Source organism: Phyllobates terribilis, unplaced genomic scaffold, assembly GCF_046119375.1.
Source record: "Phyllobates terribilis strain yellow unplaced genomic scaffold, ASM4611937v1 Scaffold_6__1_contigs__length_29720123, whole genome shotgun sequence".
Taxonomy (NCBI): domain Eukaryota; kingdom Metazoa; phylum Chordata; class Amphibia; order Anura; family Dendrobatidae; genus Phyllobates; species Phyllobates terribilis.
In genome coordinates, this window is record NW_027362766.1 from 921450 (window position 1) to 1065628 (window position 144179).

The following is a 144179-nucleotide window of genomic DNA, read 5'->3' on the forward strand; positions in this document are numbered from 1 at the left end:
GTGCAACCAGAGGAGGAAGGACCGTGCCAGCCAGAAGACTCCCCTGCAGTCCATCGTCACCCGGCAGCCGTTGGAACTGGTAGCCTTGGATCATGTAAAACTGACCCCAAGCAGAAGTGGCTACGTCTACGCGTTAACCGTCGTGGATCATTACTCCCGGTTCTTGGTTGTCGTCCCCGTCAAGGACTTAACGGCTCAAACAGCAGCTAGAGCCTTCCAGCAGCACTTCTGCCGTCCACACGGGTACCCGGACCAAGTGCTGACGGACCAGGGACCTGCCTTTGAAGCGGAGGTCTTCCAGAAATTCTGCAATCTGTATGGCTGCCGGAAGATAAGGACGACACCCTATCATCCGCAAACTAATGGACTTTGTGAGAAAATGAACCAGGTGGTAATGGATCTTCTGAAAACGTTGCCCCTGGAAGAACGCAGTCTGTGGCCTGAGAAGCTGCCCGATCTGGTGGACCTATACAACCACATCCCGGTAGGTTCCACCAACTGTACCCCGGCTTACCTAATGAGGGCGAGACCTGGTAAGTTACCTGTTGACCTGGAAATGGGAGTCCTGACTAGTGTTGAGCCACCCCCGTAGTGTTCGGGTTCGGTTCGGTTCGTCGAACACCGGGATGTTCGAGGAACTGTTCGTCGAACTGTTCGTCGAACACCTTAGAACACCGTCGAACACCGTTAAAACCAATGGCAGGCAAACAAAAACACATAGAAACACATAGAAAACACCTGCAAAGGTGTCCAAAAGCTGACAAACTGCTCAGAAGACACTCTCTTTAAAAAAGCCGGCCGGCAAATTCAGCAGCGGCATACACCGGTACCCGACAATTTAGACAAGAAGGAATAGAGCATCACACATAGATTAGATAGATAGAAACATGTCAGTCACACATATAAGAAGCACAGTGACAGTGTTGGTTACTGCACTTGTCATTTAGTGTAAAGGATTTATTAAAAAAAATATTAGTGTTTTCATGCACCGTCTCTTTAAAAAAGCCGGCCGGCAATTCAGCATCTGTACCCGACAATTTAGAACAGAAAGAATAGAGCTTCACACATAGATTAGATAGATATAAACATGTCAGTCACATATATAATAAGTACAGTGATAGTGTTGCTTACTGTACTTGTCATTTAGTGTAAAGGATTTATTTAAAAAAATAATAGTGTTTTCATGCACTGTCTCTTTAAAAAAGCCGGCCGGCAATTCAGCAGCGGTACCCGACAATTTATAACAGACAGAATAGAGCTTCACACATAGATTAGATAGATAGAAACATGTCAGTCACATATATATGAAGTACAGTGATAGTGTTGGTTACTGTACTTGTCATTTAGTATTAAAATAAAGGATTTATTATTAAAAAAATTGGCGTGGGGTTCCCCTTAATTTTAGGCTCTAGCGGAGGTTAAGCAGACGGCTGGGGCAGATGTTTGAAGCCTGGGAAGGGGGTAATACCCACGGAGCTTCCCAGGCTACTAATATCAGCCCCCAGCTGAATACATAGCCTTTACTAGCTATTAAAATGGGGGACCCCCCAAAAAAAATGACGTGGGGTCCCCCCTAATTTAATAGCTAGCAAAGGCTAGGCAGACAGCTGGGGGCTGATATTAATAGCCCAGGAAGGGAGCCATGAATATTGGCCCCCTCCCAGGCTAGAAACACCAGCCGTCAGCCGCCCCAGAAATGGCGCATTCATAGGATGCGCCAATTCTGGCACTTAGCCTCGCTCTTCCACGCTCTTCCTCGCTCTTCCACGCTGCCCTGGTGCGGTGGCAGGGGGTAATAGGGTTGGGGTTGATGTCAGCTTATAATGCCAGCTGACATCAAGCCCAGGTTAGTAATGGAGAGGCGTCTATAAGACACCCCCATTACTAACCCCATAGTCAAAGTTAAAAAAAACACAAACACCCAGAATAAAGTCCTTTAATTGAAATAAAGACACAATCCTTTATTGTTCTAAATTAAACCATACTTACCGTCACGCCCATTCCAGCTGAAGCCAACGATCTCCTGCAATAAAAGAAAAATAATAAAGCAACCTCATCCTTACCTTTCCATGGTTCCCACGACAGCTTCAGCTCTGCTACATCGAGATGACAGGCTGGACCGCAGCAGAACGCTGCCATCCAGCCTGTCATCCCGCAGACACTGAGAAGCGCAGGCATGCTTGCGCTCCTCACTGTCTCGCTGTGACGGCATCCAGATGAGCCGAGGTCATGTCCAATGAACTCGGCTCACCTCATGCACGTCACTGACAGCGTGGGAAAATTCTCACGCTGAAGCGCTGATTGCAGGAGAATCACTGTAATGCCACAACCACCATGGCTGTGGCATTACAGTGAGTGGCAGACAATCCCTGCATGATTGGTGCTCTAAATAGCGCCAGACATGCAGGACACGCTTTTGGTGCACGAACAGTTATCGAACATAACCTCGAACAGCCGAATTTTTTGCAAATCGTTCGGGTTCGTCGAACAACTCGAACACCGCCCAAAACAGCTCGAATTTGAGATTGGCGAACAGTTCTAGTCGAACACCGCTCATCTCTAGTCCTGACACCCGAGGACACTTCACCAGAAGCAGACTGGGACACAGAGAGGCAGCAGCAGTACCGGAAAGTACAGGAGAGCGTGGAGCGAAGTCTCTGTCAGGCTAGGGAGAGACAAGAGAAAACTTACAACCAGTATGCTCCCGCTGTTCCCCTGGTGCCCGGAGAGCAGGTCTTGAAGAGGAAAAGACGGCTCCACAAGTTAGACGACCAGTGGGAGAAGGACCCGTACACCGTACTGCCCTCAAGCCACGAGAACCCGAAGGTCTGTACCATCAGTAAAGACGGAGGGGAGACCACAGCCATTGTATCCCGGGATCACCTGAAGAAGTGTCCTGAACAGCTACGGGACCCTGAAGAGGAACAAGAAGACCATCGACCCGTAGAGGAAAGGGAAGATATGGTTAGTACTGTGCTCGGAGACTTCCCTCGGTCTTGGACTCAAGTCAATGGTGCAGTTGTGGTACCCGTACTCACCTTCCTCCAACCAGCATCCCAAGCACCTACGGAGCAACAGGTAGAGCTGGAAGAACAGCCGGTCCAGGAGGCAGAAGACCCCACACCAGCAGATCAGGAGGATCAACCCTCTGCTTGCAGTGAGCCTGCCATATCCCTAGTGAGCCAAAGGGCCCGTAGACAGCTGCCCAATTTACCCTTGACAGCTCCTACACCCTGTAGTTCAGGGCCAGACAGTCAGCTCCGTAGGTCCACTAGGTCCACTAGAGGCCAGTTACCCGCACGTTGGAGGATTTGAAGTGTATAAATTGTTTTATTTGTGGTTACCTGTTTTTCTTGTTGCTTGTGTATAATTATGTGTTTCTAGTTGTTTATAGGAGTCTTTGGTGGATTTACCGGGAATCCTGTGTACATAGTTGGAGCGTAACCCAGGACGGACTAAAGACTGTTAAGGACTCGGGGAAGGACAGACCCCTACCTGGTTACGTCTCCCTGTTTTGGTGAAATGGACACCTTGCTTTCTTCAAAGACTGCACCCGGTTACGGACATGCCGTGACCACCTTTATGTTTTTCTTATTGTATTATTATTGTTTATACCTTGTTATGTTTTTTCTAAAAATATGTTTAGTCCCGGAGTACTAAAGTTCACTAGGGGGGAATGTGACACCCCAGGGGTCTGGTTGCCACAGTGATAGAGATATTACGTCTGAGAGCAGGTGGGAGGTCTCTTGGTCAGGGATCCTATGCATGCCACACCTCCTGCCCAGTCCTGGGAGGGGAAGAACTTCCCCTATATAAACCTAGGGCTGAGGCAGGGTTAGAGAGTAGAGAAGAAGTAGAGACAGAGAAAAGAAGCAAATATAGGAACAGAACATCAGGAGCTCTGTGGGAGCAGTGTTACAAGGAGTCAGGGGCTGGCAGCTGCAGAGCTCGCCCTGACTGAGAAGATTTCTTACCGGACCCGGAGTCCGAGGCTGTGGGGACTAACTCCTACCCAGCAGCTGAATCCGTCAGGCAGGGGATTCCAGGTCCTCTGGCCAAGAAACCCGAAGGCCCCGAGTCACCGGCCATACGGGTGAGCACCACACGGTACACTGAGGGACGTGGGCTACTTATACCCGCCTCTAGCAAGGTAGCCAGAAGAGTACAGTTAGTTTGGGAGGCCTACAACTCCGCCTGGCCAGGGGAGATCCCATCTGCTCAAGGACTGACCAGGCCCCAATCGCTAGCCAGTACTCCGGGAGGGTCTATCTTTGTCACCAGTAAAGACCCTGAACTACACCGTACCGTCTCCGAGTGGTTCCTGCTACCCCCATCATCCACGTCGGCTGCCCTGAGGCCATACCCCTCCCGTTGGGGGTTATACTATCACGCTGCACAATCCTACCACCGGCCTCAGCGGTCTGCCCTGCAGCAGCAGCTCCTTAGCTGTACTCAACGGGTGGCGTAGTCGTCCAACATCTACCGCTGATACATCGCCGCTCAGTTTGACTCCCTGGGCACGGACCGGGTCACCGCCACGAGACTACAACCCTCAACAGATCCGGCTCCGGGTAAGCTCCCGCGTGCGCAACGCAGCGCGACACAGGCCCAGGGGCGCGTCACATGGACTGGGGGGAGCATATATACATGGACTGGGGGGGAGCATATATACATGGACTGGGGGAGAGGGAGCATATATACAAGGATGGGGGGAGGCCAGCAGATATACAAGGATGGGGGCATATACCAAGATGGGGGTGAGCATTGTATGTACCGTGAGTATGACCATGTGATATTTCAGTTTTTCCTTTTTAATAAATTTGCAAACGTTTCTACATTTCTGTTTTTTCCAGTCATGATGGGGTGCAGAGTGGACTTTAATGAGAAAAAATGAACTTTTTAGAATTTATCAAATGGCTGCAATGAAACAGAGTGAAAAATGTAAAGGGGTCTGAATACTTTCCGTACCCCCTGTATTCTTTATTTCTGCAGTCTCATACCCCTGCTCCTTTTTGTGGCTGCTCTATACTGCGCTCGCCTGCTAATTGTATCAGTTGTTTTTTCTAAACTAAAATCTCAATATTTAGGTTAATAAGCCATGTTGGCTGTTACGGATCCGGGTGGTGGAACCTCTGCGCCGCAATGCAAGGAGGGACCCAGAGGGGCTTGACTATGTATCAACTCAGACCGACCCTGGTCGTACAGCGGCTAACGACTACGTGACCAGGGAGGGACTGAGCAGAGGGACCAGGTGCTACTCTGGGGACGACCTTGTAAGAGAGCAGGTGGCTCCCACAGGTCAGCAGACTGGGACTGACCGGTATAGCGGATGGACACAACAGGCAGGCAGAAGTATCTGGATTTGACAGGTGGTCACGGCACGTGACAGCAGGGCAGGTAGAAGTCTCTAGGTAACAGACAGGTGGTCACGGCAAGTGACAGCAGGAACCTCCAGGTAGGCTACGGTAAGTGACGGCCAAGTAGGCTGAAGTCTCTAGGTTAGCAGGCGGGTGGTCACGGCAAGTGACAGCAGGAGCCTTCAGGTAGGCTATCAGGTAACAGGCAGATAACAGGCGAGTGCTCCCAGGTGAGCGGGCTAGCAGGCATGGCAGGTAGCAGGCAGGTAACTGGCAGGTGCTTCCTGGTAAGCAGGCGGACTTGCCCATAGACAGACTGGCGGGTAGAACGGAAGGCAGACTGTTGGGCTGGAGAGTAGTCAGACTGGCGGACTGGAACAGTAGTCAGGCTGGCAACTGAACCTGAGGGCTGAAGCAGAGGTAAGTATGCTGTGCAACAACTTTTGCTCTGGCACCTCCATTTTGGAGGGGGTGCCTTATATATGGGAGGACCCTTGGCTATTGCCCGGGGACTCCTTAGGACGGCGCGCGCAGCCCCTTTAATAGAGAGGGAGCGCGCGCGCGCCCTAAGCACCATGCCCAGGAAGCTGCGCGCGCTGGCAGCAGCAGGAAGAGGAGAGCAGGAGGATGCCGCGCGGGGAGCGGGGAGGTGAGAGGGACGGCGTCTCTGCCTGGCAGGGGGCAGAGACGCCGATGCTACATTGGCACTTGGCGATAAATAAGTGGGTTTTGGATTGCTGTTTGGGCACTTGGTCTCTAAAAGATTCGCCATCACTGCACTATGGCAACTAGATGGGGTCTATCTCCTGACACAGCGAAGAGAATCGGGCGATGGGAGTCAGAGCGATTCTGTTTGTATGTACGTCCTAATATGTTAAAAAAAAAAGCGGGTGGGATGTGGTGTTTATTTTAGGATAGTACTATGGGCAGCATTTTGTATGCATCTGTAACGGGGGGCAGGGTGGCAGTCGGTAGCGAGTGGCATGTCAGTTTCAGTGATTGAATCTTCACCCTGGCCTGCTACAGACAATGGGGACTCGGAGAATCCCTGGGTGTGTGTGTGCTGTGGTGAATCTGTGGAGGGGGCCTCCATACTCACTTCTGACCCGCCGTCCCTGGGTGTGTGTGTGCTGTGGTGCCTCTGTGGAGGGAGCCTCCATACTCACTTCTGACCCGCCGTCCCTGGGTGTGTGTGTGCTGTGGTGCCTCTGTGGAGGGAGCCTCCATACTCACTTCTGACCCGCCATCCCAGGTGTCGACTCTTTCAGCCTTCAGAAGGAGGAGACCGGACAGTTTGATAAAAACCAAGTCCATTTTATTTGTCAAGCAATCAGCATACAAAGGATAGCAGGAATTACACTTGTTCACTTCTGCACCAAGCAGAGGCACATTCTTGGCGGTTACTGGCGACGGCACAATATTTGTGGCAAACGTTACAATTCACAGTTCAAGCAGAGGACCTCCATCTTACTAATGCAGCGCCACCCGGGTCGATGTGTTTCACCGTGGAACTGCACTCAGACCAATCTTTCCTCGGGAGCAGAAGTAAGGGAGCTTCTCCCACTATCTTCTTCCTATTCGTGCCCAGACCTCGCTGTCTCCATCCATCTGACTGCAGCTCTCAGCCTCTCCAGCACTAGGACCTTTCTCACCACCTCTCTTAGAAAGGTTCCTCAAACGTCTCTTCCTCGCTGTAGGTCCCCCAGCTTCCCTGTGTCCAGAGAACACTGTCGCACTGTAGTTTTGCTGAGAATACTTGCTTCCTTTTACACCGGCTTTCATACACACCCTCCTCCTGACACGTCCTTACTAATCACTGTCCCTCAGGCTGTGTGCCCACTATTCGACTGTGTTCCCACTATGCATTTTTTAAGCGTTTCCGCAGCGGCAATTCCACTGCAGAAACGCTTAAAAAACACTTGGTAGAAGGTCTGCCATGTTCCCCAATGATAATCCGCATGGGAGGGAGATGCAGAAACGCTCAGGAAAAATCCAGAGCATTTCTGCATGGTGGGCACATAGCCTTACACAACTGAACTAAAATGGCCGAAACTAAACTCCCAGTGCCCCCTCACTCACTAAGGGTGGGCCCCAAACCAGTTAACCCTCTATGTGCCCCCGACTACCATAAGGGTAATGTAATCTTAAACAGTATCTCTGCTGCCATCTAATGGCCGTACCTGAAAACAACAGTTTTTCAGATGACTCAAACATACACAAGATTATTAAAACAGTACAGGTCCATAGGGGAGTGGAGCAGACCTTCTCCACACACCCCTCACATCCGTCCCCGGCAATACGGACTTATAAAAAGAATGGAGGGTTACAACAGTTTTAAAACATTTTAAAACTACAGGTGACTATTTTGACCACGATGTCTTCTCCTCTCCGTCGCTGGCCCTGGAACTGGAAACAAGAAACAGTCCATTTGTCTTCCAGTAGGTCACACACAGTCCCTTTCAAGACAAAGCTGGAACCAATTCTCCTTGGTGAGGACCCGGGAAACAAGTATGCAGTCCATATTTGGCTGATGAGACTTGTAGCACCGGTCCTTCTCAGTAAGGACCCCAGAAGTAGACAGTGTCCAAACAGTCCTCAGTTTGGGCATATGCGACTTTGGATTCCAGCAGAAAAAGGCGCAACAGGCACAACAAAAAATAAGAAAAATAAAAAGGTAAGCCTATCTGGCTCAACTGGGCTTCTCCTCAGCCCCGAGAGTACATCCTCCTCTCAGGTACACACCAGCCAGCCTTGGGGGTCTTGCGTAACTAACCCCCCTTCCCTTTCTCCAGGGCAAACTTCAGGCCACTCAGCCACTTAAGGAACAGTCCTTAAAACTCAGACCCTGTGAGGTTTTTCCTCTTTTTACTCAACCTCCAACAGGGAGGACACAAGGAGCGGAGAGGAAAAAAACAGAGACAGCAGCTCTTTATCCATCCTTCTTGGATTCTCGACGCTCCTTCATTAAAGCACTCCATGCTGCAGATGATGGTGGGTTTCTCCATTTCCAGGGCTGGTCTGGATATCTCATTCTACCCCGGTCTTCTACTGCTGATCCCTCAGCCACATTCGATCAGCGCTCCGGTCATTACATCTTGGCGTAGTCGGCAGGATACGGTGCTCGCTATGGATGGTGCCAGTAGCGCAGAAGGTGCTGCCGCGTCTGCTGTAATAATCCACCCCCTTCTCCCATTGTGACTGGTAGAGACCAGTTAGTTGGTTGCTCCGCAACGGGAGCACTGCTTAACCACCTAGCCAAGTTTGATGGGTATAACTTGCTGTTCAGTGATTGGGTAGGCAGGTTGAAGAATGCCATTGCCTTGCACGGCGTCAGTCCCCAGCTACAACCGGAAGTCGCACTGAATGCTCTGGAGCGCGATGCCCACAAAGTTGTCTGGTTAAAACCCGAAGACAAACGAAAGACAGTCGACGATATCATCCGGATACTAGAGAAAGCCTTTGATCATGTGGCTGTCGCGCCCCCGGGGCCGTGGGGTACTCGGCAGCCGGGCCCTCAGATGCTTGGGGGATATCACGGTGGCTGGCCCGGTCCGTGGCCCAGGGCGGACAACTGAAAAAAGGGGAATGTATATTGAGATAATAGGTTTGTAAATGTTCGTGACGCCACCTGCGGTTTCTGGTGAGGACCACCAGCGCTGCAGCAGTCCTCTGAGGCTGGTGTTCCGGCAGCTAAGATGGTGTAGCTCCCCACAGGTGGAGCAGGGCCTCAGGGCAGCGTAGGTATAGGGAATGCAGGGACGGATGGGACCCAGCCGGGTCAGAGCAAGAACAGGGACAGGCACGATAGTCACTTCATTACCTTTTACTGGTGGTAGTTCAGGCACGTCCCGGAGCACTGTAGGGTGAAGGGTGCATATCAGGATGCTCCCCAGTGAGCGGGTGTAGGGCCTCCTGTCTTTGCCTTTGTGTAGTAAGTTTCTGACCTGCCTGGAGCTAGGCCTAACTTGGTTTCTGTTCTGCACCTGCTGACTTGGTGATAGGGCCTTCTGTTGGAGATAACTCTCCCCATTCTTTGGGGTCTCCGTGATTCCTGACCCTGGTACATATCAGCTTTTGGTGATCCTGGGACATGTAGTTTGCCAGGGGTTCCGGTTGTTTTCTACTGGTCATGAAGATCCACGTAGACTCGGACCCGGTGTCCGGTATATGATGCTGGGGTGGGCTTGTAAAGCTCCTCTGCCCCCTATGTTACTCACTTTCCACTTGCCTTCGGCCCCGCTCTGGCCCTCACTAGGCTACACACACTGCAGCCGGGATGCTGCTCTTCTTCGCCGCTCTCAGAGTGTCGGCACACTCCTAGCTCTCTATCCTGAGCTCTGTGAGTTCTAGTCTGGACTCACTCTACAGACTATACTGAACTCTTTCTGCAGGAACTGCTAGGCTCTGGCTCGACTGCACTGACTCCTTCTGTGTCTGAGCAGGAACTGCTGAATCACTCAGCTGCCTAGCTCCACCTTCCCTAATTATATCCCTAACGGGCTCCCTCTAGTGGTCAGAGGTGGAAGGTGGAGATGTGTGAATATTTATGGGGGCCTCTTGTGGAGGATTCCATTAATGCACCCTTCTAGGATCTGTGGTACCAAGCGCAGCTGGGCGCCACATGGCAGCGGCAGGGCAACTACGAGTACAGTTTTTCGCCCGGACCCAGAGATATGGAGAAAGCCTGATCCAGTATGCTATAGCGCTGGAGGAACAGCATCAAGAGGTCAAAAAGAAATCACCTGTAACCGTGGGTACTGAGGCTGATGTCGACAGCATTCTTTGGGATCAGTTCATCAAGGGGGATACGGAGTGAAGCACTAAGGAGCAAATTGTTGCTGAAGGCGCGGAATACTCCTGGTGTCACCTATGCCAAAATACAGGAAGAGACAGTAGCACGGACTTTGGTAGTGAAGCCTGCTCTGCAGTGGAGTAACCTGCAAGTGGCTAACACAAGAGAGCCGAGACCAGACCCTGTTCAGGCACAGCTGGCAGCTTTACAGAAAACCGTGGAAAGCCTGACGGAACAGGTACAACGGATGCAAGTTCAGGAGACGCCTCCGATATGCTCGGCCCTGACTAACCCCCCTATACCTCTATATGGCAACCAGCCTATAACTCAAGGAGGACGCCGACTGCTCCTAGACCTGAGGCAGCCAAAGGTAGGGCAAGAAGACCGGTTCAATGTTGGCAATGCCGAGAACTCAGGCATATGTAGCGGTACTGCCAGAAAAACCTGCCGGCTGAAGTCCTGGCATCGGTAAAAGAGAGGCCCTCGCTGTAGTTGGGTGTACAGCGAGGCAGGAACGAAAATCAACGCCTGTTCCGAAGATCTGATTGCAGAGAGTCCCATGTTGGAGGTGCAGTTTGCAGGAAAGAAGGTGGCGTGCTTAGTGGATACCGAATCGGAGGTGACTACCATGCCAATAGAATTTTTCAAGACGCACTTTGAAGAGACTGTCAAAACGGAGTCGGGATATCTGCTAAGGCTGAAGGCCACTAATAATGAAAAAATTCCAGTGGCAGGCATTGCATATTCATGCAGTGAGAGTACAGCTGTGCGATCAGGAATTGGGAACCAAAGGAGTAGTGCTCGTGAAGACACGGGCGAGGCCGAATCTTCCGATGGTTCTGGGAATGAACATCCTGAGGGAGCTAGACTCCCTTTTGTTTGAGCACAATGGCCCAAGATATTGGAAACGAGCGACACCCCACAAAGCCACTCAGAGGGCCCTGCAACAGGTGGTCCGTCCGTGCAGCATTCGGAAGAGTTCGGCTGAAGGAAGAATGGTGGGAGCAGTGTATGTCCCACGTGGGTCTGCTGTTGTGATCGCCCCAGGTCAAGAGAAGTTTGTGTTGATGCCGGTAGGGATGCACAGGAAGCTGAATGGTGTGGAGGTGGTTCTGGAACTGGTTGGATGGTCAGAAGATACAGATAGTCCGATGATAGCTCGAACGTTGGCCATTGTGCAAAATGTAAGTGTACCAGTGAGGTGTCTGAATCTGCAGAATCATGAGGTGACTCTGCACTAAGCAACCTGAGGTATACGTGTGTGGTGAAGGAGTCATCCCCAAAAGCCAGTTCACACTGAGGGCAGACCGCTGGACCGTCTGGACCCTGTCGATGCAGACGGCAGCTATAGAATCCCCCACAACCGCTAGGACTGGCAGAAAGATTATGGAGATCATGGGAGTGGATGAGTCCCAGTTGGCTCCCGAGCAGGATCTCAGACTGGAGGCTGCGCTGTGGGTATATCAGGCTGTTTTCTCCAGGGGAGATGAAGACTTTGGTTGCACAAAGGCTGCGGAGCACGAGATACCCACGGGAAACACCCCCCCAATTCGGGAGAGATATCGCCAGATCTCACCGAGTCTTTATCAGGAGGTCAAAGGAATGCTGGCGCAGATGCTGGATAATGGGGTGGTCCGACCGAGTCAAAGTCCTTGGGCCGCACCGGTCGTTTTGGTCTGGAAAAAGGATGGATCCATACGGTTTTGTGTTGATTACCATAAGCTGAATGCGAACACAGTACGTGACTCCTACCTGTTGCCCCGCATAAAGGAATCCCTGTCTGCCCTGGGAAAGGCGAAGTACTTCTCCACTCTTGACCTGGCCAGCGGCTACTGACAGGTGCCCTTGGCAGCTCAAGATCGGCAGAAGACAGCATTCATCTTGCCGATGGGACTGTACGAATTTAATTGAATGCCCTTCGGACTGACTAATGCTCCAGGAACGTTTCAGCGGTTAATAAAATACTGCTTGGGCGATTACAATTTTGAGTCTGTGTTGATCTATCTGGACGATGTGATTATATTTGGAGTTCGTTCGACGACCACCTGAAGAAGCTCCAGCAAGTGTTGCACCGACTGAGGGACAATTGACTTAAGATCAAGCCAAAGAAATGTCACTTGTTCCAGACACAGATCGAGTATCTGGGGCATGTAGTGTCAGCTGAGGATGTGCGTCCAGCACCGAGTAAAATTGAGGCCATTCACGAGTGGCCCCGTCCCAAGACCGTGAGAGAAGTACGGGCGTTTCTTGGTTTAGCCGGATACTACCATTGGTTTGTGAAAGACTTTGCTAAAGTGGCTGAACCACTGAATAAGTTTTGAGAAGGACGGCGCAGGGGCCCAAGAATCAGCCAATTCGGTGGACGGACCTAAAACAGCAGTCATTCGTTCTGATCCAGTCCGCCCTTGTGCAGTCACCTTTATTGGCGTATGCTCGCTTTGTTCAACCGTTCACCCTGTACACTGATGGAAGTCTCTATGGTCTAGGAGCAGTGTTAGCTCAAGAACAAGATGGGCGTGAGAGAGTCATTGCGTATGCTAGCCAGTCTCTACGGACACTGAGCGAAATCCGGACAATTACAGCTCATTTAAGCTGGAGATGTTGGCCCTGGTGTGGGCCATGACCGAGAAGTTTGCAGAGTACCTGGCTGGTTCGGAGATTCTCGTGATGATGGACAATAATCCGCTTGCACACTTGGAAAACGCTAAGCTGGGAGACCTGGAGCAGAGATGGGTGGCGCGGATGTCCAAGTTTAATTACCGGATCCGGTTCCATTCGGGTAAAGAAAACTCCAATGCCGATGCATTATCACGAGTGACCCAAGGCACACCCGAGCAGGTGGTGGATGAAGACCTCGAGGATACTGAGATCCCTGATTTGAGCCGATTGCCTTGTTCATGGACGTGGCACCTTCAAGTCGGGTGGTGACACGGGTCGCCACGTTGCTGGGCAAGACTTGTCAAGAGTGGGCCGAGTTACAGGATGCAGACTCCAAACTGTCACGAGTAAACAAATGGCAAAAGTAAAAAGTCCTGGCCCGACGGGATAGCAAGAGCCCGGCTGGGTGCAGAAGGACAAAAGCTGCTAAGGCAGTGGGATCGTTTGGCCATAGCTGAGGGGATACTGTATCGCTGGATCTACATAGCGGCAGAGCTGGGGTACCATTGGCAGGTAGTAATCCCAGCTTCAGTGGCTCCGGACATTCCCCGGGAAGCTCATATGTGGGGTTCACACTTTAGGCCTCAGAAGACTTATCGTTGGCTGCACTGGTACGTGTACACACCTGGCTTGGAAGAAGTTATGGAAGAGGTGTGTGGTAGGTGCCGTGCATGTGAGCTGAATAAGTCCCCGGAACAGAGGGCTCCTGTTCAGACAATTGTGATGTCTGCCCCGTTAGCCTGTTAGAAGTGCTAATGGTGGATTATTTGTCAATCGGGTACGCCAGAAGTAGTCATCATTCATGTCTGGTCATGACTGATCACTTTTCTAAGCTTGCCATCGCTGTCCCCACCAAGGATCAGACTGCTAAGTCCGCAGCTGAGGCAATTTGTAAGCATTTCATCCAGGTTTATGGGTGTCCTCAAAGGATACATTCAGATCAAGGTGCTTGCTTTCAAGGTCAGCTCATGACGGAGTTGCTGCAAGTCTATGGGATTCAGCAATCACGAACAATTTGCTCATTTGCCTTCAAACTTTTTGAGCAACACGTTCACGCTGAACTTTCCTCCCATCTCTCATCTAACTCTCTCTTCGACAACCGACAATCCGGCTTCCATCCCCACCATTCCACCAAAACTGCCCTTACCAAAATCACCAATGACTTACAGCCAAAGCTAACAGACAATTCTCTGTGCTCCTTCTTCTTGACCTGTCCTCTGCTTTCGACACAGTTGACCACTGCCTCCTACTACAGATCCTCTCTTCCTTTGGCGTCAAAGACCTTGTCCTCTCCTGGATCTCCTCATACCTTTCTAACCGCACATTTAGCGTCTCCCACTCCCACACTACCTCCTCAACCCGCCCCCTCTCTGTTGGAGTCCCTCAAGGCTCTGTCCTAGGACCCCTACTCTTCTCAGTCTATACCCTTGGCCTGGGACAGCTCATAAAATCCCATGGCTTCCAGTACCATCTGTACGCTGATGACACCCAGATCTACCTCTCTGGCCCAGATGTCACCTCTCTGCTGTCCAGAATCCCAGCATGTCTAGCAGCCATATCCTCCTTCTCCTCCCGCTACCTCAAGCTCAATGTGGACAAACCTGAACTCATTATCTTTCCTCCATCTCGCATATCTTTCCAACCTGATCTTTCTATCACAATAAATGACATCACACTTTCCCCTGTACCGGCAATCTGCTGCCTCGTAGTAACCCTTGACTCTGCCCTGTCCTTCAAACCTCACATCCAAGCCCTCGCCACCTCCTGTCGTGTCCAGCTCAAAAATATTTCCAGAATCCGTCCTTGTCTCAACCCTCAATCTACTAAACTGCTTGTGCATGCCCTCATCATCTCCCGCCTCGACTACTGCAACATCCTCCTCTGTGGCCTACCTGCTAACACTCTCGCACCCCTCCAGTCCATCCTTAACTCTGCTGCACGACTTGTTCATCTCTCGCCTCGCTACTCCTCTGCTATCCCCCTTTGCAAATCCCTTCACTGGCTCCCATTTCCCCAGTGTATCCAGTTCAAACTACTAACACTGACCTACAAAGCCATCCATAACCTCTCTCCTCCGTACATCTCTGAACTAATCTCCCAATATATTCCCTCACGTAACCTCCAGTCCTTCCAAGACCTCCTTCTCTCCTCCACACTTATCCGTTCCTCACGCAATTGCCTCCAAGATTTCTCCCGAATATCCCCCGTCCTATGGAATTCTGTGCCTCAACACGTCCGATTATCCACCACATCCGGATCCTTCAGACGGAACCTGAAAACCCATCTCTTCAAGAAAGCTTACAGCCTGCAATGACCCCACTGCCTCCTCAACACCGGAGCTACTGCAGCCCCCCAAACCTACTGTCTCCTCTCCCATTCCTGTAGAATGTAAGCCGCAGGGTCCTCCTCCCTCTGTACCCGTCTATCATTGTTAGTTCTTTACTGTAAGTGATATCTGTATTTGGTATGTAACCCCTTCTCATGTACAGCACCATGGAATCAATGGCGCTATAGAAATTAATAATAATAATTAGTGTTGGTATAGTGGATTGTGTTGTGTATGGTGGTCATTTGTTCTTGCTGATAGTTCCAGGTACGGAACAATCAGAGAAAAGGTAGAATAGAAACAAGTCACCAATTCTGCATTTATCACCCACTCCTGAGAAAAAATACTGACCGAATACTGATAGTGGGTCCAAATACCGATAGTGGGGCCCAATACCAATAGTGGGGCCCAATACCAATAGTGGGGCCCAATACCGATAGTGGGGCCGAATACTGATAGTGGGGCCTAATACTGATAGTGAGGCCGAATACCGATAGTGGGGCCGAATACCGATAATGGGGCCGAATACCGATAGTGGGACCGAATACCGATAGTGGGACCGAATACCGATAATGGGGCCGAATACCGATAGTGGGGCCGAATACCGATAATGGGGCCGAATACCGATAGTGGGACCGAATACCGATAGTGGGACCGAATACCGATAGTGGGACCGAATACCGATAATGGGGTCGAATACCGATAGTGGGGCCGAATACCGATAATGGGGCCGAATACCGATAGTGGGACCGAATACTGATAGTGGGGCTGAATACTGATAGTGGGGCCGAATACCGATAGTGGGGCCGAATACTGACCAAATACTGATAGTGGAACCGAATACTGATAGTGGTGCAGAATACCAATAATGAGGCCGAATACTGATAGTGGGGCTGAATACTGATAGTGGGGCCGAATACCGACAGTGGGGCCGAATACTGATAGTGAGACCGAATACTGATAGTGGTGCAAAATACCAATAGTGAGGCCGAATACTGATAGTGGGGCCGAATACCGATAGTGGGGCCGAATACCGACAGTGGGGCCGAATACTGATAGTGAGGCCGAATACTGATAGTGGGGCCGAATACCGATAGTGGGGCCGAATACCGATAGTGGGGCCGTGGCCTTAGAGATTAAATACTTGGAACACAGCGGCAGAGAAGCACTTACAAGGGTCTCTGGTAAAAACAAGTAATCACCTCTCCACAGGATAAGTGATAGGTTATTGATTAGTGGGGGTCTGACTGCTGGGACCCAGTCGGCAGAATGTGGAGCTTTTCTTCCCATTAGACTGGAGCTCATGTGCGACTCGACCACTGATCCAGTCATTCCCTCAGTGGCTGTGAGCGCTGCTCTTTTCTGGAAGCCCCCAAGAGAATGAATGGAGCAGCGCTCTGACATCCCACCTGTTGCTGCATTTTAAAATGGGGATAAGTGTCCTGACAGGGATAAAACTTCCCAATTCTTCCAATAGGTTTCCAAAGATTGCACCTAAACGATCAATAAGTGATCACCGATCCTGTGGATCCCATGGATCGCTGATAACTTGTTTTAACCTAAGAACCCTTTAATGCCAACTACCGTAATTGTACATCCCAGATATGGTGGCGCACAGTAGATGTGCCGGAGCCGCCTGTGATTTACAGCCGACGCTCCACTATAACGGGGATATCGGCTATCGGGTATTTACATATAGATGTAAGGTGGGCCCAAGGATCAATCCCCCCTGTGGACCCCAAACACCCCAGTCTGACCCTGATTATACAGAAGTTACTGAGACTCTCAGAACATAAATAAAGCTGTTTACAGTCAGCAGCACATTGTTATGTTCACATTCAGCAGAGAGCAAAAGATGTCAGATCTGACCGGTGTGCACCACCACTGCCTCCACCCTTCACATAAAAGGGCAAGGCGAAGCCGAACCTGCACAGAGACCACCGAGGAACACAGAGTAAGTCCTCGCAGTACCACTCCTCTATATACTCTGCACAGTACCACTGCCTCCACCCGTCACATAAAAGGGCAAGGCGAAGCCGAACCTGCACAGAGACCACCGAGGAACACAGGGTAAGTCCTCGCAGTACCACTCCTCTATATACTCTGCACAGTACCACTGCCTCCACCCGTCACATAAAAGGGCAAGGCGAAGCCGAACCTGCACAGAGACCACCGAGGAACACAGGGTAAGTCCTCGCAGTACCACTCCTCTATATATACTCTGCACAGTACCACTCCTCTATATACTCTGCACAGTACCACTCCTCTATATACTCTGCACAGTACCACTCCTGTATATACACTACACAGTACCACTCCTGTATATATACACTGCACAGTACCACTGCCTCCACCCGTCACATAAAAGGGCAAGGCGAAGCCGAACCTGCACAGAGACCACCGAGGAACACAGGGTAAGTCCTCGCAGTACCACTCCTCTATATATACTCTGCACAGTACCACTCCTCTATATACTCTGCACAGTACCACTCCTCTATATACTCTGCACAGTACCACTCCTGTATATACTCTGCACAGTACCACTCCTGTATATACACTACACAGTACCACTCCTGTATATATACACTGCACAGTACCACTGCCTCCACCCGTCACATAAAAGGGCAAGGCGAAGCCGAACCTGCACAGAGACCACCGAGGAACACAGGGTAAGTCCTTGCAGTACCACTCCTCTATATATACTCTGCATAGTACCACTGCCTCCACCCGTCACATAAAAGGGCAAGGCGAAGCCGAACCTGCACAGAGACCACCGAGGAACACAGGGTAAGTCCTCGCAGTACCACTCCTCTATATATACTCTGCACAGTACCACTCCTCTATATACTCTGCACAGTACCACTCCTGTATATATACACTGCACAGTACTCCTGTATATATACTGTGCACAGTACCACTCCTGTATATATAGACTGCACACTACCACTCCTGTATATATACACTGCACACTACCACTCCTGTATATACTCTGCACAGTACCATTCCTGTATATATACACTGCACAGTACCTCTCCTCCTGTCCTGTATATATACACTGCACAGTACCACTCCTCCTGTCCTGTATATATACACTGCACAGTACCACCTCTCCTGTATATACACTGCACAGTACCCCTCCTCCGGTCCTGTATATATACACTGCACAGTACCACTCCTCCTGTCCTGTATATATACACTGCACAGTACCACTCCTCCTGTCCTGTATATATACACTGCACAGTACCACCTCTCCTGTCCTGTATATATACACTGCACAGTACCACCTCTCCTGTATATACACTGCACAGTACCCCTCCTCCTGTCATGTATATATACACTGCACAGTACCACTCCTCCTGTCCTGTATATATACACTGCACAGTACCACCTCTCCTGTATATACACTGCACAGTACAGCTCCTCCTGTATATATACACTGCACAGTACCACCTCTCCTGTCCTGTATATATACACTGCACAGTACCACCTTTCCTGTATATACACTGCACAGTACCCCTCCTCCTGTCCTGTATATATACACTGCACAGTACCACTCCTCCTGTCCTGTATATATACACTGCACAGTACCACCTCTCCTGTATATACACTGCACAGTACCCCTCCTCCGGTCCTGTATACTGTGCTGGAGTTGTTGATATCTGCTCTGCATGAGTTGGTCGCAGGCAGCTGGAACAAGTTCTTGCCCCCAGAATACACACCACCCTGAACGGCTCCATGTTTACAGTCAGCTGCGCTGTCCTTCCTGCTCGCTGTCACCCTGAGGTTGTGACCTACAGATGTATATTGCACACAGTATTTATACCGTGCACAGACACCCACACAATGGATCCAGCCAAGATGAATTATTGCAGAACTTTTCCTACTTTTAATGTCACCTAATCTGGATAAATATATTGAAAAAAAAGGTTTGTTTTTCCACCAGAAAAGATTTCAAAGTACTAACATAATTTGTTTGCATAAATCTGCACACCCGTACACTAACACTTTGATGCAGTCCTGTGAATTTCTGGCAGTGTTCAGTCTTTTTTTGGGTCGGGGTCTATCACCTCGGCACATCTAGAATTGATGATCTTTGCCAGCTACTCTCAGCAGCTCCTCATCTGTTAGATTGGGGGGTCATCTCCTGTGTACAGCGCCCTCTTCAGGTCACCACAGATTGTTCCTTGCGTTCAGGTCAGGGCTCAGCCGATCCACAACTTCCATCTTCTTCTGGTGAAGCCATTCTTTTGGTGATTTGGAAGTCGCTTAGGGACGTTGTCTGCTGAAAGGTGAAATTCCTCTTCATCTTCAGTGTTTTAGCAGAGGCCAAAAGGGTTTGTTGCAAGATTACTTGAAATTAGGAATGATTCATAATTCCCTCCCCCCCTTGACTAAAGCCTGAGTCCTAGCTGCTGAATAAAAGCCCAAAAGCGCAATGCTACCACCACTATGTTACACTGTGGGTATGGTGTTATTTTGGCACTGCACAGTGTTGGATTTGCACAAAACATACCTGTGACGATACAGCTTAAAATCTTAATAAATCAGTTGATTAGATTTGTTAATCCAAGAGAAATACCTTATTGTGTTGTATTAGAGATTGCCAGCTGTGTTTTATTAATGTTATGCTTTCTCGTCAGTTTATGTACTCTAATTTAACTTGTAAAGTGTTCAGCATTCCACTAATCTCATTAGTATCTCAGGAGCCTCTAACCATTGTTCAAAAATCATCTAGGCCCATTGTGTAAGTGTTGAAAGAAGATCCGGCTGAGCCTTCACCACAGGAAGTCTCACATGTAGACCCAGGTGATGGGTTCAACCTGAGAAAGATACCTCCACTAATGTACACTGAGCTTTGGAGGGGGAGGGTGAGAACAGTTCCACTATTCAGGGGACTTGAGCCGAGAGAAGTAGAAGGGACATGTGTTTCTGTAGCTGTCAGACTTGAAACAGAGATTGGAGAAAGACTTTACAAGGAGAATGAGAGACATCTTTAAGGAAAGTAGACAGATAGCATGGCGGCTCCATCTAAAGAGACACAGATTTGTGTTCTACATGATTCTATCCTAAGGGTACCGGCCCTGACTGGAAAGATTTGTATCTGCTCCATTGACCATCAGAGAGACCATGGATACATTTTGGGGAGACCAGGGTTGGGACAAAGAAGTCACCTGGCCCCATGGATATGTTGTTTGGGATTGTCAGGAGGGACCCACCAGTCACCTGGAACCCACGGAGACATTTGGAGAAGCCAGATTGGGACGCACCGGTCATCTGGCCCCATGGAAACTCTCGGAGAGGCCAGGTTGGGACTCTCGGGCCTCCTGGTCTTGTACCTCGATGGACTGCTAGCTTCCTAAGCTTGCCGCTACCTCCTCTCTGTGGGGGCCCACCTGAAGCGGGGGGCCACTGGTTGAGGTAGTCGGCTCTTGAAGTCTCCAAAGTCGCAGCTGTTGTATCCCACGCGGGCGGAGCGGAAGGGTGAGACTGTGTAATGTTGTATCATGTTGAGTATTTGCTGGGACTGTTCTGTGTGTTTATTGTCTGTTTGATGGTTCAGTAAAGTCTCACCACGCTGTTTTACCATCACCCTGTGTTGTCTGAGTAGCGTTACGCCCATGGAAGACCCCAGGTGTTCACTGTACCTTTTGGCATTATGGCCAAAGAGTTCTACCATAACACATTTTACCGCATGCTTTTGGCAAAACATATCCAGGCTTAGATGTTTTTCTTTGTAAAAAAAAATGTTTACGTCTTGTCAACCTACCCTATTGGCTGAATATATGAAGAATATGGGAGATTGTTGTCACATGAGGTATGCAACCAGTACTTGCTAGAAATTTCTGCAGCTCCTTTAATGTTGCTGTCAGCCTCCTGGCAGCCTCAAGCACCAATTTTCTTCTTGTCACCAATTTTTGAAGGTCTTCACAGTGCTCCATTGTGTATGTAATGCCTTGAAAATGTTTATGTACTTTCTCCTAACTGATAACTTGCAATGATGTGATCCCTTTGCTGTGTTGTCAGCTGTTTACAGGCCATCCTGCTAGAAAAGTGAAATTTTCTTTGGGGTTAATGAGAATCGCTGTAATGACAGCGGCTGTGCACTGACTACTATGTAACAGGAGGAGAAACGTGATTGGCTGATTCTGAGCACAACCACAGCCCCAATCATAAGAGGGTGCTCACATTTATGCAACAACATTATTTTTTGTTTTCTTACTTTTATTCTCTTCTCAAAAAAGATATCAGTTTGTTTCTCAGTGGATTTGTTACAGATTATGGGTAACATTAAAGGGGTTGTCCACTACTAGGACGACCGCTTCTCATCCCTGATGCCTGGCCCCTATAAAATAAAAAACCTTACACTTACCTCCTGTGCCGGCGCCATTCCAGCGTTGTCGGCACTCATGGTCTCGGGGGTCTCGTGCAGTGATATGACACATGAGCCCAATCAGCGCCGCCGTCACTGTCTCCACCTTCTGTCGAATTGAACATGAAGAGGACGTCAGGGCTGCAGCTGATCTCTGACTTCCTCTTCATCATCTATTTGTCCGGAGGCGGAGCCAGTGACGCTGGTGCTGATTGGGCGCCTGGTTCACGTGTCACAACAACCGCAAGGTGGCCCCAGGACCACGAGTGCCAACACCACTAGAACGGCGCGGGCACAGGGGCTGAGTATGGGCTTTTTAATTTGAACAGGGTCAAGCGACGGATATAAACAGGAGTTGTCCAAGTAGCAGACATCTTCTTTAAAGGTGTAAACAGTTCTGAAGTTATTCTTAGGCCACGGCCCCCCTATCAGTATTCAGCCCCACTATCGGTATTCGGCCCCACTATCAGTATTCAGCCCCAATATCAGTATTCGGCCCCACTATCAGTATTCAGCCCCACTATCAGTATTCTGCCCCACTATCAGTATTCGGTCAGTATTTTTTCTCTGGAGTGGGAGCCAAAACCAGGTGAGGGACAGTGAGAGAAAAGGTATAATAGAAACAAGTCACCAATTCTGCATTTATCACCCACTCCTGAGAAAAAATACTGACCGAATACTGACCAAATACTGATAGTGGGACCGAATACTGATAGTGGGGCCGAATACTGATAGTGGGCCCGAATACCGATAGTGGGACCGAATACCGATAGTGGGACCGAATACCGATAGTGGGCCCGAATACCGATAGTGGGGCCGAATACCGATAGTGGGGCCGAATACCGATAGTGGGGCCGAATACCAATAGTGGGCCCGAATACTGATAGTGGGCCCGAATACCGATAGTGGGACCGAATACCGATAGTGGGACCGAATACCGATAGTGGGCCCGAATACCGATAGTGGGGCCGAATACCGATAGTGGGGCCGAATACCGATAGTGGGGCCGAATACCAATAGTGGGACCGAATACCGATAGTGGGACCGAATACCGATAGTGGGACCGAATACCGATAGTGGGCCCGAATACCGATAGTGGGGCCGAATACCGATAGTGGGGCCGAATACCAATAGTGGGACCGAATACCGATATTGGGACCGAATACAGACAGTGGGGCCGAATACCGATAGTGGGGCCGAATACCAATAGTGGGACCGAATACCGATAGTGGGCCCGAATACCGATAGTGGGGCCGAATACCGATAGTGGGCCCGAATACCGATAGTGGGGCCGAATACCGATAGTGGAGCCGTGGCCTTATACTGATAGTGGGCCCGAACACCGATAGTGGGGCCGAATACCGATAGTGGGGCCGAATACCGATAGTGGGGCCGAATACCGATAGTGGGACCGAATACTGATAGTGGACCCGAATACTGATAGTGGGACCGAATACCGATAGTGGAGCCGTGGCCTTATGCTGATAGTGGGCCCGAATACCGATAGTGGGACCGAATACCGATAGTGGGGCCGAATACCGATAGTGGGACCGAATACCGATATTGGGGCCGAATACCGATAGTGGGGCCGAATACCGATAGTGGGGCTGAATACCGATAGTGGGACCGAATACCGATAGTGAAGCCGTGGCCTTATACTGATAGTGGGCCCGAATACTGATTGTGGGGCCGAATACTGATAGTGGGACCGAATACCGATAGTGGGACCGAATACCGATAGTGGGCCCGAATACCAATAGTGGGGCCGAATACCAATAGTGGGACCGAATACCGATAGTGGGGCCGAATACCGATAGTGGGCCCGAATACCGATAGTGGGGCCGAATACCGATAGTGGGGCCGAATACCGATAGTGGGACCGAATACCGATATTGGGGCCGAATACTGATAGTGGGGCCGAATACCGATAGTGGGGCCGAATACCGATAGTGGGGCCGAATACCGATAGTGGAGCCATGGCCTTCTACTGATAGTGGGCCCGAATACCGATAGTGGGGCCGAATACCGATAGTGGGGCCGAATACCGATAGTGGGACCAAATACTGATAGTGGGGCCGAATACTGATAGTGGACCCGAATACTGATAGTGGGACCGAATACCGATAGTGGAGCCGTGGCCTTATGCTGATAGTGGGCCCGAATACCGATAGTGGGACCGAATACCGATAGTGGGGCCAAATACCGATAGTGGGGCCGAATACCGATAGTGGGGCCAAATACCGATAGTGGGGCCGAATACCGATAGTGGAGCCGTGGCCTTATACTGATAGTGGGCCCGAATACTGATAGTGGGCCCGAATACTGATAGTGGGCTCGAATACTGATAGTGCGGCTGAATACCGATAGTGGGGCCAAATACCGATAGTGGGGCCAAATACCGATAGTGGGGCCGAATACCGATAGTGGGGCCAAATACCGATAGTGGGGCCGAATACCGATAGTGGGGCCGAATACCGATAGTGGAGCCGTGGCCTTATACTGATAGTGGGCCCGAATACTGATAGTGGGCCCGAATACTGATAGTGGGCTCGAATACTGATAGTGCGGCTGAATACCGATAGTGGGGCCGAATACCGATAGTGGGGCCGAATACCGATAGTGGGGCCGAATGCCGATAGTGGGGCCGAATACCGATATTGGGGCCGAATACCGATAGTGGGACCGAATACCGATAGTGGGGCCGTGGCCTTATACTGATAGAGGGCCCGAATACTGATAGTGGGCCCGAATACTGATAGTGGGCCCGAATACTGATAGTGGCCCCAAATACTGATAGTGCGGCTGAATACCCATAGTGGGGCCGAATACCGATAGTGGGACCGAATACCGATAGTGGGGCCGAATACCGATAGTGGGGCCGAATACCGATAGTGGGGCCGAATACCGATAGTGGGGTCGAATACCGATAGTGGGGTCGAATACCGATAGTGGGACCGAATACCGATAGTGGGGCCGAATACCGATAGTGGGGCCGAATACCGATAGTGGGGCCGAATGCCAATAGTGGGCCCGAATACTGATAGTGGGCCCGAATACCGATAGTGGGACCGAATACCGATAGTGGGCCCGAATACCGATAGTGGGGCCGAATACCGATAGTGGGGCCGAATACCAATAGTGGGACCGAATACCGATAGTGGGACCGAATACCGATAGTGGGCCCGAATACCGATAGTGGGGCCGAATACCGATAGTGGGGCCGAATACCAATAGTGGGACCGAATACCGATAGTGGGACCGAATACAGACAGTGGGGCCGAATACCGATAGTGGGGCCGAATACCAATAGTGGGACCGAATACCGATAGTGGGCCCGAATACCGATAGTGGGGCCGAATACCGATAGTGGGCCCGAATACCGATAGTGGGGCCGAATACCGATAGTGGAGCCGTGGCCTTATACTGATAGTGGGCCCGAACACCGATAGTGGGGCCGAATACCGATAGTGGGGCCGAATACCGATAGTGGGGCCGAATACCGATAGTGGGACCGAATACTGATAGTGGACCCGAATACTGATAGTGGGAACGAATACCGATAGTGGAGCCGTGGCCTTATGCTGATAGTGGGCCCGAATACCAATAGTGGGACCGAATACCGATAGTGGGGCCGAATACCGATAGTGGGACCGAATACCGATATTGGGGCCGAATACCGATAGTGGGGCCGAATACCGATAGTGGGGCTGAATACCGATAGTGGGACCGAATACCGATAGTGGAGCCGTGGCCTTATACTGATAGTGGGCCCGAATACTGATAGTGGGGCCGAATACTGATAGTGGGACCGAATACCGATAGTGGGACCGAATACCGATAGTGGGCCCGAATACCAATAGTGGGGCCGAATACCAATAGTGGGACCGAATACCGATAGTGGGGCCGAATACCGATAGTGGGCCCGAATACCGATAGTGGGGCCGAATACCGATAGTGGGGCCGAATACCGATAGTGGGACCGAATAACGATATTGGGGCCGAATACTGATAGTGGGGCCGAATACCGATAGTGGGGCCGAATACCGATAGTGGGGCCGAATACCGATAGTGGAGCCATGGCCTTCTACTGATAGTGGGCCCGAATACCGATAGTGGGGCCGAATACCGATAGTGGGGCCGAATACCGATAGTGGGACCAAATACTGATAGTGGGGCCGAATACTGATAGTGGACCCGAATACTGATAGTGGGACCGAATACCGATAGTGGAGCCGTGGCCTTATGCTGATAGTGGGCCCGAATACCGATAGTGGGACCAAATACCGATAGTGGGGCCGAATACCGATAGTGGAGCCGTGGCCTTATACTGATAGTGGGCCCGAATACTGATAGTGGGCCCGAATACTGATAGTGGGCTCGAATACTGATAGTGCGGCTGAATACCGATAGTGGGGCCGAATACTGATAGTGGGGCCGAATACCGATAGTGGGGCCGAATGCCGATAGTGGGGCCGAATACCGATATTGGGGCCGAATACCGATAGTGGGACCGAATACCGATAGTGGGGCCGTGGCCTTATACGGATAGAGGGCCCGAATACTGATAGTGGGCCCGAATACTGATAGTGGGCCCGAATACTGATAGTGGCCCCAAATACTGATAGTGCGGCTGAATACCCATAGTGGGGCCGAATACCGATAGTGGAACCGAATACCGATAGTGGGGCCGAATACCGATAGTGGGGCCGAATACCGATAGTGGGGCCGAATACCGATAGTGGGGTCGAATACCGATAGTGGGGTCGAATACCGATAGTGGGACCGAATACCGATAGTGGGGCCGAATACCGACAGTGGGGCCGATTACCGACAGTGGGGCCGAATACCGACAGTGGGGCCGAATACCGACAGTGGGGTCGAATACCGATAGTGGGCCCGAATACCGATAGTGGGGCCGAATAACGATAGTGGGGCCGTTGCCTTATTGGAAGGATTTTTACATGAAAAAAAAAGTCATTTTACTAGGGGTGTATAGACTTTTTATATCCACTGCATATATCGTTATCTAATCTAAAGATGCAGTAAGGCTTCAGTGCTGAGCACGGTGTGGCGGTATCAGTACTGAGCACAGTGTGGCTGTATCAGCACTGCGCACGGTGTGGCGGTATCAGTACTGAGCACTGGGTGGCGGTATCAGTACTGAGCACGATGTGGCGGTATCAGTGCTGAGCACGGTGTGGCGGTATCAGTACTGAGCACTGTGTGGCGGTGTCAGTACTGAGCTCTGTGTGGCGGTATCAGTACTGAGCACGGTGTGGCGGTATCAGTGCTGAGCACGGTGTGGCGGTATCAGTGCTGAGCACGGTGTGGCGGTATCAGTGCTGAGCATGGTGTGGCGGTGTCAGTGCTGAGCACGGTGTGGCGGTGTCAGTACTGAGCACGGTGTGGCGGTATCAGTACTGAGCACGGTGTGGCGGTATCAGTACTGAGCACTGTGTGGCGGTATCAGTACTGAGCACAGTGTGGCGGTATTAGTACTGAGCACGGTGTGGCGGTATCAGTACTGAGCACTGTGTGGCGATATCAGTGCTGAGCACGGTGTGGCGGTATCAGTACTGAGCACGGTGTGGCGGTATCAGTACTGAGCACTGGGTGGCGGTATCAGTACTGAGCACTGGGTGGCGGTATCAGTACTGAGCACGGTGTGGCAGTATCAGTACTGAGCACGGTGTGGCGGTATCAGTGCTGAGCACGGTGTGGCGGTATCAGTGCTGAGCACGGTGTGGCGGTATCAGTACTGAGCACTGTGTGGCGGTATCAGTACTGAGCACGGTGTGGCGGTATCAGTACTGAGCACGGTGTGGCGGTATCAGTGCTGAGCACGGTGTGGCGGTATCAGTGCTGAGCACGGTGTGGCGGTGTCAGTGCTGATCACGGTGTGGCGATGTCAGTGCTGATCACGGTGTGGCGGTATCAGTACTGAGCACGGTGTGGCGGTATCAGTACTGAGCACGGTGTGGCGGTATCAGTGCTGAGCACGGTGTGGCGGTATCAGTGCTGAGCACGGTGTGGCGGTGTCAGTGCTGATCACGGTGTGGCGATGTCAGTGCTGATCACGGTGTGGCGGTGTCAGTACTGAGCACGGTGTGGCGGTATCAGTACTGAGCACTGTGTGGCGATGTCAGTACTGAGCTCTGTGTGGCGGTATCAGTACTGAGCACGGTGTGGCGGTATCAGTGCTGAGCACGGTGTGGCGGTATCAGTGCTGAGCACGGTGTGGCGGTATCAGTGCTGAGCATGGTGTGGCGGTGTCAGTGCTGAGCACGGTGTGGCGGTGTCAGTACTGAGCACGGTGTGGCGGTATCAGTACTGAGCACTGTGTGGCGGTATCAGTACTGAGCACAGTGTGGCGGTATTAGTACTGAGCACGGTGTGGCGGTATCAGTACTGAGCACTGTGTGGCGATATCAGTGCTGAGCACGGTGTGGCGGTATCAGTACTGAGCACGGTGTGGCGGTATCAGTACTGAGCACTGGGTGGCGGTATCAGTACTGAGCACTGGGTGGCGGTATCAGTACTGAGCACGGTGTGGCAGTATCAGTACTGAGCACGGTGTGGCGGTATCAGTGCTGAGCACGGTGTGGCGGTATCAGTGCTGAGCACGGTGTGGCGGTATCAGTACTGAGCACTGTGTGGCGGTATCAGTACTGAGCACGGTGTGGCGGTATCAGTACTGAGCACGGTGTGGCGGTATCAGTGCTGAGCACGGTGTGGCGGTATCAGTGCTGAGCACGGTGTGGCGGTGTCAGTGCTGATCACGGTGTGGCGATGTCAGTGCTGATCACGGTGTGGCGGTGTCAGTACTGAGCACGGTGTGGCGGTGTCAGTACTGAGCACGGTGTGGCGGTGTCAGTACTGAGCACGGTGTGGCGGTATCAGTACTGAGCACGGTGTGGCGGTATCAGTACTGTGCACGGTGTGGCAGTATCAGTACTGAGCACGGTGTGGCGGTGTCAGTACTGAGCACGGTGTGGCGGTATCAGTACTGAGCCTGGTGTGGCGGTATCAGTACTGAGCACTGGGTGGCGGTATCAGTACTGAGCACTGGGTGGCGGTATCAGTACTGAGCAAGGTGTGGCGGTATCAGTACTGAACACTGGGTGGCGGTATCAGTACTGAGCACGATGTGGCGGTATCAGTGCTGAGCACGGTGTGGCGGTATGAGTACTGAGCACGATGTGGCGGTATCAGTGCTGAGCACGGTGTGGTGGTATCAGTACTGAGCACGGTGTGGCGGTGTCAGTACTGAGCACGGTGTGGTGGTATCAGTACTGAGCACGGTGTGGCAGTGTCAGTACTGAGCACGGTGTGGCGGTGTCAGTACTGAGCACTGTGTGGCGGTATCAGTACTGAGCACTGTGTGGCAGTATCAGTACTGAGCACTGTGTGGCGGTATCAGTACTGAGCACGGTGTGGCGGTATCAGTACTGAGCACGGTGTGGCGGTATCAGTGCTGAGCACTGTGTGGCGGTATCAGTACTGAGCACTGTGTGGCGGTATCAGTACTGAGCACTGTGTGGCGGTATCAGTACTGAGCACGGTGTGGCGGTATCAGTGCTGAGCACTGTGTGGCGGTATCAGTGCTGAGCACGGTGTGGTGGTATCAGTACTGAGCACGGTGTGGCGTTGTCAGTACTGAGCACGGTGTGGCGGTGTCAGTACTGAGCACTGTGTGGCGGTATCAGTACTGAGCACGGTGTGGCGGTATCAGTACTGAGCACTGTGTGGCGGTATCAGTACTGAGCACGATGTGGCGGTATCAGTACTGAGCACTTATGGATGGAGTGCTTTGTGTTGACGTTACTGATGTTTCTCTTACAGCTCCAGAACAATGGACTTCTCCAAGCTGCCGAGGCTCAGTGACCTGGAGCAGGAGAGCATGCTGGGATTTGTCCATGGGGTCTCTGGACCAGGTAATGGGGTTATTCTACATCTTGCTGTGGAGTTCTGGAGGATTCAGTAACTTGGCTTCCTGCTTCTCTAGCCCCTCCAGGTCTCTATCCTCCCCCAGATACCTGCTGCCACCTACAGGCCCCTCTTTCCATTATAGTTTTCTCTGTCACCCTAGAATCCTGCCTCCAGATCCCTCCATCCTTACAGATCTTGTCTCCCTGAATCCTTCTGTCCATACAGATCTCCAGAATCCTGTCTCCCCAGATCCCGGAGATCTTTTCTGACTCCTACTTTCTTTCTACATCCCACAACTCTTACACAGACTCCTCAGTCAAATTCTTGCCCTTTAAAAATCCTTTCACCCCTCAAGACCTTTTTGCTTCCTTCAAAATGGACCATGCAGAACATTGTGCCCTTCAAACTCATTATTCCAGAACTCTGTCCCCCTAAGGAACCTTGGCCGCCTTCCAGACCGTGCTTGCCATTTCTGATATGTCTATACCCTTCTGATTCCCCCACACATCTTCACAACTGCCAGTCTTCTGTCACCTCCAATACTCCGCTTTCTCCATGCCCGTCTTTATCTTGAGTCTGCTCACTCCACACAACTGTAGCCTATGGCTCTTTGTCCCCCTCCACACTGCACCATCACCTTACTGTAGCCCATACCATTGTCCACTCCACACTTCACCATCACCTTACTGTAGCCCATACCATTGTCCCCTCCACACTTCACCCATCACCTTACTGTAGCCCATACCATTGTCCCCTCCACACTTCACCCATCACCTTACTGTAGCCCATACCATTGTCCCCTCAACACTTCACCATCACCTTACTGTAGCCCATACCATTGTTCCCTCCACACTTCACTATCACCTTACTGTAGCCCATACCATTGTCCCCTCCACACTTCACCATCACCTTACTGTAGCCCATACCATTGTCCCCTCCACACTTCACCATCACCTTACTGTAGCCCATACCATTGTCCCCTCCACACTTCACCATCACCTTACTGTAGCCCATACCATTGTCCCCTCCACACTTCACCATCACCTTACTGTAGCCCATACCATTGTCCCCTCCACACTTCACCATCACCTTACTGTAGCCCATACCATTCTCCCCCTCCACACTTCACTATCACCTTACTGTAGCCCATACCATTCTCCCCCTGCACACTTCACCATCACCTTACTGTAGCCCATACCATTGTCCCCTCCACACTTCACCATCACCTTACTATAGCCCATACCATTGTCCCCTCCACACTTCACCATCACCTTACTGTAGCCCATACCATTCTCCCCCTGCACACTTCACCATCACCTTACTGTATCCCATACCATTGTCCCCTCCACACTTCACCCATCACCTTACTATAGCCCATACCATTGTCCCCTCCACACTTCACCATCACCTTACTGTAGCCCATACCATTCTCCTCCTCCACACTTCACCATCACCTTACTGTAGCCCATACCATTGTCCCCTCCACACTTCACCATCACCTTACTGTAGCCCATACCATTGTCCCCTCCACACTTCACCATCACCTTTCTGTATCCCATACCATTGTCCCCTCCACACTTCACCATCACCTTACTGTAGCCCATACCATTGTCCCCTCCACACTTCACCATCATCTTACTGTAGCCCATACCATTCTCCCCCTCCACATTTAACTATCACCTTACTGTAGCCCATACCATTCTCCTCCTCCACACTTCACCATCACCTTACTGTAGGCCATACCATTCTCCTCCTCCACACTTCACCATCACCTTACTGTATCCCATACCATTCTCCCCCTCCACACTTCCCCATCACCTTACTGTAGCCCATACCATTGTCCTCCTCCACACTTCACCATCACATTACTGTAGCCCATACCATTGTCCTCCTCCACACTTCACCATCACCTTACTGTAGCCCATACCATTCTCCCCCTCCACACTTCACCATCACCTTACTGTAGCCCATACCTTTGTCCCCTCCACACTTCCCCATCACCTTACTGTAGCCCATACCATTCTCCTCCTCCACACTTCACCCATCACCTTACTGTAGCCCATACCATTGTCCCCTCCACACTTCACCCATCACCTTACTGTATCCCATACCATTCTCCCCCTCCACACTTCACCATCACCTTACTGTAGCCCATACCATTCTTCTCCTCCACACTTCACCATCACCTTACTGTAGCCCTTACCATTCTCCTCCTCCACACTTCACCCATCACCTTACTGTATCCCATACCATTCTCCCCCTCCACACTTCACCATCACCTTACTGTAGCCCATACCATTCTCCTCCTCCACACTTCACTATCACCTTACTGTAGCCCATACCATTCTCCTTCTCCACACTTCACCATCACCTTACTGTATCCCATACCATTATCCCCTCCACACTTCCCCATCACCTTACTGTAGCCCATACCATTCTCCTCCTCCACACTTCACCCATCACCTTACTGTAGCCCATACCATTGTCCCCTCCACACTTCACCCATCACCTTACTGTATCCCATACCATTCTCCTCCTCCACACTTCACCCATCACCTTACTGTAGCCCATACCATTGTCCCCTCCACACTTCACCATCACCTTACTGTAGCCCATACCATTGTCCCCTCCACACTTCCCCATCACCTTACTGTAGCCCATACCATTGTCCCCTCCACACTTCACCATCACCTTACTGTAGCCCATACCATTCTCCCCCTGCACACTTCACCATCACCTTACTGTAGCCCATACCATTGTCCCCTCCACACTTCACCCATCACCTTACTATAGCCCATACCATTGTCCCCTCCACACTTCACCATCACCTTACTGTAGCCCATACCATTCTTCTCCTCCACACTTCACCATCACCTTACTGTAGCCCATACCATTGTCCCCTCCACACTTCACCATCACCTTACTGTAGCCCATACCATTGTCCCCTCCACACTTCACCATCACCTTACTGTATCCCATACCATTGTCCCCTCCACACTTCACCATCACCTTACTGTAGCCCATACCATTGTCCCCTCCACACTTCACCATCATCTTACTGTAGCCCATACCATTCTCCCCCTCCACATTTAACCATCACCTTACTGTAGCCCATACCATTCTCCTCCTCCACACTTCACCATCACCTTACTGTAGCCCACACCATTCTCCTCCTCCACACTTCACCATCACCTTACTGTATCCCATACCATTCTCCCCCTCCACACTTCCCCATCACCTTACTGTAGCCCATACCATTGTCCTCCTCCACACTTCACCATCACATTACTGTAGCCCATACCATTGTCCTCCTCCACACTTCACCATCACCTTACTGTAGCCCATACCATTCTCCCCCTCCACACTTCACCATCACCTTACTGTAGCTCATACCTTTGTCCCCTCCACACTTCCCCATCACCTTACTGTAGCCCATACCATTCTCCTCCTCCACACTTCACCCATCACCTTACTGTAGCCCATACCATTGTCCCCTCCACACTTCACCCATCACCTTACTGTATCCCATACCATTCTCCCCCTCCACACTTCACCATCACCTTACTGTAGCCCATACCATTCTCCTCCTCCACACTTCACCATCACCTTACTGTAGCCCATACCATTCTCCTCCTCCACACTTCACCCATCACCTTACTGTATCCCATACCATTCTCCCCCTCCACACTTCACCATCACCTTACTGTAGCCCATACCATTCTCCTCCTCCACACTTCACTATCACCTTACTGTAGCCCATACCATTCTCCTCCTCCACACTTCACCATCACCTTACTGTATCCCATACCATTGTCCTCTCCACACTTCCCCATCACCTTACTGTAGCCCATACCATTCTCCTCCTCCACACTTCACCCATCACCTTACTGCATCCCATACCATTATCCTCCTCCACACTTCACCATCACCTTACTGTAGCCCATACCATTGTCCTCCTCCACACTTCACCCATCACCTTACTGTAGCCCATACCATTGTCCCCTCCACACTTCACCCATCACCTTACTGTAGCCCATACCATTGTCCTCCTCCACACTTCACCCATCACCTTACTGTAGCCCATACCATTGTCCCCTCCACACTTCACCATCACCTTACTGTAGCCCATACCATTCTCCTCCTCCACACTTCACTATCACCTTACTGTAGCCCATACCATTCTCCTCCTCCACACTTCACCCATCACCTTACTGTAGCCCATACCATTGTCCTCCTCCACACCTCACCCATCACCTTACTGTATCCCATACCATTCTCCTCCTCCACACCTCACCCATCACCTTACTGTATCCCATACCATTCTCCCTCTCCACACTTCACCATCACCTTACTGTAGCCCATACCATTCTCCTCCTCCACACTTCACTATCACCTTACTGTAGCCCATACCATTCTCCTCCTCCACACTTCACCATCACCTTACTGTAGCCCATACCATTGTCCTCTCCACACTTCACCATCACCTTCAGTATTTTCTGAGTTTTCTGCAGCCCTCTGTCCCCTCCAGACCCTCAGTCTCTCCTCCTGACTCCACCGTCTGACTATTTTGACACTTTCCTTTGGCTGCCATGTTATTCCACAGTGGCATTTATTGTGGTATGTCCATAGTTTATCTGACTCATATGTAGCAGCTTTGGATGAATTCCACCTTGTGTTCGTCTCTCACAGTGGTGACTGCAGCGCAGATGGCAGGGGCAGCCATGTACGAGCTGGTGCGTGTGGGTCACTCTGAGCTTGTGGGTGAGATCATCCGTCTAGAAGGCGACTTGGCTACTATTCAGGTGTACGAGGAGACCTGTATCCTTTCCAGAATGCAGTCATTAGGGTAGGACTGCTGACAAGAAAGCTTCCAGGACTTAGAGATGGGATTTTCTTTATTGCAATGAAGAGAAAGGGGCACTTTTTGGGGACATTGAGTTATTTGATGTAGATTTCTGACGATAATAAAAATCTTCTGATATAAATTGTAGATCCATGGATTTCCTGAAATGTCAACGGGAATTTCTTTGACTTGCCTATCATGTATACCAAATCTTTCCTTAATCTGAGCCCTTCAGCTGGCGTGTCTGTGGGTGACCCAGTCCTGAGGACCGGAAAGCCTCTGTCCGTAGAGCTCGGCCCTGGAATTATGGGGAACATCTTTGATGGCATCCAACGCCCATTGAAAGATATTGCAGAACTGACGAAAAGCATCTACATCCCGCGCGGAATCAACGTGAATGCGTTATCGCGTGATATTAAATGGGAGTTTCTTCCAGATAAGACCATCAGGGTGAGTAGCTGCATGAAAGGCAGTGCGGGGGGATTTACTCACATCGTTACTCCGGTGGTAATATCCACCAGCAGAGACATGCTCATTATTTCTATTTAATGCTCTTCACATATTATACCCAACTGCAAAAGCCTAAACTCTAGGAGAAAGACTTCACCTAGCCATAACCAGATTACCTTGTGTTTTATAGGAATCTCCAGAGGGAATGGGGGAAAATTTATTATTGACCCTCGTCTCAATTTTAGTAATTTAGAGCAAGACCTTCGAGGTAGAAACCCTAACCCTACAGCTTGTCTTCTCTCACAGGCCGGCAGTCACGTCACTGGTGGAGATATTTATGGGATAGTCACTGAAAACTCGCTCATCAAACATAAGATCATGGTTCCTCCACGCAGCTGCGGCACAGTCACATACATTGCACCGCCGGGGAACTACGATGTGTCGGTATGATACCCAAGCCATTCGGTAGCGTGATGAGCAGACATCTACACAATGGCCAGTCAATCCCTGTAATTCTCTCGTCAGGATGTGGTCATGGAATTAGACTTTGAAGGCATCAAGGAGAAGCTGACCATGGTCCAAGTATGGCCAGTCCGGCAGATTCGGCCAACAACAGAAAAACTCCCAGCAAACAACCCCCTGCTGACTGGGCAGAGAGTCCTGGACGCCCTCTTTCCGTAGGTCTTTCATGGTCTATTTGTCTTTTAGGGTTTGTCAGCAAAAAAAAAAAAATCAGTGTTCAAACCAAGCTCAGCACTTTGTATGGGGAACATGGTCTTACTATAAATTGTGCCACTGATCCATTTGCCAGACATTCTTCTTTGCTTGGTACTCCCCGGGCTTGGCCAAGCTTTTCCACGAAGAAGGTGCCGAGTTCATTCTGGATGCAGCCAACCTTCTCAGCTTTCCAGTTACTGGTTGTCCATCTTTCTCCATCCTCCTCTGTCTCCTGTGGATCTAGAACCATCATGGAAGCGAAAGAAGAAACTGGGAAGGTCCATGAATCGCCCACCCACCCACATCAAAGTCCACCGAGCACTTAATTAGTACATCTGAAGAAAGAAACATTTCGAGTTTCGAGTTAGAGATGACGGTTTTATTCGGGTTATTTCCCCTACGAGGGGCTGTGCTTGGTTTGAACAGTCAGCTTCTGCTGTTAGACTTCCTTTAACATATGTACCTAGTCTTTCCTAGAGCTATAGATGGTGACTGTATACAGTGAGGAAAATAAGTATTTGATACACGGCCGATTTTGCACGTTTTCCCACCTATAAAGAATGGAAAGATCTGTAATTTTTATCGTCGGTCACTTCACCTGTGAGAGACAAAATCTAAAAAAAAATCCAGAAAATCAGATTGTAGGATTGTTATTAAATTGCAATTTACTGCATAAAATAAGTATTTGATCACCGACCAACCAGCAAGAATTCTGTCTCTAAGAGCTTGGAGTAGCGTATTGGGCCAGAGAATCCGCAGCCCAACTGACGGACCCTCACAATAATGACTCCTAAGGGCCGGATCATTCCACCGAGTGTCCGTGTCCCACCTCCGGAACTCCGAGCAGTACTCCTCAGCCAGCTGGGCCCCTTGCTTGATCCTATGGAGTTCAGACTCAGCCAGGGAGACGCCATCAGGATCACCATATACCAGGGCCAAAGCCAAAACACACTCGTCCCCCAACCACAAAGATGGAGAGTCCGTCGGTAGGGAGAAGGCCCAGGACTGGGGATCACCCCCAAGAAGGGAGACCACAATCCCCACACGTTGTTCCTCACTCCCTGAGGAATGAGGGGGGAGCCTGAAATATAATGTGCAGGCTTCCCTAAAAAAACCTACAAATTTATCTCTCCCCCCATGGAACCTGTCAGGGAGAGATATTTTGGGTTCTGGTTGAGCCGGAATATGAGCCGAGACCCAATACCCAGTCAATTGCCGAAGCTGCGGCCCCACCTGTGACTGCAACTCAGTAACCTCATCCGTGAGGGTCTGAAGTAGCTGAGCAAAAGCGTGAGCCATAGGAACCCAGGAGAAAAAAACGGTGTGGGTCGGCTATAATGTCACGGACGGACAAGATGATGCCCAGTGAACGGCACAGCACACGGATACAACGGGATGATGAAGCAGGGAGGAAGGCCCTAACGATAGGGAGCGAGGGATGGGACACCTCCTGACACTAACCTGTGTCTGCCCTTAATCTCCAGTAACACCCTACGCGGGTCCTTCCCCTCGTCGCCGTCACGTGCCTAGTCCCTGACTGTCACCTCTACTAGCCCTGGCTAGTGCACTGGCCGACAAGGACGCTAGCCTTATCACTACTGGTAATGTAACACAGGGTGAGAAGACAAAGAAGGGACTGGCAGCAAGAAGAAAACAACTTAACTTAGAATCTGCAGCAAAGCTCCAACAATGACCCCAGAGTACAGAACTCCTACAGCGGCTCCACCACAGTCACAGGAGGGCTCCACACCTCAACTGCATGGAATGAGCTCTATAACTGACAGTCAGCTGATGGGTCATGTGACTATTTAAAGGGAGGTGGGAGTGGTTACCACCCAACATCAGCTGACCAGACCAAAAGAAACTGATATTAACTCTAGCTGGACCAAAGGAAAAAAACAACATTGAAATTCCAGCAACCCAGAGCTGCCACCAATCCCTTAATAAATCGTGACACTCTGTTTTTCTATTGTATCAAAATACTTATTTCATGCAATAAAATGCAAATTAATTATGTTACAATCCTACAATGTGATTTTCTGGATTTTATTCTTAGATTCTCTCTCTCACAGGTGAAGTGATCTACGATAAAAATTACAGATCTCTCCATTCTTTATAGGTGGGAAAATGTGCAAAATCGGCAGTGTATCAAATAATTATTTTCCCCACTGTATATAACCATGAGCACCTCATGTGCCATCTCATTGACCCCCATTTACAGAGTCTTTCCTAGAGCTATAGATGGTGACTGTATAGATGACCGTGGACACCTCATGTGCCATCTCATTGACCCCCGATTTACCTAGTCTTTCCTAGAGCTATAGATGGTGACTGTATAGATGACTGTGGACACCTCATGTGCCATCTCATTGACCCCCCATTTACCTAGTCTTTCCTAGAGCTAGAGATGGTGACTGTATAGATGACCGTGGGCACCTCATGTGCCATCTCATTGACCCCCCATTTACCTAGTCTTTCCTAGAGCTACAGATGGTGACTGTATAGATGACCGTGGGCACCTCATGTGCCATCTCATTGACCCCCCCATTTACCTAGTCTTTCCTAGAGCTACAGATGGTGACTGTATAGATGACTGTGGGCACCTCATGTGCCATCTCATTGACTCCCCATTTATCTAGTCTTTCCTAGAGCTACAGATGGTGACCGTATAAATGACCGTGGGCACCTCATGTGCCATGTCATTGATCCCCCCATTTACCTAGTCTTTCCTAGAGCTATAGATGATGACTGTATAGATGACCGTGGGCACCTCATGTGCCATTTCATTGAACCCCATTTATCTTGTCTTTCCTAGAGCCACAGATGGTGACCGTATAGATGACCGTGGGCACCTCATGTGCCATCTCATTGACCCCCCATTTATCTAGTCTTTCCTAGAGCTACAGATGGTGACCGTATAGATGACCGTGGGCACCTCATGTGCCATCTCATTGATACCCCCATTTACCTAGTCCTTCCCAGAGCTATAGATGGTGACTGTATAGATGACTGTGGTGCCCTCATGTGCCATCTCATTGATCCCCCATTTACCAAGTCTTTCCTAGAGCTATAGATGGTGACTGTATAGATGACCGTGAGCACCTCATGTGCCATCTCATTGCCCCCCCATTTACCGAGTCTTTCCTAGAGCTATAGATGGTGACTGTATATGACCGTGGGCACCTCATGTGCCATCTCATTGATCCCCCCATTTACCTAGTCCTTCCTAGAGCTATAGATGGTGACTGTATAGATGACCGTGCTGCCCCCATGTGCCATCTCATTGACCCCCCATTTACCTAGTCTTTCCTAGAGCTATAGATGATGACTTTATAGATTACCGTGGGCACCTCATGTGCCATCTCATTGACCCCCCATTTACCTAGTCTTTCCTAGAGCTATAGATGATGACTGTATAGATGACCGTGAGCACCTCATGTGCCATCTCATTGACCCCCCATTTACCTAGTCCGTCCTAGAGCTATAGATGATGACTTTATAGATTACCGTGGGCACCTCATGTGCCATCTCATTGACCCCCCATTTACCTAGTCCTTCCTAGAGCTATAGATGGTGACTGTATAGATGACCGTGAGCACCTCATGTGCCATCTCATTAACACCCCATTTACCTAGTCCTTCCTAGAGCTATAGATGGTGACTGTATAGATGACCGTGGACACCTCATGTGCCACCTCATTGACCCCCCATTTATCTGATATTTCCTAGTGCTATAGATGATGACTCTATAGATGACCGTGGGCACCTCATGTGCCATCTCATTGAACCCCCTTTTACCTAGTCTTTCCTAGAGCTATAGATGATGACTGTATAGATGACCGTGGTGTCCTCATGTGCCATCTCATTGACCCCCCATTTACCTAGTCCTTCTTAGAGCTACAGATGGTGACCGTACGGATGACCGTGGGCACTTCATGTGCCATCTCATTGACCCCCCATTTATCTAGTCTTTCCTAGTGCTATAGATGATGACTCTATAAATGACCGTGGACACCTCATGTGCCATCTCATTGACCCCCCATTTACCTAGTCCTTCCTAGAGCTACAGATGGTGACCGTATAGATGACCGTGGGCACCTCATGTGCCATCTCATTGACCCCCCATTTGCCTAGTCCTTCCTAGAGCTATAGATGGTGACCGTATAGATGACCGTGGGCACCTCATGTGCCATCTCATTGACCCACCATTTACCTAGTCGTTCCTAGAGCTATAGATGGTGACTGTATAGATGACCGTGGGCACCTCATGTGCCATCTCATTGACCCCCCATTTACCTAGTCTTTCCTAGAGCTATAGATGATGACTGTATAGATGACCATGGCCACCTCATGTGCCATCTCATTGACCCCCCATTTACCTAGTCTTTCCTAGAGCTATAGATGGTGATTGTATAGATGACCGTGGGGACCTCATGTGCCATCTCATTGACCACCCATTTACCTAGTCTTTCCTAGAGCTATAGATGGTGACTGTATAGATGACCATGGGCACCTCATGTGCCATCTCATTGACCCCCCATTTACCTAGTCTTTCCTAGAGCTATAGATGATGACTGTATAGATGACCGTGGACACCTCATGTGCCATCTCATTGACCCCCCATTTACCTAGTCCTTCCTAGAGCTATAGATGGTGACTGTATAGATGACCGTGGGCACCTCATGTGCCATCTCATTGACCCCCCATTTACCTAGTCTTTGCTAGAGCTATAGATGGTGACCGTATAGATGACCTTGGGCACCTCATATGCCATCTCATTGACTCCCCATTTACCTAGTCCTTCCTAGAGCTACAGATGGTGACTGTATAGATGACCGTGGGCACCTCATGTGCCATCTCATTGACCCCCCATTTACCTAGTCCATCCTAGAGCTATAGATGATGACTGTATAGATGACCGTGGGCACCTCATGTGCCACCTCATTGACCCCCCATTTACCTAGCCCTTCCTAGAGCTACAGATGGTGACTGTATAGATGACCGTGGGCACCTCATGTGCCATCTCATTGACCCCCCATTTACCTAGTCCTTCCTAGAGCTATAGATGCTGACTGTATAGATGACCATGGACACCTCATGTGCCATCTCATTGACCCCCCATTTACCTAGTCCTTGATAGAGCTATAGATGGTGACTGTATAGATGACCGTGGGCACCTCATGTGCCATCTCATTGAACCCCCTTTTACCTAGTCCTTCCTAGAGCTATAGATGGTGACTGTATAGATGACCGTGGGCACCTCATGTGCCATCTCATTGACCCCCCATTTACCTAGTCCTTCCTAGAGCTACAGATGGTGACTGTATAGATGACCGTTGGCACCTCATGTGCCATCTCATTGACCCCCATTTACCTAGTCCTTCCTAGAGCTAGAGATGATGACTGTATAGATGACCGTGGACACCTCATGTGCCATCTCATTGACCCCCCCATTTACCTAGTCCTTCCTAGAGCTATAGATGATGACTGTATAGATGACCGTGGGCACCTCATATGCCATCTCATTGACCCCCCATTTACCTAGTCTTTCCTAGAGCTATAGATGGTGAACATATAGATGACCATGGACACCTCATGTGCCATCTCATTGACCCCCCATTTACCTAGTCCTTGATAGAGCTATAGATGGTGACTGTATAGATGACCGTGGGCACCTCATGTGCCATCTCATTGAACCTCCTTTTACCTAGTCCTTCCTAGAGCTATAGATGATGACTGTATAGATGACCGTTGGCACCTCATGTGCCATCTCATTGACCCCCCATTTACCTAGTCCTTCCTAGAGCTATAGATGGTGACTGTATAGATGACCGTGGGCACCTCATGTGCCATCTCATTGACCCCCCATTTACCTAGTCCTTCCTAGAGCTACAGATGGTGACTGTATAGATGACCGTTGGCACCTCATGTGCCATCTCATTGACCCCCATTTACCTAGTCCTTCCTAGAGCTAGAGATGATGACTGTATAAATGACCGTGGACACCTCATGTGCCATCTCATTGACCCCCCCATTTACCTAGTCCTTCCTAGAGCTATAGATGATGACTGTATAGATGACCGTGGGCACCTCATATGCCATCTCATTGACCCCCCATTTACCTAGTCTTTCCTAGAGCTATAGATGGTGAACGTATAGATGACCGTGGACACCTCATGTGCCAACTCATTGCCCCCCATTTACCTAGTCCTTCCTAGAGCTATAGATGGTGACCGTATAGATGACCGTGGGCACCTCATGTGCCATCTCATTGACCCCCCATTTACCTAGTCTTTCCTAGAGCTACAGATGGTGACTGTATATGACCGTGGGCATCTCATGTGCCATCTCATTGACCCCCCATTTACCTAGTCTTTCCTAGAGTTATAGATGGTGACTGTATAGATGACCGTGGGCACCTCGTGTGCCATCTCATTGACTCCCCATTTACCTAGTCTTTCCTAGAGCTACAGATGGTGACTGTATAGATGACCGTGGACATCTCATGTGCCATCTCATTGACCCCCCATTTACCTAGTCCTTCCGAGAGCTACAGATGGTGACTGTATAGATGACCGTGGGCACCTCATGTACTTTCTCATTGAGCCCCCATTTATCTAGTCTTTCCTAGAGCTATAGATGGTGACCGTATAGATGACCGTGGGCACCTCATGTGCCATCTCATTGACCCCCCATTTACCTAGTCTTTCCTAGAGCTATAGATGGTGACTGTATAGATGACCGTGGGCACCTCATGTGCCATCTCATTGTCCCCCATTTACCTAGTCCTTCCTAGAGCTATAGATGGTGACTGTATAGATGACCGTGGGCACCTCATGTGCCATCTCATTGACCCCCCATTTACCTAGTCATTCGTAGAGCTATAGATGGTGACTGTATTGATGACCGTGGGCACCTCATGTGCCATCTCATTGACCCCCGATTTACCTAGTCCTTCCAAGAGCTACAGATGGTGACTGTATAGATGACCGTGGGCACCTCATGTGCCATCTCATTGACCCCCCATTTACCTAGTCTTTCCTAGAGCTACAGATGGTGACTGTATAGATGACCGTGGGCACCTCATGTGCCATCTCATTGACCCCCCATTTACCTAGTCTTTCCTAGAGCTACAGATGGTGACTGTATAGATGACCGTGGGCACCTCATGTGCCATCTCGTTGACCCCCCATTTACCTAGTCTTTCCTAGAGCTACTGAGGATGACTGTGTAGATGACCGTGGGCACCTCATGTGCCATCTCATTGTCCCCCATTTACCTAGTCCTTCCTAGAGCTATAGATGGTGACTGTATAGATGACCGTGGTGCCCTCATGTGCCATCTCATTGACCCCCCATTTACCTAGTCTTTCCTAGAGCTACAGAAGGTGACTGTATAGATGACCGTGGGCACCTCATGTGCCATCTTAGTGACCCCCCATTTACCTAGTCTTTCATAGAGGTATAGATGGTGACTGTATAGATGACCGTGGGCATCTCATGTGCCATCTCATTGACCCCCCATTTACCTAGTCTTTTGTAGAGCTATAGATGGTGACTGTATAGATGACCGTGGGCACCTCATTTGCAATCTCATTGACCCCCCATTTACCTAGTCTTTTGTAGAGCTATAGATGGTGACTGTATAGATGACCGTGGGCACCTCATGTGCCTTCTCATTGATCCCCCCATTTACCTAGTCTTTTGTAGAGCTATAGATGGTGACTGTATAGATGACCGTGGGCACCTCATGTGCCATCTCATTGACCCCCCATTTACCTAGTCTTTTGTAGAGCTATAGATGGTGACTGTATAGATGACCGTGGGCACTTCATGTGCCATCTCATTGACCCCCCATTTACCTGGTCTTTTGTAGAGCTATAGATGGTGACTGTATAGATGACCGTGGGCACCTCATGTGCCATCTCATTGACCCCCCATTTACCTAGTCTTTTGTAGAGCTACAGATGGTGACTGTATAGATGACCGTGGGCACCTCATGTGCCATCTCGTTGACCCCCCATTTACCTAGTCTTTCCTAGAGCTACTGAGGATGACTGTGTAGATGACCGTGGGCACCTCATGTGCCATCTCATTGTCCCCCATTTACCTAGTCCTTCCTAGAGCTATAGATGTTGACTGTATAGATGACCGTGGTGCCCTCATGTGCCATCTCATTGACCCCCCATTTACCTAGTCTTTCGTAGAGCTATAGATGGTGACTGTATAGATGACCGTGGGCACCTCATGTGCCATCTCATTGACCCCCCATTTTCCTAGTCTTTCATAGAGGTATAGATGGTGACTGTATATGACCGTGGGCACCTCATGTGCCATCTCATTGACCCCCCATTTACCTAGTCTTTCCTAGAGCTACAGAAGGTGACTGTATAGATGACCGTGGGCACCTCATGTGCCATCTTAGTGACCCCCCATTTACCTAGTCTTTCATAGAGGTATAGATGGTGACTGTATAGATGACCGTGGGCATCTCATGTGCCATCTCATTGACCCCCCATTTACCTAGTCTTTTGTAGAGCTATAGATGGTGACTGTATAGATGACCGTGGGCACCTCATGTGCAATCTCATTGACCCCCCATTTACCTAGTCTTTTGTAGAGCTATAGATGGTGACTGTATAGATGACCGTGGGCACCTCATGTGCCTTCTCATTGATCCCCCCATTTACCTAGTCTTTTGTAGAGCTATAGATGGTGACTGTATAGATGACCGTGGGCACCTCATGTGCCATCTCATTGACCCCCCATTTACCTGGTCTTTTGTAGAGCTATAGATGGTGACTGTATAGATGACCGTGGGCACCTCATGTGCCATCTCATTGACCCCCCATTTACCTAGTCTTTCCTAGAGCTACAGATGATGACTGTGTAGATGACCGTGGGCACCTCATGTGCCATCTCATTGTCCCCCATTTACCTAGTCCTTCCTAGAGCTATAGATGGTGACTGTATAGATGACCGTGGGCACCTCATGTGCCATCTCATTGACCCCCCATTTACCTAGTCTTTCGTAGAGCTATAGATGGTGACTGTATAGATGACCGTGGGCACCTCATGTGCCATCTCATTGACCCCCGATTTACCTAGTCCTTCCAAGAGCTACAGATGGTGACTGTATAGATGACCGTGGGCACCTCATGTGCCATCTCATTGACCCCCCATTTACCTAGTCTTTCCTAGAGCTACAGATGGTGACTGTATAGATGACCGTGGGCACCCCATGTGCCATCTCATTGACCCCCCATTTACCTAGTCTTTCATAGAGCTACAGATGGTGACTGTATAGATGACCGTGGGCACCTCATGTGCCATCTCGTTGACCCCCCATTTACCTAGTCTTTCCTAGAGCTACAGATGATGACTGTATAGATGACCGTGGGCACCTCATGTGCCATCTCATTGTCCCCCATTTACCTAGTCCTTCCTAGAGCTATAGATGGTGACTGTATAGATGACCGTGGGCACCTCATGTGCCATCTCATTGACCCCCCATTTACCTAGTCATTCGTAGAGCTATAGATGGTGACTGTATTGATGACCGTGGGCACCTCATGTGCCATCTCATTGACCCCCGATTTACCTAGTCCTTCCAAGAGCTACAGATGGTGACTGTATAGATGACCGTGGGCACCTCATGTGCCATCTCATTGACCCCCCATTTACCTAGTCTTTCCTAGAGCTACAGATGGTGACTGTATAGATGACCGTGGGCACCTCATGTGCCATCTCATTGACCCCCCATTTACCTAGTCTTTCCTAGAGCTACAGATGGTGACTGTATAGATGACCGTGGGCACCTCATGTGCCATCTCGTTGACCCCCCATTTACCTAGTCTTTCCTAGAGCTACTGAGGATGACTGTGTAGATGACCGTGGGCACCTCATGTGCCATCTCATTGTCCCCCATTTACCTAGTCCTTCCTAGAGCTATAGATGGTGACTGTATAGATGACCGTGGTGCCCTCATGTGCCATCTCATTGACCCCCCATTTACCTAGTCTTTCCTAGAGCTACAGAAGGTGACTGTATAGATGACCGTGGGCACCTCATGTGCCATCTTAGTGACCCCCCATTTACCTAGTCTTTCATAGAGGTATAGATGGTGACTGTATAGATGACCGTGGGCATCTCATGTGCCATCTCATTGACCCCCCATTTACCTAGTCTTTTGTAGAGCTATAGATGGTGACTGTATAGATGACCGTGGGCACCTCATGTGCAATCTCATTGACCCCCCATTTACCTAGTCTTTTGTAGAGCTATAGATGGTGACTGTATAGATGACCGTGTGCACCTCATGTGCCTTCTCATTGATCCCCCCATTTACCTAGTCTTTTGTAGAGCTATAGATGGTGACTGTATAGATGACCGTGGGCACCTCATGTGCCATCTCATTGACCCCCCATTTACCTAGTCTTTTGTAGAGCTATAGATGGTGACTGTATAGATGACCGTGGGCACCTCATGTGCCATCTTATTGACCCCTCATTTACCTAGTCTTTTGTAGAGCTATAGATGTTGACTGTATAGATGACCGTGAGCACCTCATGTGCCATCTCATTGACCGTCCAGCACATTATCCTCCGACTCCTTTCTTTAGTATCTGTATATCTGTTTTCAGTATATAATACACATCATATTTGTATCTTCTAGATGCGTCTTGGGTGGAACCACAGCAATTCCTGGAGCTTTCGGCTGTGGGAAAACAGTCATCTCTCAAGCCCTTTCCAAATACTCTAATAGTGATGTGATTGTCTATGTGGGCTGCGGAGAGCGCGGCAATGAAATGTCTGAGGTGCTGAGAGATTTCCCTGAGGTAAGGCCATATAATACCTCAATTTACTGAAAGACAAGCAATGACTGCCATCAATCTGTTAGTGGTCAGTTGTGTGTGACACTTGATCACAAACGGCTTTTACTTAATGTGATGTGTATTAGTTGTAGTCTTTCAGTGGGCCACAAATTTGATGACAGACTGTGGAAGTTACACACTAGCACTGAGGCACAGAGCTTAGCAGTTACCCATCAATACTGAGGTCTGAACTAGGAGGTTACACATCATAACTGAGGCACAGAGCTTAGCAGTTACACATCAGAACTGAGGTCTGAACTAGGAGGTTACACATCAGCACTGAGACACAGAGCTTAGCAGTTACACATCAGTACTGAGGTCTGAACTAGGAGGTTACACATCAAAACTGAGGCACAGAGCTTAGCAGTTACACATCAGTACTGAGGTCTGAACTAGGTGGTTACACATCAAAACTGAGGCACAGAGCTTAGCAGTTACACATCAGCACTGAGGCACAGAGCTTAGCAGTTACACATCAGAATTGAGGTCTGAACTAGGAGGTTACACATCATAACTAAGGCACAGAGCTTAGCAGTTACACATCAATACTGAGGTCTGAACTAGGAGGTTACACATCATAACTGAGGCACAGAGCTTAGCAGTTACACATCAGAACTGAGGTCTGAACTAGGAGGTTACACATCAAAACTGAGGCACAGAGCTTAGCAGTTACACATCAGTACTGAGGCACAGAGCTTAGCAGTTACACATCAGAACTGAGGTCTGAACTAGGAGGTTACACATCATAACTGAGGCACAGAGCTTTGCAGTTACACATCAGAACTGAGGTCTGAACTAGGAGGTTACACATTAAAACTGAGGCACAGAGCTTAGCAGCTACACATCAATACTGAGGTCTGAACTAGGAGGTTACACATCAAAACTGAGGCACAGAGCTTAGCAGTTACACATCAGTACTGAGGTCTGAACTAGGAGGTTACACATTATAACTGAGGCACAGAGCTTAGCAGTTACACATCAATACTGAGGTCTGAACTAGGAGGTTACACATCAAAACTGAGGCACAGAGCTTAGCAGTTACACATCAGTACTGAGGTCTGAACTAGAAGGTTACACATTATAACTGAGGCACAGAGCTTAGCAGTTACACATCAGTACTGAGGTCTGAACTAGGTGGTTACACATCAAAACTGAGGCACAGAGCTTAGCAGTTACACATCAGTACTGAGGTCTGAACTAGGTGGTTACACATCAAAACTGAGGCACAGAGCTTAGCAGTCACACATCAGTACCAAGGTCTGAACTAGGAGGTTACACATCAGAACTGAGGCACAGAGCTTAGCAGTTACACATCAGTACTGAGGGCTGAACTAGGAGGTTACCGGGGCGCAGAGCTCGGCAGTTACGCGTCAGGGCTGGGTCGCAGAGCTCAGCAGTTACGCATCAGGGCTGGGGCGCAGAGCTCGGCAGTTACGCATCAGGGCTGGGGCGCAGAGCTTTACAGTTGCGCATCAGGGCTGGGGCGCAGAGCTCGGCAGTTACTTATCAGGACTGGGGCGCAGAGCTCGGCAGTTACGCATCAGGGCTGGGGCGCAGAGCTCGGCAGTTACACATCAGGGCTGGGGCACAGAGCTCAGCAGTTACTTATCAGGGCTGGGGCGCCGAGCTCAGCAGTTACGTATCAGGGCTGGGACGCAGAGCTCGGCAGTTGCGCATCAGGGCTGGGGCGCAGAGCTCGGCAGTTGCGCATCAGGGCTGGGGCACAGAGCTCGGCAGTTACGCATCAGGGCTGGGGCGCAGAGCTTGGCAGTTACGTATCAGGACTGGGGCGCAGAGCTCGGCAGTTACGCGTCAGGGCTAGGGCGCAGAGCTCGGCAGTTACGCATCAGGGCTGGGGCGCAGAGCTCGGCAGTTGCGCATCAGGGCTGGGGCGCAGAGCTCGGCAGTTATGCATCAGGGCTGGGGCGCAGAGCTTGGCAGTTGCGCATCAGGGCTGAGGTACAGAGCTTGGCAGTTTGCACATCAGGACTGGAGTGCAGAGCTTGGCAGTTGCACATGAGGGCTGAAGCACAGAGCCGGCAGTTACGTATCAGGGCTGGGGCGCAGAGCTCGGCAGTTACGTATCAGGGCTGGAGCGCAGAGCTTGGCAGTTGCACATCAGGACTGGGGTGCAGAGCTTGGCAGTTGCACATGAGGGCTGAAGCGCAGAGCTCGGCAGTTACGTATCAGGGCTGGAGCGCAGAGCTCGGCAGTTATGCATCAGGGCTGGGACGCAGAGCTCGGCAGTTACGCATCAGGGCTGGGACGCAGAGCTCGGCAGTTACGCAACAGGGCTGGGGCGCAGAGCTCGGCAGTTACGCATCAGGGCTGGGGCGCAGAGCTTGGCAGTTGCGCATCAGGGCTGGGGCACAGAGCTCGGCAGTTACGCATCAGGACTGGGGTGCAGAGCTTGGCAGTTGCACATGAGGGCTGAAACGCAGAGCTGGCAGTTACGTATCATGGCTGGGGCGCAGAGATCGGCAGTTGCACATCAGGGCTGGGGCGCAGAGCTCGGCAGTTGCACATCAGGTCGGGGGCGCAGAGCTCGGCAGTTACGCATCAGGACTGGGGTGCAGAGCTTGGCAGTTGCACATGAGGGCTGAAGCGCAGAGCCGGCAGTTACGTATCATGGCTGGGGCGCAGAGATCGGCAGTTATGCATCAGGGCTGACGTACAGAGTTTGGCAGTTGCACATCAGGACTAGGGCGCAGAGCTTGGCAGTTGCACATGAGGGCTGAAGCGCAGAGTTCGGCAGTTACGTATCAGGGCTGGGGCGCAGAGCTCGGCAGTTACGCATCAGGGATGAGGCGCAGAGCTCGGCAGTTACGCATCAGGGCTGGGGCGCAGAGCTCGGCAGTTACGCATCAGGGCTGGGGCGCAGAGCTCGGCAGTTGCACATCAGGGCTGGGGCGCAGAGCTCGGCAGTTACGCATCAGGTCTGGGGCGCAGAGCTCGGCAGTTACGCATCAGGGCTGGGGCGCAGAGCTCGGCAGTTACGTATCAGGGCTGGGGCGCAGAGCTCGGCAGTTACGCATCAGGGATGAGGCACAGAGCTCGGCATTTACGCATCAGGGCTGGGGCGCAGAGCTCGGCAGTTACGTATCAGGGCTGGGGCGCAGAGCTCGGCATTTACGCATCAGGGATGAGGCACAGAGCTCGGCAGTTACGCATCAGGGCTGGGGCGCAGAGCTCGGCAGTTACGCATCAGGGCTGGGGCGCAGAGCTCGGCAGTTACGTATCAGGGCTGGGGCGCAGAGCTCGGCAGTTACGCATCAGGGCTGGGGCATGGAGCTTGGCAGTTGCACATCAGGACTGGAGTGCAGAGCTTGGCAGTTGCACATGAGGGCTGAAGCGCAGAGCTCGGCAGTTACGTATCAGGGCTGGGGCGCAGAGCTCGGCAGTTACGCATCAGGGCTGGGGCATGGAGCTTGGCAGTTGCACATCAGGACTGGAGTGCAGAGCTTGGCAGTTGCACATGAGGGCTGAAGCGCAGAGCTCGGCAGTTACGTATCAGGGCTGGGGCGCAGAGCTCGGCAGTTACGCATCAGGACTGGGGTGCAGAGCTTGGCAGTTACGCATCAGGGCTGGGGCGCAGAGCTCGGCAGTTACGTATCAGGGCTGGGGCGCAGAGCTCGGCATTTACGCATCAGGGCTGAAATGTAAAGCTCGGCAGTTGCGCATGAGGGATGAGGCGCAGAGCTCGGCATTTGCACATCAGGGCTTGGGCGCAGAGCTTGGCAGCTGCACATCAGGGCTGGGGCGCAGAGCTCGGCAGCTGCACATGAGGCTGGGGCGCAGAGCTCGGCAGCTGCACATTAGGGCTGGGGCACGGAGCTTGGCAGCTGCACATCAGGACTGGGATGCAGAGCTTGGCAGTTGCACATGAGGGCTGAAGCGCAGAGCCGGCAGTTACATCAGGACTGGGGTGCAGAGCTTGGCAGTTGCACATGAGGGCTGAAGCGCAGAGCCGGCAGTTAGGTATCAGGGCTGGGGCGCAGAGATCGGCAGTTGCGCATGACGCTGGGGCGCAGAGCTCGGCAGCTGCACATCAGGGCTGGGGCGCAGAGCTCGGCAGTTACGCATCAGGACTGGGGTGCAGAGCTTGGCAGTTGCACATGAGGGCTGAAGCGCAGAGCCGGCAGTTACGTATCAGGGCTGGAGCGCAGAGCTTGGCAGTTACGCATCAGGACTGGGGCGTAGAGATCGGCAGTTGCGCATAAGGGATGAAGCGCAGAGCTTGGCAGTTACATAGCAGGGCTGGGGCGCAGAGCTCGGCAGTTACGTATGAGGGATGAGGCACGGAGCTTGGCAATTTGCACATCATCATTGAGGCACAAAGCTCCGAATACTGAACTTCCCAATTTTGTGTGCTCTGAAGTGATGGAGTTTCTGTCTCATCTTTGCTTTAGCTTACCATGGAAGTAGATGGGAAAACAGAGTCAATTATGAAGAGGACAACACTGGTGGCCAATACATCAAACATGCCAGTGGCCGCACGTGAGGCATCAATTTACACAGGTGAGTTCTCGTGTCCATTGTCAGGCAGCATTTTGTGATGTCCATTCTTCAAAGTGCAACTTTGGCTTCTTTTATGATTAAAGTGATGGAAAATATAGAGAAAACTGCACATCCCAATTCCTTGTATATAAAAACATCCAAATTTTATTCCATCTTGATTTAAAAAAAAGCATGTCGTATTGCTTATATTCCATAGAAAACATCTGGATCGTTTCTGGCGTGGAGCCGCCCTTAGTCAAAGGGAATAATAATTAAGAAAAACTAAAAACAATTTAAAACTCTTAGCAGCCGATCCCCAGCGAGCAAATCATGATGATGACAATTGGATGAATATATGTAACTAAACATTGCACCACCCCAAAAATCACTATAAGGCCTTATTCACACTTCAGCCACCGACCAGGAATCTGGATCAGTCTCTGCATGTCAGAAAAAGGAGAGAAACCCAGAGAGAGAGAGAGCGCTCTGTGTCCTGGAGACTCCCGGCCCAGCAACAAACATCTGACTGTAAGAAAGTCCTTACTGAGAGCTGGAAGAGCCGGAAAACAATATGGGCGATTTCTTCTTTAAAGCAGAGAATGAAGTTTATTCAGAGATACGCGGCAGAACAGTTCAGAAAGCTGGCAGGGAAAATACACTGGTGGGACAGGTGGGACCAGATCAGCAACACAGCATTGGGATATCTGGCGATGGTCTGGCCTGGCGGTGGACTGGCGGTGGACTGGCAGTGGACTGGCGATGGACTGGCCTGGCGGTGGACTGGCGGTGGACTGGCAGTGGACTGGCGATGGACTGGCCTGGCGGTGGACTGGCGGTGGACTGGCGGTGGTGTGGTGATGGTGTGGCGATAGAATGGCCGCGAACAACAGTATCAGGGACATTTTATGCATGATTTAGACAAAAGGAAAGTGCGGAAAAGGGCATATACCTGATAACCTCATACTGCAGATGAGAACGTGCATTTTAGAATGAAGAATATGATAACACAATATAACAACATTAATGAACATTTCCCCAAACTACATTAAAAACCCATAAAACTCCATGTTCTTCTTAGATAATATCGTTAATCACATCACTACCTTTAGCCTACTCACATACACCGACATGTCCTGATTCTGGTTTCTATCTCAGTTCCATATATACACTACTCACTACCATATAATACCACTATCACAGTGCCCTTCACCTGTTCCATCAATCTCGCTGGACTCCATCCATCCTTACTAATGGCACTGAGGTCATTTTAAACCTCTGTTCTAGGGAGAGCCTCAGCTCTTTTAGCAAAGTTAGTTGACTGTCCAAGATGGCTCCTAGATCCAATATGGCTGTTCAGAATATTAGGACTATCATTCTCTTATACTGACCCAAAGCACAGATGTAGTCCAATATATGCACCATTAACCAATTTGTGATAATCTCGACGGGACCGTCGACCAGAAGAAATCCAGGAAAGCCATGGCACCAAACAGCAGGTTCTGTATAAAAAATAAGTGTTCTCTATTCCATGTAAATTAAAAAAACATCACAGCAAGCAACGTTTCAGCCAAAATTATACGAACAGTTTTGAGCTTGAAAAAGGGCACTTTTGGCCGAAATGTTGCCTGCTGTATCATCCTGTGATGTCTTTTAATTGACATGTGTGGTAGGACGACTCACTTGGCAGCTTCCAGAGGTAGGCACAGGAACGTTTTCATCTGCAGGTTTATTCAACACTGAAGGTTCAACAAAATAAACACGGCCTTACTGGCATAACGGTCAAACAGAAGATAAATGAAAACACAGTCCATAGCATGCGGGACTCGCCCGCTTAGGTTGCAGCACACTTCTGCTCCTCCTGAGCTGAAGTTCCACACAGTCCAGAGACTTCCTTCTCCAAACTCACACCAGAGAAAAAAACTCAATACTTGGAGATTTAACTTCTCCAACCACAGCCTTGAGGTGGAGATATGGTGAGTAGACATCCCGCCCATCTCACACCTACTCACACAACATCTGACCCAAAATGGCTAATTAACCTCTTCAGCATCTAACATGCTGAAGAACACTTCTAGGTTCAGTTCACTTAAGCTAACAGCCGCAGTGAAACATATCTCCTCTCACATATATCACCAGCTGATGATCTGCCATGTTAGATGGCACCCCACATCCTGAGATCAGCTTCATCCATGTCAGCAGGATTATAAACGTGGTCAGCCTGCATTTGTCTATATATATGAGTGATCCAGCAAATATACCATGATGTGACTCCATGCAATGATGCCTGTGACTGCTTGCATGCATTGCTTTTAAATTCAAGCTCCACAATTCTTTTTGTTCTTAGGTATCACCCTTTCCGAGTACTTTCGAGACATGGGGTACAATGTCAGTATGATGGCCGACTCCACATCTCGGTGGGCTGAAGCTTTAAGAGAAATCTCTGGTCGTCTGGCAGAAATGCCTGCTGGTAAGATCCTTTCATTGCAGCAGATCCAGACTTTACACTCACAGATGATGGCACTCATTGCTCTTATACACTTGTATCAGCTCCTCTAGCAGTAAAGAAAAGGAACGTACAGAAAGTTAGTGGCCCGTGATGACCCTTCGCCATATTCTGGCATCTCTGTTGGTGCCCATATAATTGTAGGCTGTTAGCCTGGGAGGGGCATCATGATAGGTCAGGAACCAAACAAAGGGGTTGTCTTGTTAGGTTAGGGTCCTAACAGAGAGGTCAGGGTCCCAATAGAGGGGTCACCTTGGTAGGTCAGGGTCCTAACAGAGGGGTCACCTTGATAAGTCAGGGTCCCAATAGAGAGGTCACCTTGCTAGGTCAGAGTCCCAACTGAGGGGTCACCTTGTTAGGTCAGGGTCCCAACCAAGGGGTCACCTTGTTAGGTCAGGGTCCCAATAGAGAGGTCGCCTTGTTAGGTCAGGGTCCCAATAGAGAGGTCGCCTTGTTAGGTCAGGGTCCCAATAGAGAGGTCGCCTTGTTAGGTCAGGGTCCCAATAGAGAGGACACCTTGTTAGGTCAGGGTCCCAATAGAGAGGTTGCCTTGTTAGGTTAGGGTCCCAATAGAGAGGTTGCCTTGTTAGGTCAGGGTCCCAATAGAGAGGTCGTCTTGTTAGGTAAGGGTCCCAATTGAGAGGTCGCCTTGTTAGGTCAGGGTCCCAATTGAGAGGTCGCCTTGTTAGGTCAGGGTCCCAATTGAGAGGTCGCCTTGGTAGGTCAGGGTCCCAATAGAGAGGCCGCCTTGTTAGGTCAGGGTCCCAATAGAGAGGCCGCCTTCTTAGGTCAGGGTCCCAAAAGAGAGGTCATCTTGTTAGGTCAGGATCCCAATTGAGAGGTCATCTTGTTAGGTCAGGGTCCCAATAGAGAGGTCGCCTTGTTAGGTCAGGGTCCCAATTGAGAGGTCGTCTTGTTAGGTCAGTGTCCCAATTGAGAGGTCGTTTTGTTAGGTCAGGGTCCCAATTGAGAGGTCGTCTTGTTAGGTCAGGGTCCCAATTGAGAGGTCGTCTTGATAGGTTAGGCTCCCAACAGAGAGGTCAGGACTTCAACAGAGCAGTACGACTTGTTAGGTCAGGGTCCCAACAAAGGGGTTGTCTTGTTAAGTTAGGGTCCTAACAGGGGGGTATGCCTTGTTGTTCGGTTAGGGTCCAAACCGAGGGTTCACCTTGTTAGGTCAGGGTCCCAATTGAGAGGTCGTCTTGTTAGGTCAGGGTCCCAATTGAGAGGTCACCTTGTTAGGTCAGGGTCCCAATTGAGAGGTCGCCTTGTTAGGTCAGGGTCCCAATTGAGAGGTCGTCTTGTTAGGTCAGAGTCCCAATTGAGAGGTCGTCTTGTTAGGTTAGGGTCACAACAGAGGGGTCGCCTTCTCGCTGGCTATTGGGCTCACAAGAATTGGCTAATTCATGCTTATTTTGTCCAGCAGTGATGCAGTTCCATATATTCTATGTCTGCAGAGTATAGCGTTGCTGAGTGCCGTAGTAATTTTTTAGTTACATATAGAGTGGCTCTCTTAGCTTGCACCTCTTCACATTAGTCTTACTGTTTGGAAGTGATGGTCAGTCTCTTGATATCTGTGTTTGTGACAGCACACTCCCTGATATCCACGTCTGTGATAGTCTATAGCCACGCTGGTGTATTCCTGGAATATCATGTTTAATAGTGATGTATCAAAAACTCGTGGAATCCGGCACTCAATAGAAGACTTTTTATTGGAATCAAAGAATAGTGTATAGGAAATATTTGGCGTTTCGGTCTGTGCGACATTCCTCAGATTATACAGTGGAGATCTATTATTACATACAGTATATATATATATATATATATATATATATATATATATATATATATATATATATACACATATACAACAACACACACACATATATTTATTTTGTTACGGACTCCACAGAGACGACACCAGGGAAATCACACAATATCTCACCGTGCCGTTACTCTGTCAGGATTTCGTCAGGGATCCGCGAGCACACGGTCCCCAACTACTCACTATGGCGGTATCGGCAAGCGACCAGTGAGCGTATGGCATCACACCTCCGGATTCTAACGCATGGAATATGTGTTTATGCCCTCCATACGGTCACTGTCAGCTTCAGGATAACCCGATTATTAATATGACTCGCTGCCACCACCGTCCAGATTTGATAGCCTGCGTTTTGGTAGCGTATATGGCTTCGGGGGAGGGAATGATTAATAGTTCTGTTTCTTTTGTCCTGTAAATTTTATATTTAATCCAAAAGGGAGGCAGTGTTTAGGAAAATATATACAAGGATTTTACAAAATACAATACAATACATATGCACTTACACAAAATAATAAGGAATTAAGGAAGAAACTTACTATATGATCACGGAGACGATTCAATATAGATGGAGGAGGGTCTCCCCGATTTGATTAGACTGTTATCGAACAGGATCCGTTGCTTATAGTACTTATACCCCTGTGGCAATGAATACTGCTCCAACCTCAGCAAACTATTTTATGCTTAAGGGAGAGACCTGTCCACACCCCCTTGTGCCGACATCACAGGGGCTGGAGCTCCACCCTTCATGTTTGTATTAAAAATCTATTTTTTGGGATAACTTATTGCTGGTTGATCCCAGAAGCCCAAAAGTGATACCATATTTTCTATTATGATTTTTACCTTCATTTAGAGACCATACTTGATATAATTGCAGTCTGCTGTTTTGCTACTTTAGCGCCACAGCTCCCTGGTTTGGCTTACAGCAATGAGAAAATATGCATATTGCTCCTTGGCTGTCCCTGTCACTAAAAATATAGGTCCCATTATTATCGGAATTATGAAACTTACAATATTCCATACGATGTCGGCGAGACTATAGACTTCCCTTTGAAGCTTTGGAAGCAAGCTTCAACAGTTACATGTAAATCACTGCAAGTCTGCGTCTAATCACCCCCTGGGTCTGCCAGAGATGCTTGCATCATAATTAGGTTGTAGCTTTACAAGCTTGTACTGTAGGTGATAATTTACAAAGAGACAGATGCTGGACTGTCAGCTCTCCCATGACAAATGAGGGGATGAGGGAGGGGTGAGGGGGCTTCAGGGGAAGCTCTCTCTCTATATATAATATATATATATATTTATATATATATATATATATATATATAATGTTCCTGGAATCAGCAGGGTTGTATGTCTGGTGCAGTGGAGAAAGGTGAGCTAATCTAAGATTAGCATTGCTGACATTGTGACGCATACACATAGATCTCTAGTGTATAATCTGAGGACGGTCGCTCAGCCCAAAACATCAAATATTTCCTATACACTATTCTTTGATTCCAATAAAAAGTCTTCTATTGAGTGCCGGATTCCACGAGTTTTTGTATTATAAGGGTTGGGACCCTATCTGTGCACCTGTTATAAAAAGGAGTGCCGTTCCTCTCTTCATGATGGTGATCTATTGCCATATTGTGCAAAATAGAGGTAGGAATGACCCTCAACAGCCAGCAGTCCGCAATAAGTGACCACAGACGAGAGCAGACAGTCCGCAATAAGTGACCACAGACGAGAGCAGACAGTCCGCAATAAGTGACCACAGACGAGAGCAGACAGTCCGCAATAAGTGACTACAGACGAGAGCAGACAGTCCGCAATAAGTGACCACAGACGAGAGCAGACAGTCCGCAATAAGTGACCACAGACGAGAGCAGACAGTCCGCAATAAGTGACCACAGACGAGAGCAGACAGTCCGCAATAAGTGACCACAGATGAGAGCAGACAGTCCGCAATAAGTGACCACAGACGAGAGCAGACAGTCCACAATAAGTGACCACACGCGAGAGCAGACAGTCTGCAATAAGTGACCACAGACGAGAGCAGACAGTCCGCAATAAGTGACCACAGACGAGAGCAGACAGTCCGCAATAAGTGACCACAGACGAGAGCAGACAGTCCGCAATAAGTGACCACAGACGAGAGCAGACAGTCCGCAATAAGTGACCACAGACGAGAGCAGACAGTCCGCAATAAGTGACCACAGACGAGAGCAGACAGTCCGCAATAAGTCACCACAGATGAGAGCAGACAGTCCGCAATAAGTGACCACAGACGAGAGCAGACAGTCCACAATAAGTGACCACACGCGAGAGCAGACAGTCCGCAATAAGTGACCACAGACGAGAGCAGACAGTCCGCAATAAGTGACCACAGACGAGAGCAGACAGTCCGCAATAAGTGACCACAGACGAGAGCAGACAGTCCGCAATAAGTGACCACAGACGAGAGCAGACAGTCCGCAATAAGTGACCACAGACGAGAGCAGACAGTCCGCAATAAGTGACCACAGACGAGAGCAGACAGTCCGCAATAAGTGACCACAGACGAGAGCAGACAGTCCGCAATAAGTGACCACAGACGAGAGCAGACAGTCCGCAATAAGTGACCACAGATGAGAGCAGACAGTCCGCAATAAGTGACCACAGACGAGAGCAGACAGTCCGCAATAAGTGACCACACGCGAGAGCAGACAGTCCGCAATAAGTGACCACAGACGAGAGCAGACAGTCCGCAATAAGTGACCACAGACGAGAGCAGACAGTCCGCAATAAGTGACCACAGACGAGAGCAGACAGTCCGCAATAAGTGACCACAGACGAGAGCAGACAGCCCGCAATAAGTAACCACACGCGAGAGCAGACAGTCTGCAATAAGTGACCACAGACGAGAGCAGACAGTCCGCAATAAGTGACCACACGCGAGAGCAGACAGTCCGCAATAAGTGACCACAGACGAGAGTAGACAGTCCGCAATAAGTGACCACACGCGAGAGCAGACAGTCCGCAATAAGTGACCACAGACGAGAGCACACAGTCCGCAATAAGTGACCACAGACGAGAACTGACTGTCTGCAATAAATGACCACAGATGAAAGCAGACAGTCCGCAATAAGTGACCGCAGACGAGAGCCGACAGTCCGCAATATGTGACCACATGCGAGTGCCGACAGTCCGCAATATGTGACCACAGACGAGAGCAGACAGTCCGCATTAAGTGACCACAGACAAAAGCAGACAGTCCGCAATAAGTGACCACAGACGAGAGCAGACAGTCCGCAATAAGTGAAAACAGACGAGAGCACAGAGTCCGCAATAAGTGACCACAGACAAGAGCAGACAGTCCGCAATAAGTGACCACAGACGAGAGCAGACAGTCCACAATAAGTGACCGCAGGCGAGAGCCAACAGTCCGCAATAAGTGACCACACGCGAGAGCAGACAGTCCGCAATAAGTGAAAACAGACGAGAACTGACTGTCTGCAATAAGTGACCACAGATAAAAGCAGACAGTCCGCAATAAGTGACCCCAGACGATAGCCGACAGTCCGCAATAAGTGACCACAGGCAAGAGCCGACAGTCCGCAATAAGTGACCGCAGATGAGAGCCAATAGTCCGCAATAAGTGACCACAGGCAAGAGCCAACAGTCCGCAATAAGTGACCGCAGACGAGAGCCAACAGTCTGCAATAAGTGACCACAGGCAAGAGCCAATAGTCCGCAATAAGTGACCACTGGCGAGAGCCGACAGTCTGTAATAAGTGACCACAGGCGAGAGCCAACAGTCCGCAATAAGTGACCGCAGGCGAGAGCTAACAGTCCGCAATAAGCAGCCACAGGCGAGAGCCGACAGTCCGCAATAAGTGATCACAGGCGAGAGCCAACAGTCTGCAATAAGTGACCGCAGGCGAGAGCCAACAGTCCGCAATAAGTCACCACAGGCGAGAGCCAATAGTCCGCAATAAGTCACCACAGGCGAAAGCCGACAGTCCGCAATAAGTGACCACAGGCGAGAGCCGACAGTCCTCAATAAGCCACCACAGGCGAGAGCCAATAGTCCGCAATAAGTGACCACAGGCGAGAGCCGACAGTCCGCAATAAGTGACCGCAGACGAGAGCCAACAGTCCGCAATAAGTGACTGCAGACAAGAGCCAACAGTCCGCAATAAGTGACCACAGGCGAGAGCCAACAGTCCCCATTAAGTGACCACAGGCGAGAGCCAAGAGTCCGCAATAAGTGACCACAGGAAAGAGCCGACTGTTCAAAGTACATGAGCATTGCAGACATCCAGCAGTGACTAAATTCCTGTTAATGCAGATGACTATTACAGAGACGACTCCAGTTGTGATCAACTCATTAGACCCTTTTACAATAAGGCTGTGAAGCCCAGAACGGATAGCGTCATCAGTAGCGCAAAAATAATGGATATGGCAACTGCAGAGCCATGTCCTCTGATGCCCTCTTAAGGCTTCTGATGGCCTCTTGTCAGGGAGGACAGAGACAACACCAGAGAGATCACACAATATCTCACCGTTGCCGTCACTCTGTCAGGATTTCGACAGGGATTCGCAAGCACACGAACCCGACTACTCATTATGTAGCTATCGGCAAGCGAGCAGAAAGTGTTTGGCGTCACACCTTCGGATTCCAACGCATGGAATATGTGTATATGCCCCAGTACGGTTACTGCCAGCTTCACGATAGCCCAATTATTATTATTCTCTGCCACCACCGGCAGATTGGAAATATAATACAGGCCTGGTCGGACGCCTGCATTCTGGTAGCGTATGGCTTCGGCGGAGGGAACGATTACAGAGTAAACGAAACAGAACTATTACATTTTATATATAATCCAAAAGGGAGGCAGTGTTTAGGAAAAATATACAAGATTTTACAAAAGGGGACATTGCAATACAGAATATACAGTTGCACAAAATAAACAGGATTAAAGAAGAAACTTACTATACGATCGCAGAAATGATTCAATATAGCTGGAGGGAAGCACTCCAGATTTGACCGTTACCGAATGGGATCCATTGCTTATAATAAATATATACTCCCAGCAATGAATACTGATCCATCCTCCGTGGATTCTTTTATCCCTAAGGTGAGACCTGCCCACACACCCCTTAGGATGACATATTCATATTTTTATTAGAATATTTGGCTTTTGCAATAACTCATCATTGGTTGATCGCAGAAGCCCGGAAGTAATACCATTTTTTTCCGTTATGAATTTACCTTCCTTTAGAGACCACACATGACATAGTTGTGGTCTGCTATTTTGTTACTTTTGCGCCACAGCCCCCAAGAGGGGCTTACAACGACGGGAAAATATCCATATTGTTCCTTAGCTGACTCTGTCACAAAAAATTGGGCCCCATTATTATCAGAATTATGGAACCTCCAATATTCCATATTTCGGGTCGGCTCCGACCCAGCTGTCAGACCTCTGTTAAATTCCCTTTGATGTCGTGATAATAAAGTTTCCTCAGCTAGATGTAAATTGTCACAGATCTGTGTCAGAGGAAAGCACACTCGCATTCTAATTTGGTTTGTAGAACCTTTCTTTGTGTTAGCATTTGTTTACAAGCCCCTTCTGCTGTGTGGGCTAATTTGCATAGGAGCAGATAGTCCAGGTGTCAGCTTTTGGTCCTTTGACAAATGGTGGATAAGGGAGGGGTGACTTCATGGGGAGAAAGAATATTTTCAATTTTTCTATGACACCTCTGATGTCCTCTTATGGCCTCTGACGTATGGTTGCTGCTTCCTGAGACCTTGAGGCCCCATAGGACATTTCATTATGGACTGATATGGAGGATAGTGAATCTAGTGAGTCTTGTGCCATTGTCCATGTCTAGAAGACTGTGCTGCAATCTTCCCTGTGACGGGCATAATACAGATGACTGATGTATTTATGTTCCACAGACAGCGGCTATCCTGCCTACCTTGGTGCCCGTCTGGCTTCCTTCTATGAGCGTGCTGGAAGAGTAAGATGTCTTGGGAGCCCTGGCAGAGAAGGAAGCGTCAGCATTGTTGGAGCGTGAGTTCTGCTCTTAGCAGATACATATTTTCTATGACTAGATATCGGCTGTGCCTGTAAAGATCTGAGGTTGTGGGTTGTAAGTAATCACCTAGGCAGGTAATGATGCAACAATATTTTATTCCTCACATCCATGGTAATATAGCAATTCCAGGTCAATGTCCAAAAACCGGAATTAGTCTTACCGGTAATGATGTTTCCAGGAGTCCACATGACAGCACCATAGAAGGAGTAATCCCATATCCTGTGTAGGGACAGGAAGCACAAGAGGTTAAAAGCCCTCCCACCCCCAACCTCCTCAGTGATTTTCCAAGAACCACATTGGCTGGGTACAACAAAATTTTATTTTAGACTGCTTAGACATATGTTAGAGTCACATACAGTAGCAATATAGGGAGGGAAATAAGGGTGCTGTCATGTGGACTCCTAGAAACATCATTACCGGTAAGACTAATTCCGGTTTTCCAGTACGTCCCCATGACAGCACCATAGGAATATACCCCAGAACTCATAGCTTAGGGTGGGATAACTGCCTGAAGTACCTTCTTACCAAACGCAGATCTCTGCTGTGAGAGAATATCTGGCTTGTAGTTTTTGCAGAAGGTAGTATGTCCTGACCATGTGGCTGCGGTACATATTTGTTCAATGGTAGCCCCTGCTCTAGTTGCCCATGAGGTGGAAATTGCTCTGGTGGAATGGGCTTTGATAATTTCCGGGGGAGGCTGTCCTTCTGAAAGATATGCTAAATTAATCATGGATGTGACCCATCTAGCTAAGGATGGTTTTGAAGCCTTCCTGCCTCTATTTTTCCCTGAAACCTTATAAAAAGATTAGAGTCTAATCTCCAGTTATGAGTGGCTTCCAAATAGGCCAACACTGCTCTGCGGACATCAAGCTGGTGGAACTCTTCCTCCCTCTGGTTTTCGCAGAATGATGGAAGAACCACTTCTTGGTTTAAGGTCATCGATGACACCACCTTCGGGGAGAAACTTGGATCCAGTTTGAGAATGATGCAATCATACCGAATCTGCATACATGACTCGACAACCGATAGAGCCTGGATTTCACCTAATCGTTTAGATGTGGTGATTGCCACCAAGAAGACTGTTTTCAGAGTTAAGTTCTTTATTTCTAATTCATTAACCGGGCCGAAGGCAGGTTTGCAAAGGACTCTCAGGACAAGATTCAGATCCCACGGAGGGGAAGAAATTCTCTGTGTAGGCCTAAGTCTCTGGATTTCCTTTGACAAACCTTGATTATCCAGGAATGCGAGGACAATAATGTGTCGAAGAAAGCACCTAGTGCCTCTGACTCGCCCAGGGGAATGGGGACTACTCGGTACCCGGGCCTTTGCCTGGCCTTGGGGATGTCGCAGCTTTTAAAAGGGGATTGTTTGTTAATTTTATGAAAGTTCGTGACGCCACCTGTGGCTTCTGGTGAGGATCACCAGCGCTGCGGCAGTCCACTGAGGCCGGTGATAAGGCAGCTCGATGGTATAGCTCCCCACAGGTGAAGCTAGGCCTCAGGGCAGCGTACGGAGAGGGGGATGCAGGACAGGTGAGACCCAGCCGGGTCAGAGCAAGAACAGGGACAGACACGGTAGACACTTCAGTACCTTTTACTGATGGAAATTCAGGCACGTCCCGGAGCACTGTAGGGTGAAGGGTGCATGTCAGGATCCTCCCCAATGAGCGGGTGTAGGGCCTCCTGTTACTTGCCTCTGCGTAGTAAGTTTCTGACCTGCCTGAAGCTAGGGCTAACTTTATCTCTGTCCTGCACAGGCTGACGTTGTGGTAGGGCCTTCTCTTGGAGTGCACGCTCCCAGTTTACGGGGCCTAAGTGTCTCCTGGCTCTGTTACGTATCAGCTCTCTGGTGAACCTGGGACCTGTAGTTCTCCAGGGATTCTGGTTATGCCTTACTGGGTCGTAGAGATCCCGGTAAGCTCGGACCCGGTGTCCGGTATATGTTCGGGGTGAGCTGGGTAAGCTCCTCTGCCCCCACTGCTACTCACTCTCCACTCGCCTTCGGCCACGCTCGGGCCCTCACTAGGCTACTCACACTAACGGCAGCTTGCCGCTCTTCACCGATCTTATGGCGTCGGCACACCTTAAGCTCTAACTGAGCTACAACTGCGTCTGGACTAGGCTCCACTGCAGGCTGACCTCTCCAAACTAGACTGAGCTCCACTGCAGACTGACCTGTTTCTGTGTCTCACGCTGCAGGAACTCTCCACAGGAACTGCTGAAATCACTCTGCAGGAACTGAACTGCCTAGCTCCACCTTCCTTATTTATATCCCTAACGGGCTCCCTCTGCTGGTCTGAGATGGAAGGTGGAGATGTGTGAATGTTTATGGGGGCCTCTTGTGGAGGATTCCATCAATACACCCTTCTAGGATCTGTGGTACCAAGCGCAGCTGGGCACCACACCTCAATCTGCACCTTCAAGGTATTTGGTCTAAGACCTGCGTCAAATCCTGCCTGCAAGAGATCCAGGATCGCAGGGATCTCTAGCTGAGAGGTGTCTACCGTCCTGTGAAAATAACAAAAGGTCCTCCAGACTTTTTTATATATGGCCTGGGTTACAGGTTTTCTACTAGCCTACATATTCTGGATCACTCTGGCGGATAAGCCTTTGTTCTTCAGGATCTCCCCTTCAGAAGCCAAGCTGAGAGCTGGAGCTGTTGAAGATTCTGATGCAACAGTGGACCTTGTGTCAAAAGATCTTCCTGAAATGGTAAAATGATTGGGTCTTCCAACGCTAGATGACGTAGAAGGGAGAACCAACTTCTCCTTGGCCAAAACGGGACAATTGCTATGACTGTTGCCCAATCTTCCTGAATTTTCCGCAGCATTCTCGGAATTAGAGGAGCAGGTGGGAAGGCATCTGTTAGGCAGTCTCCCCAATATTGTGAGAGTGCGTCCACTGCCAGAGGATGATCTCCTGGGTCGAGAGAGAAGAAAGATGTCATCTTTGTGTGGCACCCTGCTGTTCACAGGTACCACAGGACCCAGGGTGCATGGATGGACTTCTCCACAAGAGGCCCTCACTACATACAAACACCTCCACCCTTCCACCTCATACCAGCAGAAGGAGCCCGTTAGGGATATATATATGGAGGGTGGAGCCAGGCAGTTCAGTTTTAGTCAGACAGTCAGAGAGTCTGAGAGCATGCTGGCGCTGAGACCAGTGAAGAAGCAGCACGTCTGCTGGTGTATTGAGTGCCCCGAGTGTGGCCGAAGGCAAGAGGAGAAAGGAGAGAGGAGTTTAGGGGGCAGAGGAGCATCAAAGGCTCACCCCGATATACAAACCGGACACCGGGTCCGCGCCTACAGGGTCCTTTATACCCAGTAGGGATCACCGACATTCCAGGAGGACTACAAGTCCCTGGCAGACCTGAAGCTAAACCCATTACAGGACCAGGAACCACGAAGGCCCCGGCATCCAGGGATAGTGGTTGCCAGCAGAAGGTCCTACTACCGAGCGACAGGTGAAGGAACAGCACGACACGTAAGCTAGGCCCAGTTGCAGGCTGGCCAGGAGCATACAGAGAGGGAGACACGGACCAGGAGGCCTTATACCCGCTCACTGGGGAGAAGTCCTGAAGTGCACCCATCCTACTGAGTACCCTGGACCGTACCTGACATCCGCAGCAGTAAAGGTATTGAAGCGAATCCCCTGTCTCTGTCAGTTACTCCTGCTGCGCCACCCCGCCTGCACTACAAGCCCCAGCATCACCACCCACCATCAAACTCCACACTGCCCCGGGGGCCCGCTCCGCCTGTGGGGAGCAGAAACATCCCAGCTGCCATCCCATCACCCCCCGGAGGTCTGCAGCAGCACTGGTAATCCTTACCAGGTACCACAGGTGGCGTCACAAACTATTTATTTTTATTTCTTTCCAAGTTCCAATCCCCTTTTTCAAGAGTGACCCCAGGGTATGGGCCCGGGAGCCGACCACTACGACACCCCCAAACCAGGCAAAGGCCCGGGTACCGAGTCGTCCCCATCCCCTGGGCGCGTCATTTGCATTTGTTCTGGATGCAAAAAGGTCTAGGTGTGGCTGACCCCATCTGCGAGTTAATTGCTGGAACACTTCTTCCTTCAGTTCCCATTCTGAAGCCTTCATCTGATGCCTTAAGAGGTAATCTGCCTACTGATTGTCGGATCCCCGAAGGTGAACTGCTGAAATGGAGCTCACTATCTTCTCTATATCTAAGAATATCCTGTTGGCCAGGGACTGGAGAAGTGGATGTCTTGGTCCGCCTGATGTCTGATGAAAGAAACTGCCGTGATGTTGTCTGACAAAATTTTTACATGTCTCTCTTTTAAGACCGCCAGGCTTCTCTGTAGGGTTTCACAGATTGCCTGTAGTTCCCGAAAATTCGATGATCGGGTCTGAATCTCTGTGGACCATGTTCTTTGGAGATAAGAATATCCCACTCGAGCTCCCCATCCTGAGAGACTTGCGTTCGTGGTCACTAAAAGACAAGGTTCCAGAATCCACTGCACTTCCTTCTGTAGATTCTTCTGGTCGAGCCACCAGTGTAGAGAGTCCTGGGCATCTCTGGACAAAGACATCTTCCTGTCTAGGTAATTCTGATGTCCGTCTGTCACTTCCAGGATGCATTTCTGTAGAGGCCTGGAGTGGAACTGGCTCCATCTGACGCAGGTGATACATGACGTCATGATTCCCAAAATACTCATTGCCTTCTGGATTGAAGGTTGCTTCTCTCTTGCAAAAGAACGAATCCTTTGTGGAATTGAGAGCATCTTGTCTTCCGGGAGACAAGACATTCGTATTCGGGAGTCGAGATGGACTCCCAGGAAGAGGTGTGATGTACTTGGGACAAGATTGGATTTTTATTTGTTCACAATCAAACCCAGGCTGGTTAATGTCCGTAGGACAAATTCCAGATGTTGCGTCATATCTAGAGGAGATCCTGCCACCACCAGGACGTCGTCCAAGTACGGAATGATGGTAATATTCCTGGTCGGATATAGGCCACCACCTCTGCCATGATCTTCGTAAAGATTCTGGGAGCAGATGACAGGCCAAAGGGAAGGTAGTGTAGAATCTGACTGCCTGATGGTAGTGCAAACCTCAGATATTGCTGACTTGAGGAATGTATCGGCAGGTGGTAGTATGCATCTCTGAGGTCCAGGGTGCACATTACCGCATCCATGTCTATTACAGGAATGGCTGATCTTACTGATTCCATGCGGAATTTTTTGTAGCGGACCCATTGGTTTAGGGGTTTCAGGTTGATAATCGTACGGAACTCCAATGACAGTTTCTTTATTGAAAACAGAGAGGAGTAATGGCCCTGATGTTGTTCGTGTTCTGGAACTGGCACAATAACCCTCTGATGTAGCAGCTTCTCTATGTCTGCCTGCAGACGAGAAAGAGGGGTAGGGGAACCTCTCATCAGGCGGAATTTTTGAGGGGGATTTTGAGAAAATTCTATCCTGTAACCCTGCGCTATAATTGTTAGTATCCAGGGATTTTGAGTTACCCGATGCCAACTGTTTCTGAAAAACTTTAATCGCCCCCCTACTCTGACATAGTCATTGTCGTTTTGGACGGGAACTAGTACTGGGCTGGTATTTTTTATCTTTGTTCCCCTTATTAAAACTCCAGCTTGTGGACCCCCCTTTTTTCTGCATGTTATATTTACAGGAGGGGAAGGGTTTACGAAAGGGCTGCTCCTTCTTTTTCTCCTCAGGGAAGCCCTTCATTTTATCGGACGCTTTTTCTAGAATGTCATCTAGTACAGGTCCGAATACTCTGAGCCCTGAAAATGGAATGGAGCACAGTTTGTTCTTAGAAGCTGTATCACCAGACCATGTCTTTAACCAAACAGCTCTACGGGCTGAGTTGGAAAGCACATTATTTCTGGCCGCAAATCTGACCGATTCCGCCGAAGCGTCGGGCAAAAAATTAGTTGCCATTTTTAATAGGGGCAATGATTGAAGGAGAGTTTCCCTCGGGGTGCCATCTCATAGGTGACTCTCTAGCTCTTCTAGCCAGACTCTCATGGATCTGGCAATAGATGTAGCAGCGACATTTAATAATTGCCACTGAAGCTTCCCAGGCTTTTTTCAAAAGTCCATCCGCCTTCCTATCCATAGGATCTTTAAGTCCTGACGAGCCTTCAAAGGGAATAGAGGTTTTCTTGACCACCTTAGCCACTGGGACGTCAATTTTAGGAATAGTGTCCCACACATTGGTGTCCTCTGGGTCAAAAGATAGTTGTGCGCGGAAGTCTCGTGGTATAGAGAGTCTCTTCTCCGCATCCTCCCATTCCTCTAGTATCATGTCCTTCACATGGGCATTAACAGGAAAACCCATGGATCTCTGGGTTCTAAGACCACCAAACATCTCATCCTGAATGTTATTGCTCTTCTCCGTTTCCTCTACTTGCATCGTGTTTCGGACGGCTCGTAGAAGAATATCCATACCATCTGAGTAGAACATATATCTTTTCTGTTCTCCGCCCTGAGGTAGAGTAATGGTCTCACTGTCAGGGTCGCCAGATGGGTCGATTTCACCCTCAGAAGATGGTGCTATATCTTCTCTGGGTCTTTTGGGTCCCGGGACATCCTGGACCCCTGAACCTGGGGGCTGCAGAGACGTAATAGAAGCCTGACCCTCTTCTTTGATTATATTACGCATCTCGTTTAATACAGCCCCGTGCTCCTCCTTTAGCATGGAGGCTCTACATTCAGCACATAGACGCTTTGTATGAGTCGGGAAGTCTGATGTTATAATCCAGGCACCTCTTGGATTTTACTGTGGCCTTTTTCCCTGTATCCTTCTTTTTCTCAGAAGGAGGTGGTAATTGCCCAGATAGATTCTATGAAAAATATGGAGGGCCTGGTAAGAGTAAGCTCCAGTAACCATATAAAGGAGGTAATGGTACACTTACATGACTGTGGAGCAACCCAGGGAGGGTATCAGGGTTAGACATCTCTGCCATTTTGCTGTCAGGGGTGCCCAAGCTGTAAGCCTGTCTTTGTGCTCCCCAGCCCCCCTTCTTATACCTTACCTGGTCGTCCTGTCATTCTTTTCCCTGCTCTCTGGTGTCTGGTCTAACCGCGGTTTGAATTTCCCGCGCGACCGCCACTGGAAGTCGTCATCCCGAACTTCCGGTTTCGACGCCGGGCGGTCCTGGAGCCAGGAGAAGCCGGACCTGCCCAGAGCAGGACGCCGAGAGCCCCAGTGATGGGGAAGCGGCACCCGGAGGCTCCAGCACACCAGAGGGCTGAGGGACTCCCGACAGGGAGTGTCGGCCCAGGATCCGCTTGGCGGCAGGAAGGAGAGAAACGTGGCCCCCCCGATACCCCCGGGGTCCCCTGAGGTATATCCATCTTCGGACCAGTGCTCCTGCACAAGCGCTCCTCCAGTACTCCCTGTCCTGTGTAGGGACACGAAAAACACTGAGGAGGTTGGGGGTGGGAGGGCTTTTAACCTCTTGTGCTTCCTGTCTCTACACAGGATATGGGATTACTCCTCCTATGGTGCTGTCATGGGGACGTACTGGAAATACAATTATCTCAGTCCTTAAAGAAGTTGTCCACTACTTTTTAACTGATGCCCTATACTACATGCAACAAACCTCACTGCCTTACCTATGGAGATCTGGACCAGTGGGTCATACACCGATATACAGCACAGATCCCCCCCATGCCCTCACACCTCACTGCCTCCACCTATGGAGATCTGGACCAGTGGGTCATACACCGATATACAGCACAGATATCCCCCATGCCCTCACACCTCACTGCCTCCACCTATGGAGAGCTGGACCAGTGGGTCATACACCGATATACAGCACAGATCCCCCCCATGCCCTCACACCTCACTGCCTCCACCTATGGAGATCTGGACCAGTGGGTCATACACCGATATACAGCACAGACCCCCTACATGCTTCACACCTCACTGCCTCCAACTATGGAGATCTGGACCAGTGGGTCATACACCGATATACAGCACAGATCCCCCCATGCCCTCACACCTCACTGCCTCCACCTATGGAGATCTAGACCAGTGGGTCATACACCGATATACAGCACAGACCCCCCCCCATGCCCTCACACCTCACTGCCTCCACCTATGGAGATCTGGACCAGTGGGTCATACACCGATATACAGCACAGACCCCCCCATGCCCTCACACCTCACTGCTTCCACCTATGGAGATCTAGACCAGTGGGTCATACACCGATATACAGCACAGACCCCCCCCATGCCCTCACACCTCACTGCCTCCACCTATGGAGATCTGGACCAGTGGGTCATACACCGATGTACAGCACAGATCCCCCCCATGCCCTCACACCTCACTGCCTCCACCTATGGAGATCTAGACCAGTGGGTCATACACCGATATACAGCACAGACCGCCCCCCTTGCCCTCACACCTCACTGCCTCCACCTATGGAGATCTGAACCAGTGGGTCATACACCGATATACAGCACAGACCCCCCCCCATGCCCTCACACCTCACTGCCTCCACCTATGGAGATCTAGACCAGTGGGTCATACACCGATATACAGCACAGACCCCCCCATGCCCTCACACCTCACTGTCTCCACCTATGGAGATCTGGACCAGTGGGTCATACACCGATATACAGCACAGATCCCCTACATGCTTCACACCTCACTGCCTCCAACTATGGAGATCTGGACCAGTAGGTCATACACCGATATACAGCACAGATCCCCCCATGCCCTCACACCTCACTGCCTCCACCTATGGAGATCTAGACCAGTGGGTCATACACCGATATACAGCACAGACCCCCCCCCATGCCCTCACACCTCACTGCCTCCACCTATGGAGATCTGGACCAGTGGGTCATACACCGATATACAGCACAGACCCCCCCATGCCCTCACACCTCACTGCTTCCACCTATGGAGATCTAGACCAGTGGGTCATACACCGATATACAGCACAGACCCCCCCCATGCCCTCACACCTCACTGCCTCCACCTATGGAGATCTGGACCAGTGGGTCATACACCGATGTACAGCACAGATCCCCCCCATGCCCTCACACCTCACTGCCTCCACCTATGGAGATCTAGACCAGTGGGTCATACACCGATATACAGCACAGACCGCCCCCCTTGCCCTCACACCTCACTGCCTCCACCTATGGAGATCTGAACCAGTGGGTCATACACCGATATACAGCACAGACCCCCCCCATGCCCTCACACCTCACTGCCTCCACCTATGGAGATCTAGACCAGTGGGTCATACACCGATATACAGCACAGACCCCCCCCATGCCCTCACACCTCACTGTCTCCACCTATGGAGATCTGGACCAGTGGGTCATACACCGATATACAGCACAGATCCCCTACATGCTTCACACCTCACTGCCTTCACCTATGGAGATGTAGACCAGTGGGTCATACACCGATATACAGCACAGACCCCCCCCATGCCCTCACACCTCACTGCCTCCACCTATGGAGATCTAGACCAGTGGGTCATACACCGATATACAGCACAGACCCCCCCCATGCCCTCACACCTCACTGCCTCCACCTATGGAGATCTAGACCAGTGGGTCATACACCGATATACAGCACAGATCCCCCCCATGCCCTCACACCTCACTGCCTTCACCTATGGAGATGTAGACCAGTGGGTCATACACCGATATACAGCACAGACCCCCCCATGCCCTCACACCTCACTGCCTCCACCTATGGAGATCTAGACCAGTGGGTCATACACCGATATACAGCACAGACCCCCCCATGCCCTCACACCTCACTGCCTCCACCTATGGAGATCTAGACCAGTGGGTCATACACCGATATACAGCACAGACCCCCCCCATGCCCTCACACCTCACTGCCTCCACCTATGGAGATCTGGACCAGTGGGTCATACACCGATATACAGCACAGACCCCCCCATGCCCTCACACCTCACTGCTTCCACCTATGGAGATCTAGACCAGTGGGTCATACACCGATATACAGCACAGACCCCCCCATGCCCTCACACCTCACTGCCTCCACCTATGGAGATCTGGACCAGTGGGTCATACACCGATGTACAGCACAGATCCCCCCCATGCCCTCACACCTCACTGCCTCCACCTATGGAGATCTAGACCAGTGGGTCATACACCGATATACAGCACAGACCGCCCCCCTTGCCCTCACACCTCACTGCCTCCACCTATGGAGATCTGAACCAGTGGGTCATACACCGATATACAGCACAGACCCCCCCCATGCCCTCACACCTCACTGCCTCCACCTATGGAGATCTAGACCAGTGGGTCATACACCGATATACAGCACAGACCCCCCCCATGCCCTCACACCTCACTGTCTCCACCTATGGAGATCTGGACCAGTGGGTCATACACCGATATACAGCACAGATCCCCTACATGCTTCACACCTCACTGCCTTCACCTATGGAGATGTAGACCAGTGGGTCATACACCGATATACAGCACAGACCCCCCCCATGCCCTCACACCTCACTGCCTCCACCTATGGAGATCTAGACCAGTGGGTCATACACCGATATACAGCACAGACCCCCCCCATGCCCTCACACCTCACTGCCTCCACCTATGGAGATCTAGACCAGTGGGTCATACACCGATATACAGCACAGATCCCCCCCATGCCCTCACACCTCACTGCCTTCACCTATGGAGATGTAGACCAGTGGGTCATACACCGATATACAGCACAGACCCCCCCATGCCCTCACACCTCACTGCCTCCACCTATGGAGATCTAGACCAGTGGGTCATACACCGATATACAGCACAGACCCCCCCATGCCCTCACACCTCACTGCCTCCACCTATGGAGATCTAGACCAGTGGGTCATACACCGATATACAGCACAGACCCCCCCCATGCCCTCACACCTCACTGCCTCCACCTATGGAGATCTAGACCAGTGGGTCATACACCGATATACAGCACAGACCCCCCTCATGCCCTCACACCTCACTGCCTCCACCTATGGAGATCTAGACCAGTGGGTCATACACCGATATACAGCACAGACCCCCCCCATGCCCTCACACCTCACTGCCTCCACCTATGGAGATCTGGACCAGTGGGTCATACACCGATATACAGTACAGACCCCCCTCATGCCCTCACACCTCACTGCCTCCACCTATGGAGATCTAGACCAGTGGGTCATACACCGATATACAGTACAGACCCCCCTCATGCCCTCACACCTCACTGCCTCCACCTATGGAGATCTGGACCAGTGGGTCATACACCGATATACAACACAGATCCCCCCCATGCCCTCATACCTCACTGCCTCCACCTATGGAGATGTAGACCAGTGGGTCATACACCGATATACAGCACAGATCCCCTACATGCTTCACACCTCACTGCCTTCACCTATGGAGATGTAGACCAGTGGGTCATGCACCGATATACAGCACAGACCCCCTACATGCTTCACACCTCACTGCCTCCACCTATGGAGATGTAGACCAGTGGGTCATACACCAATATACAGCACAGATCCCCGCCATGCCCTCACACCTCACTGCCTCCACCTATGGAGATCTAGACCAGTGGGTCATACACCGATATACAGCACAGACCTCCTACATGCCCTCACACCTCACTGCCTCCACCTATGGAGATCTAGACCAGTGGGTCATACACCGATATACAGCACAGACCTCCTACATGCCCTCACACCTCACTGCCTCCACCTATGGAGATCTGGAGATATGGAGATCTTCATAGGCGGAGGCAGTGAGGTATGAGGCATGTATTGGTGTCTGTGTTGTACATTGGTGTATGACCCACTGGTAAAGATGTCGATAGGTGGAGACAGTGAGGTGTGGGATATGTAAGGGTACACACAGATCACCTCCATACCCCCCACACCTCACTGCCTCCACCTATGGAGATCAGGACCAGTGGGCCATACACTGATGTACAGCACAAACCAAACAGAAGGAGCTCCATATTGAGCATCATTAGAGTCTCTTCTCCCTGGGTTCCATGTTTGTCCACACCTGTCTTATCAGAAATGAGGAATATTTTTCTTACAATGGTCAGTGCTTTACTCTTATGTCTACTATTTCAGGGTATCTCCACCCGGAGGGGACTTCTCCGACCCGGTCACATCGGCCACTCTGGGCATCGTACAGGTGAGGATCAGGCATCGCTCTGTCACTCATTGTAGCTGTATATTGCAGGTGAGGCCCTTAGTCAATGACTGCAGGTTTGCGTATGGTGTTCACAAGCATCTGATGTAAAAGTCGACAGTCACCCTCATGTCACAGGACTGTCGGGATAGATAGGACCACCAAGATCTGACAGTAGCTAGAAATAGTCCAAAAAAAGTCAAGAAATTGGAGAAGGGAGGTAGGAGTCATAAAGTGACCTGAGGTCATAGCAAGGAGTCTCTAGTGGCCTAGAGAAGACAACATTAAGGCCTCTGATGGGAACCACCAGCTAAACTCCATTCTATACACAGTGTGTTTCTCAATACTTCTACAAGGTCCCATACCCTGTATTACAGTCATCACTTCACACCCAAATCCTGTGAAACTAATCCTGCAAGCCAAAACCCCACTAACTGTATATGTGTAATCCAAGACGATAGAAATCCAATTGATACAAGCTCTGACCCGAATCATCTTCTTCAGAAGCCCCTAATCAACTCAAAGCACTCTAGAAATATTTCCTATTATTCAGGGTAATACAATATCACCAGACAAACCAAATGGCACCATCAAAATGATAACCAACCGGGATGAGGAGACTGTCACCCTATGTGTCCCAAGACCTGACCCATTTATGCTTCTTTCAGAGGCACAACTTGTGGCGCTTAGGTCTCTTGGGCTATTCACTGGTCACTGCGGTAAATAGGATTTATAGTAAACTTCTTAGGAAGAGGACATGACAGGCACAGCAGAATAGATGTAATGGAAATGTCATCTGATTTTGTATCCCCTCGTAGGTTTTCTGGGGTTTAGACAAAAAGCTTGCACAGCGGAAGCATTTTCCCTCCGTCAACTGGCTTATCAGCTACAGCAAATACATGAGGGCGCTGGACGAATACTACGAGCGAAACTTTCCTGAACTTGTACCTCTCAGAACAAAGGCCAAGGAAATTCTTCAAGAAGAAGAGGACCTGGCAGAAATTGTTCAGCTGGTGGGAAAGGTAAGCAGACGACTGGTTTGTGGTGGGTTAGTGATGAATGAAGCCCAGTTGAGGTCTACACATCATTGATTGGAAAGGTCAGCAGACCACTGGCTCATGGTACAATAATGATCGATGGAGCCCAAGTGAGGTCTACACACCAATGGTGGGAAAAGTGAGCAGACCACTGGCTCATGGTACAATAATGATCGATGGAGCCCAGATGAGGTCTACACATGACTGATGAGAAAGGTCAGCAGACCACTGGCTCATGGTACAATAATGATCGATGGAGCCCAAGTGAGGTCTACACACCAATGGTGGGAAAGGTCAGCAGACCACTGGCTCATGGTACAATAATGATCGATGGAGCCCAGGTGAGGTCTACACACCAATGGTGGGAAAAGTGAGCAGACCACTGGTTTGTGGTGGGTTAGTGATGGATGGAACCCAGCTGAAGTCTATATACTGTACCACTGGTGGGAAAGATGAGCAGACCTCTTTTTTTGTGGTAGGTTAGTGATGGATGAAGCCCAGATGAGGTTTATACACCACTGGTGGGAAAGGTGAGCACATCACAGATTTGTGGTGGGTTAGTTATAGATGGAGCCCAAGTTCAACAATCATGTGATTGCTGTATGACCTTTTTCTCATATTGAGGGCCGTATAGACATTATCCTAAGGCCTAAATTGTGTTGCAAGTTCAGACTGGCCTGACAATGGACATGAATATGGAAAACTCTTGATACTAACAGTATGGGTCTTGCAGGTTGTTGCTCATGGCTGATACTTCTACATATGGAACTCTTTCTGCGCTTTGATCGTTTTGCATTCATCTGAGTCCAGATTTTTCTGTTGTTGAATCTCAGTGGTTTTAGGATGAGGCTCAATTTCTTGATTTCAAGGTGCCCCATCTTAGGTTGCACCTATGATCTGGATTAAAACATGACCATGACACATGATAAGATTTAGAAGCCACCACTACCACCCGTGACAGAGACCCAGCGCCTCACCAAAACCCTCCCCCATCAATTTGAAGCCTGTACAATGTGATAAGTCACTGATGTCCTCTATCCTCATTTCTACCCATAGGGTTCCCTGGCAGAGGCGGATAAAATCACATTGGAAGTTGCCAAACTGATAAAGGATGACTTTCTCCAGCAGAACGGATACTCTGCCTATGACAGGTAATGTGTCCTTAGCTTCTGATTCACCGCCTGCTGCTAGTCATTTTGTGTCTGATTATGGTACCAAGGTTACATAGTTATAGGTTGAAAAAAAGACTCCGGTCCATTATGTCCAACCTTACTCCACCAGTTCTACATTCTGTATCACTAGGTTATTTATAACCCAGAATGTCATCTGTTGATCAATGAGATATAGTATCTGCTATTACTACCTCTTGTGGTCAGCATTCCGCAGTCCCATGTAATATAGGAGACATCTCCATCCCGTGTAATATACTAGGCCTCCATCCCGTGTAATATAGGAGACGTCTCCATCCCGTGTAGTATAGGAGAGGCCTCCATCCTGTGTAATATAGGAGACGCCTCCATCCCGTGTAATATAGGAGAGGCCTCCATCCTGTGTAATATAGGAGACGTCTCCATCCCGTGTAATATAGGAGAGGCCTCCATCCTGTGTAATATAGGAGGCCTCCATCCCGTGTAATGTAGGAGAGACCTCCATCCTGTGTAATATAGGAGACGTCTCCATCCCGTGTAATATAGGAGAGGCCTCCATCCTGTGTAATATAGGAGAGGCCTCCATCCTGTGTAATATAGGAGAGGCCTCCATCCTGTGTAATATAGGAGGCCTCCATCCCGTGTAATATAGAAGAGGTCTGCATCCTGTGTAATATAGGAGACGTCTCCATCCCGTGTAATATAGGAGAGGCCTCCATCCTGTGTAATGTAGGAGAGACCTCCATCCTGTGTAATATAGGAGACGTCTCCATCCCGTGTAATATAGGAGAGGCCTCCATCCTGTGTAATGTAGGAGAGACCTCCATCCTGTGTAATATAGGAGAGGCCTCCATCCCATGTAATATAGGAGGCGTCTCCATCCCGTGTAATATAGGAGAGGCCTACATCCCGTGTAATATAGGAGGCCTCCATCCCGTGTAATATAGGAGGCCTCCATCCCGTGTAATATAGGAGAGGTCTCCATCCCGTGTAATATAGGAGAGGCCTCCATCCCATGTAATATAGGAGGCGTCTCCATCCCGTGTAATATAGGAGAGGCCTCCATCCTGTGTAATATAGGAGAGGCCTCTGTCCTGTGTAATATAGGAGAGGCCTCCATCCCATGTAATATAGGAGAGGCCTCCATCCCGTGTAATATAGGAGAGGCGTCCATCCCGTGTAATATAGGAGAGGCCTCCATCCCGTGTAATATAGGAGAGGCCTCCATCCTGTGTAATATAGGAGAGGCCTCCATCCTGTGTAATATAGGAGAGGCCCCCATCCTGTGTAATATAGGAGAGGCCTCCATCCTGTGTAATGTAGGAGAGACCTCCATCCTGTGTAATATAGGAGACGTCTCCATCCCGTGTAATATAGGAGAGGCCTCCATCCTGTGTAATGTAGGAGAGACCTCCATCCTGTGTAATATAGGAGAGGCCTCCATCCCATGTAATATAGGAGGCGTCTCCATCCCGTGTAATATAGGAGAGGCCTCCATCCCGTGTAATATAGGAGGCCTCCATCCCGTGTAATATAGGAGGCCTCCATCCCGTGTAATATAGGAGAGGCCTCCATCCCGTGTAATATAGGAGAGGTCTCCATCCCGTGTAATATAGGAGAGGCCTCCATCCCATGTAATATAGGAGGCGTCTCCATCCCGTGTAATATAGGAGAGGCCTCCATCCTGTGTAATATAGGAGAGGCCTCTGTCCTGTGTAATATAGGAGAGGCCTCCATCCCATGTAATATAGGAGAGGCCTCCATCCCGTGTAATATAGGAGAGGCGTCCATCCCGTGTAATATAGGAGAGGCCTCCATCCCGTGTAATATAGGAGAGGCCTCCATCCTGTGTAATATAGGAGAGGCCGCATCCTGTGTAATATAGGAGAGGCCTCCATCCCGTGTAATATAGGAGAGGCCTCCATCCCGTGTAATATAGGAGAGGCCTCCATCCTGTGTAATATAGGAGAGGCCTCTGTCCTGTGTAATATAGGAGAGGCCTCCATCCCATGTAATATAGGAGAGGCCTCCATCCTGTGTAATATAGGAGAGGCCTCCATCCCGTGTAATATAGGAGAGGCCTCCATCCCATGTAATATAGGAGAGGCCTCCATCCCGTGTAATATAGGAGAGGCCTCCATCCTGTGTAATATAGGAGAGTCCTCCATCCCATGTAATATAGGAATGGCCTCCATCCCGTGTAATATAGGAGAGGCCTCCATCCCGTGTAATATAGGAGAGGCCTCCATCCCGTGTAATATAGGAGAGGCCTCCATCCCGTGTAATATAGGAGACGTCTCCATCCCGTGTAATATAGGAGAGGCCTCCATCCCGTGTAATATAGGAGAGGCCTCCATCCTGTGTAATATAGGAGAGGCCCCATCCTGTGTAATATAGGAGAGGCCTCCATCCCGTGTAATATAGGAGAGGCCTCCATCCTGTGTAATATAGGAGAGGCCGCATCCTGTGTAATATAGGAGAGGCCTCCATCCTGTGTAATATAGGAGAGGCCTCCATCCTGTGTAATATAGGAGAGGCCTCCATCCTGTGTAATATAGGAGAGGCCTCTGTCCTGTGTAATATAGGACAGGCCTCCATCCCATGTAATATAGGAGAGGCCTCCATCCTGTGTAATATAGGAGAAGCCTCCATCCCGTGTAATATAGGAGAGGCCTCCATCCCATGTAATATAGGAGAGGCCTCCATCCCGTGTAATATAGGAGAGGCCTCCATCCTATGTAATATAGGAGAGGCCTCCATCCCGTGTAATATAGGAGAGGCCTCCATCCCATGTAATATAGGAGAGGCCTCCATCCCGTGTAATATAGGAGAGGCCTCCATCCTATGTAATATAGGAGAGGCCTCCATCCTATGTAATATAGGAGAGGCCTCCATCCCGTGTAATATAGGAGAGGCCTCCATCCCATGTAATATAGGAATGGCCTCCATCCCGTGTAATATAGGCGAGGCCTCCATCCCGTGTAATATAGGAGAGGCCTCCATCCTGTGTAATATAGGAGAGGCCTCCATCCCGTGTAATATAGGAGACGTCTCCATCCCGTGTAATATAGGAGAGGCCTCCATCCCGTGTAATATAGGAGGCCTCCATCCTGTGTAATATTAGAGGGGCCGCTGTGAAGATCTGAGGTTGTGGGTTGTAATAATCACCTAGGCAGGTTAATGATGCTATTATTTGTTATTCCTTACGTCCATGGTTTTACAACAACTCCGGGTAGATAGCCAAAATACCCAGCCCCCAGTCCACAAGATCCCCTCCCTGGGGCAGGTAGCTCCACTGTCCCTATACCAGACGATACTCACTGTCTCCCAACTTTTGGTTGGCCCACAGATTTCATATCTCCTGCCATTATAATCTGTAGTCACAGTCCACGCTCCTCCAGGCGACAGATAACACAACCAAAGCCATGTATCCAGCAGTAACAGTCCTTAAGAAAGTTCCTAAAATCCAGAAGACAGATCCCTCAACCGTAGCAGGGAGAACCAGCCCAGCCAGCAACCGATCTCCAAAACACCACAGGCCATCCATCCATGAACCCCAGGAACTCTAGAAGCCCAGATCCTCTCCCTTTGATGTCATTCTCCCAACTCCCTCACTAAACATGTGACTTATTTTCTTCCCTCCCTGGGATCAGCCCCCTGAATGGGCAGAAGTGGGGGAGGGTGTGAACACAAAGCTTACTGTCCATTGGTGGAGGCATGTGAGACCCCCCTGTGGTGACGGCTCTTCTGGGTCTACTATCCCCATCCACACAATGGGACTAATGAGATTAATGGAAGGATTGCTTTCTTTGATTACCAATCTTGGGCCTGGCTTTATGTATGCTTAAGATCCAGCCTGCACGTCTTCCTTGGCTTACTGTCACTGAATGGAAACATTGATTTCTGAGGCTGAACTGACAAGCCAGCAAATTTCTAATAGAACACAACAATAGGATTGACGTAACCTGTGTTCCGTGCTGCAAAAAGTCTGCATCCCTTAGAGCTCTATGTCCATTGGTTCAATAGTCTTTAGAATAAGGCCAGCTCCTCACAGCCGCATTCTCGTGTAATATAGGAAAGGCCTCCATCCCACATAATGTAGGAGAGGCCTCCATTAACTGTAATATAGGAGAGGCCTCCATTAACTGTAATATAGGAAAGGCCTCCATCCCACATAATGTAGGAGAGGCCTCCATTAACTGTAATATAGGAGAGACCTCCATCCCATGTAATAGAGGATTAGCCTCCATCCCGTGTAATGCAGGATTGGCCTCCATCCCGTGTAATGCAGGATTGGCCTCCATTCCGTGTAATGCAGGATTGGCCTCCATCCCGTGTAATGCAGGATTGGCCTCCATCCCGTGTAATGCAGGATTGGCCTCCATCCCGTGTAATGCAGGATTGGCCTCCATCCCGTGTAATGCAGGATTGGCCTCCATCCCGTGTAAGGTAGGTGAGGCCTCCATTCCCTGTAATATAGGTGAGGCCTCCATCCCCTGTAATGTAGGAGAGGCCTCCATCCCCTGTAATGTAGGAGAGGCCTCCATCCCCTGTAATGTAGGAGAGGCCTCCATCCCCTGTAATGTAGGAGAGGCCTCCATCCCCTGTAATGTAGGAGAGGCCTCCATCCCCTGTAATATAGGAGAGGCCTCCGTCCCGTGTAATATAGAAGAGGCCACCGTCCCGTGTAATAAAGGAAAGGCCTCCATCCTGTGTAATATAGGAGAGACCACCGTCCCGTGTAATATAGGAGAGGCCTCCATCCTGTGTAATATAGGAGAGGCCTCCATCCTGTGTAATATAGGAGAGGCCTCCATTCTGTGTAATATAGAAGAGGCCTCCATCCACTATAATATAAGAAAGATCTCTATCCCGTGTAATATAGAAGAGGCCTCCATCCACTATAATATAAGAAAGACCTCTATCCCGTGTAATATAGGAGAGGTATAATTTACATCTTATATAGGAGAGGCCTCCATCACAAGAAATATAGGAGAGGCCTCCATCCCGTGTGTCAGAAAAATATTACTAAGATATTAAGAAGTCTCTCTCCCAGACCCCTCTTCCCTCCTTCCCCATAGTATTTGTCAGGAGAGAAGAGCTGACAATCTACCATCTGCTCCTATGCAAATTAACACACACAGCAGTAGTCACTTGTAAGCAAACGCTAGCCCAGGTGCTACCAAACCAAATTAACAAAGGCTTGTGATAAATTTACATCTAGCTGAGAAGGTTGTATTCCCAGGACGTCAAAGGTAATTTAACAGAGATCTGTAGCCGAGCCGACGAGAAATATGTAATAACTACATTTCTATCCATCCAATAATAACGGGGTCCATATTTTTAGTGACAGGGTCAGCTAAGGAACAATATGCTTATTTTTTTGTCGCCGTAAGCCCCTCCTGGGAGCTGTGGCGCAGAAGTGACAAAATAACAGACCGCAGCTATAATGTGTGTGGTCTCTGGAGAAAGGTAAATTCATAACGGAAAATATGGTATCATTTTTGGGCTGCTGCGGTCAACCACCAAGAAATTATCCCAGAAGTGGAGATTCTAATAAAATTATGAAGGCTAGAGACCAGCCCACGTGATGTCTGCACAGGGGGGGGTGGGGCAGGTCTCTTCCTTCAGCATAAAAAAACCCACTGAGGATAGATCAGTATTCATTGCTGGGAGTATATATTTATTAACGTCATAGGAGAGCTCCCCTCCAGCTATATTGAATCATCTCTGCAAACTATATAGTAAGTTTCTTCGTTAATCTTGTTTATTTTGTGTAACTGTATATTCTGTATTGTAATGTCTCCATTTGTAAAATCTTGTATATTTTTCCTAAACACTGTCTCCCTTTTGGATTAAATATAAAATGTAATAGTTGTTATGATAGGCTACAAGCACTAAGGAAAGACAGGAGATCTGTCCCTACAATAGAACTAAGCTAGATCCCTACGATGTAACGGGGAACCTGATCCTGCGATCAGACCCGCTAAAGTCCTCAGCTAGTCTGAACGAAGACCTATAGATGTGAGGGAGGGATCCCTACAAGAACTAGGGACTGGGAGAAAGATGGACACCTCCTAGCAGAAATTGTAGCAGTAAAAAGACAAACACACAACATAGAACATAAAGGTCAAAAAGACCTAGCTAAACTGACTGAGAAAGGTTACAAAGCACCTGGCTAGCTTAAGAGTAGAAATTACAATGAAGTCCAGCATGGCCAGAAGGGCGGAGCAGGATTAAAAAGGCAAAAAGGTAATGTGACCAGCAAAATAGAAAAAACCTAACAGGAGGGTTCTAACAATAGTTCTGCTTCTTTTGTCCTGTAAATCGTTCCCTCCCCCGAAGCCATATACGCTGCCAGAAAGCAGGCATCCGGCCAGGCCTGTATTATAGTTCAACTCAGCCGGTGGTGGCAGCAAATAATAATAATTGGGCTACCGTGAAGCTGGCAGTAACCGTACGGGGCGTATACACATATTCCATGTGTTGGAATCGGAGGTGTGACACCATACGCTTTCTGCTTGCTTGCCGATAGCTACACAGTGAGTAATCGGGATCGTGTGCTCGCGAATCCCTGCTCAATCCTGTGAATTCTTGACAAAGTGTTGGCAGCGGTGGGATAGTGTGTGATCTCCCCGATGTCGTCCCTGACACTGTGTAATAGAGGAGAGAGCTCCATCCTGTATAATGTAGGAGAGGCCTCCATCCTATGTAATATAGGAGAGGCCTCATTCTCGTGTACTGTAGGAGAGGCCTCCATCCAGTGTAATGTAGGAGAGACCTCCATCCCGTGTAATGTAGGAGAGGCCTCTCTCCTACATTACACCGGATGGAGGCCCCTCCTACATGAGACGGGATGGAGGCCTCTCCTATATTACACGGGATGACCATGGTAATAGTGCCTCCACACAGCAATATTACACCCTCTATGCTCCCACCATGGTAATAATGCCTCCACAATGTAATATTTCAGCCACTATGCCCCCACATAGTAATAGTGCCTCCAAATGATAATATTACACCCTCTATGCCTCCACACGGTAATATTACACCCTCTCTGCCCCCCACCATGGTAATAGTGCCTCCACACGGTAATATTACACCCTCTCTGCCCCCACCATGGTAATAGTGCCTCCACACAGTAATATTACACCCTCTATGCCCCCACCATGGTAATAGTGCCTCAACACAGTAATATTACACCCTCTCTGCCCCCACATGGTAATATTACATCCTCTATGCCCCCACCATGGTAATAGTGCCTCCACACGGTAATATTACACCCTCTCTGCCCCCACATGGTAATATTACATCCTCTATGCCCCCACCATGGTAATAGTGCCTCCACACGGTAATATTACACCCTCTCTGCCCCCCACCATGGTAATAGTGCCTCCACACGGTAATATTACACCCTCTATGCCCCAACATGGTAATATTACACTCTCTATGCCCCCACCATGGTAATAGTGCCCCCACATGGTAATATTACACTCTCTATGCCCCCACCATGGTAATAGTGCCTCCACATGGTAATATTACACTCTCTATGCCCCCACCATGGTAATAGTGCCTCCACACGGTACTATTACACCCTCTATGCCCCCGCCATGTTAATAGTTCCTCCAAACAATATTAAGGAATTATTCCCAAAAAAATAAATGTATTCTCTGCCACCAGAAAGGGGGGGAAATGCTGATCACAGGGCTATCTGATTGCTGGGGCTCCCAGTGATTCTGAATACAGCAGAGGGCGCATGCTCAGCCCCTAATCTATTAATTGTCTTTGTGTCATGCTAGGTATGGGAAGGAAGCAGCATATGACAAGGGGAAAAGTGGGGAAGCCCAGCAACTAGGGTAACGGAAGTGGAGACCCTAGGTAGATCTTACAAGACCCTGGCTCCCCTATCGTCCCTAAATAGATTTCTCACCTATCGCCGATCAGGATACCCAATCCCTGACTGACCCTGGAGCTAGGCCCTAGGTAGGGAGGGGAAGGGGTGAGCACTAGTCAGCACCACTGCAACTAAAGACAAACAAGGTAAACAGAAAAGGGGATACACTTAGCTTTGAGAAAACACCAGAGCCATCAGGATAACGATCACAAAGGAACTCCTATAAGAAACTAGCCAACTGCTAGAACTTCAGGCCTGAACAGAGGAAAATGCTTCTATCACCAGCAATTCTCTGGAGAGACTGGGTGTTATTTAAAGGTCCAGCAAGGGTGTGTTAATTAGCAGCAAAAAGTGAAGCTCATCGCTGGGTCATAGAGAGGGAAGGATGGTGAAAGGATCAAGAAGGTGTCTTCAAAGCCAAGCGCAATGACCTTCTACTGCCGGATCCAGAATGACTGTCTGTCACACCCGACACACCCGTGACAATTTGGGACTGCTGGAATTAGCTGAGTACAGTGCTCGGCAGTCCTACGGATGATGAATCGAGTGGAGGCTAAGAATGCCTGCATCACCTGCTTTAGGGAAAAGGCTATGGTGTTACAATCCCAGGAATGCTGGGGGTCAGGGGTCGGACCCCCAATAAGCTATCCTTTAATGATGCTTGGAATGTCCATTCTCCGCAGATTTTGCCCCTTCTACAAGACGGTAGGAATGTTACAGAACATGATCGCCTTCTATGACATGGCCAGACATGCTGTAGAAGCCACAGCCCAGGCGGAAAATAAGATCACATGGGCCCTTATTCGAGAGAACCTAGGGGATATTTTGTACAAGCTGAGCTCCATGAAGTTCAAGGTAAGTGCTGAACAAATGGTTGGAAGCTAAGCAAGGCTTCAGTGGCCAAGAACGACCTAACAAGGTCCATGATCTACTAGTCATTGACTATTGCACTCCCTACTAGGAGACCTCAAAAGAGATAAAAATCACTATAAAATTTAAGGTTATGGCTGAAGTAAGACAAAAGTGCAGACCATTCACTACCGAATGTCTCAATCTTCCACAGAGTTCAGCGGTAGTGCTTCTCCTTGTGGAGAGTGACATGCCTGACAGGCTAGGGTAAAGAGACTTATAGGCCATACAGTGCTCTTCTGGGAAATTAAATATGCAAATTGCATCTTCATGGAGGAAGAGGACTTGGACTCTTACCTCTTAGACCCCAGTCAGCAACCTCTCATACAGCCAAATCAGACCACCTGCTTTGCACTGAGGAGGGGCAACACCCCGAAACACGTGTCAGGAAATTGAGATTCTGGTTTGACATTTATTCTACGTCATGTGGAAAGGCTTCTAAAAGGGTTGACATCGACTTTTAGGATTGCTACTTCCAGTAGGTGGCACTAGAGGTCTATTTCCTCCTTAAAGCGCAGCTGTCAGCAGGATTGTGCTCAGTAACCACATACACTGTCAGGTGGGTGACATTACACTGATTAATATGATACCTGGGTGATGAAATCCGTCCTGTGGTTCTTGTGTAATCTTTACTTTCAGTTTGGAGATAATGATATGCTTGTGCTCCGGAGCAGACTGTGGGGGGCGCTCTATCTGGTGCTCTGCTTGCTTATTCCGCTACATGCTCTTATGACAGCTCACTGTGCCTTCACTGACCTGCTTCCTATTGTACCTAGCCCCGCACCACTAGATGCATTATGTAACATAGGAGGCCGGTCAGTGAAGGCACAGTGAGCTGTCATAAGAGCATATAGCTGAATAAGCAAGCAGAGCACCAGATAGAGCGCCCCTCACAGGCTGCTCCGGAGCACAAGCATATCATTATCTCCAAACTGAAAGTAAAGATTACACAAGAAGCACAGGACGGATTTCATCACCCAGGTATCATATTAATCAGTGTAATGTCACCCACCTGACAGTGTATGTAGATTACAGAGCACAATCCCGCTAACAGCTGCACTTTAAGACACAATCCACAGAAGGTAGGGACACTTAATTGTGGACACTTCTCTGCAAATATTTTTAGAGCATTTGGACCAGTTGGGGTGTAGATGGAACAGATGACATCGCAATGTGTGGAGGGCATAGCGGCACCACTAGGAGGTGGTCCGGGGGGGTGGACTTTTATCTAGCACTTAATCAGCATCTTCATTGTAAATCTTCTTAGGATCCAATGAAAGATGGAGAGACCAAGATCAAAGCAGACTATGCCCAGCTGTACGAGGAGATGCAGACAGCGTTCCGCAGCCTGGAGGACTGAGCTCGTCACAGCTGAAGACCAACAACTGATTCCTAGTGACATTAAAACCAATCTATTCCATACATACAGGAACCACACAGCCGTAGAGACCACCGGAGGATGCTCTGACCCTAAAGAAGCAGCTGAGGAGACCTCAGCATGGCATTAATGGTCCCAATCCAGGACACCCCCATCAATATGGTAATATCTGAGGAACACCATGTCTCCCTATAGCATAAAAAAAGACTGAATCTTGGAAATTACTAGCAAAATAAAAATGGTGGACATCCTTTGAATTCCCTATGTGCACATATATATATCACATATGTATACACTGGGATATTAGCAGCGTCCCTGTAGGCAAAATGGGATAAAACACAGTTGGAGGATGTGAGATGTGAACCGCCCATATATTATAATGACTACATGTTCTGTGAAAAGCACGGATAGAATATGCACATGAAACATGAAGACAATAATAGATTTCCTAAAGGAGAAAAAAAAGTGGCGCTATCTAAGCGTGGTAGGATTTGATCAATTAGAAGGGTGAGTATCTACAGGAAACTGCTCCCCTGATGCGGTTGTGGAAACAGAGCCACAACTCCCGCTTGTAGTATGGATGAATTTACAAAAGACTGCGGCCGACCTGGTGAGGTGGGATTGAAGCCTGAGACAGGAGTATCCAACAACGAGGATGCCAAAAGGTAGAACCAGGTGATGGCGCTGTCTTTGCCACCGAGTGAGATCAAGGTGCAGGAACTTCAGGTTGCTTGTAAGAAAAATTTGTTTTATTCACACTAATATAAAACTAATAAAAACTATAGACACAACGCGTTTCGGCTGTTTGCAGCCTTCTTCAGGTGTTTGGAAAAAATTAATTTGACCCTTCTTTTATAGCCCTTTGCCAGAGTGAGAGAGGGAGGGGTTATAAAAGAGGAAGAGGAGGAGGAAGAGGAGGAGGAAGAGGAGGAGTGCTTCATTCTGCATTGTTTTTCATATTTCATATATGAAAAAAACTGAGAACAATGCAGGATGAAGCACTCCTCCTCTTCCTCCTCCTCTTCCTCCTCCTCTTCCTCCTCTTCTTTCTCTTTTGTAACCCCTCCCTCTCTCACTCTGGCAAAGGGCTATAAAGAAGGGACAATTTCATTTTTTCCAAACACCTGAAGAAGGCTGCAAACAGCCGAAACGCGTTATGTATATAGCTTCTGGCGGGCCCCCACAGAGAGAAGGTAGCGGCAAGCTTAGGAAACTAGCAGTCCATCAAGGTACAAGGCCAGGACACCCAAGGGTCCCAACCTGGCCTCTCCGAGAGTTTCCATGGAGCCAGGCGATCGGTGGGTCGCTCCTGGCAACTCCGAATGCTTTCATGGGTTCTAGGCGACCAGTGGGTCCCTCCTAGCAACCCCAAATAACATATCTGTGAGGCCAGATGACTTCTTCGTTCACTCCTGGTCTCCCCAAAATGTATCCATGTCTCTCTGATGGTTAATGGAGCAGATCCGAATCTTTCCAGTCTACCCTTAAATTAGAATCACATAGAATTCAAATCTATGTCTCTTTGGGTAATGCCATGCAATCCATCTGCTGACCTGAAGGATGTCTCTCATTCTCCTTGTAAAGTCTTTCTGATGTTACTTGATTCTCTGTCCCAAGTTTCTCTGCTGCAGAATCACATGTCCTTTTTAAGTACACATCCACAGGTCAAGGGTCATTAGTCACATGTCAGAGGTAAAGGTGTAGGGTTCAGCTCTCATTGTTTTAGCTAATCTATTTACATAGTTGGTATCACAGGGGCTATTGTAAATAAACCTCTAGCTGACTTTTAGTATAATTTGTCATTAGCATAGTAAGCATAATTGTTTCCAAAAGGAATAGAATTCAACATTCAGGGTTAAACAAATACTGGTCTGTTCTTATTGACCAGACACAAATACACAAAGATAATAGAGTATTTCTCTTGGATGAACAAATCTAAATGTCTGGCTTATTAAGATTATAGGCTGTATCGTCACATTGCTCCCCCAATCTTAATTATCCAGACATTACAGGATCCCAATTATCCTTCTCCACTTATTGGAGACAGACCATTAGCATGTTTTTAAGCACAGACACGAATGTAAGAGGTCTCATCTTCATAAGAAAAAAACTTTGCATCATCCAGTTTCCTCAGAGCATATTCCATGTCTTTCTTGCGAATAAACTCCACAGATAATTGAAGAAAACACTGGTATCCATTGCATCCACACATGTCGTCCTCTACAGCCTGTGGTTCCTGCATTAAATCCGATGAGTGTCGGTGGCTTGGTATTCAATCCGTTGAAGCTGGCTTAGTTCCTGTAGTTGACATATCTTGTTGCGGCTGTATATCCTCTCCGGTCTTCCTCCCAAGGCCGAGCTGGTGGGGTTGGACATGGTAGCATCCGAAACCCGTTGTGTATGCCTCACCTATGGACTGCTGGGTCTGTCTACATGCTTCACTGGTTGTGGAGTCCTTTGGACGGTGTGTGCAAACACCAGTCCCTTGCAGCTCCCCCAGCTCTACTGGGCTGAGCAGTATCCCACCATTGCCACCAATATGTGAAGACCTGGGGTTTTCCATGGGCATAACGCTACTCAGACAATGCGGGGTGATTGTAAAACAGTGTGGCAATACTTTATTGAACCACAAAGCGGACAATAAACACATAGAACAGTCCCAGCAAATACCCAACATGATACAACATTATACAGTCTCACCCTTCCTTCTCCACCCACCTGGGATAGAACAGCTGCGACTTTGGAGACTTCCAGGGCTGACTACCTCAACCAGTGGCCCCCCCGCTTGTGGCGGGCCCCCACAGAGAGGAGGTAGCGGCAAGCTTAAGAAGCTAGCAGTCCATCAAGGTACAAGACCAGGAGACCCGAGGGTCCCAACCTGGCCTCTCCGAGATGTATCCATGTCTCTCTGATGGTCAATGGACAAGATCCAAATCTTTGCAGTCAGGTCCGATACCCTTAGACTAGAATCATATAGAATCCAAATCTGTGTCTCTTTAGATGGAGCCGCCATGCTATACATCTACTTTCCTGAAGGATGTCTCTCATTCTCCTTGTAAAGTCTTTCTGACTCTCTGTTTTAAGTCTCTCTGCTACAGAAGCACATGTCCTTTCTGCTTCTCTGGGCTCAGCTACAGAACTGCTTTCACCCTCCCCCCCCAAAGCTAAGTGTGCATTAGTGGAGGTATCTTTCTCAGGTCGACCGCATCACCTGGGTCTACATTTGAGACTCCCTGTGGTGAAGGCTCAGCCGGATCTTCTTTCAACACTTACACAACGGGCCTAGATGATTTTTGAACAATGGTTAGAGGCTCCTGAGATACTAATGAGATTAGTGGAATGCTGGACATTTTACAAGTTAATTTAGTGAATATAAACTGAGGAGCAAGCAGAACATTAATAAAACACAGCCAACAATCTCTAATAAAACATAATAATGTGTTTCTCTTGGATTAACAAATCTAAATGTCTGGCTAATTAAGATTTTACCCTGTATCGTTACACAGTAACATTACCAGAAAGCTCACCACCAGCAATGGCACCTTTAGTGTAACATTACCAGAGAGCTCACAGCCGACACTGGCACTGAATGACATTGGCACCTCTGCGGTAACATTACCACAAAGCTCACCGTCGACACTGGCACTTTTGCAGTAACATTACCAGATAGCTCACCACCGACACAGGCACCTCCAGGGTAGCGTTACCAGGAAGCTCACCGCTGATACTGGCACTTCTGGAGTAACATTATGAGAAAGATCACCGCCAATACTTGCAGCCATGGGTAACATCACCTGGAAGCTCACCACGGACACCGGTATCTCTGGGGTAACATAACAAGGGAGCTCACCACCAACAATGGGACCTCTGGGGTAACATTACCAGGGAACTCACAGCCGACACTGGCACTAAACGACAATGGCACCTCTGGGATAATATTACAAGGAAGCTCACTGCCGACACTGGCACTTCTGTGGTAACATTACTAGAAACCTCACCACCGACACTGTCACTTCTGGGGTTACAATACCAGGAAGCTCGCTGCCAGCACTGCTATCTCTGGTATAACATAACCAGAAAGCTCACTGCCATCAATGGCACCTCTGGGGTAACATTACAAGGGACCTCACAGCCGACACTGCCACTACTGGGGTAACATTAACAGAAAGTTCACCACCAGCAATGGCACCTCTTGGGTAACATTACCAGGAAATTCACCGCCAACACTGATACTTCTGCGGTAACATTACCAAAAAGCTCAGTGCCAACAAAGGCACCTCTAGGGTAGCATTACCATAAAGCTCACTACCGACACTGGCACATCTGGAGTAACATTACTAGAAATCTTACCGCCAACACTGGCACCTCTAGGGTAACATTACCTGAAGCTCATCGCTGACACTGGTACCTCTAAGGTAACATTACCAGGAAGCTGCCTGCCGACACTGGTATCTCTGTTGTAAAATTACCGGGAAACTCATCCCAAACACTGGCACCTTTGAGGTAACATTATCAGGAAGCTCACCTCAAACAACACTGGCACCTCTGAGGGTAACATTACAAGGGAGCTCACCGCTGACACTGGCATATCTGGAATAACACGCAAGGAAGCTTATCGCTAACAATGGCACCTCTGAGGTAACATTACCAGGAAGCTTACCATCAACACTGACACCTCTGGGGTAACATTGTAATGGAGCTCACCACCAACACTGGCATATGTAGAATAACACATAGGGAAGCTTACAGCCGACAATGGCACCTGTGGGTTAACATTAACAGGAAGCTCATTGCCTACAATGGCACCTCTGGGTTAACATTAACAGGAAGTTCTCTGCCGACACTGGCTCCTCTGGGGTAACATTACCAGGAAGCTCACTGCCTACAATGGCACCTCTGGGTTAACATTAACAGGAAGTTCACTGCCGACACTGGCACCCCTGGGGTAACATTACCAGGGAGCTCATCGCTGACACTGGCTCCTCTGGGGTAACATTAACAGGGAGCTCACCACCGACACTAAGGTAACATTACCAAGAAGCTCACCGCAGACACTGGCACATCTGGGGTAACACCCAGGGGAGATCACCGACAACAGTACTTCTCTGTTCTCCAGTGGTTTAAGTAAATTTGAAGTTTACTATTGTCCTGGCTTTCTCGTACTGCTCCACATTACTTGATAATTTACTTCTCACACTTTCTGCCAGAAATGTACATGCTACTTTTGGTACCTGCAGTAGATCAGGTCCTAACACTGCTCGACCAGTTTTAGACCGGGCTCACTCCATGGACCTGCTGGAGGTGTCCTTAGCACAGCAGTACTTCTATCATACATGACAGTACGTACGGTGTGCACTGCACGTCAGAAATATGAGAAACCTATGCAGCATTGCTTTACATCGTGTATGGCAAACCTTAAATATGGCAAGGGACAATTTCCATCCTTTCCATCCTTGCTTCCCATGGCCCGCCTTTCCTACATGACCTCCAGTGCCTTATTGCCCCCTCTTCCTCTCCCATTCCCTGGGATGCTGACAGTCTCCAGGTGCCGCTCTTTCTCCAGTGATGGGACAATGGCACTACTTTGGGAGGATGACACTACACCACAGCCTCTGCACACATGGACTCAGCAGCTAAGAGGACAATACCAACAGACAAAAGAGAGATCCCTAGAACAATGTCTCCTGAGCCGGAGATCAGCAGAGATCAGGCTGTCCATGGACGGGGGCTGTCCAGAAGCTTCCACTGACCGTCAGCATTGTCATAGGGAAAGGTCTGTATAAAACAAGTCCCTCTGCTCCACTGTGTAATGTAGAGGCATCGTCGTATATCGGAGCAGGGCCAAAGATGTCCGCCGGACAGTGAGGTAAGAGCACTACATTATATGTACATAGTCTATGCTCGGTGACATATATAATACACGATAGTAAGGTGTATGGTCATTCTGGGGTCAGCACATGACAGGTGTATGGTCAGTGTGGGGTCAGGATGTTGTCATTATGGTCTTAAAGTGGGGACATTATTAGGTAGTTTGCTTGTGGTCAGTACACACTTCACAAAATTGAAAGACAGGGAGAAGAGGCACATAGTGCGGAGCGCGCCACAGCAATGTACATGTCATGCTAAGTCACGTCTCTAACTTCAGTGCTTCATGTGCCCCAAACACGGAAATATTCTAACCCTAACCCTAGTGAAGCCCATTAGTGTTCCTACACAGAACCTAATACTGTACAGAGAGCAGTGTGTACACAAGCAGAGTATGATGGCCCTCGCGCACGCAGTACGATGGCCACCGACACTCTCCATACACACGCGGGCAGTACGATGGCCACCAACACTCTCCATACACACGCGGGCAGTACGATGGCCACCAACACTCTCCATACACACGCGGGCAGTACGATGGCCACCAACACTCTCCATACACACACGTGCAGTACGATGGCCACCGACACTCTCCATACACACACGTACAATACAATGGCCACCAACACTCTCCATACACACACATGCAATACAATGGCCACCAACACTCTCCATACACACACACGCAGTACGATGGCCACGGACACTCTCCATACACACACGTACAATACAATGGCCACCAACACTCTCCATACACACACGTGCAATACAATGGCCACCAACACTCTCCATACACACACACGCAGTACGATGGCCACCTACACTCTCCATACACACACGTGCAGTACGATGGCCACCGACACTCTCCATACACACACGTGCAGTACGATGGCCACCGACACTCTCCATACACACATGCACAGTATACTAGCCACCGACACTCTCCATACACACACAGGCAGTACGAAGGCCACCGACACTCTCCATACACACATGCACAGTATGATAGCCACCGACACTCTCCATACACACACGTGCAGTACGATGGCCACCGACACTCTCCATACACACCCATGCACGCAATATAATGCCCTCTACAGAGAAACACACACATGCAGTATGATGGACATCTCAGCCCCCCCATAGACATGATGCCCTCCACACACAAACGCACACAGTACAATGTCCACCTCCAGCCCCCAATATACACATAAATGCATGCGCAATATGATGGCCTACACACAGAAACACACACACAGAATGATGGCCACTTCCAGCCCAAACTCACACACACAGTATGATGGCCACTAGTGATGAGTGAATGTGTTCGTCACTACTCGGTACTCGCCCGTGCATCACGGTGCTCGACAAGCTTGCCGAGTATTTCCAGGCTGCTCGGCGGGAGCTCGGGTCTCCGCCCTGCATGTTCGGAGTTCTGCTCTTTAGAGAGCCAATGGACATGCAGGGATTGCCTGCCACTCACTGTAATGCCGCAGCCATGTTGGTTGTGGCATTACAGTGATTGGCTGGCCGCACAGCGTCATCAGGTCTATATCACACCTGGCGCCGCCATGCTCGTCACAGTCACTCCGGAATCAGGCAGAATAGCGAAAGCTGCTGAGCTAGGGAGAGATTTGCTTTTTCATAGTCAGTATAGGTATTCCACAACATCTATAATATAATCGGGGATGCTTCCCTCTGTCTGAAGCCTGGCTGCAGGCATGGAGTCATTACAGGTAAGAGGAGTTTATGGCGCCGGAGATCGCGGTATGTGTAGGCACTGAACGCATACCGCGATCTCCGGCGCCATACTTACATACTTACCTGACCAGGAGGAGCGTTGCTGCAGCGCCTCTCTCTTCGCCGGCGGCTGGGGCAGGAGTGAGGGCGTTGGAATCGGCACATGCGCATAGCGCTATCCAGCGCCATTTTACTGAAGACACATTTGCAGTATGTCTTCAGCAAAGTGGCGATGGACAGCGCGGTATGGGCACACATGTACTCCGGCACCGCACTCCTCCCCCGGCCTCTGGCAGAACGGGATGCAGCAGCGCCGGAGCACAAGAAAGAAAGGTCAGTATAAGTGTTTATTTTTTATGTATGTGCAGTGTGATAGGGATGAGGGATGGGGTACCATGCATACCAGGATAGGGATGAGGGGTGCCATACATACTAGGATAGGGATGAGGGGTGCCATTCATACCAGGATTGGGGATGAGGGGTACCATGCATACCAGGATTGGGGATGAGGGGTACCATGCATGCCAGGATAGGGATGAGGGGTGCCATGCATACCAGGATAGGGATGAGGGGTATCATGCATACCAGGATTGGGGATGAGGGATGCCATGCATACCAGGATTGGGGATGAGGGGTACCATGCATACCAGGATTGGGGATGAGGGATGCCATGCATACCAGGATTGGGGATGAGGGGTGCCATGCATACCAGGATTGGGGATGAGGGATGCCATGCATACCAGGATTGGGGATGAGGGGTGCGCATGCACCGGCTCCGTGTCAGACGCAGTATACTATCTCTGATTCAGGAGTGGAGGCGTGGTCAAGATTTTGTTTCTGATGTCGGCGCGATCCCGTGCGTGCGCAGTACACTCGCACTACCTCTAGTGGATGAGTGTTTATCAGACATGCGCACTGCATCAAGAGGGGACTGCCATACTATGGAGGAGATTAGGGAATGGTTTCCCTCGTGATTAGGGAAGTGAACTGGTATTAGGTACATATGGTGGGGTATATAAAGAATGTGAGCGGCAACATGAAATAGACTGCAGCTCATCAGCAGGACACCGCATCATTGTTTTTTTCTACTTTTTTCTCCTGATGAACCTTCAACCATACGGGGAAACGAGGAATGTGAGACCTCTGGGGTACTGGGAGGCAGGATTCCCGCACACTGAGATGAGTATCATTATTTTTGCACTGTAACTCCTTTTGAACGTGTATTTATAGGAGGTATTGTGTTATCAGTGCATACCTCGTCCTCTTGATATGTTTTTGGTGCCATCTTGCCCCAGTCTGAGGTAGTGTTAATCATACTATTAATGTGGAGTACGAGGGATGTGGCACCCCTGGAGCATACTGGACAGATATGATCCCTGCACGTTTTGAAGAGTAAATGGCTATGTGCTTGTATTGGTGGTGAAGTCCTATTGAAGAGGGGCGCTGTGGTATCTACACATGCCTTTTCGTCACACGTTCTGTGCGTTATACAGATAGTAGGCATTGTGTTAACCTTTCTTGCCTTCTTTTTCCATGATATTGTATTGCTTGTGCGGTGACACCTGTCACTGTGCCCCAATCTGGGGAAGCCTGTATTATACTGTCAGGTCGGAGTATGGTCCTTACCTGGTAGAGCAGTAATTAATTAGACATCCCCGTCTGTTGAATACAGTTGGTATGGATAGGCAAGTGAAGTGATCTTGAGCACCAGTATGTGCACTTGATATATGTGAATATTACTCTGTGTCTGCCGGGTTTAATTCTGGAACTATAGCAGACGATTATTCTGTATTGTATGTACTCCCTTTGGTGTTTTTTGTCATTGTGATCCATTACTGACGTATCTGGATAGGCTTCACTGGGAGACATTTAATCACCTGGTCTACCCCGTGATGACATGTTGTCATGTGGGACACTATCGCCTGGTTTCCAAGATCTTCTACTGACAGTATGGGGTCACCTATTTATCGTGTGTGTCTACTTTTGTGTCATTTAGTATTTGGTGTGAGCCTTAAGGCTACATTTTCATTCAATCTATTACAGGTTATCTTTTAAATGGGTTTTTTGATGTGAGATATATTTATATACCCATGAAGTTACTCTATTTTTGTGATCTGATGGGGTACCACCAGGATTGGGGATGAGGGGGTACCATGCATACCAGGATAAAGATGAGGGGGTACCATGCATACCAGGATAAGGATGGGGGGTGCCATCCATACCAGGATAGGGATGAGGGGTACCATGCATACCAGGATAAGGATGAGGGGGTACCATGCATACCAGGATAAGGGTGAGGGGTACCATGCATACCAGGATAGGGATGAGGGGTGCCATGCATACCAGGATAGGGATATGGGGTGCCATGCATACCAGGATAGGGATTAGCGGGGGCATGCATACCAGGATAAGGATGAGGGGTACCATGCATACCAGGATAGAGATGAGGGGTGCCATGCATACCAGGATAGGGATGAGGGGTGCCATGCATACCAGGATAGGGATGAGGGGTGCCATGCATACCAGGATAAGGATGAGGGGGTACCATGCATACCAGGATACGGATGAGGGGTGCCATGCATACCAGGATAGGGATGAGGGGTGCCATGCATACCAGGATTGGGGGATGAGGGGTGCCATGCATACCAGGATTGGGGATGAGGGGTGCCATGCATACCAGGATTCTGGGATGAGTGTTCTATGCATACCAGGATTGAGGGATGAGGGATACCATGCACACCAGGATAGGGATGAGGGGTACCATACATACCAGGATGAGGGATGGGTACCATACATACCAGGATAGGGATGAGGGGTACCATACATATCTGGATTGGGGATGAGGTGTGCCATGCATACCAGGATTGGGGATGAAGGGTAAAATACAAACCAGGATAGGGATGAAGGGTACCATAAATACCAGGATTGGGGATGAGGGGTGCCATACATACCAGGATGAGGGATGGAGTGCCATGCATACAAGGATTGGGGATGAGGGGTGCCATGCATACCAGGATTAATATGAGGGGTACCATGCATAGGGATAGGGATGCGGGTTGTCATACAATCCAGGATTGGGGATGAGGGGTGCCATACATACCAGGATTTAGGATGAGGGGTGCCATACATACCAGGATTGGGGATAAGGGGGTACCATGCATACCAGGATAGGGATTAGGGGGTACCATGCATACCAGGATACGGGTGAAGGGATACTATACATACCATGATAGGGATGAGGGGTGCCATACATACCAGGATTTGGGATGAGGGGGGCCATGCGTACCAGGATTGGGGATGAGGGGTGCCATGCATACCAGGATTGGGAGATGAAGGGTGCCATACATACCAGGATAGTGATGAGGGACGCCATGCATGCCAAGATAGGGATGAGGGGTGCCATGCTTACCAGGATAGGGGATGAGGGGTGCCGTGCATACCAGGATAGGGAAGAGGGGTGCCATGCATACCAGGATAGGGGATGAGGGGTGACATGCATACCAGGATTGGGGATGAGGGGTACAATACATACCACGATAGGGATGAGGGGGGCCACACATACCAGGATTGGGGAAGGGGGGTGCCATGCATACCAGGATTGGGGGATGAGGGGTGCCATGCATACCAGAATTGGGGATGAGGGGTGCCATGCATACCAGGATTGTGGGATGAGGGTTCTATGCATACCAGGATTGAGGGATGAGGGGTGCCATGCACACCAGGATAGGGATGAGGGGTACCATACATACCAGGATGAGGGATGGGTACCATACATACCAGGATAGGGATGAGGGGTGCCATACATATCTGGATTGGGGATGAGGTGTGCCATGCATACCAGGATTGGGGATGAGGGGTAAAATACAAACCAGGATAGGGATGAAGGGTACCATAAATACCAGGATTGGGGATGAGGGGTACCATGCATATCAGGATAGGGATTATTGGTACCATGCATACCAGGATACGGGTGAAGGGGTACTATACATACCATGATAGGGATGAGGGGTGCCATACATACCAGGATTTAGGATGAGGGGGCCATGCGTACCAGGATTGGGGATGAGGGGTGCCATGCATACCAGGATTGGGGATGAGGGGGGCCATGCATACCAGGATTGGCGATGAGGGGTGCCATGCATACAAGGATTGGGGATGAGGGGTGCCATGCATACCAGGATTAATATGAGGGGTACCATGCATAGGGATAGGGATGCGGGGTGTCATACAATCCAGGATTGGGGATGAGGGGTGCCATACATACCAGGATTTAGGATGAGGGGTGCCATACATACCAGGATTGGGGATAAGGGGGTACCATGCATACCAGGATAGGGATTAGGGGTACCATGCATACCAGGATACGGGTGAAGGGGTACTATACATACCATGATAGGGATGAGGGGTGCCATACATACCAGGATTTGGGATGAGGGGGGCCATGCGTACCAGGATTGGGGATGAGGGGTGCCATGCATACCAGGATTGGGGATGAGGGGGGCCATGCATACCACGATTGGCGATGAGGGGTGCCATGCATACCAGGATTGGGGATGAGGGGTGCCATGCATACCAGGTTTGGGGATGAGGGGTGCCATGCATACCAGGATAGGGATGAGGGGGGCCACGAATACCAGGATTGGGAATGAGGGGTGCCATGCATAACAGGATAGGAAGGAGGATGCCATGCATACCAGGATTGAGATAAGGGCTGCCATGCATACCAGGATTGGGGATGAAAGGGCCATGCATACCAGGATTGGGATAAGGGGTGCCATGCATACCAGGATTGGGGATGAGGGTTGCCATGCATACCAGGATTAGGGATGAGGGGTGCCATGAATATCAGGATTGGGGATGAGGGAGCCATGCATACCGGAATTGGGGATGAGGGGTGCCATGCAAACCTGGATTGGGGATGAGGTGGTACCATGCATACCAAAATACAGATGAGGGGGGACCATGCATACCAGGATAGGAATGAGGGGTTCCATGCATACCAGGATTGGGATGAGATGGTGCCATGCATACCAGGATTGTGGATGAGGGGTGCCATACATACCAGGATTGTGGATGAGGGGTGCCATACATACCAGGATATGGATGAGGGGTGCCATGCATACCAGAATAGGGATGAGGGGTGTCATACAAACCAGAATAGGGATGAAGAGTGCCATGTATGCCAAGATTGGGGATGAAGGGTACCATACATAACAGGATAGGAATGGGGGGTGCCATGCATACCAGGATTGTGGATGAGGGGTGCCATACATACCAGGATTGTGGATGAGGGGTGCCATACATACCAGGATATGGATGAGGGGTGCCATGCATACCAGGATTGTGGGTGAGGGGTGCCATACATACCAGGATATGGATGAGGGGTGCCATGCATACCAGGATTGGGGATGAGGGGTGCCATACATACCAGAATAGGGATGAGGGGTGGTATTTATACCAGGATAGGGATGACTGGTGCCATACATACCATGATTGGGATGAGGGGTGCCATACATACCAGGATTGGGGGATGAGAGGTGCCATGCATAGCAGGATAGGGATAAGGGGTGCTATTTATACCAGGATAGGGATGAGGGGTGCCATACATACCAGGATAGGGATGAGGGGTGCTATTTATACCAGGATAGGGATGAGTGGTGCCATACATACCAGGATTGGGGGATGAGGGGTGCCATGCATACAAGGATAGGGATGAGGGGTACCATACATACCAGGATGAGGAGTACTATACATAACAGGATTGGGGATGAGGGGTGCCATACATACCAGGATAAGAATGAGGAGTGCGATGCATACCAGGATTTGGGATGATGAGTGGCATGCATACCAGGATAGGGATGAGGGGTGCTATGCATACCCGGATTGGGGATGAGGGGTGCCATGCATACCAGGATAGGGATGAAGGGTACTATACATACCAGAATTGGGATGAGGGGTACCATACATTCCAGGATTGGGGATGAGGGGTGCCATACATACTAGGATTGGGGGAAGAGGGGTGCCATGCACACCATGATTGGGTTGAGGGGTGCCATACATACCAGGATTGGGGGATGAAGCAACCATGCATACAAGGATTGGGGGATGAGGGGTGCCATTCATACCAGGATAGGGATGAGGGGGGCCACGCATACCAGGATAGGAATGAGGGGTGCCATGCATACCAGGGTAAGGATGAAGGGGGCCACGCATACCAGGATAGGGATGAGGGGTGCAATGTATAACAAGATAGGGATGAGGGGTGCCATGCATACCAGCATAGGGATGAGGGAGCCATGCATACCAGGATAAGGTTGAGGTGTACCATGCATACGAGGATAGGGATGAGGGGTGACATGCATACCAGGATTGGGGATGAGGGTTGCCATGCATACCAGGATTAGGGATGAGGGGTGAGGGGTGCCATGAATATCAGGATTGGGGATGAGGGAGCCATGCATACCGGGATTGGGGATGAGGGGTGCCATGCAAACCTGGATTGGGGATGAGGGGGTACCATGCATACCAGAATACAGATGAGGGGGGACCATGCATACCAGGATAGGAATGAGGGGTGCCATGCATACCAGGATTGGGATGAGAGGGTACCATGCATACCAGGATAAGAGATGGGGTAACATGCATACCAGGATTGGAGATGAGGGGTGCCATGCATCCCACGATAGGGATGAGGGATTACCATACCTAACAGGATTGGGGATGAGGGGTGCCATGCATACAAGGATACAGATGAGGGGGTACCATGCATACCAGGATAAGGATGAGGGGTACCATGCATACCAGAATAAGGATGAGGGGTGCCATGCATACCAGGATTGGGGGATGAGGCGACCATGCATACCAGAATTTAGGATGAGGGGTGCCATGCATACCAGAATAGGGATGAGGGGTGCCATGTATACCAAGATTGGGGATGAGGGGTACCATACATACCAGGATAGGAATGGCGGGTGCCATGCATACCAGGATTGTGGATGAGGGGTGCCATACATACCAGAATATGGATGAGGGGTGCCATGCAAACCAGGATTGGGGATGAAGGGTGCCATACATACCAGGATAGGGATGAGGGGTGCTATTTATACCAGGATAAGGATGAGGGGTGCCATACATACCAGGATAGGGATGAGGAGTGCTATTTATATCAGGATAGGGATGAGTGGTGCCATACATACCAGGATTGGGGGATGAGGGGTGCCATGCATGCCAGAATAAGGATTAGGCATGCCATGTATACCAGGATTGGAGATGAGGGGTGCCATGCATACCACGATAGGGATGAGGAGTGCCATGCATACCAGGATTAGGGATGAGGAGTGCCATGCAAACCAGGATAAGGATGAGGGGGTGCCATGCAAACCAGAATACAGTTTAGGAGCCATGCATACCAGGATATGGATGAGGGGTGCCATGCATACCAGGATAGGGATGAGGGATACCATGCATACCAGGATACGGATGAGGGGTGTAATACATACCAAGATTGGGATGAGGGTTGCCATGAATACCAGGATAGGGATGAGGGGTACCATGCATACCAGGATAGGGATGAGGGGTACCATACATACCAGGATAAGGGGTACTATACATACCAGGATTGGGGATGAGGGGTGCCATGCATACCAGGATAGGGATGAGGGGTGCGATGCATACCAGGATTTGGGATGATAGGTGCCATGCATATCAGGATAGGGATGAGGGGTGCTATGCATACCAGGATTGGGGATGAGGGGTGCCATGCATACCAGGATAGTGATAAGGGGTACTATACATACCAGAATTGGGATGAGGGGTACCATACTTACCAGGATTGGGGATGAGGGGTGCCATACATACTAGGATTGGGGGAAGAGGGGTGCCATGCATACCATGATTGGGTTGAGGGGTGCCATACATACCAGGATTGGGGGATGAGGCGACCATGCATACAAGGATTGGGGGATGAGGGATGCCATTCATACCAGGATAGGTATGAGGGAGACCACGCATACCAGGATAGGGATGAGGGGTGCCATGCATACCAGGATAGGGATGAGGGGGGCCACGCATACCAGGATAGGGATGAGGTGTGTCATGCATACCAGGATAGGGATGAGGGGTGCGATGCATACCAGGATTGGGGATGAGGGGTGACATGCATACCAGGATAGGGATGAGGGGTGAAATGCATACCAGAATTGGGATGAGGGGTGCCATGCCTACCAGGATTGGGGATGAGGGGGCCATGCATACCAGGATGAGGGATGCGGTACCATACATACAAGGATTTGGATTATTGTGCCATGCATACCAGGATTGGGATAAGGGGTGCCATGCATACCAAGAATGGGGATGAGGGGTGCCATGCATGCCAGGATTGGGATGAGGGGTGCCATGCATACCATGTTTGGCGATGAGGGGGTGCCATGCATAACAGGATTAGGGATGAGGGGTGCCATGCATACCAGGATTGGGGATGAGGGGTGCCATGCATACCATGTGTGGGTATGAGGGAGTTCCATACATACCAGAATACAGATGAGGCGGTACCTTGCATACCAGGATAGGAATGAGGGGTGCCATGCATACCAGGATAGGGATGAGGGGGTACCATGAATACCAGGTTATGGATGAGGGGGTACCATGCATACCAGGATAAGGATGAGGGGTGCCATGCTTACCAGGATAGGAATGAGGGGTGCCAGGCATACCAGAATAGGGATGAGGGGTGCCATGCATACCAGGATTGGAGATGAGGGGTGCCATGCATACCACGATAGTGATAAGGGAGTAACATACCTAACAGGATTGGGGGATGAGGGGACCATGAGGGGGTACCATGCATATCAGGATAAGGATGAGGGATACCTTGCATACCAGAATAAGGATGAGGGTTGCCATGCATCCCAGGATTGAGGATGAGGGGTGCCATGCATACCAGTATAGGGATGAGGTGTGCCATGTATACCAGGATTGGGGATGAGGAATGCCATGCATACCAGGATTGCGGATGTGGGAGCCATGCATACCAGGATTTGGGATGAGGGGTGCCATGCATACCAGGATAGGGATGAGGAGTGCCATGCATACCAGGATAAGGATGAGGGGTACCATGTATACCAGGCTAGGGATGAGGGCTGCCTTGCATACCAGGACAGGGATGAGGGCTGTCATGCATACCAGGATTGGGATGAGTGGTGCCAAGCTTACCAAGGTAGGGATGAGGGTTACCATACATACCCGGATTGAGGATGAGGGGGTACCATGCATACCAGAATACAGATTAGGGGCCATGCATACCAGGATACGGATGAGGGATTACCATGCATACCAGGATTGGGATGAGGGGGTGCCATGCATACCAGGATTGGGATTAGGGGTGTCATGCATACCAGGATTGGGATGAGGGGTACCATGCATACCAGTATAAAGGATGGGGTATCATGCATATCAGGATAAGGATGAGGGATGCCATGCATACCAAGAATGGGATGAGGGATGCCATGCATACCAGGATAGGGATGACGGGTGCCATGCATACCAGGATAGGGATGAGGGGTGCCATGCATACCAGGATTGGGCATGAGGGGTGCCAAACATACCAGGATAGGGATGAGGGGTGCGATGCATACCAGGATTGGGGATGAGGAGTGCAATGCATACCAGGATAGGGATGAGGGGTGCCATGCATACCAAGATTGGGGATGAGGGGTGCCATGCATACCAGGATAGGCATGAGGGGTACCATACATACCAGGATTGAGGATGAGGGGTGCCATACATACTAGGATTGGGGGAAGAGGGGTGCCATGCATACCATGATTGGGCTGAGGGGTGCCATACATACCAGGATTGGGGGATGAAGCGACCATGCATTCCAGGATTGGGGGATGAGGATTGCCATGCATACCAGGATAGGGATGAGGGGGGGCCACGCATACCAGGATAGGGATGAGGGGTGCCATGCATACCAGGATAGGGATGAGGGGTACTATACATACCAGGATTGGGAATGAGGGGTGCCATGCATGCCAGGATAGGGATGAGGGGTGCGATACATACCAGGGATGGGGATGAGGGGTGCCATGCATACCAGGATAGGAATGAGGGGTGTCATGCATATCAGGATTGGGGATGAGGGGTGCCATGCATACCAGGATAGAGATGAGGGGTGCTATGCATAGCAGGATAGGAATGAGGGGTACCATACATACCAGGATTTGGGATGAGGGGCGCCATACACACCAGGATGAGGGATGGGGTGCCATACATACTAGGATTGGGGGATGAGGGTTGCCATACATACCAGGATTGGGGATGAGGGAGTATTATGCATACCAGGATTGGGGATGAGGGGGGTACCATGCATTCCAGGATACGTATGAAGGGGTACCATGTATACCAGGATGAGGGGTACCATACATACCAAGATAGGGATGAGGGATGGGGTACCATGCATACCAGAATGATGGTGAGGGGCCCATCCATACCAGGATATGGCTGAGGGGGCCATGCATACCAGGATTGTGGATGAGGAGTGCCATGCATACCATGATGTGGGTGAGGGGCCCATCCATACCAGTATATGGCTGAGGGGGCCATACATACCAGTATTGAGGATGAGGTAGGCATGCAAACCAGGATGAGGGATGGGGTGCAATGCATACCAGAATTGGGATGAGGGGTGCCATGCATACCAGGATTGGGGATGAGGGGTGCCATGCATACCAGGATTGGGGATGAGGGTTGCCATGCATACCAGGATTGGGGATGAGGGTTGCCATGCATACCAGGATTGGGGATGAGGGGTGCCATACATACCAGGATTGGGGATGAAGGGTGCCATGCATACCAGGATTGGGGATGAGGGATGCCATGCATACCATGATTGGGGATGAGGGGTGCCATACATACCAGGATAGAGATGAGGGTGCCATACATACCAGGCTAGGGATGAGGGGTGCCATGCATGCCAGGATGGGATGGGGGCAGCACCTAACAGGATGGGGGAACAGGATTGAGTATAACAAATACCAGTATGGGGGCAGCACAAATACCAAGATTGGGGCAGCACAAATACCAGGATGGGGGCAGCACATAACAGGATGGGGGCGCAGGATGGGGACAGCACATAACAGGATGGGGGCAGCACATAACACGATGGGTGCAGCACATAACAGGATGGGGACAGCACATAACAGGATGGGAGCAGCACATAGGATGGGAGACCATATACCAATAAAAATGCTCACCACCCGGGCGTAGAACGGGTTCAATAGCTAGTATATATAAATCCAACTAAACTAACAGTCCTTCTGAGGACTAATCCAGCTACATCTATTCAGTGGAGATAGCAGGAAGCAGGCAGGCAGTGTATGTGGCAGACTGCAGTGCATGATACAGCACAAGAGGGTCCATTGAACGTCCTGTTAGTATAGGTATTCCACAAAACACATATATATATATATATATATATATATACTGTATATATATACATACAGTATATATACATTTGAACTAACAGTCCTTCTGAAGACTAATCCAGCTGCATATATTCAGTGGTGATAGCAGGAGGTAGGCAGGCAGGCAGGCAGTGTATGTGGCAGATTGCAGTGCATATAGTGCAAGAAGGTCCATTGAACGTCCTGTCTGCTGCTGCTGTCCTTACAGATATTTGTAGACATAGCCCCAGATTATTTGCTGAAAAAGCTGTCCAGAGTAAAACCATTTTTCTGCTCCATTTGCTTGTTCTCACTGCAGAATAAAGCCAGATCTGTTCCATATTTCAGCGATAAAAATCCAGAAATTTGAACTGAACCTGGAAAATATTGGCCTCTATTTCCATTCTGTTGCAGTGTGTCGGTCAAGCTATTCACACTAGGTGTCTGTGAAGAATAGTATTAGCAAATTACAGACCTGCTATTTAAAATTGTGGTTCTCTGTCAGACGTATCACATATAACTGCATTCCAAAATCAGCCATTTCTCATGAACGTGGAAAATATTGTCCTCCATTAAAAATGGGTAAGGTGTGTGGCAAGGGACGGGGAAGTGGACGTGATGGTGATGGTGCATGCAGAAGCCGAGGCCAAGGACATGGCCATGGGCAAGCTGAAATGGTGCCACAACAAACATCCACATCTAGTCGCTCGACCTTCCTGTCCCAATTACTAGTGGACCGCAGAACGCCACTATTGAACACAGAGCAGTGTCAAAAGGTTATTCGTTGGATAACAGATAATGATTCCAGTCACTTAGCCACCACCACCACCCTGTCTTCCACACGGTCCAGTCTCAGTAGCTGTGAGTCTGGACCGCATATTCCTCACCATGATCCTCCTTTCTCCCACAATGCCTAGTGCCTGGAGACAACTGATCCCACACTTGGACACTCAGAAGAGCTGTTCACTTTTTCATTTGTAGATTCGGGCCTCTCGCCCGGCCAGCTTCAAGCGAGTCAAGAGGAGAATGCCTGTAGCGATGTCCAAATATTGGAGCAGCCACAGTCACACGAAGGCGACGGTGTGAAAGTGCAATTACTGTCGCAAGAGGTGGATGATGCTGATGATGAGACTCAATTGCCAGAAAATCAGGAGGAGGACCAGGGTGCGGAAGTGGAAGATGAGGTGGTGGATGATATAGTAACTTACCCAACCTGGCAGGAGGACATGCAGAGCGAGGACAGCAGCACACAGGGGGAGGGAGGCGTAGCACCACAACAGGCAGGAAGAAGCAGTGTGGTGGTCGCAGACACAAGGTGGGAAAGCGATCCTCGTAATGCCAACACAATGGAAGTTGCCAGTTCAACTGTTTGGTCTTCCCGAGTCTGGTTATTTTTTAAAGACTCTGCTGATAACCCCAAAAAGGCCATTGGCACCACCTGCCCGGCCAGCATCAGCAGGGGTAGCAAAACTAGCAGCCTGACCTCCACCAGCATGATCAGGCACATGGCAGCAAAGCACCCTACTAAGTGGGCCGAACCCCAGGGTCCAGGAACAGTGTCTGCGGGTGACACCACTGCTTGTCCCGCTGTTGTGCATGCACGCCAATCCCCTGTCCATGGCGCATGCCAAAATGCCTCCCGCCCTGCACCTGTTGTAGCACACTCTCAACTAACACCATCAGCAAGCACATCCTTGTCCCAGCACAGCGCTCAGTTGTCCCTACCATTTTGGAATGCAAGTGCAAATAAACAGCCAACGCCCCACAGGCCACACTACTAATTTCACACATGTCGTGAATGCTTGCGCTCGAATTGTTGCCTTTTAAGCTCGTGGAGACGGAAGCATTCCGCAGCCTGATGGCGGCGGCCGTCCCTCGGTACTCGGTCCCCAGCCGCCACTATTTCTCCCGGTATGCTGTCCCCGCATTACACAATTACACGAGCACGTGTCCCACAACATTAGACGTGCCCTCAACAATGCAGTTACTGGGAAAGTCCACCTAAACACGGATACAAGGACAAGTGCTTGTGGGCAGGGACGGTACATCTTGCTAACGACACTCTGAGTTAATATAGTGGAAGCCGGAACCCAGTCGGACCTTGGGACGGAACACGTCCTCCCGACGCCGAGGATTGTGGGCCCTGGATCAATCAGGGTTTCCCCCACATTCTACAGCTCCTGCACCTCCTCCTCCTCCTCTTCAGCCTCCATCTCCAAAATGACCACATCAGTTGCAAGCTGGAAGCACTGCAGCACTGCCTCGGCCAAGTGGCAACAGGCTGTGATGAAGCTAATATCTTCCCTGGCTGAAAAGATACAGAACTGCTACACTGAGCATTGCTGAACTCTCAGACAATTTAAAGAATCCAGGTTAGGTCACCTGGCCACAAACAGTACCCCACATCTCTAATCTCGACAGGCCAGCGGAAGAGTGAGACTGTGTAATTTTGTACCATCTCATGTATTTGCTGGGACTGTTCTATATGTTAGTTGTGAAGATACTGCTTAAAATCTTAATAAGCCAGACGATTAGATTTGTTAATACAAGAGAAATACATTATTGTGTTGTATTAGAGATTGCTGGCTGTGTTTTATTAATGTTCTGCTTGCTTGTCAGTTTATGTACACTAATTTAACTTGTAAAGTGTTCAGCATTCCACTAATATCATTAGTATCTCAGGAGCCTCTAACCATTGTTCAAAAATCGTCTAGGCCCATTGTGTAAGTTTTGAAAGAAGATCCAACGGAGCCTTCACCACAGGGAGTCTCACATGTAGACCCAGGTGATGCGGTCGACCTGAGAAAGATACCTCCACTAATGCACACTTAGCTTTGGGGGAGGAGGGTGAGAGCAGGGCTGCCATTCAGGGGACTGAGCCCAGAGAAGCAGAAGGAACATGTGTTTTTGCAGCAGTCAGACTTGAGGAGAATCAAGGAGAGTCAGAAAGACTTTACAAGGAGAATGGGAGACATCCTTCAGGAAAGTAGATAGCATGGCGGCTCCATCTAAAGAGACACAGATTTGGGTTGTACATGATTCTATTCTAAGGCTATCGACCCTGACTGGAAAGATTTGGATTTGCTCCTGTTACGGATCTGGGTGGTGGAACCTCTGTGCTGCGGTGCAAGGAGGGACCAGAGGGGCTTGACTAAGTATCTACTCAGTCTGACCAGGGTCGCACGGCTGCTCAGTCGACTCTGTGAACCAGGGAGGGACCGAGCAGAGGGACCAGGTACCACTCTGGGACCGACCTTGTATGAGAGCAGGTGACTCCCACGGTTCAGAAGGCAGGTACTGACCGGTACAGTGGAAGAGCACGGCAGGCAGGCTGACGGGTGGTTCGGGTAGACAGACAGGCTGATTCGGCTGATAGCCAGACGGGTGCTCCGGGAAGGCAAGCTGGCGGGCACAACAGGTAACAGGCAGGTGCTTCCAGGTAAGCAGGCAAGTGGGCATGGCAGGTAACAGGCAGGTGCTTCCAGGTAAGCAGGCTGGCGGACACAGCAGGTAACAGGTAGGTGCTTCCAGGTAATTAGGCGGGCAGAGCCCATAGACAGACAGGCAGACTGGGCTGTAGGTAGACTGTCGGGCTGGAAAGTAGTCAGACTGGCGGATAGGACAGAAGATCAGACTGGGGGACAGGACTGACTTGGAGAATACCTGGGGGCTGAAGCAAAGTAAGTATCACAGAGCAACAACATTGCACGGGCACCTCCATATTGGAGGAGGTGCCTTTTATAGAGAAAGTCCTCCGGCCATTGGCAGGGAACTTTTTAGGACGGCGCAGTGCCCGCACCAGCAGCAGCAGCAGGGAGGCCGTAAGACGTCGGAGCAGGACCGCGGCGGTAAGGGGGACGGCGTCTCTGCCTGGCAGGGGGCAGAGACGCCGACGCTACAGCTCCATTGACCATCATAGAGACCATTGATAAATTTTGGGGAGACCAGGGTTGGGCCCAAGAAGTCTCCCTGCCAGGAGGGACCAACTGGTCACCTGCAACCCACGGAGCCATTCTGAGAAGCCAGATTGGGACCCACCGGTCATCTGACCCCATGGAAACTCTCAGAAATGCCAGGTTGGGACCCTCGGGTCTCCTGGTCTTGCACCTAGATAGACTGCTAGCTTCCTAAGCTTCCTACATCCTCTCTGTGGGGGCCCGCCAGAAGCGAGGGGCCACTGGTTGAGGTAGTCGGCCCTGGAAGTCTCCAAAGGAGCAGCTGTTCTATCCCAGGCGGGCGGAGAAGGAAGGGTGAGACTGTGTAATGTTGTACCATTTTGGGTATTTGCTGGGACTGTTCTGTGTGTTTATTGTCCGCTTTGTGGTTCAATAAAGTATTGCCACTCTGTTTTACCCTCACCATGTGTTGTCTGAGTAGTGTTACACCCACGGAAGACCCCGGGTCTTCACATTAGTGATTGCTGGTGGTTCAATAAATTATTGCGACACTGTTTACCATTACCCTGTGTTGTCTGAGTAGTGTGCTGCCCATCGAAGATCCCGTGTCTTCACAGGCACTCTGAGGCAGATATGTAAGATGTTGGTAAACTCTCACAGGTGCCACTGGGAGCGATACCTCCCACACCTGTTATTTGCCTACCGGGAGGCTCATCAGACCTCAAGGGGGTTCTCCCCCTTTGAGCGCCTGTACGGGCGACATGTGCAGGGGCCATTGGCTCTGGTGAAAGAGGTCTGGGAGGTCAAAGGGTATGTCGTACGCTTCCGTGACAAGATGTAGGCTTTGGCGCAGCTAGTGCATGATAATATGACGCGAGCCCAGGCTGACCAGAAGCGATGGTACGACCAAAATATTGTGAAAGGACCTACCAAGTGGGTCTAAAGGTGTGGGTACTGGTGCCCGCATACCAGGAAAAGCTTCAGGCAGCTTGGGAAGGCACATATCTCGTGCACCACCAGCTCAACGCCATAACATACCTGGTCACCATGGACCATGCACGGGGAAGACAGAAGGCGTTCCATGTGTACATGATGAAGGCACATCATGAGCGGGAGACCTGTGCCCTCCCCATATGCAAGGTGCCGGAAGAGGGAGAGGCGGAGACCCTCCCGAACATGCTCACCCAGGCTAGGGCAGGTGGGACCATCGAGGATGTGGTGGTTAGCAATCAGCTCTTGTCGGACCAATGGTCCCATCTGTGGGCAACCCTACACCCCTTCAAGGATTCATTAAGCAACAAGCCAGGAAGGACAAGATGGTCGTCCATCACGTGGACACCGGGGATCACCTCCCAATCCGGCGTTCAGCATGTCGAGTCTCCCTGGAGGTACAGGAGCACATGTGCCAAGAGATTGACGAGATGTATTGTCTAGTGTGCCCTTAAGGTGATTAAATATTCCATTTTAACCTTGGACTGCTCTTTTATCTCGATCCACATGTCCGAGATAAATCCAATCTGACCTTGCGTGTCCCCAGGGGATGCAGAATGTCACGTTGGTGAAAGTGGGAAGACCACATTACGTGATCTGTCATATGTAATAATGACATCAGGCTTGGGGACGAAGTGCGGAACCTTAACAACCCCGATATAGCACTTTATGCTACCCCCCCATATAGCTCGCTGTGGTCCCTCGATACGGCTCACTGTGGCCTCCCCAGTATGGATCACTGAGCAACCCTGATATGGCTCACTATTATTGATGAGCGAGTACTAAATAGCTCGGGTACTCGTTGTTCGAGACGAGCAAATTGGAATGCTCGAGTGCTTGGTCCAAGCAATGAGCCCAATGTAAGTCTATTGGAAACTCAAGCATTTTTCCGGCAGTCTGCAGATAGCCTAAAAATTGCCCAAATCGATGGGAACAGTACTCAGATGACATGGGAACAGCATGGGGAAGACCCCTGGAAGCATCTCTGACTCCCAGGTCACAGCTGTCAACAATGTTGACAGAGTATTATGCCACTTTTACGGACTCACGATAAAACATACAAAAACGAGATCAAAATAGGCTTTCCTGGGAAAAATGTTAAGGAACATCCTTTCAGGGTAATGACTTGTATATAAGGCAAAATAAATAACCAAAAACAAAAATGTTCCTCCACATCTTGGGCTTTGTTCACACGTGGCGTTTTTTATGCGTTATTGCACTTTTGCATTGCTTTCAATGGTGAAAAATACATTCACCAATAAGTGTCATTTTAACATTTTTCTTCCTTATCTTGCCATGTGGTGTGTGAGACATGATCAGACACATCCTGTTTCATTTATGATGGAGGGACTCTGAAAGTCAAAAAGTCTATTTTTATAGGGCCATCAGGCGGCCCTTACTATTCTTAAAGGACCAGCAGTGAGCCCTCGCTATTGTTAGAGAGTCATCAGCTGGCTATGCTTCGTTGTTCCCATTATGAACGAGTAGGTTTTCTATACTGTTATTGCGTATACACTGACTGCAAGGGCTGCCAAAAATTTGGACACGCCCCAATACCCCTTTGAAGAGACATAGAGGAGGGTCTCAGTAAAAAAAATGTTCCCATTATAAAGGAATGGGGCTCCTACAGTGGTAATGCCCATGCAGTGACTACAAGGGCTGCCAAAATTTGGGAAATATCCCAATACCAATTTGAAGACACAAAGAGGTGGGCCTCAGTAACGACATGTTCCCATTAGAAAGGAGCGGTTCTGCTATCCAGTTATAGGGTATGCAGTGAGTTCAACGACGGCCAAAAATTGGGAAAAACCCTGTCAGAAAAATATTACGAAAGTATTAAGTATTTCTCTCTCCCCATGAAACTCTTCCTCCCCCTCCCCTATGCTATTTGTCAAAGGATCAAGAGCTGACACTTTGGCCAGTTGCTTCTATGCAAATTAACACACACAGGAGAAGTGGCTAATAGGCAGATGCTAGCACAAATGGAGCTACTAACCCAATTAACATGCGAGTGTGTTTTCCAGTGGCACAGGCTTGTGATAAATTTACACCTAGGTGAGAAAGATTTAGTCCCTGGCTTCAAAAAAATTCAACAGACATCTTCAGTCTGTCCGACACGAAACATGGAATTTCTATACCTCCAATAATAATGGGACCCATATTTTTAGTGGCAGGGTCAGCTAAGGAAAAATATGCATAATTTTCCGTAGTTGTATGCACCTCCAGTTAGCGGTAAAGCAAAAGTGCAAAATAACAGACCACAGCTATGTCATGTGTGGTCTCTAAAGAAAGGTAAATTCATAATGGAAAATATGGTATCACTTTCGGGCTTCTGCGATCAACGAATGATAAGTTATCGCAGAAGCCAGGTATTTTAATAAAAATATGAAGGCTGGAGCCCAGCCCCCATGAGTTCATCACAGGGAGTGTGTGGGCAGGCCCCCCCTTCGACATAAAAGACCCAGCCGAACAGGGGTCAGCACTCATTGTCGGGAGTATATGTTTCATAAGCCACGGGTCCCGTTCGATAACGGTCCTAGTGGAGCGCCTCCCCTCCAGTTAAACTGAATCGTCTCTGCGATCTCTTTAGTAAGTTCTTCTTTAATCCTATTTTATTTGTGTAACTGCATATTCTGTACTGTAAATGTATCCTTTTGCAAAACCTTTTGTATATTTTTCATAAACACTGCCTCTCTTTTGGATTAAATAGAAAATTTAATAGTCCTGTTTCTTTTGTTCTATAATCATTCCCAACCCCGAAACCATAGGCTTCCAGAAAGCAGGCGCCCGACCAGGCCTGTATTATATTTCAAATTTGTTCGGTGGTGGCAGCGAATAATCGTAATTGCGCTATCGTGAAGCTGGCAGTGACCGTACGGGGGCGTATACACATATTCCATGTGTTGGAGTCCGGAGGTGTATACGCCAGACGCTCACTGCACACTTGCCGATACCTACATAGTGAGTAAGCGGGATCATGTGCGTGCAAATCCCTGCTCAATCCTGACAGAGTGACGGCAGTGGTGGGGTATTGTGTGATCTCCCCGGTGTTGTCTCTGATGAATCCCTGACCTTCCCCAATAACAATTTAAAGACACATAGATGTGGGCCACAGTAACGACATGTTCCCATTAGAAAGGAGAGAGTCTGCTATACAATTATAGGGTATGCAGTGAGTCCAATGGCTGGCAAAATTTAGGAAAAACCCTACTAACAATTTAAAGACATATAGAGCTGACCACAGTAACGATATGTTCGAGCGGGTCTGCTATACAGTTATAGGGTATGCAGTGAGTCCAACGGCTGCCAAATTTATGAAAACCCCCACTAACAATTTAAAGAGAAATAGAGCTGGGCCACAGTAATGACATGTTCCCATTAAAAAGGAGAGGTTCTCCCATACTGTTCTTGCATATGCAGTGACTGAAATGGCTGACAAAAATTTGGAGGAACAACAATGTCCCTTGCAAGAGAAATACAGGTTGGAGAGCCTCCTGAAAACAATGTTGCCATTATTAGGAAGTGGGTCTCCCATACTGTTTGCCTATGCAGTGAATGCAACGGCTGCCAAAAATTTGGAGGCACTCCAATGCCCCTTGCAAGAGACGTAGATATGGTGATATGGTAGATATGGTGGTGGGGGATGAGGAGAAGGAGGAGGACAAGACCAAATAGCCAAAATCAGGAAGCGTATACCCATGTGTGGGTGTGATAAGGTACATGGGAATACACCTCCCAAGAAAAGACACTGGATTTGAGTTTATGTTACGCTGCTATCATTCGGTGGTGTTGAGAAGTCTGGCCCAATCCAGCACTTGTTCATTTTTATAAGAGTCAGCCTGTCAGCATTTTCAGTTGACAGGCGGATGCGCTTATCAATTATAATTCCACCAGCGTCACTAAAAACCCGCTCTGATAAAACGCTAGTGGCAGGGCAGGCCAGGCAGGTGCAGCTTCAAACATAAAGATATAAAATTCTAATTTTTTTGGGAAGAATCAACAACAAGTGGGACACAATCGTGAAGTGGAACGAAATTTATTGGATATTTTAAACTTTTTTAAAAAATTAAAGAAAAGTGGGGCGTGCAATATTATTCGGTTGCTGCGATTACAGCTGCAAGTCGCTTGGGGTATGTGTCTATCAGTTTTGCACATCAAAAGGCTGAAATTCTTGCCCATTCTTCCTTGCAAAACAGCTGGAGCTCAGTGAGGTTGGATGGAGGGCGTTTGTGAACAGCAGTTTTCAGCTCTTTCCACAGATTCTCGATTGGTTTCAGGTCTGGACTTTGACTTGGTCATTCTAATATCTGAATATGTTTATTTTTGAACCATTCCATTGTAGATTTTGCTTTATGTTTGGGATCATTGTCTTGTTGGAAGATAAATCTCTATCCCAGTCTCAGGTCTTTTGCAAACTCCAATAGGTTTTCTTCCAGAATGGTCCTGTATTTGGCTCAGTCCATCTTCCCATCAATTTTAACCATCTTCCCTGTCCCTACTGAAGAAAAGCAGGCCCAAACCATGATGCTGCCACCATCATGTTTGACAGTGGGGATGGTGTTTTGAGGGTGATGAGCTGTGTTGCTTTTACGCCAAACATATCGTTTTGCATTGTGGCCAAAAAGTTTGATTTTGGTTTCATCTGACCAGAGCACCTTATTCCACATGTATGGTGTGTCTCCCAGGTGGCTTATGGCAAACTTCAAACAAAACTTTTTATGGATATCTTTGAGAAATGGCTTTCTTCTTGCCACTCTTCCATAAAGTCCAGATTTGTGCAGTGTACGACTGATTGTTGTCCTATGGACAGACTCTCCCACCTCAGCTGTAGATCTCTGCAGTTCATCCAGAGTGATCATGGGACTTTTGGCTGCATCTCTGATCAGTCTTCTCCTTGTTCGAGATGAAAGTTTAGAGGGACGGCCGGGTCTTGGTAGATTTGCAGTGGTCTGATACTCCTTCCATTTCAAAATGATCGCTTGCACGGTGCTCCTTGAGATGTTTAAAACTTGGGAAATCTTTTTGTATCCAAATCCAGCTTTAACCTTTGGCACAACAGTATCTCAGACCTGCTTGGTGTGTTCCTTGGTCTTCATGATGCTCTCTGCACTTGAAACAGAACCCTGAGGCTATGTGCCCACAATGCAGAAATGCTGCATATTTTTTCCGCTTGTCCCTGGCAGGAAAAACGCCTGCGGATTGTACATGCGGATTGTACATGCGGATTTTACATGCGTTTTTCCCGCCAGGTAGAAGCGCTTGTCAAGTGTTTTTGCATGCATTTCCGCATGCGGGTTATCAAGTGTTTTTCCAAGCGATTTTAGCATCACTTGGAAAGTGCTTGATAACTTGGTCACACTATATAAATCCATGCAACCGGCATATATAGTGTGACCAAGTAATAGTTAAAAAAAAGAATAAGAATGGTAAAAAATAAAAAAATAAAGATTATACTTACCTTCCGATGTCCTCCTGGTGTTTTCTCCGCTCCGTCCGGTGTCTTGGCCGGCTCGCGGTGTTGTGAAGGACCTGCAGTGACGTCATTGAGTCATGTGTCAGGTCACATGACACAATGACGTCATGGCAGGTCCTTCACAACACCGCGACCCATACAGCAGACCAGACGGAGGGGAGAAAACACCGTGAGGACATCAGAAGTATAATCTTTATTTTAAATTCTTTTTTACAGGTTCTATGGTACCCGGGTCTGGATGAGAGTCTCCTCTTCTACAAACCCGGGTACCATCCGCACATTGAACTGTGTGATATCCGCTTGTGTAGATTCAGTGATGCAGATGTCATGAGGTCCAATGAAAGTCAATGGCGGCAATTACGCTGAGTGTCCACAAAATTAATGGACATGATAATCCGCAGCGGAAATTTAGGCAGCATGTGCACAGCACTGCGGATTATCATTGGGGATCATGGGGATTACCAAGCGTTTTTTAAGCGTTTTCGCTGCGGAAAACCATTGAAAAATGCATAGTGGGCACGCAGCCTGAGACTATCACAGAGCAGGTGCATTTATACGGAGACCTGATTACACACAGATGGATCCTATTTATCATTACCAGTCATTTAGGACAACATTGGATCATTCAGAGATCCGCACTGAACTTCTGCACTGAGGCTGCGTGCCCACTATGCATTTTTCAAGAGCTTTTGATGCGGATTTTCCGCAGCGTAAACGCTTGCAAAACGCTTGGTAATCCGTGATCTCCAGTGAAAATCTGCATGTTCTGTACCCATGCTGAGGATTTTTCCGCAGCGGATTTTCCTTGCGGAAAAATCCGCAGCATGTCCATTATTTGTGCATTTCTGCATGCGGATTTGAGGTCCCAATGCATTTGAAAAACGCAAGTCAAATCCGCATGTAAAAACGCTGCAAAAACGCATCACAAATGCGTGCATGTAAAATCCGCAAGTGTTTTTTACTGCCAAGAACATGCAGAAACGATGCAGAAATTTTCTGCTTCAATTCCGCATCCTGGGCACATACCCTGAAAGTAAAGGGGCCAAATAATATTGCACGCCCCACTTTTCAGTTTTTAATTTTTTTAAAAAGTTTAAAATATTCAATAAATTTTGTTCCACTTTACTATTGTGTCCCACTTGTTGTTGATTCTTCCCAAAAAAATTAGAATTTTATATCTTTATGTTTGAAGCCAGAAATGTGGCAAAAGGTAGAAAAGTTCAAGGGGGCCAAATTCTTTCACAATGCACTGTATACATCTCTGTGTACTATAGTTATCTGTGTATGTATGTGTGTATACTCACACTGAAAACAACAGTACACTATATATATAGATATATATAGTAAATATTAGTACCTGAGACACTGTAGACAGTATGTGTAAAGGTAAATGTTACACGCACGCCGCTAGGTTCTGATAGGGGCGAGACGGGTTTCATGAATTCTTTGCAATCCTGGGGGAACCGTTACTCAGGGCGACCATAGGCTGCAGCTTCTCTCAGGAAAACAATAGATTCAATTGCTGACCAGACACATCTGACAAGAGTCTTTTTCAACAACAGTGGAATTTAATCTGAAGCACGGCTAGTGCAATTCAGGAATATTACAGCAACAATCTTCATTACAGTACAGTCTGAGTTTCTTAAGCAACCGGCTTTAGTAACAATACAGTAGTTTCTTCACAAGGCACAGTATTACAGTCTTTTAAGTAGCACAATCTTGCATAGATTAGATCTGTTAGCAGCACACTTCTATGCATACGCAACCACAGGCTTTTCCTTCACAAGGACACAATACTACAAAGCATTCTGTATCCTGCATGGAGATGGAGGGGGGGGGGTTATTAGGGAGATGATCCCTGTGACACAATTCCTTCCAGTCCTTATCTTCCTGCCCGATAATACTCTGCACTGTTAGCTCAGGGAGTCTATCTGACCTATGTTTAGCTTCCCTTCTGACCTGAATTCTGTTCTCTTGCCTTCTGTGTGATACAGATCACACACCACCTTTCTCTTCGGCTCCAGCCAGACAGTAAACAACTTCCCCACAATCCCCCTGGGGCTCTGCTAAAACACTCCCTTGTCTCCTTTGACTGTGTTAACCTCTCTAGTTGCTGGATGCTTCTGGAGCACAACACTTCCTGTCTCCTGTGCTTGAGTTACTTCTAATAGTTGCTGGATGCTTTTGAAGCAACAGCACTACTTCTGCATGTCACACTCTTCCCTCCTTTTTGAATGTCGTCCTCGACATTCATCTTAATTGGTCAATATGACCAATTCTGAGACAGTGGTAAAAGTTGAATAACTTTATATACAAATTGGCATTGTCAAATTGGTATAACGTTCATAAACATTGATAACAACCTAATCTTAGAACCTTTTCCTTGTAGGACGCCTGTAAGAAATAAACAATTAACACAATTTAAACAATCAACATCTCTTCAGCTGGAGCTTTTTGTACATCTTCAACCAGCTCTCTCTCTCACTCTATGCTTTAACAGTTCTTTGTTTCTACAAAGTCTTTTAAGGAAAATCAAAGCGTGAAAACAAGTCTTTCCACCACGCAACATCTACCATACTGCCTTTCGGTGGTGAATACCACTCCAGTGTGCTTACCTGGTCTGTAGGCAGAGATACCTGTTTCCAGTTGACAGACCTTGGCACTTGACTCGGTTCACCACGTGTCTCATATGTCATCATCACGGGCCTCCTCACTTCTCGAGTCGACATCCTCCTGGTGGGTTGTTCCTCAGATACCATGGGTTCTTCGGTCACAGGTGTTTCTTCCGCCGCACTCATTTCCCGTGCTTCCTCAGATGCTCTTGGAACTGCCTCTGTAAGTTCCTGTACTTCTCCTGAATCACCTGCGTGTCGATCGGTCTCTTCAGGGACCAGTGTTCGATCATCAGATCTGAATTGGACTTCATCTGTACTCCTTGGTGCAAACTCTGGAGCCTCGGGATTTAGTTCACTCTCCTGAGGATGGTACATCCCTCTCCTTGCTGGTCCGAGAAATACAATGATGTGTTCTTCTTCGTCTGAACTTTCAAGGTCACTATCCACCTTTGGGGCTTCAGTCTGTGGTGGTCTCTTAGTCGATCTCAGACGATGTCGGTCTACTTCTGGGAAGTCTTGTTATGGTGGGAGATAATCACAGGGTAGTAGTAAATTCCGATGGACTATTCTGGTTTTCTGGTCTGCCGTTTCCAATCGGATTTCATACACTGGGCTGTCATCGGCTTTCCTTCTTATGACCACATACACCTTGTCTTCCCAGTACAAGCAAAGTTTTCCTGGACCACCTTTCTCACGTACGTTCTTGACTAGCACCCGGCTTCCCGGTGCCGATTCTGCTCCATAACTTTTTCGATCATAGTACTCCTTACTTTTACTCTGTCCTTGCATAACCACTTTGGACGCCATATTGTATGCCTCTGCTATCCGTTCGTTCCATTTCCGAACGTACTCCGGATACGTTCTCTGACACTGGAGTATCGAACATGATGTCGATTGGCAGTCTTGGCGATCGTCTATACAATAGGAAGAAGGGTGAATAACCCGTTGCATCGCTTTTTGTACAGTTATAGGCATGCACCACTTTTGACAGAGAACTGTTCCAGTCTTTCCTCTCATCAGCTGTTAAAGTGTGCAACATTGACAATAATGTCCGGTTAAAATGTTCCACTTTTCCATTACCCTCTGGGTGATAGGGCGTTCTGTGGGATCTCTGAATTTTACAGTACTTTCCTACCTTGGCAAAGAGCTGGTTCTCAAATTCTCTTCCTTGGTCGTGGTGTAACCTCGTAGGGAACCCAAACCCCAAAGCAAAATCATTGAAGATATTCTCTGCTGCTGTTCGACCAGCTTTATTGGTGGTGGCATATGCTTGGGCAAATCGAGTAAAATGGACCATCACCACCAAGATGTATTCATAACCACCCTTGCACGTCTCGAGATGTAGAAAGTCTATTAAGACCATCTCAAACGGATACGTAGCTTGGATATTGTCCATAGGTGCCCGGCCGGGTTGATGTGTTGGGACGTTTATCTTTCAGACACCCACACTCCCTGGTCACATACCTCTGAATATCTCTCTGCATGTACGGCCAGAAGAAACATTCACGGATCAAGTTGGTTGTCCTTTCCACTCCCTGGAGTCCCATGTTTTCATGGAGTTCTTTGAAGACCAATCTACGGAATACTCTGGGTAGTACCAACTGCCGGTTTTGTCCTCCTTTACGATACAGGATACAGTCTTCACTGAGGTAGAGCTTTGTCCATCCTTTAACTAAAACAGATACTGCTGGTGACTCATTATCTCTCCTGTTTACTTGGAAACCGATTTTGGTCCACATAAAGTAGTATTCTACCAATTATCTGATCTTCCCGTTGTGCTCTACGGATTTTCCCTTTTGGTAGTTGTTGAATAGACCGGGGGTGATCTTGTTCTCTCGCTTTTATGGTGGTTTCCACTGTCAACGGACACCACAATTGTGTGTCTTCCTCTTGATCAGCTTGTACTGCTTGGGTAGTGCTCTCAATTGCTTCCAGACTGACTTCCTCCGAGCATTCTTGCATGAACTCCTCAGGCTCTAGTGGCATTCTCGACAATCCGTCAGCATTCACATTGCATTTTCCTGGCCTGTACTTGATGCTGAAATTGAAGTCAGCTAGTTCAGCGACCTATCTCTGACCCGTTGAATTCAGTTTGGCTGTAGTGAGGACATAGGTCAAAGGGATGTTGTCAGTGTATACCTCAAACTCTTTGCTGTAGAAGATATAATCTCTAAATCATTCACAGATAGCCCATTTCAATGCCAGGAACTCCAACTTTCCGGAATGTAGATAGTAATTCTTTTCGGCGTCTGTCAACATTCTAGAACCGTAACCGATGACTCGATTTTCCATCTTGATGCTGATACAGGGCAGCTCCCAGTCTGAATTGAGAAGCGTCACAATGAAGAACAAATGGTAAGTTGAAATCAGGATATCCCAAGATGGGTGGTTTTACCAGGTAGTCTACTAGTTCTTCCAATACCTCCTGGTGGTCTGCTCTCCAGAGAATAGACTGTTGGGACGAAACTGCGTTGTTTCTTTTAAGCCCGGACCTACCCGCATTCTTCTTTTTTTCCGTGGGTGTTGTTGACTCTGTAGTCAGCCCCAAGAGGAGGTATAGTGGGGCGACAATCCTGGAGAAGTTCCAAATGTAAGCACAATAGTAGGAGAGGAATCCTAAGATCTGCCTCAACTCCCCGACATTAGAGGGCCGCTTGTCTTTTAAGGCCAGTACCGGAGCGATTTCTGCTGGGTCCATGGTATATCCTTCTCCAGACACAATTTTCCCTAGAAATCAGACTTGCCTTTTGAACAGTTCACACTTCTTTGGGGTCAACTTAACTCTGTGTTGTTGATACTGCTGTAATATGGTCCTCACGTGTTCAACATGCTCCCGAAAGGTTTTGCTGTGTACCACATTGTCATCCAAGTATGGCTGGCAGATATTGTCCTTCAAACCTTCCAAACATGTCTCCATGCTCCAGAAATTCTGCTGGAGCTGAACTGAGCCCAAACGGTATGCGGATCCACTCATATAACCTCCACTGTGTGATGACTGCTGTCAAGGGTCTACTGGACTCTTCAACAAACCCTTGATGGTATGCTTTACCCTGATCGAGGACAGAGAACCAGGTACTTCCTTATAGGCTATCCAGCAGATCTTGAACCTTTGGTATCGGGTGTCGATCAGGTACTGACTTTTGGTTTAGTTCCCGGTAATCACAGCAGAGTCTCTTCCTAACACAAACAATAGGAGAGGAATAAGAGGACTTCGACTTTTGGACCCAACCTCTGTTGATTAGATCTTGTAAATACTCTTTCACTTCACGGTGTAATGGTTTCGGCACAGATATGTAACTTCTGGTTACTGGGGTCGTGTCTAGTGTTGAGCCACCCCCGTAGTGTTTGAGTTCGGTTCGGTTCGTCGAACACCCGTGTGTTCGCCGAACTGTTCGTCGAACTGTTCGTCGAACACCTTCGAACACCGTTAAAACCAATGGCAGGCAAACAAAAACACATAGAAACACATAGAAAACACCTTCAAAGGTGTCCAAAAGCTGACAAACTGCTCAGAAGACACAACTAACACATGGAAAAGTGACAAGTACATATAGTCATGCGAAAAGAAAAGAGGTGGAGGAGTAAAAGGAGGGGGAGACACAGATATAGGCATGTCATGCCCTTCTAAAATCCAAAAAGTGAGAAGCCGACACGTTCAGTCCGCTCCTGCCCGTGCCACCTACGTGTCGCCGGGTTTGTGCCAGAGCCGCGGTGAACCCTGACGGCCAGCCCCCCTCTCCCAATACTGGTGCCTGTCCGCTGGTGGGTCGAGCGAGCCCCCCTGTGGTGGAGGCAGCTCTAAGCTTTTTAATTTAAATTGTCTCTCTAATTTGAATAAATACACTTTAAATCCATTTACAAGGATCTATTGGAGGGCAAGTCTCATGCCAGCAGCCACGTAATTCCAGCTCCAGTAGCGTCCACTAAAGCTGCTGCAGTTAAAAAGCTTTTATAAGGATCGAGCTCGGCTGTCCACCGCAAGGCATCCTACTGCCAGTCCGAGCCCCTATGCCTTGGGGTGCCTCCTGATGCTCTTCACTGAGTATCCCGTGGTCCCGAAGCATTTCCTTTGAAAAAATGAAGTGTCCAAACTACAGGTGGTGTAGCTTGCTTAACAGCCGGGATAATCCGCTGACTAGCAGACACTGCTACTAGGCACAAAGTATTTCCTGGGCTAGATGCAGTTAAAAATTTGTAATTAGATACTCTCGTTGGATGCTGAGAAAGCATTCCATAGAGTCTCCTGGCACGCCATATATGATTCTCTTAAAAAGCTTGGGGTAGGGGTCTAGGGGACCCTTTTATAGCCAAAATCACGGCCCTGTATCGCAATACGTCACCTAGGCTGAAGATAAATGGAACTGTAGCACCCTGAGGGCTCGGTTGCTACAGAGGTATTGCACCTCACCCAGAGGTGTGATATCTCACTCTCAGGTAAGGATGTAGTGAGGATCAGGACCCGACACCTGCATGCATTACACCACATTGCCGTGGGGCAGGGCGACCAATATGCCCCTGAGATGGGCACGACAGTCCCTGTCCCTGGCTGGAGTGGGGGGAAGGAACACTGAGGAAGGGGAACCCTGTAGTGCAGGAGCAGGGAGGAAGCAGTTCCTGGGTGCATTGAGAAGGGAGTATAAAAGGTGGGCACCATCTTAGTTCAGTGCAGAGAAGTCTGAGCAGAAGTGGCAGGGAGCAGGGGCTCTGCATGAGCTCTGCTCCGGAGGCAGGCCTAGTAACAGAGGCCCAGGCCTGGAAGAGGGAGAAGGAAGGAAGAGGAGCGGAGAAGGTTCCAGGAACGAGGAACGAAGGGATCTCAGGGGTGCGGACGGGCGAGTCGCCACCGCACGCCCGAATCCACCTGCGTGGAGGGGTCAGGCCAAAGGGGGAGACCGGTCCCCGAAACTAGTGGAGGCAGGAAACGACCCTCAGCTAGAAACAGGAGGCTGTGACATTTTATGTGGCGCAGCCCCTCGCTACACCCGCTAGGAAGGCACCACATAGGGTCAGGGAAACTGGCGCCAAGTTTACCAAGAGGAGGCCCGAGGCAGCCGGACAGAAGGGTTGGTAAGAAAGGCCAGACAAAGGACACACAAAGGGGGTCCTGTGAAGCACTCCAAAGTTATCTGGGAGTTGTCTGAGCCCCTCACCTGGTGAGCACAGTACGACGTGGGCAGCCGTTAACTGCAGACGTGGTCTGGATAATAAGAACTGTGAGTAAAGGCCCTGGACTGCATCACTGACTCCGTGTCATTACTGCTGCTGCCCTGCACAATCACCCCCATCCTCCACATACACTGCCCTGAGGCTATACTCCTCCCGTGGGGAGTTATGCTACGCTCTGCTGCACCCACAACACCAGCCTCAGCGGTCTGCCCTGGAGCGGCGGTTCACTCTGACCGCAATCCACGGGTGGCGTAGTCGGCCATTTAAACATCAAAACCACATAAATAGTTCCGCCACTGGTTTGACCGCCCTGAGCCACGGAACCGGGTTGCCGCCACGGAGACTACAACCACCAGCATCCACCAAAAAGGGTCCGGCTCCGGGTGTCCCAAGGCCCAGGGGGTGCGTCAGAACATTTTCATCACCTTTCACAATCACCAATGGGACAAGGCAGGGATGTTCTCTGTCCCCTCTCTTATACATCCTAGTGACGGAGCACCTGCTCTCATCAATTCGCCATAACCCCAATATTAGGTGGATTGAGGTGGGAGGCACCGAGTACAAGTGCTCTCTATTTGCTGATGATGTCCTAGTATATATCACTCAATCACATATATCCATCCATGCTGTTATGGCTGAAATAGATCACTTTGTTACATGGTAAAATTTTAAAATCAATGCAGCGAAGTCTGAGGCCCTCGATGTCTCCCTCCCCAAATCCATATAGGATTCCATCCAGTCCAACCCTTTGCCTGGCCCTCACAGGGTATCAAATACTTAGGAATTCCTATTCATAGAGACCTCTCCCATCTATGTTATCTTAATTTTGGGCCCTTTATTGAACAACTCCATACAGTCCCACGGTTGGCAAGTTAGAACTGTAAGATTCACTACGTGAACCACTGGTGTTTTGTGGAAAAGCACATGTGACGCGCCCCCTGGGCCAGTGCTGTAGGGGATACCCGGAGCCGGATCTGGATAGGGGTAGTAGTCCTTGTGGCGGTGACCCGGTCCGTGCCCAGGGTGTCAAACTAAGTGGCGGTCTATGGCAGTAGATGTTACTTTGATTGTCGACTACGCCACCCGTTGAGTGCGGCTTTGAAGCCGCCGCTGCAGAGCAGTCCGCTGAGGCCGGTGGAATGTGTGCAGCAGTGATGATATAACCCCCAACGGGAGGGGTATGGCCTCAGGGCAGCAGGTGTGGATGATGGGGGTTGTTGTGGTGTAGAAAGGAGACTCTGAGACAGGAGGTGCAGTTCAGGGTTTTTACTTACTGATGTTCTTTTGGTCACTCTGGCCTTGAGTGACCACCCGAGCCGTGCTGCGTCCACCAGGTCCTGGACTCGGCCAACCCCCAAGCAATTCTGGAGCGTGGTCCTGAGCTCCTTTCTGACTTTCCCTTTCTACTGGCCGTTCCCACCAGGGATCCACTTATGTCCGGCTCCCTCGGGTCTCTTGTTGGTTGCACCTCTTCTGGGTTCCCTGACCCTATGCTTGGTGTGCCTTTCTAGTGGATTTGGTGAGGGTCGTGGCAGATCCTGACCACGACCTCCGGTTCCTGGCTAAGGTGTGCTTTTGGCCTCTGCCAGCTTGGGTTCCGGTACCCTGGTCCGCCAACCCTTCACCCTTCTGTCTGTATTCTGGGGTCTTGGGGTTCTTTCTTCTTTCCTCTCTGGGTCCTTCTTTTCTCCTCTCTCTCTCTCTCAGCAGGCCTTGCTCTGGAGCTGGGCCCAGCCGGAGCCACAGCTCCCTGTCAGCCCTTCTGGCTGAGCTCCTCTGCTCTGCTTCTCCTCAGGCTCTCTCACCAAAAGACCCTATTCTAAGATGGTGCCCACCTTATATACTCCCTCTATGTGTGAGCTCAGGTGACCAGCACCCAATGAGCTCCTAGCCTTACTCAGACTGCTCCCCCTATCTGCCCCTACACTACTGGGATGTTCTACCCCCCTCCCACTCCAGCCAGGGACAGACGCAGTCGTACCTGCACATTAACTGGTGGGAGTACCGTCGTTCTGTCCCCCGGAAATGGGATGTATGTAGTGCATGCAGCTAACTGAGCTCAGTCCCACACTCCATCCTTACCCGGGAGTGGAATACCACACCTCTGGCTTGAGGTGCAATACCCCTGTAGCAGCCGAATCCTCAGGGTGCTACACATGTACACTGCGTTCCAAATTATTATGCAAAAAGTGTTTAGGAGTGATAAGGGAAGAATTTGTTTGTTTGTCAGTTAAACTCATTGATGGTGATGTGTGTCAGGGCTCTTTATATCACTGTAAGCAATTGCAGACACCTGTGCTAATTAGTTTGGCAGGAGTGTCCAATGAAAGGCAAGACTACTTAAGAAGGCTGTCTCACATTATTAAGCAGCCTACATTTTCTGCCAAAATGGGAAAGAAAAAGGATGTGTCGGCTGCTGAGAAGCAACAAATTGTGGAGTGTTTAGGTCAAGGCATGACTACAATCAACATTGTGCGATGATCAGGATGAAGTGTCTTGGCAATCAAGAAGTATGTAGCTGATTCACAGTACACACGTGTGCGTGCTGATAAGGGCAAATTGAGGACTCTTTCCTACAGGCAATTACGTCAGGTTGAAAGAGCAGCGGCAAAAAAGCCTTGTCATAGCAGCAGACAAGTTTTTGAAGCTGCTTGTGCCTCCAACGTCCCCCGAACAACAAGATGCAGGGTCCTTCAGAGGTTTGCAGCTGTGCATACGCCATCCTGTCGACCTCCTCTATCCACTTCACACAAGCAGAAACGGCTCCAGTGGGCCAAACATTACATGAAGACTGATTTCAAAACTGTTTTGTTCACGGATGAGTGCCGTGCAGCGCTCGATGGTCCAGATGGATGGAGTGGAGGATGGCTGGTTGATGGACACCCCACGCAAACACGGCTACAGCGCCAACAAGGAGGAGGTGGAGTAATATTTTGGGCTGGAATCATGGGGGGAGAGATTGTCGGCCCCTTTAGGATCCCTGAAGGCGCTAAAGATGAACTCCATAATGTATGTGGATTTTCTCAAACAGCACTTCCTGCCATGGTTCAAGAAGAAGAACCGTGTATTTCACAGCAAGATCATTTTTCTGCATGATAATGCACCATCTCATGCTGCACATAAAACATCTGCATCTCTGGCTGATATGGGCATAAAAGAGGACAAACTTATGGTGTGACCCCCATGCTCCCCTGACCTCTACCCCATTCAGAACCTTTGGAGCATCATTAAAAGGAGTGTCTATGATGACGGGAGGCAGTTCACATCTAAGCAACAGCTCTGGGAGGGTATTCTGTCCTCATGCAAAACAATTGAAGCAGAAACCATCCAAAACCTGACAAATTCAATGGACGAGAGAGTTCAGAAGCTCTTTTCGAACAAGGGGTCCTATGTGAAAATGTAACATCACCTAGAATAAAGTTTTGAGTTGAAAACTGTTTGATTTCAGTTTCTAAGAACCTGCTAATGCTTATAATTTCAAAAATGACAATTTTTTTGGTCTTTATTAAAATGAAAAGGTTGATCGAAAAGTTTGGGGGATCTAAGAGTGTGGCAACCCAGTAGTCATGATTACTTCGAATTCTGACAATATGAGGGTCATGCTGCAGGTAGTGCAGCAAGAAGGCACTTATGTGTCTTGCGCATCTCGCAGCCCCAAAATTATTTTCCGGGCTAGATGCAGCTAAAAATTATTATTAATTTTAAATCTGGTGAAGCTTTGGTATAGATGGCCTAATAGGATCAGTGCTGCACACTGCTACAAAGCCCAAATTATTTTCCAGTCAAGATACAGATAAACATGATTAGTAATTTTAAATCTGGTGGAGCTTATTATAGATGGCCTAATAGAATCAGTGCTGCACACTGCTACAAAGCCCAAATTATTTTCCAGCCAAGATACAGATAAACATGATTAGTAATTTGAAAGCTTAAAACGGTTGGTAGGGTGATTTTAACCAATCATCAAGCTTTTACTCTCCCCAGGATGACACAGGGGTAGAAAAGTCGTTTCGGATCCATGATTTGTTCATCTTTATGAACGTGAGTCTGTCTACATTATCAGTGGAGAGCCGCGTGCGCTTATCTGTCAGCACACCACCAGCAGCGCTGAACACACGTTCAGACAGAACGCTGGCTGCGGGGCATGACAAGATCTCCAAGGCGTAAGTGGCTAGCTCCGGCCATTTATCCAGATTGGAAGCCCAAAAAGAGCAAGGGTCCAGTGACACAGTCGTGGCTTCAATGTTTACTTGGAGATACTCCTGTACCATCGTCTCTAGGCGTTGACTATGTGTCAGACTTCTTGTCTCCTGTGGCCTTGCAAAGGATGGGCTAAAAAAGTGGTGAAATGATTCCGCAAAATTGCTGTTACCAGCAGATACTGTGGTTCTGTTACGGTTTGAGTGCTGAACACTTGACGGTCCCACGGTTGGCAAGTTGGAACTGTGAGATTCACTACGTGCACCACTGGTGTTTTGTGGAAAAGCACATGTAAGATTCTGCAACAGTCTCTGCTGATACTCCTGCATGCGTGCATCCCTTTCTATGGCAGGAATAATTTCTGCAAATTTACTTTTGTACCGGGGATCTAACAGTGTGGCAACCCAGTAGTCAGGATTATTTCTAATTCTCACAATTCGAGGGTCATGTTGCAGGTAGTGCAGCAAGAAGGCACTCATGTGTGTTGCGCATCCAGGAGCACCAAGTCCCTGTTGTGTTGGTGGCGAGGTAACAATCATGCTTCCTTCCTCTGTCCTCTCCCCCCAACCTCGCACAACAGAAATGTGATCAAGGTCTCCCTCATCTGATGAGTCTTCCATCAGTTCGTCCTCCACTTCTTCCTGGGCTCCTGCACCTTCCTTACTAGTTTGGCTGCTACCATGCGCCCTGGTAAAACCATCTCCCCCACCCTCACATGCCTGCCGCCTTGGTGCTGCCGACCGTCTGGACCTTGCAGATGTTAGCCCTTCCGCATACAACTCCTCCTCCTCTACTTCCTCCACCTCCTCTTGTGCCACCACCTGACTCCGAATTCTGTTTAACATGTGCTCCAGCATGTAAATCACCGGAATAGTCATGCACTAAACATCTTCGTCGCCATTTCAAAACTGTGCAGAAGGGTGCATAGGTCCCTGATCTGAGACCACTCCTCCAGCGTGATTTGCCCCACCTCTGGATCTCGTTGGCCCAGGCTATACGTCAGAACGTATTGCACCAGGGCTTGTCGGTGCTGCCACAGTCGCTGCAACATGTGCAGAGTTGAATTCCACCGGGTAGGCACATCGCATTTTAGCCGGTGAAGTGGCAGGCCCAACGACTTCTGTAGAGATGTAAGTCGCTGAGCTGCGGGATGCGAACGGCGAAAGTGAGCACACAGCGACCGTGCCCTCTGCAGAAGGCCATCTAGTCTGGGATAGTGGGCTAAAAATTGCTGGACAACCAGGTTCAACACGTGAGCCATACAAGGCACGTGTGTGACATTGCCCCGGCGAAGGGCCGCACCCAGGTTTGCAGCATTGTCGCACACGGCCTTCCCTGGTTTCAGGTCCAGTGGAGACAACCATTCATGAAATTGGTTCTCCAGAGCTGACCACAACTCCTCAGCTGTGTGACTCACATTTCCCAGACATTTCAATGTAAAAACCGCCTGATGACGTTGAGCCCTACTGCCAGCATAGTAAGGAGGTGTGCAGGATCCCTTCTGCGCAGTTAGAAAGCTTGTGGCATGACCAGACAGGCTTTGGGTGCAGGTGGAAGACCGAGAGGAGGTTGAGGAGGCAGAAGCAGTGGAGGAACTTTGACATAAAGAGGATTGACGCACAACTCGTGGGGACGGCAAGACTTGGACAGCAGCCCCTTGTTCTGCTGTCACCATAGTTACCCAGTGCCCAGTCAGCGACATGTAACGCCCCTGTCCATGCCTACTCGTCCAAGTGTCTGTGGTGAAATGCACCCTGTCACACACAGAGTTTCTCAAAGAAGCGGTGATGTTGTGTGCGACATGCTGGTGGAGCGCAGGCACACCTTTCTTTGAGAAGTAGTGCCGACTGGGCATCTGGTACTGGGGCACTGCGACGGACATAAGGTCTCGAAAATCCTCTGTGTCCACCAGGCGGAAAGGCAGCATTTCTGTAGCCAAGAACTTGCAGATGGTGAAATTCAACCTCTTAGCTTTCTCATGGCTAGGAGGAAATGGTCTTTTACTTGTCCACATCTGAGGGACCGAGGGCTGGCTATTGTGCTTAGACGGGGTTGATAAGGGTGTCCCCGGCAAACTGCCGGTCTGTGAGGAAGATGCAGGCGGACATGTTAGGTTGCCTTGATCCAAAGGTGGTGCTATCGATGTCGGACAGCGCTCAACACCAGCTGGTGTTACCACCTCCAAAGAAAATGATGACCTGCCAATCACGCTGGCTGTTGCAGGTAAAGAGGTGGCAGGTCTGCGCCCGAAAACAGGTGTGACTGCTGTCCCCCCAGTCACAGAGGATGAAGATGCTGCGGATGCACAAGATATGGCAGACGGTGGTTGGCCCGGCCGGCTAGGCCGCATTGTAGCACACTGAGCTTCCCACTGCAACTTATGCTTCATGTCCATGTGCCGGTTCATGCATGAAGTACTCAAACTATGAATTTTTTGGCCTCTACTTAGCTTTTGCTGACAAATGTTACAGATAACACGAGTTGGGTCATCTTTATCGATCTGAAAAAATGCCCAGGCTATGCAAGGCTTAGCACCCATGCGACCTGAAGAGCCACCACGACTTGTGGTGAGAGACAGAGTTGTGTTTGAGGATGCAGTTGTTGACGTGCTTCCAGTACTACGTCTCTGTCCAGGAAGGCGCAACCTGACCTCGTCGTCACTAGCATCTTCCTCCACCTCCTCTGCTGACCTCATCTCTTGGCTGACTGTGGGTTGACAGTAAGTGGGATCTCCAACCTCATCATCATCACCCTGTGCGTTATCACACCCGTCGTCCTCAGAGCCAACCTGTTCCTGCCCTGACAAAAAACTAAAGTTGTCGCTCCAATCAGGTATTTGAGTCTTATCATCGTCTTCCTCATTGTCTCCACCAACAGGAGTTACAGTTTGGGAATGAGGGTCTACATTATGGTCAGAACCTTCTGCGTCTGGTCCTGGATCCGACTCATAAAGATTCTGGGCATCAGTGCAGATCATTTCCTCGTCTGGATTCACAGAAGCGCTGGAGTCGACCTCTGATTCCCAGGCTATAGTATGAGTAAACAGCTCTGCAGACTCAACCATCTGTTCTACCTCATACTCAGACGGGCAGCTGGAGATTTGGGAGCTGTGAGGAAGCAAGTGCGATTGGGGTGACACCTTTGAGGACTGGAGTATTTGTGATGTTGAAGTTGATGTGGAGGAGAGCCCACTTAAAGGAGCACTTGATATCCATTGAAGCACCTGCTGTTTTTGTGCCTCATCTGGAATTTGTAGCGATTGGCGTGGCCGTAAGAAAGGGATCTTATCACATTGTCCGCTAAAAGAAGTAGACATTTTAGTTTGGCTGGAAGATGGTCTTTCTTCTGCAGATGTTACTGTTGCTTTAACACCTACCCCACGGACACAACCTTTTTTCCCCTTCCCAACACGCCTATTCCCCTTTCCACCAGCAGCAGGCCTTTTTCCACTCATTTTGGTGGTTAACTAATTAACAACTCTGGAGTTGTTTGCACAAAAAAACAATGGATGGGAACCGAGCAGAGCTGAGTGGCCAAACTGTGGTATTAGGCCAAAACTATGTGCTGGGTTAGATGCAGAAAAAAATTATATTCAATTTGCAACCTGATGGAGGTCAGTATAGATGGACTAATAGACCAAGTCCCACACACCGCTAGAAGCCCAAATATTTTTTCAGAGCTAGATGCAGAAAAAAATATATTCAGTTTGCAACCTGATGGAGGTCTGTATAGATGGATTAATAGAACAAGTCCCACACACAGCTAGAAGCCCAATATTTTTTCAGAGGTAGATGCAGAAAAAAATATATTCAGTTTGCAACCTGATGGAGGTCTGTATAGATGGACTAATACAACAAGTCCCACACACAGCTAGAAGCCCAATATTTTTTCAGAGGTAGATGCAGAAAAAAATATATTCAGTTTGCAACCTGATGGAGGTCAGTATAGATGGACTAATACAACAAGTCCCACACACAGCTAGAAGCCCAATATTTTTTCAGAGGTAGATGCAGAAAAAAATATATTCAGTTTGCAACCTGATGGAGGTCAGTATAGATGGACTAATACAACAAGTCCCACACACAGCTAGAAGCCCAATATTTTTTCAGAGGTAGATGCAGAAAAATATATATTCAGTTTGCAACCTGATGGAGGTCAGTATAGATGGACTAATACAACAAGTCCCACACACAGCTAGAAGCCCAATATTTTTTCAGAGGTAGATGCAGAAAAAAATATATTCAGTTTGCAACCTGATGGAGGTCTGTATAGATGGATTAATAGAACAAGTCCCACACACAGCTAGAAGCCCAATATTTTTTCAGAGGTAGATGCAGAAAAAAATATATTCAGTTTGCAACCTGATGGAGGTCTGTATAGATGGATTAATAGAACAAGTCCCACACACTGCTAGAAGCCCAATATTTTTTCAGAGGTAGATGAAGAAAAAAATATATGCAGTTTGCAACCTGATGGAGGTCTGTATAGATGGACTAATACAACAAGTCCCACACACAGCTAGAAGCCCAATATTTTTTCACAGCTAGATGCAGAAAAAAATTATATTCAGTTTGCAACCTGATGGAGGTCTGTATAGATGGATTAATAGAACAAGTCCCACACACAGCTAGAAGCCCAATATTTTTTCAGAGGTAGATGCAGAAAAAAATATATTCAGTTTGCAACCTGATGGAGGTCAGTATAGATGGACTAATACAACAAGTCCCACACACAGCTAGAAGCCCAATATTTTTTCACAGCTAGATGCAGAAAAAAATTATATTCAGTTTGCAACCTGATGGAGGTCTGTATAGATGGATTAATAGAACAAGTCCCACACACAGCTAGAAGCCCAATATTTTTTCAGAGGTAGATGCAGAAAAAAATATATTCAATTTGCAACCTGATGGAGGTCTGTATAGATGGACTAATAGAATGATGCTATGCCCAAAAGATTTTACTTCACTAGGTGCAGTAAAAAAATTGGTATTCTATACACAGGTGGTATATCTTGCAACACAGATAGGCTACTCCACTGACTAACACACTCTGCAATAGGCCAAAAAGGATTAGCCAAATGCTGTGAAAAAAACTTGCACAGCACTGGCACAGACCTGCCTGGCAAAAACTGATAGGAACTGATGTAACCTAGTCCTGAAAAGGACTCCAATTACAATTAGTCTTTACTCCCACAATCTATCTATTTAAGAGCACAGACCTGCCTGATAAAAGTCGTAGGAAATGATGTAACCTAGTCCTTAAAAGGACTGCAATCACAACTATTCCCTACTCCCAAGCTATCTGTAGATTTGTGCGAAAATTGGCTTGAAATTAACAAGGTATAGCGCACACAGCAACAGCGGTGCCGTCTAACACGCAGCTGCAGCAGTGAGAAAATGGTGGCGACGGGGAAAATGGCTTGGTATTATAGGGCAAGGACATGTGACATACACAGCCAATGACACATGCCCTTGCTTGTGTGAAAAAAAGCACTTCGCTCCGTGTGTGCGCTGCTGATAGGCTGACAGATTGCACCTCCCCACTGTAAATGCGGGAAAGAGAAAAAAAAATGGAGATCTTCATTGTTCCTGCAGAGATCCATCCCCTGCCCCTCCCCCCACCCCGCTGTACACTCAAACTGCGTATTAACATTAATTTTCATCATTACTGAGAAAAAATCCAGTTATGATTTTGGTGCACGAACAGTTATCGAACATAACCTCGAACAGCCGAATTTTTCTCAAATTGTTCGTGTTCGCCGAACGGCTCGAACACCGCCCAAAACAGCTCGAATTTGAGATTGGCGAACAGTTCGAGTAGAACAACGCTCATCTCTAGTCGTGTCTTTCAAATTGATTTTCAATTGCAACGACGGGATACAGCCTATATCAGAGTCATCTTTAGAGAATGCATGACACTCTTCTCTCAGCATTTATTTTTGCTATCGCTATATCTTCAGCACACAAGTGTTCCAGGGATACTGGGGGATCCCAGGACCCTGAGGTGGGTCGTGTAATTTTCTCCCCTGGGCAACTTCTGTTCCTTGGTGGGGAGACTGAATTCACGGTACACTCCTGGGCGGGTCTCACACTGGCTGGATATATCGTTTTAACGGTTTCAATGTGACCTAACACAGTCTTTGGATCCAGTCTAATTTCGTGTTTCGTAGTATTCATCCCCGGTACTGTCAAGAAAACCCACCAGTAGGAATTGTAAGCACAGTCTCACCTTGAACTAGGCCTTCTGGAAGTTCTGAGCAGTCTTTTGGCACGAACAGTCTTTTCTGGACCTTTCTTCCCGGTTCTACCCGGACTCCATACCTCACCCCCACCATTTGGTTTGCAAGGATGATGGTTGGGTGCACATTTTCCGCCACGGCGTTGGGTATGGCAAGTGATGTGCCAATTGCATCCACCACCAGCGTCCCTGCCTGGTGTTTCGTGATGACCTCACTGATTACATAATAACCCAGGATAGGATCCTCTGCCACGTTCTGATCACTGGTCACGAGAAAAGGTACCAAAATATCGATGGTGTTGCTGTTCTTCGTGGCCCTGAGTTGGAAAGTCACTTCCACCCAGCCTATGAAAGGGATTTCGGTCTGGTTGACGGCTTTGCCGTGGAGTTCTACTTGTCCTAAGAGTTCTTTTAGAGACCAAAGGCAGGTATGTGGCAGGTAGCGCTTTCTCCATCCTTCATTTAAAAGGCTCGCTTGGGCTCCTGTGTCCCACAGTGCTTTTACTAGGAGTCCCTCTAGCTGGTACTGTATAAAGCACCTTTCATTGATTAGGCTGATGAGGCTATCTTTACTGACCGAGGAATCCTCCTCCCAGGAGTACATTGTTTGACCTCTGCACTGGACATTAAGTAAATTATTCCCGTGTCCCTCTTGCAGCTGTTGTAGACGGGAACACACTTGGAGATAGTACTGACGCAGCCGTTTTACCTCATGTGCCGTTCTGAGGTTTGGTGAGATTTGGATTTGCTTCTGGGGCCTCCTCCGTGTCGCAGTTACCAGTCGCCCTGCACTGGCAACCTCCTGTCTTTTAACCCAAACAACCGTGACCATTGGCATTCCTTGGCATAATGTCCTTCCTCACCACATCTCAGACAGTGGACACACACCGTACTCTGATTTGATGAACGACATGCTTCACAAGCCAGGTATCTTCTGTTTTAGAACCCACTCCTGGGTCTGAGGGATACCGGTTCTGGCCTGGAACAAATCAACTTTTTCACCTCAATTAACTCAGCTCGCAGTTCTCCTATTACTTCCTCCCAGTCAGCACAGGCGGACCTCTCTTTTGTTGGTGATTTAAGGTTCCCTCTTGGAGGTGGCACTGGAGGGTCTCCATGATGATCTTCGGACTGGCCACTGGGGGTCTCCAACTTCAGCTGACTCATTTTGGTGATTTTAGGAGCAGAGCCTTTCTTTAACTTCTGTTCCCTCTCTGAGTCCAAACTAGCTGCCTCATTCATTTTTTCAATTAGGACTTCATCCAGAATGCCAGGATCTTCTAGGTACTGTTTCAGCTGCAACTTGATGTCTTTGCTGATTAAGACTGTTCCCAATGATCTCAAAAACTTCTTCTGGACTAGTCCAACATCAAACTTCTCTTCCACTTCTACATCTCAGGATGCAAACAACAGTCTATCCTTCAGTTCAATTGCTCTGAACAAGAAACTTTGGGGTGATTCATTATTTTTCTGTGAGAGGTTAATGAGTCGGTGGAACAATTCTGAAGTACTCTCTTCTTTATAGTGCACTTTTAAAATCATCTTCAGCTGTTGCAAGGTCAATTGACTCTTCATTTCTAGCATACTATGGAGGTTCAGTCCTGGGCTGATCACTTTCACCACCCCCTCAACGATCTCATCTGGCTGTTAGCCTTTCTGTAAGCCTGCATAGATCTGGTGCAACAAGTTCCTATAAGACAGTTTCTCTTTCTGTTCACACTCTCCGATCTGTCTCAGGATCTTGAATTCTTTCCTTATGGTGATTTGAGGTGTAAGAGAGGACTGTCTTCCTGATTTATCTAACCCAAGCAGGGTAAAGGTTCTGTCTGAGTCTGTCACCCGTTCAGAGGTTTTGGTAGATTCCTACAGGGCTGTTGTTAGGGCTTTGAATTGTTCTTTCAATTGCTGTAGTTGTGTTTGTGAACGGAGATTTCCGCTTTTGGTAATTGGTGCCGCCCCTCCATCCTCCAACTTCAACCTGGTTAGAAAGTGTGTCAGTTCCTGGAGGAATGCCCCCATGACGTCTTCAGCTTCTTTCTCCCCCAGCTCATCCATTTTTGCATTAATGGCAGCTAACAGTTGCCTGCGGTTGTGTGCTTTAGAAATCTGTTCTTCTGACATCTTTATATGTTCTGCTACTGTTCTCAATTATTCACAGGCTAACTGAAGAAGCAGCTCACTAATTCTGTCCATTTGTATTTCCACATCCATTGCTGCTAGTGAGTTTTCTTTAGGACTGGTCCCCTTTAACTGGTGTAGCAGAGTTGAATTGAGGTGCTGTGCTGCTGTGTTTTTCCAGACACTTTTCCTCTTCTCCCTCTACTCGCTAATTCCCCCTCAGGATTCCCCGTACGGGCCACCAATGTTACACGCACGCCACTAGGTTCAGATAGGGCGAGACGAGTTTCATGAATTCTTTGGAAACCTGGGGGAACCATTACTCAGGGCGACCATAGGCTGTAGCTTCTCCCAGGCACAGGATAGATTCAATTTCTGACCAGACACATCTGACAAGAGTCTTTTTCAACAGTTTAACAGTGGAATTTAATCTGAAGCACGGCCAGTGCAATTCAGGAATACTACAGCAACAATCTTCATTACAGTACAGTCTGAGTTTCTTGAGCATCCGGCTCCAGTAACAATACAGTAGTTTCTTCATAAGGCAAAGTATTACAGTCTCTTCAGTAGCATAATTCAGCATAGATTAGATCTGTTAGCAGCACACTTCTATGCATACAAAACCACAGCCTTTTCCTTCACAAGGACACAATAGTACACCGCATTCTTTTTCCTGCAGTAATACAGCGGCTTGCTGCATTGCCAAAATGTCCAGGGGGGTTTGTCGAGGCTGACCACGTACCTCCTCTTCAGGTGACTGATCACATGACTGTGACATCATCACAGGTCCTGTGCGCACAGAAGGATATATAAATCCTGGTGGTTTTTCAAACAGTGGAGAAGCCTGGTCCCTGTGTCTGGGACACCATTAGCCTGGAGAGGCAAGAAGCCTGGTCCCTGTGTCTGGGACACCATTAGCCTTGGAAGGCAAGAGGCCTGGTTCCTGTGTCTGGGACACCATTAGCCTGGAGAGGCAAGAAGCCTGGTCCCTGTTTCTGGAACACCATTAGCCTTGGAAGGCAAGAGGCCTGCTCCCTGTGTCTGGGACACCATTAGCATGGAGAGGCAAGAAGCCTGGTCCCTGTGTCTGGGACACCATTAGCCTGGTGAGGCAAGAGACCTGGTCCCTGTGTCTGGGACACCATTAGCCTAGTGTGGCAAGAGACCTGGTCCCTGTGTCTGGGACACCATTAGCCTGGAGAGGCAAGAGGCCTGGTCCCTGTGTCTGGGACACCATTAGCCTTGGAAGGCAAGAGACCTGGTCCCTGTGTCTGGGACACCAGTAGCCTTGGAAGGCAAGAGGCCTGATCCCTGTGTCCGGGACACCGTTGGCCCTGGAAGGCACGTGGCCTGGAGACCACGTCTCTGGAGCCTTAATCCACAGCTGTGGCAGAACAGAGCTGATAGAAGCAGCTAAGACCCGGCAAAGGTAAATCAGTGATTTAAATGAATATTGATGTTGCACCTTGCTGAAGTCTGTATCTGAAGCCAAGCGGGCATAGCTGCCACTGAAAAGGCTCTAGGATATTACATGTGTAACATTCCTGCTAGCCACTGAGATGGACGATGTTATAAGCAGTTTATGATGTGTAATAAACTGCTGGACTTCATATTACTGGAAAACTTTGCATGTGTGCTTTAATTGACCCGGTGAAGTGAGTGCCCCTCAACATGATCAATAGCGCTACCTTACACTGCATGAAGATGGAGGGGGGAGGGTTTATGAAGGAGAAGATCCCTATGACATTATTCCTTCCAGTCCTTATCTTCCTGCCCGATAATACTCTGCATTGTTAGCTCAAGGAGTCTATCTAAACTTTGTTTAACTTCCCTCCTGACCTGAATTCTGTTCCATTGACTTCTGTGAGATACAGATCACACACCAGCTTTCTCTTTGGCTCCAGCCAGACTGTATATAACTTTCCCATAATCCCTTTGGGGCTCTGCTAAAACACCCCCTGTCTCATGTGACTGTGTTAACCCCTCTAGTTGCTGGATGCTTCTGGAGCACAACACTTCCTGTCTCCTGTGTTTGTGTTACTTCTAATAGTTGCTGGATGCTTTTGAAGCAACAGCACTACTTCTGAATGTCACACTCTTCCCTCCTTTTTGAATGTCATCATCGACATTCATCTTAATTGGTCACATAAATATCACTTAAGGGGGTTTCCGGGGGGGACAGACTAATCACTGCTGCATTAGGCCCAGAGGTGGAGAGGGCCCGCTGACACAAGTGAATATTTCAGCTGGATGTGCACCCTCGGACGCACATTCAGCTGAAAAATATTGCAGCACAAGGGATCCACCAGTTCCCTGCGCTGCGATACACGCTGCTGGCCAATTTGTGGCCAGCAGCTGACCTTGGCGTGCCCATAACTGGGGGCAGTGACGTCATGCGTGATGGTGGGGACGCCGAAGTCAGCTGGTAGCTGCAGAAGAAGACGCCGTGTGGTGTGGGAGCGGAGGAAGGTGAGTAGAATCTTTTTTTTTTTTTTTCATGTGTTGCATAAGAACAAGACAAATTATCAGAGGAAAAGGCATAGGATGGAGTACGTTATCCAAGGAATGGGACCAGGATGGGGCACATTATATCAGGAAAGAAACCAGGATGGTGCACATTATACCAGGAAGGAAATCAGGATGGGAGACATTATACCAAGAAGGAGGCCAGTTTGGTATATATTATCAATGTAAGAATACGATAAGCAAAATGAGAGAAAAGTGGCACTCACCATTGTTATGCAGGAAAAGCAGTCTTTAAAAAAAGACACACAGGAGCAGCGGTGTGAGGATGAGTGCGGTGAAGAGAGCGTCGCTGGACTACAGCCATTTCGAGTGTGAATGCGCTTCTACGGGTCTATGTCACGTAGACTGTACGTTCTTGTCCTTAATTACATAGTTATCTCCTTTACTATGTATAACGCCATCCCTTATTATGTAGTATCCTCTGTTATGTGTAGCGCCATCCATTATTACATAGTAAAATCTCTTGTCATCTACAGCACCGTCCTTTACATTGAGAATTCTCATTATTTTAGTTATTTACAGCGCCCTTTATTACGTAGAGTCGTCTCTTGTTAGATATAAAATGACTGCTGATGGAGCAGCCTCTGACCAGAAGACCAGTCAATCAGCTCCTCCATCAGAAAAGAAGATTTCCCATCAGCAGTCATTGCATTATATATCTAACAAGAGAGGACAATGTGTAATAAAGACAGGGTGCTATAAGAACCAAAAATAACGAGAATCCGATATGTAAGGTACGGTGCTGAACATATCAAGAGGGAACTATGTAATAAGGGACGGTGCTATTCATAAAGAGAGGGCACTGTGTAATAAGAGGCGGCAATATACTGTATATAATGAGAGGAGACTGTAAAAAAAAATATCTATCTATCTATCTGTAGATTGGTCGCCATAAAAGGAGAGAGGCCCAAACATATTTCTTGCACAGGGTCCCCAAGCTGCATGTGTCTGCCTCTGCCTTCAGCATCTTCCCAAACTTTTCCCTCCTTGTGAGACTACCCTGTGCGATGGGAGGGACTGAGAAACTATCCTAGACCTTTCACAGTGTTCCCCTGCCTCTGCTGGATTGGATTTGTGTCTCTCTTGCCTGTACTCCTTGATTGTCCAACGAACTGTGACCTCTGCCGCCAGGGTTTTCAGATGGGAATTTTTTTAATAATTCCGCAACAAGGGCCTTCTGGTACTGCCCCATTTTAGGAGACCTGTCCGCCGTGGGAATAAGAGATAGAAAGTTCTCCTTGTAGCGAGGGTCTAGAAGTGTCACCAACCAGTAATGAGTGTCACCCAAAATTTGGAGAACGTGAGGGTCACGGGAAAGGCAGCGTAACATAAGCTCAGTCATGTGTGCCAGACTGCTAATAGGCAAGACTTCTGTGTCCTCACCAGAAGGACAACTGGCCATGCGGATGGTATGACAGTTGTGCAGGTAGTACCGTCTATAACGCAGGAAACTAGCTCCTGTTCTTCCTCCTCCTCTTCTTCCTCATTGTCACACAATCCACGTTGGGATGAGATGAGGCTGGGCTGTATGTAATCACCCTGTATACCTCCTCTTTAATTGAGAGCAGCGAGCGTTTCAGTAGACAGAGAAGCAGGATGGTGACGCTAATTATGGCGTCATCGCCGCTCACCATCTTGGTGGAGTCCTCAAAGTTTTGGAGGATGGCACAGATGTCTGACATCCATGCCCACTACTGAGGTCTTATGTGTGGAGGCTGACCTGAATACCGATGGCCGTGTTGATGCTGGTAGTCAACAACTGTCCTCTGCTGCTCACAAATACTTCTCAACATCTGCAACGCTGAGTTCCAATGTGTGGGGACATTGCACACCAGTCGGTGAGCTAGAAGCTGCAAACGTTGCTGAAGCACGGCAAGGGCGGCGGAAGCTGTAGCTGACCTTCTAAAATGGGCACACACGCAGCGTACTTTGACAAGCAGATCCGGCAGATCTGGGTAGGTTTTGAGAAACCGCTGAACCACGAGGTTAAGCACATGGGCCAGGCATGATTCGTGTGTGAGCTCGCCTCGCTTCAGAGCCGTCACCAGGATCCAGCCATTGTCACACACGACCATGCCTGGCTGTAGGTTCAGCAGTGTTAGCCACAGATATGCCTGCTCTTTCAGAGCAATCCACAACTCTTCAGTGGTGCGCGGTTTGTCACCTAAGCATATTAGCTTCAGCACAGCCTGTTGCCACTTGGCCGAGTCAGTGCTGCAGTGCATCCAGCTTGTGACTGATGTGGTCATTTCAGAGATGGAGGCTGCTGAAGAAGAGGAGGAGGTTCAGGAGCTGTAGAATGTGTGGCAACCCTGATTGACCCAGGGCCCACAATCCTTGGCGTCGGGAGGACGTGTTTCGTCCAAAGGTCCAACTGGGTCCCGGCTTCCACTATATTGACCCAGTGTGCCGTCAGCGAGATGTACCGTCCCTGCCCACAAGCATTTGTCCACGTGTCTGTGGTTAGGTGGACTTTCCCAGTAACTGCGTTGTTGAGGGCACTGCTAATGTTTTGGGACACGTGCTTGTGTAATGTGGGGACGGCACACCGGGAGAAATATTGGCGGCTGGGCACCGAGTACTGAGGGATGGCTGCCGCCATCAGTTTGCATAAAGCTTCCATCTCCATGAGCCTAAAAGGCAACATTTCGAGCGTAAGCATTCACGAAATGTGGGGATTTAGTAGTGTGGCCTGTGGGGTGTTGGCTGTGTATTTGCGCTTGCGTTCCAAGGACTGGGGTAGGGACAACTGAACGTTGCACTGGGATAAGGACATGGTTGCTGATGATGCTAGTTAAGAATGTGCAACGACAGGTGCAGGGCAAGAGGCATCTTCGCATGCACCATGGACAGGGGATTGCAGTGCACGCACAACAGTGGAAGAAGCAGTGGTGTCACCCGCAGACACTGTTTCTGGACCCTGGCATTCTGGACCCTGGGCATTGCTACACGCGTTCTCCTCTTGCCCCGCTTCAAGTGGACCGGACGAGAGGCCCGAATCTATAAATGGAAAAGTGAACATCTCTTCTGAGTGTCCAAGTGTGGGATCAGTTGTTTCTGGGCACTCAGCATGGTGGGAGAAAGGAGGATCAGGGTGAGGAATATGCGGTACAGACTCACGACTACTGAGACTTAACCGTGTGGAAGACAGGGTGGTGGTGGTGGTGGCAAAGTGACTAGAAGCATTATCCGCTATCCAACCAACAACCTTTTGACACTGTTCTGTGTTCAATAGTGGTGTTCTGCAGTCCCCTAGTAATTGGGACAGGAAGGTCGAGCGACAAGATGCTGGTGTTTGTTGTGGCAGAATTTCAGCTTGACCACAGCCTCGGCCTTTGCATGCACCATCATCACCATCACATCCACTTCCCTGTCCCTTGCCCATTTTAAATGGAGGACAATATTTTCCATGTTCACTACAAACGGATGGATTTGGACCGCAGTTATATGTGATATGTCTGACAGACAACCACGGTTTTAAAAAGTGGCTATGTAGTATACTATTCTTCACAGCGACCTCATGTGAATAGCTTCACTGACACATTGCAACAAACTGTAAATGGAGGACAGAAATGTCTGGATTTGGACTGCAGTTATATGTGATACGTCTGACGGACAGCCATGGTTTTAAATGACTGGCCTGTAATTTACTAATATTATTTTTCACAGCGACCTCATGTGAATAGCTTCACTGACACACTGCAACAAAATGGAAATGGAGGCCAATATTTTCTAAGTTCCCTACAAATTTCTGGATTTTTAGCGCTGTAATATGGAAAAGATCTGGCTGTATTCTGCAGTGAGAACAAGCAAATGGAGCAGGGAAATGGTGTACTCTGGATTGCTTTTTAAGAAAATAATCAGGATTAAGATTAAAAAAATTAGCCCTGACCCCTGATATCTGGGGCTATGTCTACAAATATCTGTAATAGCAGGATCCATCAGAACGTGCAATGGACCCTCTTGTGCTGTATACACTGTCTGCCACATACACTGCCTGCCTGCCTAACTCCTGCAATCACCAGTAATATATTCAGCTGGATTAGTCCTCAGAAGGACTGTTAGTTCAGATGGATATATATATATATATACAGTGCCTACAAGTAGTATTCAACCCCCTGCAGATTTAGCTGGTTTGATAAGATGCAAATAAGTTAGAGCCTTCAAACTGCAAACGAGAATAGGTTTTATGAACAGAAGCATAAATCTTACAAACCCAAAAGTTATGTTGCTCAGTTGAATTTTATTAAATTTTAAACATAAAAGTGTGGGTCAATTATTATACAACCCCTATGTTTAATATTTTGTGGAATAACCCTTTTTTTCAATTACAGCTAATAATCGTCTTTTATAAGACCTGATCAGGCCGGCACAGGTCTGTGGAGTTATCTTGGCCCACTCCTCCATGCAGATCTTCTCCAAGTTATCTAGGTTCTTTGGGTGTCTCATGTGGACTTTATTCTTGAGCTCCTTCCACAAGTTTTCAATTGGGTTAAGGTCAGGAGACTGACTAGGCCACTCCAACACCTTGACTTTTTCCCTCTTGAACCAGGCCTTGGTTTTCTTGGCTGTGTGCTTTGGGTCGTTGTCTTGTTGGAAGATGAAATTACGACCCATCTTAAGATCCTTGATGGAGGAGCGGAGGTTCTTGGCCAAAATCTCCAGGTAGGCCGTGCTATCCATCTTCCCATGGATGCGGACCAGATGGCCAGGCCCCTTGGCTGAGAAACAGCCCCACAGCATGATGCTGCCACCACCATGCTTGACTGTAGGGATGGTATTCTTGGGGTCGTATGCAGTGCCATCCAGTCTCCAAACGTCACGTGTGTGGTTGGCACCAAAGATCTCGATCTTGGTCTCATCAGACCATAGAACCTTGAACCAGTCTGTCTCAGAGTCCTCCAAGTGATCATGAGCAAACTGTAGACAAGCCTTGACATGACGCTTTGAAAGTAAAGGTACCATACAGGCTCATCTGGAATGGAGACCATTGCGGTGGAGTACGTTACTTATGGTATTGACTGAAACCAATGTCCCCACTGCCATGAGATCTTCCCGGAGCTCCTTCCTTGTTGTCCTTGGGTTAGCCTTGACTCTTTGGACAAGCCTGGCCTCGGCACGGGAGGACACTTTCAAAGGCTGTCCAGGCCGTGGAAGGCTAACAGTAGTTCCATAAGCCTTCCACTTACGGATGATGCTCCCAACAGTGGAGACAGGTAGGCCCAACTCCTTGGAAAGGGTTTTGTACCCCTTGCCAGCCTTGTGACCCTCCACGATCTTGTCTCTGATGGCCTTGGAATGCTCCTTTGTCTTTCCCATGTTGACCATGTCTGAGTGCTGTTCACAAGTTTGGGGAGGGTCTTAAATAGTCAGAAAAGGCTGGCAAAAGAGATCTTTAATTCACACATGTGAAGCTCATTATTCTTGGTGCCTGAACTACTTCTTAATACTTTAGGGGGACCAAACAGAATTCTTGTGGTTTGAGGGGTTGAATAATAAATGACACTCTGAATTAACTTTTAACGTTTTTAAAAAAACAAAAAACAAAAACAAAATTTGCTGCAGTGCATTTCCCACTTCCAGGCTGATCTACAGTACAAATGTCACAATGCCAAGTTAATTCCGCATGTGTCAACCAGCTAAATCTGCAGGGGGTTGAATACTACTTGTAGGCACTGTATGTGTTGTGGAATACCTATACTAACAGGACGTTCAATGGACCCTCTTGTGCGGTATCATACACTGCAGTCTGCCACATACACTGCCTGCCTGCCTAACTCCTGCTGTCACCACTGATTATATGCAGCTGGATTAGTCCTAAGAAGGACTGTTAGTTTAGATGGATATATATATATATATATATATATATATATATATATATATATATATGTGTTGCGGAATACCTATACTAACAGGACGTTCAATGGACCCTCTTGTGCTGTATCATGCACTGCAGTCTGCCACATACACTGCCTGCCTGCCTAACTCCTGCTATCTCCACTGAATAGATGTAGCTGGATTAGTCCTAAGAAGGACTGTTAGTTTAGATGGATATATATATATATATATATATATATATATATATATATATATATATATAGTATATATATATATATGTTGTGGAATACCTATACTAACTATGAAGAAGATCGATGTAAATACTTTTATGCCAAAAATGACAAA

General features: G+C 49.0%; 1 protein-coding gene across 3 annotated transcripts; it reads left to right on the forward strand.

The window, feature by feature from the left end:
• Positions 1 to 16975: 16975 nt before the first annotated feature.
• LOC141152619 (V-type proton ATPase catalytic subunit A-like) lies at positions 16976 to 85986 on the forward strand. Of its 3 annotated transcripts, none has more exons than XM_073637171.1 (15): positions 16976 to 17087; positions 29346 to 29437; positions 34122 to 34250; positions 34511 to 34725; positions 35032 to 35169; positions 35251 to 35402; positions 46115 to 46277; positions 50723 to 50831; positions 53155 to 53277; positions 61056 to 61170; positions 73303 to 73366; positions 74182 to 74385; positions 75457 to 75551; positions 84126 to 84297; positions 85619 to 85986. In XM_073637171.1, exons 2-15 carry the CDS (start codon positions 29356 to 29358, stop codon positions 85709 to 85711), a joined length of 1854 nt encoding a protein of 617 aa, XP_073493272.1. In that variant the 5' UTR covers positions 16976 to 17087; positions 29346 to 29355; the 3' UTR covers positions 85712 to 85986. The 3 variants fall into 3 exon arrangements, with proteins under 3 accessions (XP_073493272.1, XP_073493271.1, XP_073493273.1); XM_073637170.1 differs by lacking the exon at positions 16976 to 17087 and adding an exon at positions 17768 to 17920; XM_073637172.1 differs by lacking the exon at positions 16976 to 17087 and adding an exon at positions 17784 to 17802.
• Positions 85987 to 144179: the final 58193 nt, after the last annotated feature.

Bases quoted from the DNA above. Each gene is read 5' to 3' on its own strand.
- LOC141152619 (XM_073637171.1), top strand. From the start codon at position 29,356: ATGGACTTCTCCAAGCTGCCGAGGCTCAGTGACCTGGAGCAGGAGAGC. The intron at 35,403-46,114 runs GTAGGTCTTTCA...TGTATCTTCTAG, and splicing joins GTCCTGGACGCCCTCTTTCC to ATGCGTCTTGGGTGGAACCA. The intron at 74,386-75,456 runs GTAAGCAGACGA...TTCTACCCATAG, and splicing joins TTGTTCAGCTGGTGGGAAAG to GGTTCCCTGGCAGAGGCGGA.